The sequence below is a fragment of the Triplophysa dalaica genome, chromosome 13, assembly GCF_015846415.1.
Source record: "Triplophysa dalaica isolate WHDGS20190420 chromosome 13, ASM1584641v1, whole genome shotgun sequence".
In the NCBI taxonomy this organism is placed as follows: domain Eukaryota; kingdom Metazoa; phylum Chordata; class Actinopteri; order Cypriniformes; family Nemacheilidae; genus Triplophysa; species Triplophysa dalaica.
This window is the reverse complement of record NC_079554.1, coordinates 10,343,249-10,445,778: the sequence shown is the minus strand read 5'-3', so window position 1 is coordinate 10,445,778 and position 102,530 is coordinate 10,343,249. Positions and strand designations below refer to the sequence as shown.

The following is a 102,530-nucleotide window of genomic DNA, read 5'->3' as shown; positions in this document are numbered from 1 at the left end:
CATATGCCCCTCTCATGAAAAACAGCTGAAGGAACTAATGCTCTTCCTTGAAAAATATCTTTACTTATAGCCTAATTCTTCAATGGCTGGATCTTTGTGATAGTAAAAGTTGATTTAGGTCCTATTGATGTTCAATGCAATAATGTAATACCGCAGAGATGACTCATCAGAATAATGTCTTCTGACTGTATGAAAGAGAGCCGAAAATAGGCAAAAATGTCCCAGTTTTGTAATTCTGTGAGTCAAATGTGATGTCAAAAATCTAATGAAATCTTGTGATGCTGTGAAGTAACTTTTACATCACAGACAGTGCAAAACTGTCACCTCCATGTAGGGTGACAATGTATCTGCTCGTCTGTGATCACGCATCTTATTGCAGAAAGTAAACCATCTAGTTGGAGAGGGAAAGAATATTCATATTGATGGCCTGACATGATTTCAGAGACTACAGAAATAAAGCGATTTGCTAATTACTCTGGGACCTTTGTGACTGTCAGGTCAAGGTTACAGATGTAGAGAGCCTGAAAATTACTAGCAGTCTGTAGAATGATAAGAAATTATATATTTTATTTTTTGCTTTTATTGGGTTTGTGCAATCTTTATATTAAAAACCTTTGTTCATCCAAAATATACTGGGAAAAAATATACAACTATTAGAAGCATCAGGTCAAATTATGTGATACAACAAGACATAAATAAATAAAAATATAAGTTAAAAGTTTAAAAAAGTGTATTAAGTAAAAAAAACTATTTTTAACTGAAAATCAAAAACAAATGAAGACGTTTTAAATCAGAATAAGAATTCCAGTCATGGTATTATATTTACCTAAGATAATATTAATATTAATAATTATTTATAATAATTTCATAATAATTGAAAATATTTTAATGTTTTAATAAACTGTCGGAGCCCTTTTTCAGCATATACATGAAAACGCATGTTGGAACTAAAATGGCGGTAACTCATGAATTCTTTGGAATGCAGACTTATGGTAGGTCTCGCTGGAAAAAATAAAAGTAGCTGATTATTGGAACAACAAAAAAATCACACACACACAAAAAATGAAGGAACGTTCTTAGGTTTATTGAAAAATATTAATAAAAAAGTTTATGTTTTTCTTTGGGGGGGGGGCACGGTGGCTTAGTGGTTAGCACGTTCGCCTCACACCTCCAGGGTTGGGGGTTCGATTCCCGCTTCCGACTTGTGTGTGTGGAGTTTGCATGTTCTCCCCGTGCCTCGGGGGTTTCCTCCGGGTACTCCGGTTTCCTCCCCTGGTCCAAAGACATGCATGGTAGGTTGATTGGCATCTCTGAAAAAATTGTCCGTAGGGTGTGAGTGCGTGAGTGAATGAGTGAGTGTGTGTGCCCTGCGATGGGTTGGCACTCCATCCAGGGTGTATCCTACCTTGATGCCCGATGACTCCTGAGATAGGCGCAGGCTCCCCGTGACCCGAGGTAGTTCGGATAAGCGGTAGAAGATGGATGGATGATTTTCTTTGATTAAAAAGTACATTAAAAAAATATGGATCGCATAAGGATAACAAAAATCTAAGCACACTTTTTATAAACCCTACATAAATTATGATTCGATTAGAAATTACATGTACAATATTGATGCAAACCAAGGTGTCCCGTATACGGAACGGGTGACAGTATACAGGCTACGGGAAGCTTTTTTAAGAAACACAAATACACTAATTTAATGTCTGGTTGAACCTCTTTTGTACAAAAAATACTATATTTATTGTATTGAGCAGCCAAAATGTATTTAGTTCATACATTCTGGGCCTATTTTTTGTCTCACAGTAGCAATCAAACAAATAAACAGCAACAATAACTTCAGTCTTGGTTTAAAATATGTATTCTATGTAGTCCTGGTTTCTTTGTATAACTCCAGTGATTAATATGATGGAAATTGAATGCACAATATTCTCCACACCCTGTTCTCTCAATCACAGCGAACTCAAATTTCTCATACTTCTAATCATAGTTCTCAGAACTCTCCCACACAAACAGTTTCCGCCCCTTGGTTCCCGCCCTTCCAATCTTCTGTGAGTTTGTCTGGAAAGTACAAGTTCTCATTTGATCTGAATATTTTTTTTGATGAAGGCTTTGTGGATGTGGGTTGATAAGGTACCAAGGAAATGTAGTATGTTCCTTATGGATGCTGGGGTGTGCACCTTTTCCAGCATCTAATACTGAGCACAATAATCCAATCATCAGTGCTATCATAAAAGCACCATATTCATGCCAAAGCCAGAAGGTGTTGAAAGGGGTGGAGAACGTGTAACTCCCAGAATGGCCAATTTGGATGCTAAATTTGTGGAGAGAGAGTAATGCAATATACCAAAACCTCAACATGGCACTCCGTCTCAGACATTCTGTTGGTCCCAATCTCTTCGAGCCAGTTTCCTCCTAAGAGGGCCATGGAATCCCACCCTCCATACACTGGCAGGATATAACACTTTTGCTGGCTGATTTAAATCTAAATAAACATTGCCAGACAAAACAATGTGCGACTGGAATAGAAACAGCCCTTTTTCTTCACCCGGCCAATTGATATGGGTACATCGAACAAGGCTGCATTTTATGATAAGCGTATGGGCGGGGGAACATGAGACCTGAGGGTGGATAAATCTAGACATGCAGTGGTACTGGTGGCTTTTAGAATTGAAGAAAGTGGTTCAAATATAGTTCAAATTTAGCCTACATAATATCAATATTTAGTTATATAAGTTTAAATTAAATTAAACAGCTAACTAGTTATACAAAAGACATTATAACTCATTTGCAAGCACATACATGGGAATATCCTTTATTCATGTATTTCTTTACAAGCTGTTTATTCACCCAAAATACAAATTCTGTAATTGATTTACACTCATGTTGCTTAAAAACTGTATGACTCTTCTGTGAAACACAAACACAAAAGATGTTATTTTGGTTTTGTGTCCATACAGTGGAAGTCCAATGGGGTCCAATATTGATGGTTACCAAAATTCTTCCAAATATCTTTGTTTGTGTTCTGTTGAAGTCATACAGGTGTGTAATGACCTGAGGATGAGTAAATAATGCAAGAATTTTCATTTTTAGGTGAGCTACCCCTTTAAATGCTTCGCACCAATAGATGAAAAAGCCCTTTATTTAAACTGTGTACAGTATGTCTCCAAGTAAGTAGCTGAAGAAGTGTGTTGGCAAAACTCTGAGAACACAAGATAACTCAACAAGAGCCATGGCTCATTACCCAAGTCTATCTCTTAAAGTAGAATGGAAAATAGATACTGGATCACCCATTATTCCTTTCAGTCAACGCGAGCCCACTGTTACCCCCTGTATCTTATCAGACGATCTTTTTGGCTCGGGAGTCCCGAAAGAGTGCTAATCCTGCACCCATATGTGCACCTCAGGTCACTGTTGCCTGGACCATCCTTCACTCCGAATTACATTCTCTGCTACTACAACATAAGCCAGGCCACTGATGGCTCGACAGCACGGCATGGTCATGGAGCCTCACACTCCCCTTTTCTTACAACTGTCTTTCTCCATGTCTCCTCTACTGTCTGGTTACAGTTAGTTTATCAGGAAGGGTCAAGCATGGATTTGTCGTTACCGGCACTGGAAAAAGTTCAGGCTTATGGGAATGCACTTAGCTGAGGTGCCTGCTACCCTTCTGTTAGCATTCACATGGTGTTGAGTCATATGTTGCATCCACAACAAAATTGTGGTCTTGAAGGTCAGTTACTGCATAAGGCATTTTTATATTATTTATTTTTATTTTAAAAAGTATGCCTCCACTGTGAATGTTTTGCTTGCTGCCAATCTGATATGATAAATATGATTAAAAAAAGGTTTCACAAATCATTTGAGGTGACTCTTTTAAAGTAATTAGCATTTTTATATTTTATTTCATAAAAATAATTCCTTCACTGTTATCTTTTTATTTTATATTTACTTTCACTTACTATTTAAAAATTGTCCAGTGGTGAGTTGCTGTAACTTCTTAAAGTATGTTGAAATTGCTTGATTTATTTTGTTGAGTGAAGTAACATAAAAACATAAAAAAATTATAATTCAAATGACATTTAAAGCCCATTTGATTGTACCTAAAACTACTCAAAATACTGTTTAATTAAATTGTATGGCGACAAATCATTCTTGGAATGTGAAAATGCACTTTCAGAACATGTACTGTCACCATAAATTTAAAAGATTAAAAAAAAAGGGGTTGAGGTGCACGGCTTTGGGCGGGATAAGAAAGACCATTCCCTTTTACATCAAACGAGACCTCGTCCCTCCACCCTTTCCAGGTAGGGCCTAAATTAAGGCAACCTGATCCATGTGGAACTCGCCTCTCGTGAATGGTCCTTCAAAGTAGCAGGCCTCTCTTCCATCCAAGGCCTTTGTAATGGAATCCACCGCTGTTACTTCGCCCCTTGTATTTTCAGGCAGAGCTATAATTGTTTTTGTGGCCCCGAATGTGTTACCCAGACGGAGACCGAAGTCCCGCGTTCTACTTTTCAGTTTCTGGAAGAATTGTTGCTTTATTCAGACCACGTTTTGATCACAATACTGACATCTGTTTATATTAAAGAGTCATAAACTTGACTATATGACTGCAGTATGTCTGGTTAGATGGTGGAAAAGCAACAAAGTGGTGTGAGGGGCTGAAAGGTATTTTTAGAAGCGGAGTAGAAGGGCAGCAGACAAAAAGGGCAGCCGTCGATGTGGATTACAGGGCAACAGGGCTGACAAGCCAACTGAACCTTGATCTCTCTCAATTTACTAAGGGACAGCTGACCACCCCCTCATCTGCCAAGATGGTCTATTTTAAATGCCTCGAAGCTTAAATCCTATTGTTTTTATACAAGGCTTTGCATACTGGAGGCGGTGGGGCAGTTCGGCCCGAGATGCGAGGCTCTGTGTGTGTTTGTGATATGGCTTGTGCCTCTCATCACCATGGGAATGCACGTTCCCCTGCTAATTACTTGCTTGAATTGGCCCACAGAGACACTGTTAATGACACGTAACCTGATCTGAAAAACCTGAGACGCTCCGCAGAAGGCACAGCCTGTATATACAGAGCGAGGGGTTATGGCGGGTGGTGATGGGGCACATAGTGGAAAAGGTGACCAGAGAGAAACATACAAAAGCAACGTGTGTGACATAGTAAACCAACTGTGCAAACGCACAGGCATGTCATCTCTGTCTCTAATTCCACTGGCCATGATGTGTCTACAGTGGCATAACTTTGTTTTGAAAAGTGGTGGGGACGAATTGACAAAAACAATACTTTAATAAATGATAACTTGTTGGGAATATTTATCATATACAGTGGGCGGTCAGTCCATTGGCTACTACACTTTTTCACTCCAGCTCTCACAGTATGTGGTTCCCAAACTGTCATTAGGGTAAGTGGCTGTTGTGGTGCATTACACTTAAAAATAGTTTATTCCTATGACTAGAAATGTAACTTGGTCATTGGTTTACCAGTTTTTGTGCTTGGACACTGGATGCTAAAGCAAGCGCCGCGAGTGAGGATATTGCACGCATTGTCATACTTTCTGGAGTCGCGGCTCTCTGTCTTCCACAAATAAAACTTATGAGTGTGAGCAATGGTAGTCGGTGAGAAAGCGGCGCATCCTGCGTTTTCCACAAGCTTTGGATGTGACTGGCCCTTACACACCTTTTGCAAGCATTTCTTAATTTCTTCCAAAATGTGGTGGGGACATGTCCCACCCGTCCCGCCTGCAAATGACTACGTATGTCCAGTTTATGTGGGGGAAGGTGCTGGTCATAGTTGTGGTGGATGACTTTATGCAAGCGTGACGGGAGGATTAGACCTGCAGTTGCAGCTGTGAATAATGGCAGGCTAAGAATAATAATGACTGCTTTTGTCACGGCAGTGGTGCGGTAATGACATGCTCTGCTATAATTTACCACACTAGTTGTAAAACTGTATGCATGCAAAGGGACTGGAGCAGCAGAGAAGCCATAAAGATCAACAATGCGTGATGTTGCATCTAATGTGCATGAGGAAGCAAGGTTAAAAAAACACAACACAGGGGTGATTGACGGCCCCTAAACAAAACTGGTTACTACCAGAAATAGTCTGCTGGCTTCCACAGCGGTGCGGACGCGCAAAGCAAAATGAATGCACCGTATGTGCGTCGCGACCGTGTCGCTCCCTATTTGCTCACCTGGCGTGTGTTTACATTTAAAATAATGAACTTGTGCGCGCAAAAGACGCGAAATGTGAATCGCCCTTAAGCTTGAGCTCTGCAGCGTCACATTTAAAATATGCGAGCCCCTTTTGGCCCTCAGCAAAGCATTTTTACAGTGAAATTCTTGATAATTTTCCTATATATATTTAATATTATAGCTGTGGTGTGAGGCCTTTATTCTTATGGTTCTTGGTTTAAATATGCTTTTGATCTTGCATTACAATAATATTGTCTATTAAAGTAATAAGCAACAAAGTGCTTTACATTTATTATAAATAATATTATAATAAATAGTTCCAACAACAAAGATCTTAACTGTAGGTTGTTAACAACTGGCAAGCAATATAGCTGAATGTAGCAACTCTATATTAGTTATAATATAGAAGTAATATACAATATTAGGGTGTGTCAATATATGAATACTGGCAATAACCGAGATTTTTTTATTCTTAGATTATCAGCATTGTGTAAATTCTTTAAATAAATTCTTTAAAATAATTCAGCGCTAAAGTTTTAACTTAAGAGCCACAATGGTTACAACCCTTCTCTCTAATCCTTAAACTCAGACTATAAATGTGATTTGTTGACCAATAAAGGAGAAACACAAAATAAACTAAATGAAAGATTAATTTGACTGATAGCATCAAAGAAACAAGATATCATGAAATGATCATTGTCACAAATCATTGACCATGATAACGGTGAAGTGAAAATAAATCTGATATCGTGACAGTTAGGTATGAAAACAAAATACTGTAAAACAGGTTGAATCACAGACCAGCGTGCTGAAGCACACACTGAAGGTAATAGAGAGCATCCCTCCTAGCTCTGTGCTTGCATGTCATCGCATGGATCGTATTCTGAGAGAAATAGAGACAACTTTACATCATCACATTCATTATCAAAACTGAATGTGAATCACATGTAGAGATCATCTGGGTTATTCAGAGCCTCTGTGAATCACTACGGGGCAGAATTCATTATCAGTGTGAAGAAACAGTTTCACACCCTCATTGAACTACCAGCATTCATTTTCACCTCAGGCCAAAGAGAGCAAGACACCTGCAGTGACAAAACAAATCTCCATATTCTAAAAAGTGACATGAGGAAAAGTGAAGAATACAACAAGTATTTCTAGTTTACTATTAAAAGAATGCTGGTAGTGTTTTACACAGATGCTTGAATGTTTGTTTGACATTTTTTTCCTGTATGTCAACTATTCTTGTAAATTGATTTGTCACAGATGGTTTTACTGTAAACTATTAATCAGATGCACCCACTCATACAGACATACTGAGACGCCCTGATTCTAACCCATGTCAGTACACAACAGAGAACACAGTTATTCACTATTAACATTTCAGTAAACATGCCTTTTTTATTGAATTGATGCCATGTTTGCTTGCTGTATGAGGGATAAGCGCCACCGATTGGTCAGAGAAATGAACTGCATATTTTAACTCCTGATTATCTTTAAATTCTGAATTTATTGAACTAAAATCAGGTCAGAAGCAATACGCATACTACTACTTACTTATCTGCAGATCTCAATGATTCTCTAAATCAATTGTTCAAACAAAACCCATTTCCTGTATTCATAAATCCATCAAACAATTCTATTGTAGTCACACTTGCAAGGCCTTGAGACCTATTATCCAAAGCCCGAGCAGGTTTTTTGATTCCGCGTCCCTCCCATGGGTGCCAGGAGTACGTCAGTGGTCGTACGGCTGTAAATAAAGCCAGAGAGTTTCTGGTAACTCCCTCGAGGCTCCCTCTTTTCCTGTGCCACCCGCTTCAGAAGGGCAATATTATTCTGTCCCCGGGTCTGAAGAATGATTCCATTGTGCTGGAGGTAGAATGCGGCCTTCCTCCGAGCCCACTTTACTGCCGCCGTTCTTTATTTAAACAGCACTGCTTTTATCTCCCCCCAACTGTATGTGCTCCTGCTGTCACCAACCGGGCTCAGCCGGTTCTCGTATATGGGCCCTGATAAGGGTGGCGCTCCAAGCAAACAAGCTCCAGCACGGGGACCAGCAGGAAGCGTCCACAAAGAACAAGCTCTCGACAAGTTTGATTGTTTCCCATCACGATAACCGTAATTGTAGGGTACTTTATAGAACACGGGTGCCGTCATCATCCTGTTCGAATTGTACGTGCCTTTCATTGTTGCATTGTTCGAAACATTGCTGGATTGAAAGGTCACCAGGGAACGGTGAGCTAGGGATAAAGAAGTTATTAAGGAATTGTGAATTATATATCCCGTGGGGCACTTTTCAACGTGAAAAGTGTGTAAACAGTGAAAGGTTTATTTTATTGCATGGTTTGTCAGCTACGGACTGCGCACCAAACAAAATACGTCTTCACTTTGTTTGCCGAACGCTGATGTATTTGAGTCTTGCGGTTGAATTCGGAGCTTTTGTTTGCCCACGGTTTGTTTCCTGTATCACCACACCTGTGTGTGCCCAGAAATCAGTGAGGGGTCAGAATGCTTGCCCGTACATGCCAGCATTCTTCTATCAAATGGGCCACAGCTTTGGTAATCCTGAAGAAAATGACTTTGAAAAGGAAGGATCTGCCTGAATCAAAACACTCCCGCCTTTTGTCTCCATGTGGACTTGGTTCACGTGTGCCTCTAGTTAAAAGCTCCGATCACATTAACTTGATATAATAACAGTGTTTTTTTCACATGAGAACACACCGTTCCATGGACAGGCTGCCTATTTCAAAGACAGGGTTTGTTCTCCAAAGGTCACTTGCCATAGCCTATTGACACCATTCTGCCTGCGTTTTTGAGATTTTGGTCACAGCTCTCTTTAAGAGGAACCTAACGCCAGTCCCGTATATACAGTACCAGCCGACACCAGCATTTGAAGTGGAGTCAGCTTCCTCCCATGGGAGCTTTGATTCCACCGATTCCCTCCGACTGACATTAAAGTTGCGTATATACCTCAGTTCATTTCACCCCTTTCTCTCCTTCGTTCTTTTCTTCTCTCTTTATGTTTAATTGCCTCCCCGATGACAACAATCTCTTATATCGCCGCATTGTACTTTGGAGAGATTGTGTTACAGAAGAGATCATATTTCTGCTCAGCCTTACTGCAGCTCATTTATAACGTCCTTCTACTCGCTCCAAGATCTGCTGGCTTCACAGGCAACGGTGTGTGTGGCTCCAACCTCAGCTCCATCAAGCATGACAGTCGTATGATAAGCTGGAAAAAAAAGACCTAAGCCGTCATATGACAGGACTTGTTTAGAGTTCGCCCGAGCAGTCAGGAGGAAGCCCAACTATCCAGAATCCAAGAATGGGAAGCCTCCCGGATAAATACTGATTTCCCCCCACTGATTATGGAGAGAATGGAGACATGTACAGTTGGTTATGAGGCTACAGAATACATGAATAGAGAAGAATTTGCATTCTGAGTGCCATTGTTTGGGGGTGCGCTGGAGGTGCAGCTGGTTTATCCATGACGAGAGGAGCGAGCGTGGGCGACTAATGGGATGTGTTCCCTCATGTCGGTCCTGCCGCGAGAGAGAGGGAAGGAGGGCACCAGGCGAACAGTTTGCTTTAGAGCGGAACTCTTTTCAGAACGGATTAGCTAAAGGGAGCAAACAGGCCTGCGGTATATAGGCCATTGTGGCGCAAACCATAAGTGTTGTAACCTGGCAAAGGTATGCAAATGGAAACACTGAATAATCATTAACAATCTCATATGTGGATCACAGCGATGCATAAAGGTGGAAAAAATAAAAGATGCAAAATAAAAATTCTCACACGTGGGTTAATACATTAATTGAATACATGCGAGTTTAGTAGAGAAATCCTGAAATACTTGACGCATTCACAGGCTGAAGAGAAAAATGATGCTCAAAACAAATATGAAACAGTAGCAGCCCTAAAAAGATTCCCAGGCTTTGACTTGACACGAGTATTAAGAAATGTACATTGTAACTTTGCAGATGCCTAAATGTTTTATCACAATTTGATAAATTGTATCATATCAGATTTACGTCATGCACACTCATATGTGAATCAGCTAAATGAAAGAGTCAGTTCAGTGCAAACAAGGTTATTTTAAGTTCATCTGAGCTGTATATGGGCATAAAACTACAGTGAAATTACAGTAAAATAAAGTTAACTTTTAAATTGATTGAAATTATATATAGGGGAGACATTGATTTTATTAACACTATTTACTTGTGTATTTTTTGAGCTAAGAAAGGTATGTTTTTGTCTGCCTCTATGAACCATTGCTATAGTATAATGGCTCAGTTTTGTTATGTAGATTATCACATATGATATACAATCTATGTCTTGCAACACCTGCACAGATAACAGAAGACTTAAACCAACCTTTTCTGTTGATATAAGATACATATCATACACCCTTACGACAAGTAACAATTGTGCTATAGATAAAACCAAAAAAAGAATGGTTGATTTTCGTAAGGGCTGCTACAGAATTTGGCTATTTTTCAATTGTTTCATAAAACACCACATCAGGTTCATCCTTTTACAGAAATGTTTTGAGAGCCCAGAACATATAGGCTATACACATATAGACTAACATATAGGCTATACACAAGTGAAAACTGTTCCTGCTGAAGAAGCGAGCAGAAAGCATTTCTATTGGTTTGGCAATAGCGCCATCTGCCTGTGGTGTTTAAAAATCTGCTACAAATAACACTTCCGCTTTTTCTCATTTTTGAGCAAATATGGCTGTAGCTTTAATTAGATTCTACTTTATATGATAATTTAATAAATGACACTTGGCGATGGAACAAAACATTAGCTTTTTTCTACTGTATGTCATGGCGATTTTGTGACCAATGAAATTAATCAAACAAATATGCTAATCATGCAGTCTATCTGTCCTTCCGGTTTTCTTCCTACATCTGCCACGTTTTTCGATTTCAACATGGCGTCAGTCTACATTTTTAACAGACAAGTTATACAGCACATTAGACATTCATACAGTATACAACACATTCAAACATATTAAACAACGCCTGAATGTATATGACGTCATTGTTATAGTTCACACATCCTGGACCAGTGGAGCCCTAATATTAAACGTCACGAATATAGGCTATGCTGTCAATTTATGTGTTACCGGAAACATGTAAGACCCGTACATGTGCATTAAACATAGAGATTCTCCACCCAGTGTAAGCATCATCTAGTCTCCAAGTTTCCTGACTGAAACAAGAAGCCTTCCTGTCTGAGCAAACCGGATATCTTTTACTAAAAACATTATTGGAGAATAATGTCCTGAAATTTCATCCTGCCCATCAGATAATCCTATCATGCATGCACACATCAATGTTACGTCATTTTTTGCACTATAAAATCATCCTCTCTGTTCATACTGCTACAGGAGATGTTGTTAAACATTTAAACAGTATTTGTTTAATACTGGTAGTACAATCTGTGAGGGTATTGCGCTGTAAATGAATCCTATGTTTCTTTTATGCTGGTAGAACTATTTGACAGTATTTTGTTTTAGTAAACAGACACAATAGCAATGTTTTTTCTTCACTTTCTTACACATAGTAGGCTACTGTTTGCTCGACTGCTGCACAGAATGTTTTATCCTTGTAAAGGTTGGCATTGCTGCGCCTCAAGTGTATATTAGTTGAACATCATTTTATTTCCAAAAAGCCATATTAAAGAGACTTTAAGATATGGACCGCACTTTTTTTAGGAATCTGAGGCTGTATACCAGCTCGTGAACGCATGACGCCTGAGGCACATGAATGTACTCATCAGAATGAATAGAATCGTGGGATTTCAGTCACACCCATCTTCCTCTACTATCTCTTCCAGCATCCCCTGAGACTGGTACTACAGAGAAGTGTGCAGGTGTTTTATGTACACCAACATAAGCTTCATGCACAGTATTTTAAGGACATGTTTAAACTCAGTGTGCGGTGATTTTAGGCACCCAGAAATGTATGCCGCTTCCCATGCAAGCTGAAAATTGGAGCAGCGTTACATGTTTTTGTGTCGTTTTGGTGCTCAGGTGCAAGTGACAGGTGCACTCACGTTTTCCACATGGAATTAAAGCTTGTTGTGCTGCAGTAAAACAATACAGAAAAACGTAAAAACATCTTTGTTTGCTTATATTGTGTTCTCCTTTCTCATTATGCTATTCACTCAAGTGGGTTTATTAATGTGTTTATTTAAATAAATATTGCAACATACTCCTACATTTGGAAACAGGGGCACCAGATGGAAAAAGTCAATTTAATCTGGTTTTATAAGGAGGGTAAAATGGACAGTAAAAATTGGCAAACAGTAAAGATACTTTTCCTACAACATTTTATAATCTTGGTATATACCAATTTTAAAATTTACTAATATGTATTTACAATCAAACATGTGCTAGAAATAGTTAGATTGAATGGCTGTATTTGTATTAACCAACAATAACAAAGATATTTAAAATATTGCAAAATATTGCAAAAATATTTGTGATACGGAAGCAAGGCTTCAGTTGAAAAACTAAAGGGAATCTAAGGAGCAGCAGGCTCATTGTAAAACTTCTTATCCACACAGAAGTCATTGACATAAGAGCAAGTAACACCCACACTTTGTTGTAGGCTACTGTAATTTTACCCAGCCACCATGTGCATTCATGTGAAGTGTCAGAAGCGAAATTTTACACCACATTCAAGTTCTTTTTGATCCACTGAATCTTTTCTCTCTCTCTCTCTTTGTAGATGCTTAGAAAATTGTAAAAGAGAAAAAGACATTCTTAGTAATGCAGTTGACTTCTTTGTGAAATAGGAGTGTTGCTTTGATTGTTGAGATGAAAGACAAAGGTGTAGTTGGATATGGCACACAAAAATGCTTTCAGATGAGCAATAGTATTGTTTTCTGAATCTGACAAAAGAGAAGGATACCAAGTCTTGTAAGTAAGCCCTGATAATTCTGTCTTCATTTATTCACTCAGATTCCATTCAAAACCTGTGTATGACTTTCTCTTGTGGAACCAAAAGGAAGACATTTTAAAAAATGTCTTAGCGGTTTTGTCAATAGAAGTCAATGGCAGATGATGTTGTTTCTATCAACATTCTAAAATGTTTTGTCATGTGTGTTCCACAGAAGAAAGAATGTCATACAGGTCTGGAATGTGTGACGGTTTTGTGGGAAACCTGAGGGTGAATAAATTATATTTACTACCCCTTTGAACACATTATTCATATAAATAAATAGATCAAATAAACCGTGTTTCTCAACAAAACTAGGCTTTCACGCTTGAAATCGTTATTCCTGAGTTATTCTGCAGAATCCTGGGTTATCTTTTTTATGTTTCACACTGCTTACAATTGACCTGGGGTTAAGAGATCACCCAGGGTATTCATAACCTGCTGTTTCACAATGTACATCACAAAACTCTGGGTTAACATTCTTTTTTGCATATTTGCGGTGTCAACAGTCATGATTGGATAAATACTGCAGCGTCAAACTGACTGAATAAAAATAGCGTGTGGTCCCTAAAAGCGAATTCCTTGTTGTTCCGCATCCAGGGAAAATTGACGCCTCGCAAGTCCTAGGACGTTACTTACTCAAATAAATAAGAAACTCAAAATGAGTTTGACTGTTTTTACACTGCGCACAGAATTTCTTTGACTGTGAGTGCACAGCTTGTGAAATGAGGTAAGCGCTGTTCAGATTTTGATTGGGTGTTCCTTGCTAAGCGTCTGGTCGTATCATTCTACCCCAGCTTCGTTTCACACTGTAAATGTTGGTACGGCAATGCAGGGTTAACTCTTTAAAAGCAGGGTTAACCCTGCTTCGGAGCAGGTTTTCATAACCCCGGGGTAAATTGCGGGGATAACCCAGCTTCAAAATTACAAGTGTGAAACTTTCGTTTACTCAGGGTTAAAAGCAGGTTTACAGTGATGGTGACCCGGTTTTAGGTGCAGTGTGAAAAGCCCTTTTGTGTAACATTATCATTAGACAGCTAGTCAGCTCAGGGCTCACACGAGTGTCCAATAGCTAGTGTGAAATACGATTGAGACAGTTGACAGATTTGTGACTTGCTCGATCAGCCCGCTCCTCAGACCAATCTCTTCCTTTCTTTCCGTGTCTTCTTGTGCTTCAGGGGACAAATAGGCTACATACAGAAGTATGTCAATATACCCAACTTGAAAACACTCAGGTCATTTTTATAAGTAACAGTGAAGAATATGCATTCTGTCATGTGAAAATATTATTTTGCAATTTACTTATGCCATTTGATGATATCTGTATCTGAACACCATTTAGCCTTAAAACCTAAATGTTTCATTTGTTCTGTTTTTTTACATTATGTGCTATTGTAACAACTCCACCGCTGGCAGCCACGCCCGCTGCATCAGCACCCGCTCACGACCATCCCCGTTCCCTACACCTGATTTTTTAACTCACGGACTACACTTCCCATAATCCCTTGTACCTGATTATCTCCATGATTGCACTCATACCTGAACCTTATCCCCTGAACACTTAACATGCTATGTTGTATTATGATCTGTGCACTAGTTGGACAAATCTTTGTTACCCTTGGGTATTACCTGTTATTTGGATTTTACTTGGATGTTTACTCACCTGTGGATTACACTGATTGTTACAACTGTCTTCTGTTCACCGATAACCCTGCATAAACCCAAGTTTATATCAGCTCTCTGTGTGGCATCGTCCTTCAGCTGTGTATTGTTACGGCTATAGCTTGTCATTTTTTTCATTTGTTCTATTTACTGACTGCATGCAGCATAAAAACGGCTGTGGCGACCTCTGATAACGGGAGCAACCCGAAAGAAAGATAGTTCTTATTTACTGACTGTTTAGGCTACATGTCTTGTTAGAATGTTTGAACTTTATATATGTTAGGTCAATAATTTTTGCTGTGGTACCTAATTTTGGCTTTGGCATAATTAAGAAATTCTTGCAGAAGTTGTTTATTGTTTAGGGGCCATTAACATCTAAAACTTGTGGAAAACACAGGATGCAGGGCTTTCTCGCAATCTCCCGTTGCTCACACTCGTAAGTCATATTTGCAGAAGACAGACAGCGACGACTTCCAAAAAGCGGCCAGTATAAAAATGTGTGCATCATCCACACTTGCAGCGCTTGCTTGTGCATCCAGTGCTCAGCACAAAAAACGGTAAACAAATGAACAAGTGACATTTTTTGTCATCGGATTAAACTTGTAACAGCCGTGACCTTCCCCAAATGATTGTTTGGGAACCACAAACTGTGAGACCTGGAGAATCCAACGGCCTGCTCACTATATATGATAAATATTCCCAGAATACAAGATAACATGATGGGTCAAAAACAACGATAACAATAACTTTTATATTTTTTTGTGGCAAGGCCAGTGAAAATGTTGGCAGAGCAAGTAAAAATTTGAATCACTGCCAGGGCCAGATGAAAATCCTTAGGGTTGAGCCCTGCAGCTACAACACAAGTTTAATCAATAGTTTACCTTATTTGTTTCACAAAACATGCGGGGAAATGAACCCAGTGGCAGGCAGCTTGTACGGGTGACAAAAAAATGGGTATTTATTAACAAAACAAATACAAACAAAAGCCCACGATGGGGTAAAATAAATACAAACAGGATATAACGAGACGTAGACTGACTATAAAAAGACTGACATAAACAACACTTAAAATAAACTAGACTGAACACTGGACAACATTATGGACGACATGAACACGAGCATGAATAAGGTAAACCACAGGTAAGGATACAGTTAAGCACATCATACAGACACAGCGAGTGGAAACTTGAATACAAATGACTGAGACAGGACGATGAACCATGAGGTTCTATTTAAAGAGACAAAATCAACAAGAAAAAGCTGCAGGGGATAAACTAATTAATTAACACTAACTAGGAAACAAGAGACCGGGGACACTGACAAGACTAGAGAGAGAATATCGAAGACCGAAAGGGTCAAATGTCTCTCTCTACATAAAAAAGGGAATCCTGCCATGATTCTACCACAGGACCAATAAAGACATGACAAGATGAGGCAGAATCATGACAATTTGTTTAGCAGCTAGATAAATATATGATTCACATAAAAGTCAACTAGTAAAATAGTTCAGGGACGGATAATAGTGTCTGAAACCATATTAAATTGGTTTAATTGATTTAATCTTGCCTGCGGTACATGAACGATTCCCTTGCGATCATGAAGAGTAGCTTCTGCCACTTGCATTGTGATCAGTAAACCTTCGCTTCCAAATTAATCTTATTATTCCATATTTATTGTAAAATCTTTTCTATATACCTCCATGATATAATTAAGTCCCACTAGAGTGCTCCCGAACAAAATTGTGCGAAATGTGTGAAAAAACTCTGTGTTTGTCCGAGTAAGCGACAGTATTTAAGGGGGCAGGGCTAGGCGATATGTCAATTAATCTGAACAAAAGAGGGGACAAAAAAATCTGTGCAAAGAAAATAGCTTTATGACAACAAGATGAAAGAAACCACGTTTATAACAAAACAGATAAAAATGGTTCAAATTCAAAAAACAATCGTCAGTGATTTATACATGCTTAAAATGATCTACTGTAAAAACCCTCAAGCAGATCTATAAATATACGATATTTGACTTAAAATAGAGGACATTTGCTGGATGAGGTTAGCTCAACAAGGCACATATTAACAGATGTAAGAAATCTGTGAATTCTGCAGCATCCATTGACCTTTATACTTACTGCCTTTGCATTGGCGCCCTTTAGATTGCAGTAAATTTAAATGCTTTAACCCTCCATCATGCTGACTTCATGCACATCGAGCACATCCCCCAAACGCACATGCACACTACAAGGGGCATAATTGATTACTCATTAACATGCTGCTCTAATTAAATTAACATGATGGTTTCCCACCAATAATTCCTTTTATGTCAAATAAGCAACCTTGAAGGCCTTTATTTCATTATTTTGCCCAATTTGTGATTCCTGCAGATTCCAATTTCCCTAAAGGACTCAAAGGACTTTCCCTGAGGAACATAATTTGTTTTCAGAATTTCTCTCCTAGATTTATTATTTAGTTTCTTTAGATTTAATACTTCATTAAATTGTTCATCCAAAATACGAATTTCTCAAAATGTGCTCACACTCATGCTATCCCAGATGTATACGGTCCTCCTTTTTTCAGTGAAACTGGCAGGAGAAGACCACCTCGTGTTGTGCAGGTGGAAAGGATTGCGCTGATCTGTACGTCGCCATCACCCCGTTTAAAGACATGGATGGAGATTCACTGGCCATACAGCCTGCGGCTGGCTGCTTATCTAAGGTGACATAGCACATGCTGTAAGGTGACATCACGGGTTGACATCATGACTGACACATAACATCCTTTAATCTCACCGCAGGTCACGGTGTGGGAGTGACGGCCATTCCATCGTTCTCGTGTACTGGATAAAAACCAAGAAGACAGTGATGATGCTCGTTGATACGTTACCATTTTTCTGCTGAAACAGCATTGATTATTTAACCACCGTTGTAACCGTCGCTTTAATGCAGGATAACGTAGGACGGATGAAAATCTTTGTTTCGTGGTATAACACACAGGAAAATATTTGCCTTAAACAGATTTGAATGACCTGATCACTGGATATAAAATGCAATTATTCACAAATCCACTTTTTAGACGTGACCTTACAAAAGTGAAACAATTGTACACGTTTTCTAATCCTGCTTACATTAACCCAAATCCGTCTAAAAAGTGGATAACGCCAGTGGGACAAGATGGACAAGAACGAAGACATACACCACACAGACAAAACAGAACAAACTAGGGGCAGGGCTGACAATACAATGAAGGGATTGGGGTTGGACAATAAGAAAAACATCAACGGGAAGGGAGGGGGGGAATGGGTAGGAAACTGGGAGCGCTAAACTGGGGTAGGACGTGAGGAGGGGGCTTAGGAGGAGACGTGGGTTGCTTAGGGCGAAGCTGGGGCTTAGGACGGGCCGGACAGGAAGGGACAGACATGGCCCGGGATGACCGGGAAAAACAAGACTGGACAGGGCTCGGCCGCTGGACCGGACTGGGCGCCGGCCGCGGAACCGGACTGGGCGCCGGGTGGACAGGACTGGACGCCGGCTGAATCGCCGGCTGTATCTCGGGCAGAAGCACCGGCTGAAGCACCGGCTCGACTGCCGGCTGAAGCACCGGCTCGACTGCCGGCTGAAGCACCGGCTGAAACACTGGCTCGACTGCCGGCTGAAGCACCGGCTGGATTGCCGGCTGTAGCACAAGCTGAAGCACCAGCTGGACTGCCGGCTGAAGCACCGGCTGGACTTCCGGCTTGGACACTGGACTGGATGGAGGATTAGGAACGGCCGGAACTGGAACGCCCGGACCAGGAACTTCTTCGACCGACCCACCGAACATGGGATCGGCTGCGGAGAAGAAATGGGAGGGGTGAGTGGTTCAGACCCAGAGGAGTCGGACGGGGAGTCCCACGACTCCCTCCTTCCTCGTCTGCCGAGCAGGTTTGCCGTTGGTGGAGAGGGTATGGTGGACGGGACGGAAGGTGTGGATAGGCCCAGAGTCCAAAGCCGTAGGAGCCCATCCTCAGGGATAGTGGCCAGTCCCGCAGGGACATCCGCTGGGGAGGATAACCTGGACCACTCACGATCCAACAATACCTCGAGTTGGTCCACGAAGCCAAGATGTTTCACCTGCCGCATCTCGTTCGGTACAAGGGGTTCATCGAGACAGCTGTTAAAAACAACTTTCAGCTCGTTCTGGTTGAACCCCGAGGAGCGCGCTGTTGCAAGGAAGTCCATAGCGAACTCTTTAAGCGGAGTCCCCTTCTGTTTCAGACCGAACAAGACGTGGGCATGGTGGCTACGAAACGCCACGCTTGACTCGGTCGCCGCTGACTGCTGGGTTCTTTTTGGTCGGTTCATTCTGTCACGTCCGGGCGGACAGAACCCAAACGCATACAGTAGGGATGGGGTTAAACAATATTTATTAAGACACAAAACAATAAACCCACGATTGTGCAAAACAGAAACTAAATAATAAGTCCAAACACGAAGGGAAACAGGAACAAGGTAATCCAGGTGGTGGAGACACGAAGAAGCCAGTAACATCGACAATAGACAATATACATTAGACAATGAACCGATAAACAGTTAAGGAATGAGGGACATTAAATAAGGGGAAACTAATGAGGAGAGATGACAAAGAGATCGGGACGGGCAGGTGACAAGACTTAACAATGAGTGCAACTAGCGGGAAGAGGCACAGACAGGTGAGGGAGATAAAACACTAATGTGACGCCAGACAGAGAGACAAGAGGGCGGAGCTACAGGGTAGACACGCGGCGAAATGTCATAACAAACCGCCACATGTCCACACAAGACGCAACACACACACAAGACATGATATTGTCACGGCTCTGTCCCCAATGCCCGAATACTGATGACAGGAAAGACAGGACCGTGACAGGCGGAGGCTGGCAACTTTTGTTTTAAAAGTCTGGCGGGGAAATAGTTAAGGACAATCGCATTTTATTTTTTAGCTTTTGTCGGTTAAAAAAGACGCTGAAAATCTAAACCTGCAATCATGACTAAAAACAGCGTCTCGGCTAGCAGTAGCATATCGAGCCGATATTGTGTAGTATGATGTGATAATGTATGTTACATACTACAATAAATATCCCAAGTGAAGCAATTTAATAAATAAAATAAACAGGTACAATTTAATATTAAATTGTGACAAGAAACGTAAAGTGTTGTTGCACTATAGTTACACACACACTGAAGTTACTGACATTATCGTTACATTAAACGCTTAATTGCTTCACGAGCCCGATGAGATAAATCAATAAAGATTATGTATTTAAGATGTCCTAAACATTTCAGTAATGGTTTCCTTATTGTCAAATGTAAGACAACATTCAGGTTTGTGATGCTAAAATCAAAAAAATCTCTTACCGCTGCATCTTTAAACGATTCCTCCTCATCCAATTCAGTCGATACTTGATCTGACAAGCAGAAAGAGAAAAGACACCGGAGCAAGTCGATAAAATCGCTGAACAGAGACATCTTTAAACGCTAAATGTCGCTGAATAGTAATTCTATAAAAAAATAAATGCGCCATTCAGGCTTCACTAATCATAGGCTACTGAAGATGAAAAAACATATTATATGTCATTATTTATATCGATTGGCACTCATTCTATTATTCATATTTCTTATTTTTAGTTCTGTATGTATAATGACATAACTGTGTACTATGTATCACGTTGCTTTAAGATATAAACGAAAACACACATGATTATGTAATTGTCTTTAGCGCATGCGCGCTGTGTAGATGGAAACTGATGTTTTTACCCTCTGGCTTCTTCTCAACGGATATTTAAACAATATTAACAAAAACTGAGGTGAAATGTGTGAGGAAACTTTATTGACTGGTATTCACAATTTAGGAATTACGAGGTCAGGAAGCCACCGGAACTCCTGACATATCACCTCGTCATCATCTTTTGTGTGGTGTGACACCTGTCTTTCTAGGCGGAGCATTAGAACATCGCGTTGATTCAAGCGTGAGAAATAAAGACGTGAAGATTAATAAAAACAAAACATGAGCAAGAGAGTGAGAATTGTGCTCAATAAGGACAACCGAGATACTGCAAACATCAGCAAATCATGCTATAAACCTTCATTAACTACACACGACGAGCCTAAACCAGCTTCTAATAAACAGGTAACCAATATTAGCACATAAAGAGTGCATATAACGTGCCCTGCTGAACAATACAATTCAAACAGTTTTTCTGTTTACCATAAAACTGTCTTTATGGAGTGTGTTTTGGGTCATGTCCCAGTATGTGCTATTGCTTCCCATCCACCTGATGACATCCCAACAGTAGATAACAATATAATCCAATTATAAACATTAAATACATTAGAATTTCTTTTCAACTTCTTTTAAATTAAAATCTTCATCTTAGTGAGATCTTCTAAAATTGTTCTCTGTTTGTCTTTAACAGTGAAAAACAAAAGATGTGACCGAGGACATCAGCCCAGGCATCTGTCTTTGAACCTGAACTATTGAAGACTGCACAGAAACGCTCCCGACAACACTGGGCTTAACAAAACACACGAGAGTGTGACACGGATGCAGAGAAGACACGCTGGAGCCAACTTCAGCGAGCCTCCTTGGCCCAGTGTCTTTCCCAATCCGCCCAGCCATTGGGTGGGAGATATGCGCGTCCGAATGCAGCTGCGCAGACCGCCTGCGGTAAAGAGCAGATGTCTGTGTGCCTGAAATCTCTGTTGATGCTCCATGAGAGACCATGAGATAGACAAAATGACTATGGTAATTGAAGAGAAAACATATTTGCGACTGTTGACATCATGCAACAGATGCTGAACTTGGCAATCTGTTCGAGGAATTTAAGACATTCAGACGTGGGTACTGTATGTTTTTAAGCTGAAGAGTGATGATTCTGAGTCTCCTTACACCTGCATCACAATGGTTTTAACGTCACATTCACGCAGGAGGAGTTGACATCTACATTCCTGCACAAGACAAGAAAGTCTATAAAAATGTTTAACTTGTGTTGGCCTCAAGATGACCTGTTTGTCTTGCACAACCCTCATGAAAAATGTATGTTATGTTAAGTTTACCAGATATTGAAGCACTGTGGGACGTAAACAACTTCTCTTTGCTAGTACTCACTTCAGCTTTCATTTTCTGAAATATGTACAATTGTCCACATGTGCTGTCACATTGAAAACTGTAAATCCTTCCACTGCCAAATGATTTGTTTGTAACATTAGGATTGGTTAAAAACAGATTTTTTTAAATCTAGTTATAATGAAATAAAGATTTTGTTCCTGTAATTTTTATGTGTTCTGACAAGTGAGATCAATATTCAGGTCACATGCTCTCGGTCAGTGCATTTAACTGATTCTCTCGATATGTGAAATCACAAATCCTCACTTCTGTCCTGTGTTTAAGCAGTCGAAAATTGAAATTTACAGGACAATTGATAAGGATTTGATTATTTGTCAAACTGTAAGCATGTGCAGGATGGGTCAATTTCACACTTAAACGTCGCTGTTCATTTTGTTGAATGTTTTCAAACCCCAAAACCAGTGAGTGAGTGATTTCAGTCACAGCATCTCTTCAACTCATTATTCAGTACAGTATATCCATCATCATTTAGAGCTTTCACAACTATCACACAAACTTGATCTTGTTGATAAAATATGAATGAAGATCCTCACAAATTATTTTATGGATTAAAGCAGAAGAAAATCAGAGTTTTAATATCTGTTGGATTTCACAGGTGTTTTTTAGACATTCCTCATAAACAATCTTCATTTCACAATGCGTTATCATTATATTACATTCTTGACTCATTCCAGAGGTCTGTGCTCTTGGATACACATCTTTTACTTCCATATTAAATGAAGGATCTGATCTATATCCATCTCAACACATCAAGTGCTGAACAGTTTAGCTACAAACTGACAAGACGTCATCACGTTAATACATTTAAACAGTCCAAAAAATAAACTTGATCAAACATCTGAGGTTTCTGCAGGTCAACTGGCACTTGCAACACCGAGGTCATAGGTTGGATTCAAAGAGAATGGACATGAAATGTAAAACCCGGATGGATAAAACCATCTGTAAGATGTCTAAATGTCAATTAAATGATAAAAGTTCAAATGATGAATGTAATATAATAAATGAATTAGCTCTATAACTATAGATGGTTTCATCAGATACACAAAGTTAACTTTGGGTCTGTTTCAGATTATAATATACAATCTAATTAAGATTCATCTTATTTATTTGTATTAAATTCAATCAAAACTACAAAAAAAGTTATTGAATCTTTGTGGAGGTCTACCGGAAGTTTATGTAGTTGCTGCTAAAACATACACAGTAATAATTACATTTTTCAAACTGTTCACTTTTCATTTGATTAATTGTATGTAACCTTTAAAACATTAAAGAAAGAGAAGATGTGATCAAAATTAGAGGAAAATAATGGATTGTAACTATAGATTTTAATCATTTTATATATATGAAATATATTTATAGAAATAAGCTTTGGTAAAATGTTTTACATTTTTTTATCCATAATTTGACAATAATGAATATATGAAAGTTGAACACATATCTATACACATTTGATATAATAATAATAATACATCTCTTTGCAGTGTCCATTAACATATTTAGTCCCCTTGAACTTTAGATTAAATCACAGACTCTTGTGTTATACAGATGTTTCATCAGAATCTCAGAAAGAATAAGATTCAGGTATTGCTTTGATGAATAGGAACAAGTTTTATAAAACAAATTAAACAAACACAGCTGAGGCACTTCCTTTCCAAAGAATTTAGATGTTAAGAGACACAATACAGAACAAAAAAAATCTTCTTTACATAAGGATCATTACACATTTAAGTATGTCATTAAATGAAACAAACATACAGCAAAACAATGACTGTTTACCAATGACATGATCCTACTTGAACAAAATGTGTATTTCACAAGAAAAAAGAATGCATGCTTTTCTTTGTTAACTGTAAAATGATACACACACGTAGCAAGAATATTTTTTATTGACAAGTTGAGAAAATTAGTTTTTTGATCATCAAAGTACAAAATGTATTGTGATTCTGCTTTGTAAATGTCTGTAGAGTAAAAAGAAAGGAGCAGCAGTCACCGAGAGTATATGGACCAGTATATAATGTTGAAGAGTGTGTACGCTCCAGGGAAGATGAGCCATGAGTATTTGTCAATAGCATGTGTGTCTATAAATAAACTGCTGCGTGAAGGTCCTTGTTCATTATCCAAAACTAAATGCATCAGGAACTGATCCTTTGTGTCTCCTTTCAGCTCGGACATGCCGTAGTTCCCGGTGCTCATTACATCCATGTCACTGTAGCTGCTGTTGTACATCATCTGCCCCGGATGAACCATTCCACACGTACACGGCAACTGTAGCATCATCACATTACATCACATCACACACGACGTCATGGTGATAACTGATAACTGAAGAGTATGATCTTACCTTACTGCTTTGTGTCCTCTCTTTACGCTCCTGTAATGTGGACAGCTGCGTGCTCGATCACAGACATAATGACTAAGCTGACCCAAAGGTTAATTTCCACAGTTGATGTAAGACACTCGGGGCATGGAGAGCACTGGTGTAAAGCCTGCAAAGAAACTCAAGACGTCATAACAAATCTACAGCCCTTGAATCACTTACGGTGAAAAAAATCATTGTCAGTGTAAGAGAGGTTCAATTATATCACAAATGCATCCGGTTTGAATACTTTTTTCCTATTAAAGAATAGTATTTCACTAAAACTCATGAGCGAGGTGAATAGCGCCTCATGCAGTTTTCACGTCAAGCATTTGACATTAGGAACTGAAAGCAGATGGGCTGTGAGCAGTCTGTCAAAACACACAACATCTGCATCACAATTAATACAAAAGAAACGTCAAAGTCATTCTTAAAGGTAAGGTTCATCTAAAAATAACAAATCACTCGTCATTTATTCCTCCTTGTGTGGTTGTAAAACACAAAATAAGGTATTTTGAAGAGGCTAAGCAGTGTGTCACATCCATTATCCCATTTATCATGCACCTCCAGGCTGCCACAGTATTGTATACAGCTGTTGCCTGAAGAGGTTGCAGAAGTCTACAACAGGACAACACAGGAGGGAAAATATATTTCGGGCAGGACAGACGAGAGCATTTGAAATGGAACTGTATCAATTCGCAATGAGCTGAGGTTCAGATGGAGCCCTAAAGGTGTCTGACCGGTCTCATTCTGCTTCCTGATTTTACCCAAAGTTAAAGGGGCCCTTACACACATGGTTTCTGCCAATCTCATATTAATCTTGAGTACCTATAATGTAGTATTGCATACGTCGTATCTTCGAAGAGTATTTAGTTTGATCACATTTATAAAATATAGATACAGCTCTACGATTACTTCCAAAATCACACAGCGTGTGCGGGGCGGAGGGGTAGGCTGAACTAAAGCACATTGTCAACAAAACACAGACATCAGTTTCACTTACCGCATGCGGTTCATGAACTGCATCTTTTAGCGATGGGACCGCTCCATATATCAATTTCAAACGATCTCCAAATCCAGCGTTATATCCACCGTTTCATCACCCAAATGTAGTGAACAAACAAACATGCTCTCTCTCTCTCCTGCACACAAGTGAAAGTGATGTCTGCGCAAGGCCCTTCTCCTGGTCTCCATGCTCCTGCGTGATTTTCCGGGAGAATTGTCCTATAAGGGACTAAGAAAAAAATGGTTACAAATCGTTACAATATGTTAAAAAAAACGTTCCGAATCCTGTACGATCGCTGGTGGAGTGTATATAGCACAGAAATACTACGTAATACACCCAACTCGTTTTTTGACAAGTTGACCATGTTAAGCATGAGAAGACAGCACGTTTAACATTGTAAAGAATTCAGAATGCATGACACATCGTCGCAGCACCCCTTTAACCCTTACGAGCACAATAAATCAAAAATAAATGCAACGAAACTTCGTATTTGTTATTTTATACAGTTGTTCTTACTTAGTTTATATTCAAGTGTATATAGGCTATGAAATGTTTGCTTTTCACAGCTGTTAGGACATCGCAAAAGATAGAAATTAACAAGGAAAACACTTCACTTGATAGGATTTTTCCTTTATGTCAGCTGCATGTGCGGAACACTTGACAGGGAAGAAAAGGCAACATATTCTTGAGCAAATTCCTACCCAGCCTCTATTAAGGTAAATATATTCTCTTAATGCCCCTGTGAAACATGGATTGTGTGTTCCGACCTTGCGACCAAGTGTAAGGGAGAGAGACAGTTCAGAAACCGACGTGTTCGACTTCATTAAGCTCTGATCAGAATGATCTGAATATGACATCAATGTTCTGTGAGAGTGTTTTAAAAGCATATGTTCCGAGGGTTTCCATGATAAATAAACAAAGGGGAGACTCACGGAAACTTATTAAAACAGCCTCCATTATTCGCAAACAGTGTATAAAACCTGGAAAATTATATATGAGCCCACAAAAATTACAGAGATGGCGATTCGCACGGGCTTAAGATAACTGTCAACTTCTGCAATTAATACAACTGACAAGCGGTCCCCAGGTAATACTAATCTCGTGCTAAAAGTGCTTATGGCATGTCAAGCCATCTCATACAAAACAATAGTTACACAGAGAACAAAAATGTTTTGCTCACATAATATTGCTGCGCCATTCCTATCTGATCCAATATTGAAGGCAGCACTGCTTTTTAATTTTATACTCTCCACAAATTCAGTGTCAACCTGTGTCTTGTTCACTAAGGAATCCTTGGAGAAATGAAACAGACAAACGCTCCATGTTTTCCCACATGAGCTGGAACGTCTGGAACTTTAACCACCACATTCCTAATATCGAAATTCGAAAGAAGGTTATGCAGCGATTTATGCAACTCTATTCCTCCACAACCAGGGATGGCACAATATTTAGCTTTCTTTAACGGCATGTTTGTTTATTGCTTGCTCGCTCTATCTTTTCTGTCATGTGCGAACCAGTGGGCGGTGCTAGAGAAGTAGTCGTTGATACTTTTCTTCAGAGGTGGTGTTCAACCTATCAATGTCGTCATAGATAGGTGCATTCCAGAACCTGGCGTTCGCTGGGCCTATAACAGATGACATTGTGTGCCGTTCCCAATGTGGAGCTCTGCAATTTCACGAGCTCAGAGCATTCCCCCCTGTCCAGGGTGAGGGCTCCGAATCCCGCATTTGCCTGAACCCGGAACACTCCCCCCCCCTTTTTTGTCCTGCTGGAGACGAGGGGCTCCAGGTGAGGAGCCGGGGTGGTGGTGGGATGTTAGAGACTGAAGAGAGAGTGAAGGTAAGATGCCTTGACTATTTATAGGGACGCTCTCTCTCTCTCTTTGAAGTGATAGGTTGATTGTTGTGATTGCTGACAGCCGACCAGCCGAGTTCATTATCTGCTCCTGCTCCTCCCGAACTTAGTTTAGTAAAACACCATATTGAGAGACCGCTCTCGATAGGCAACGTCTCCAGTTACTGCCGTAACCTTGGTTCCCTGAGTAGCACGAACAAGAGATTTGCGTAGTCCGACGTGTTAACAACTGTGCAGGCGTTCTCTCGTAGATTCTGAGGTATGGCGTTAGAAATGGGAAAAAACGATGTGAGCTTGTAAACACAGCGGATAAAAAGATTACAGCTGCGCGAGCACACTGAAAACACTTGCGCGTAAAATTTGAGATTATGCACGTAAATCAACACTTGCCAGTGGAAATAACAAACACCTGAATCACAGGAGATCGCTCATGCACAGTATTGACTACACGCGCAAGTCATTTTGACTTTTGGCACTAAGGTGGCGGGACACTGCGATTTTGTGACAACAAATGCAATTGGCCCTGCTCTTTCTGGACTTCCCATTGTGATTGGCTGTTGCTGCCGTGTCAAGTCGATTACTGAAGAGGAGAGATGGCAGAGAATTGGGAAAAATAGGATCTAAGGAATTCCCATAAGGTTATATTTTATAGGTTGTCCCAAATGCAGTAAAACAAATGAGTGCAGTAAGGAGAATTACTAGAAACACTGGGTGAGTAAATAAATATATATTTCAATTTATATGGAAGCACTTCTGCTCTGCATTAAGCCATAGCAAATGTGCAGTGCCAGTGGTCACCATTTTGTAGATTAGTCAGGAATATAGACTTGTTAAATATGTTATAATATAAAGTTACATGTAATATTAGAATTTAACATTTTTCGCGTGCACATTTTACTATTCGCTAATCTACAAAGAGGTGACCACTGGTACTGCACCAGTTATTACTTAATGTGAATTCCTAGATCCTATTTTTCCCCAATTAAAAAATCCTTCTCTGCCATCTCTCCTTCTCTGTCTGACTTGAGGGCGGGAGTAACTGCCAATCACAACGGTTGTTCCAGAAAGGAGCAGGGCCAAATGCATTTGTTGTCACAAAATCGCAGTGTCCCGCCCCCCTTAGTACAAAGTCAAAATGAGTCGCGCGCGTGAAGAATCCCCCGATCTGCTTTAATTCGACGGTTTGTTATTTCTCATCGCATGTGTTGATTGAAGTGCACAATCTTGATTTTCGTGTTCGAATTAGAGATTTGCAATATCTATAGGTTTACATTTATGCCACAAGCGTTTTCAGTGTGCTCGTGCAGCTGTAATCTGCTTGCCTGCTGTGTTTACTAATTAGAAACTAGTTTTCTAACGCCATACTGAGGTATTGTCGCAATGCACCGTTTTTATACGGCCAAGGGCTCGTCTGTATTTGCAAACTGTTGCATGTCTTTCGACAATTTGCCAGTTTTTTTCACTGGCGTTATCCAATTAGACTTCAGTAAAGTGGTAAGGGAAAGAGTGTCTTCCGCTTCTCAGGGAACCGAAGATAAGACAGTAAACAGAGTTTTTCATGCACAAGGGTTTATTTTTATGCACAAAGGGTTTTCCATGCACAAGAGGGTATTTTTATGCACAAAGGTTTTTTTTTATAATGAACAAAGGGTTTTCCATGTACAAGAGGGTATTTTTATACACAAAGGGTGTTTTTTTCATGCACAAAGGGTTTTTCATGCACAAGGGGTTTTGATGTCGTGGTCAGATGATGGCAGTAGACAGGAGACAGTCAAACAGTCTCTAAACCTCATCATGGACGGATCTATTGAAGCGGTTGTGCTTGTTGACCCACAGATGTTTCAGTTTTGGATCGTGTAGGTATCGCTCATGCAGCTGCTGTCTTTCCAGTAACATCTTCTCTTTTCTTCTTTTCTTCTCGTCTCTTTTCCTGATCTTTTGCTCAACCCATTCGCAGAGAGAAGAAGAAGTCTTCAGTTGCTGAGTCTCTGTCTTGGGGCGACAGGAAGGATTGACATGGAACAATCTTGTCTTTCGATCCCTTGGTTTCTGAGGGGCAACGTCTGTTTCCATCTTTGAAGAAGAGGAATATGACTCCGAGTCGTTCTCATGTGTATCAGTGATGTCTTGAACCTTCTCCATCTGGATGGGAGGTACTGGCTTCTGGTCTTCACTGTCATTCTCCATCCAACACTTCCCTATAGCTTTCAGCGGTGGATGCTTTATCTCAGCCACCAGCGCTTTATTTTGGGAAGTCTTCATCTCACCGGGACCGATCGTCCTCCCAGTGTACTTCACATACTCATTTTCAATTTCAATATCTTCTAGGTCAAACAGTAAGGTGGATGAAGAACGTGGAAGGATTTGGATGCCATGATCTACTTGAATCATCAGATCCAGTTCCTCTGACGGCTGAAAGGGTGCAGAATTTGTTAGATACATTTACATTTAGGCATTTGGCAGACGCTTTTATCCAAAGCGATATACATTGCTTTATCCTATACATTTTACATAGGTTTTGCAAGCCCCTGTGATCGAACCCACAACCTGCCCTTACCACTGAGCTACAGGAAAGCAGATACATCACTTCATCTGATACCGCGGTTGGGTTTTCACAAACCAGCAGCGGTGCTTTCACAGATGGTAGTGTTTGTATCCGGCCAGCTGGTGCCACTGACTCTGGAAAGATCCTGTCACCCAGAGACGACTCCTCAATCGTAGGCAAGGGTTGGAAGTGTCGTGAGGTTCGGTAAAAACGTACTGGCTCCCCTGCTGATAGCTGAGGTCTGAACATAGGTCTGATCTTATCAGCGGGTAGAGTGGAGTTTGGAAGGACCCGGTTAAAAATCACTGGTCCGGCCGATGGCAGGGCATTAATTTCAGTGAATGGTGGAGTTGGAGGGTCAGATGCCTCTTTAACCAATATTGGCTCTGGCAATGATGGCATCTTTAGGAGACTGCTCATCTCTTTCTTCTCTTCATTCTCAGAACTTTTCTCATTTTCACTTGTGTCCTCTATCTCGTTACACTTGTCTGCACCACTCTGTAGAACATGATGAGATCAATAAGACAGTGATAGCAAATCTTTAAAAAAAAACGATTCCCCTCATAAGACGAGATTTTACGGTAATCGGTGTTTATACAGCAGGTGGCGCTGTTACACACCTTTGGGGAAAAGTACAGAATCGCAGAACCTAAAACGTATATTTCTTATCGGTTTTTAATTATTGTTCTGACTGTAAACTGGGCGGAATCTTTGACAAATAACGTTAATTATCTCAGCTGTTTAATCAAAGTGATGCATTTTTGAAGAAACCTACCCACATCTAAGTAGTAACAAAAAAATGAAGATAGAAGAATATGGGTTCCTTTGTTTAAAAGCAGAGACTCTGTTCTTTCATTTGACATATTATTTGTCCATATATTCTTTATGTACTGTGACCCATTAAAGTTAAGTGAAAATGTTAAAAAATGCTGGCGGAGGCTGGCAACTTTTGTTTTAAAAGTCTGGCGGGGAAATAGTTAAGGACAATCGCATTTTATTTTTTAGCTTTTGTCGGTTAAAAAAGACGCTGAAAATCTAAACCTGCAATCATGACTAAAAACAGCGTCTCGGCTAGCAGTAGCATATCGAGCCGATATTGTGTAGTATGATGTGATAATGTATGTTACATACTACAATAAATATCCCAAGTGAAGCAATTTAATAAATAAAATAAACAGGTACAATTTAATATTAAATTGTGACAAGAAACGTAAAGTGTTGTTGCACTTTAGTTACACACACTGAAGTTACTGACATTATCGTTACATTAAACGCTTAATTGCTTCACGAGCCCGATGAGATAAATCAATAAAGATTATGTATTTAAGATGTCCTAAACATTTCAGTAATGGTTTCCTTATTGTCAAATGTAAGACAACATTCAGGTTTGTGATGCTAAAATCAAATAAATCTCTTACCGCTGCATCTTTAAACGATTCCTCCTCATCCAATTCAGTCGATACTTGATCTGACAAGCAGAAAGAGAAAAGACACCGGAGCAAGTCGATAAAATCGCTGAACAGAGACATCTTTAAACGCTAAATGTCGAGAAGTAAACTTGAAGTCCGTTTATAACTCGCTAAAAACGTCTTCGTTCGAGTGCTGACGTTGGTCTATCATGTTGCTAGGTTACCTTTGGGACGATGTTTTTTTCGAACAATAACATTTGGCCCAAACCTAACTTATTTGACTCCGGAAGGAATCCGTTGAGTAGTTTTAATTTAATTTTATACATTTACAATAAAATATAATAAGAAAACAACTTATGACAAAAATAAATCAATACTGCTGTAAAAAAAAATAGTTGTAAACACGGCCAGGAAATTTGCTTCGAGCCAGAGTTATGTAAACTAGCCATGTGAAAAAATGATTTATAACATATATCCATAATAATAATAATGTTAATTATTCTATATAGTTTTATAGCATTTTTAAATAGTAATTCTATAAAAAAATAAATGCGCCATTCAGGCTTCACTAATCATACTGAAGATGAAAAAACATATTATATGTCATTATTTATATCCATTGGCACTCATTCTATTATTCATATTTTTATTTTTAGTTCTGTATGTATAATGACATAACTGTATACGAAAGTGTATTTTTCAAGTTGCTTTAATAAAAAAAAACATGATTATGTAATTGTCTTTAGCGCATGCGCGCTGTGAAGTTGGAAACTGATATTTTTACCCTCTGGCTTCTTCTCAACGGATATTTAAACCAAAAAATAAACTTGTAAGTTTCTGCAGGTCAACAGGCACTTGCAACAGCAAGGTCATAGGTTGGATTCAAAGAGAATGGACATGAAATGTAAAATAAAAAAGCATCTGTCAGATGTGTAAATGTCAATTAAATGATGTATGAATGTAATACAATAAATAAATTAGCTATATAACTATAGATCGTTTCATTAGATACACAAAGTTAACTTTGGGTCTGTGTCGGATTATAATATACAATTTAATTTAGATTCATATTGTTTATTTGTTTTAAATTCAATTAAAACTACTAATAAAACCAGTTATTTAATCTTTGTGGAGGTCTACAGGAAGTTTATGTAGTTGCCGCTAAAACATACAGAGTAATAATTACATTTCAAACTGTTCACTTTTCATTTGACAAATTGTAACCTTTAAAACATTGAAAACGTTAAAGAAAGAGAAGATGTGATAAAAATAAAAGGACAATAATGGATTGTAACTATGTATTTAATCATTGTGCATATATGGAATATATTTCTAAAAATAAGCTTTGATGAAATGTTTGACATTTTTTACTCATAATTTGACAATAATGATTATATGAAAGTTGAACACATATCTATACACATTTGATATAATAATAATAATACATCTCTTTGCAGTGTCCATTAACATATTTAGTCCCCTTGAACTTTAGATTAAATCACAGACTCTTGTGTTATACAGATGTTTCATCAGAATCTCAGAAAGAATAAGATTCAGGTATTGCTTTGATGAATAGGAACAAGTCTTATAAAACAAATTAAACAAACACAGCTGAGACACTTCCTTTCCAAAGAATTTGATGTTAACAGACACAATACAGAGCAAAGAAACACTTTCCATAAAGATCATTACACATTTAAGTCATTAAATGAAACAAACATACAGCAAAACAAACGTATCTATCCAGGACCAGATCACAATGATTGTTTACCAATGACATGATCCTACTTAACCAAAATGTGTTTTTCACACAAAAAAAGAATGCATGCTTTTCTTTGTTAACTGTAAAATGATACACACACGTAGCAAGAATAATTGTTATTGACAAGTTGAGAAAATTAGTTTTTTGATCATCACAGTGCAAAATGTATTGTGATTCTGCTTCGCAAATGTCTGTAGAGTAAAAAGAAAGGAGCAGCAGTCACCGAGAGTATATGGACCAGTATATAATGTTGAAGAGTGTGTACGCTCCAGGGAAGATGAGCCATGAGTATTTGTCAATAGCATGTGTGTACATAAATAAACTGCTGCGTGAAGGTCCTTGTTCATTATCCAAAACTAAATGCATCAGGAACTGATCCTTTGTGTCTCCTTTCAGCTCGGACATGCCGTAGTTCCCGGTGCTCATCACATCCATGTCACTGTAGCTGCTGTTGTACATCATCTGCCCCGGATGAACCATTCCACACGTACACGGCAACTGTAGCATCATCACATTACATCACATCACACACGACGTCATGGTGATAACTGATAACTGAAGAGTCTGATCTTACCTTACTGCTTTGTGTCCTCTCTTTACGCTCCTGTAATGTGGACAGCTGCGTGCTCGATCACAGACATAATGACTAAGCTGACCCAAAGGTTAATTTCCACAGTTGATGTAAGACACTCGGGGCATGGAGAGCACTGGTGTAAAGCCTGCAAAGAAACTCAAGACGTCATAACAAATCTACAGCCCTTGAATCACTTACGGTGAAAAAAATCATTGTCAGTGTAAGAGAGGTTCAATTATATCACAAATGCATCCGGTTTGAATACTTTTTTCCTATTAAAGAATAGTATTTCACTAAAACTCATGAGCGAGGTGAATAGCGCCTCATGCAGTTTTCACGTCAAGCATTTGACATTAGGAACTGAAAGCAGATGGGCTGTGAGAAGTCTGTCAAAACACACAACATCTGCATCACAATTAATACAAAAGAAACGTCAAAGTCATTCTTAAAGGTAAGGTTCATCTAAAAATAACAAATCACTCGTCATTTATTCCTCCTTGTGTGGTTGTAAAACACAAAATAAGGTATTTTGAAGAGGCTAAGCAGTGTGTCACATCCATTATCCCATTTATCATGCACCTCCAGGCTGCCACAGTATTGTATACAGCTGTTGCCTGAAGAGGTTGCAGAAGTCTACAACAGGACAACACAGGAGGGAAAATATATTTCGGGCAGGACAGACGAGAGCATTTGAAATGGAACTGTATCAATTCGCAATGAGCTGAGGTTCAGATGGAGCCCTAAAGGTGTCTGACCGGTCTCATTCTGCTTCCTGATTTTACCCAAAGTTAAAGGGGCCCTTACACACATGGTTTCTGCCAATCTCATATTAATCTTGAGTACCTATAATGTAGTATTGCATACGTCGTATCTTCGAAGAGTATTTAGTTTGATCACATTTATAAAATATAGATACAGCTCTACGATTACTTCCAAAATCACACAGCGTGTGCGGGGCGGAGGGGTAGGCTGAACTAAAGCACATTGTCAACAAAACACAGACATCAGTTTCACTTACCGCATGCGGTTCATGAACTGCATCTTTTAGCGATGGGACCGCTCCATATATCAATTTCAAACGATCTCCAAATCCAGCGTTATATCCACCGTTTCATCACCCAAATGTAGTGAACAAACAAACATGCTCTCTCTCTCTCCTGCACACAAGTGAAAGTGATGTCTGCGCAAGGCCCTTCTCCTGGTCTCCATGCTCCTGCGTGATTTTCCGGGAGAATTGTCCTATAAGGGACTAAGAAAAAAATGGTTACAAATCGTTACAATATGTTAAAAAAAACGTTCCGAATCCTGTACGATCGCTGGTGGAGTGTATATAGCACAGAAATACTACGTAATACACCCAACTCGTTTTTTGACAAGTTGACCATGTTAAGCATGAGAAGACAGCACGTTTAACATTGTAAAGAATTCAGAATGCATGACACATCGTCGCAGCACCCCTTTAACCCTTACGAGCACAATAAATCAAAAATAAATGCAACGAAACTTCGTATTTGTTATTTTATACAGTTGTTCTTACTTAGTTTATATTCAAGTGTATATAGGCTATGAAATGTTTGCTTTTCACAGCTGTTAGGACATCGCAAAAGATAGAAATTAACAAGGAAAACACTTCACTTGATAGGATTTTTCCTTTATGTCAGCTGCATGTGCGGAACACTTGACAGGGAAGAAAAGGCAACATATTCTTGAGCAAATTCCTACCCAGCCTCTATTAAGGTAAATATATTCTCTTAATGCCCCTGTGAAACATGGATTGTGTGTTCCGACCTTGCGACCAAGTGTAAGGGAGAGAGACAGTTCAGAAACCGACGTGTTCGACTTCATTAAGCTCTGATCAGAATGATCTGAATATGACATCAATGTTCTGTGAGAGTGTTTTAAAAGCATATGTTCCGAGGGTTTCCATGATAAATAAACAAAGGGGAGACTCACGGAAACTTATTAAAACAGCCTCCATTATTCGCAAACAGTGTATAAAACCTGGAAAATTATATATGAGCCCACAAAAATTACAGAGATGGCGATTCGCACGGGCTTAAGATAACTGTCAACTTCTGCAATTAATACAACTGACAAGCGGTCCCCAGGTAATACTAATCTCGTGCTAAAAGTGCTTATGGCATGTCAAGCCATCTCATACAAAACAATAGTTACACAGAGAACAAAAATGTTTTGCTCACATAATATTGCTGCGCCATTCCTATCTGATCCAATATTGAAGGCAGCACTGCTTTTTAATTTTATACTCTCCACAAATTCAGTGTCAACCTGTGTCTTGTTCACTAAGGAATCCTTGGAGAAATGAAACAGACAAACGCTCCATGTTTTCCCACATGAGCTGGAACGTCTGGAACTTTAACCACCACATTCCTAATATCGAAATTCGAAAGAAGGTTATGCAGCGATTTATGCAACTCTATTCCTCCACAACCAGGGATGGCACAATATTTAGCTTTCTTTAACGGCATGTTTGTTTATTGCTTGCTCGCTCTATCTTTTCTGTCATGTGCGAACCAGTGGGCGGTGCTAGAGAAGTAGTCGTTGATACTTTTCTTCAGAGGTGGTGTTCAACCTATCAATGTCGTCATAGATAGGTGCATTCCAGAACCTGGCGTTCGCTGGGCCTATAACAGATGACATTGTGTGCCGTTCCCAATGTGGAGCTCTGCAATTTCACGAGCTCAGAGCATTCCCCCCTGTCCAGGGTGAGGGCTCCGAATCCCGCATTTGCCTGAACCCGGAACACTCCCCCCCCCTTTTTTGTCCTGCTGGAGACGAGGGGCTCCAGGTGAGGAGCCGGGGTGGTGGTGGGATGTTAGAGACTGAAGAGAGAGTGAAGGTAAGATGCCTTGACTATTTATAGGGACGCTCTCTCTCTCTCTTTGAAGTGATAGGTTGATTGTTGTGATTGCTGACAGCCGACCAGCCGAGTTCATTATCTGCTCCTGCTCCTCCCGAACTTAGTTTAGTAAAACACCATATTGAGAGACCGCTCTCGATAGGCAACGTCTCCAGTTACTGCCGTAACCTTGGTTCCCTGAGTAGCACGAACAAGAGATTTGCGTAGTCCGACGTGTTAACAACTGTGCAGGCGTTCTCTCGTAGATTCTGAGGTATGGCGTTAGAAATGGGAAAAAACGATGTGAGCTTGTAAACACAGCGGATAAAAAGATTACAGCTGCGCGAGCACACTGAAAACACTTGCGCGTAAAATTTGAGATTATGCACGTAAATCAACACTTGCCAGTGGAAATAACAAACACCTGAATCACAGGAGATCGCTCATGCACAGTATTGACTACACGCGCAAGTCATTTTGACTTTTGGCACTAAGGTGGCGGGACACTGCGATTTTGTGACAACAAATGCAATTGGCCCTGCTCTTTCTGGACTTCCCATTGTGATTGGCTGTTGCTGCCGTGTCAAGTCGATTACTGAAGAGGAGAGATGGCAGAGAATTGGGAAAAATAGGATCTAAGGAATTCCCATAAGGTTATATTTTATAGGTTGTCCCAAATGCAGTAAAACAAATGAGTGCAGTAAGGAGAATTACTAGAAACACTGGGTGAGTAAATAAATATATATTTCAATTTATATGGAAGCACTTCTGCTCTGCATTAAGCCATAGCAAATGTGCAGTGCCAGTGGTCACCATTTTGTAGATTAGTCAGGAATATAGACTTGTTAAATATGTTATAATATAAAGTTACATGTAATATTAGAATTTAACATTTTTCGCGTGCACATTTTACTATTCGCTAATCTACAAAGAGGTGACCACTGGTACTGCACCAGTTATTACTTAATGTGAATTCCTAGATCCTATTTTTCCCCAATTAAAAAATCCTTCTCTGCCATCTCTCCTTCTCTGTCTGACTTGAGGGCGGGAGTAACTGCCAATCACAACGGTTGTTCCAGAAAGGAGCAGGGCCAAATGCATTTGTTGTCACAAAATCGCAGTGTCCCGCCCCCCTTAGTACAAAGTCAAAATGAGTCGCGCGCGTGAAGAATCCCCCGATCTGCTTTAATTCGACGGTTTGTTATTTCTCATCGCATGTGTTGATTGAAGTGCACAATCTTGATTTTCGTGTTCGAATTAGAGATTTGCAATATCTATAGGTTTACATTTATGCCACAAGCGTTTTCAGTGTGCTCGTGCAGCTGTAATCTGCTTGCCTGCTGTGTTTACTAATTAGAAACTAGTTTTCTAACGCCATACTGAGGTATTGTCGCAATGCACCGTTTTTATACGGCCAAGGGCTCGTCTGTATTTGCAAACTGTTGCATGTCTTTCGACAATTTGCCAGTTTTTTTCACTGGCGTTATCCAATTAGACTTAAGTAAAGTGGTAAGGGAAAGAGTGTCTTCCGCTTCTCAGGGAACCGAAGATAAGACAGTAAACAGAGTTTTTCATGCACAAGGGTTTATTTTTATGCACAAAGGGTTTTCCATGCACAAGAGGGTATTTTTATGCACAAAGGTTTTTTTTTATAATGAACAAAGGGTTTTCCATGTACAAGAGGGTATTTTTATACACAAAGGGTGTTTTTTTCATGCACAAAGGGTTTTTCATGCACAAGGGGTTTTGATGTCGTGATCAGATGATGGCAGTAGACAGGAGACAGTCAAACAGTCTCTAAACCTCATCATGGACGGATCTATTGAAGCGGTTGTGCTTGTTGACCCACAGATGTTTCAGTTTTGGATCGTGTAGGTATCGCTCATGCAGCTGCTGTCTTTCCAGTAACATCTTCTCTTTTCTTCTTTTCTTCTCGTCTCTTTTCCTGATCTTTTGCTCAACCCATTCGCAGAGAGAAGAAGAAGTCTTCAGTTGCTGAGTCTCTGTCTTGGGGCGACAGGAAGGATTGACATGGAACAATCTTGTCTTTCGATCCCTTGGTTTCTGAGGGGCAACGTCTGTTTCCATCTTTGAAGAAGAGGAATATGACTCCGAGTCGTTCTCATGTGTATCAGTGATGTCTTGAACCTTCTCCATCTGGATGGGAGGCACTGGCTTCTGGTCTTCACTGTCATTCTCCATCCAACACTTCCCTATAGCTTTCAGCGGTGGATGCTTTATCTCAGCCACCAGCGCTTTATTTTGGGAAGTCTTCATCTCACCGGGACCGATCGTCCTCCCAGTGTACTTCACATACTCATTTTCAATTTCAATATCTTCTAGGTCAAACAGTAAGGTGGATGAAGAACGTGGAAGGATTTGGATGCCATGATCTACTTGAATCATCAGATCCAGTTCCTCTGACGGCTGAAAGGGTGCAGAATTTGTTAGATACATTTACATTTAGGCATTTGGCAGACGCTTTTATCCAAAGCGATATACATTGCTTTATCCTATACATTTAACATAGGTTTTGCAAGCCCCTTTGATCGAACCCACAACCTGCCCTTACCACTGAGCTACAGGAAAGCAGATACATCACTTCATCTGATACCGCGGTTGGGTTTTCACAAACCAGCAGCGGTGCTTTCACAGATGGTAGTGTTTGTATCCGGCCAGCTGGTGCCACTGACTCTGGAAAGATCCTGTCACCCAGAGACGACTCCTCAATCGTAGGCAAGGGTTGGAAGTGTCGTGAGGTTCGGTAAAAACGTACTGGCTCCCCTGCTGATAGCTGAGGTCTGAACATAGGTCTGATCTTATCAGCGGGTAGAGTGGAGTTTGGAAGGACCCGGTTAAAAATCACTGGTCCGGCCGATGGCAGGGCATTAATTTCAGTGAATGGTGGAGTTGGAGGGTCAGATGCCTCTTTAACCAATATTGGCTCTGGCAATGATGGCATCTTTAGGAGACTGCTCATCTCTTTCTTCTCTTCATTCTCAGAACTTTTCTCATTTTCACTTGTGTCCTCTATCTCGTTACACTTGTCTGCACCACTCTGTAGAACATGATGAGATCAATAAGACAGTGATAGCAAATCTTTAAAAAAAAACGATTCCCCTCATAAGACGAGTTTTTACGGTAATCGGTGTTTATACAGCAGGTGGAGCTGTTACACACATTTGGGGAAAAGTACAGAATCGCAGAACCTAAAACGTATATTTCTTATCGGTTTTTAATTATTGTTCTGACTGTAAACTGGGCGGAATCTTTGACAAATAACGTTAATTATCTCAGCTGTTTAATCAAAGTGATGCATTTTTGAAGAAACCTACCCACATCTAAGTAGTAACAAAAAAATGAAGATAGAAGAATATGGGTTCCTTTGTTTAAAAGCAGAGACTCTGTTCTTTCATTTGACATATTGTTTGTCCATATATTCTTTATGTACTGTGACCCATTAAAGTTAAGTGAAAATGTTAAAAAATGCTGGCGGAGGCTGGCAACTTTTGTTTTAAAAGTCTGGCGGGGAAATAGTTAAGGACAATCGCATTTTATTTTTTAGCTTTTGTCGGTTAAAAAAGACGCTGAAAATCTAAACCTGCAATCATGACTAAAAACAGCGTCTCGGCTAGCAGTAGCATATCGAGCCGATATTGTGTAGTATGATGTGATAATGTATGTTACATACTACAATAAATATCCCAAGTGAAGCAATTTAATAAATAAAATAAACAGGTACAATTTAATATTAAATTGTGACAAGAAACGTAAAGTGTTGTTGCACTTTAGTTACACACACTGAAGTTACTGACATTATCGTTACATTAAACGCTTAATTGCTTCACGAGCCCGATGAGATAAATCAATAAAGAGTATGTATTTAAGATGTCCTAAACATTTCAGTAATGGTTTCCTTATTGTCAAATGTAAGACAACATTCAGGTTTGTGATGCTAAAATCAAATAAATCTCTTACCGCTGCATCTTTAAACGATTCCTCCTCATCCAATTCAGTCGATACTTGATCTGACAAGCAGAAAGAGAAAAGACACCGGAGCAAGTCGATAAAATCGCTGAACAGAGACATCTTTAAACGCTAAATGTCGAGAAGTAAACTTGAAGTCCGTTTATAACTCGCTAAAAACGTCTTCGTTCGAGTGCTGACGTTGGTCTATCATGTTGCTAGGTTACCTTTGGGACGATGTTTTTTTCGAACAATAACATTTGGCCCAAACCTAACTTATTTGACTCCGGAAGGAATCCGTTGAGTAGTTTTAATTTAATTTTATACATTTACAATAAAATATAATAAGAAAACAACTTATGACAAAAATAAATCAATACTGCTGTAAAAAAAAATAGTTGTAAACACGGCCAGGAAATTTGCTTCGAGCCAGAGTTATGTAAACTAGCCATGTGAAAAAATGATTTATAACATATATCCATAATAATAATAATGTTAATTATTCTATATAGTTTTATAGCATTTTTAAATAGTAATTCTATAAAAAAATAAATGCGCCATTCAGGCTTCACTAATCATACTGAAGATGAAAAAACATATTATATGTCATTATTTATATCCATTGGCACTCATTCTATTATTCATATTTTTATTTTTAGTTCTGTATGTATAATGACATAACTGTATACGAAAGTGTATTTTTCAAGTTGCTTTAATAAAAAAAAACATGATTATGTAATTGTCTTTAGCGCATGCGCGCTGTGAAGTTGGAAACTGATATTTTTACCCTCTGGCTTCTTCTCAACGGATATTTAAACCAAAAAATAAACTTGTAAGTTTCTGCAGGTCAACCGGCACTTGCAACAGCAAGGTCATAGGTTGGATTCAAAGAGAATGGACATGAAATGTAAAATAAAAAAGCATCTGTCAGATGCGTAAATGTCAATTAAATGATGTATGAATGTAATACAATAAATAAATTAGCTATATAACTATAGATCGTTTCATTAGATACACAAAGTTAACTTTGGGTCTGTGTCGGATTATAATATACAATTTAATTTAGATTCATATTGTTTATTTGTTTTAAATTCAATTAAAACTACTAATAAAACCAGTTATTTAATCTTTGTGGAGGTCTACAGGAAGTTTATGTAGTTGCCGCTAAAACATACAGAGTAATAATTACATTTCAAACTGTTCACTTTTCATTTGACAAATTGTAACCTTTAAAACATTGAAAACGTTAAAGAAAGAGAAGATGTGATAAAAATAAAAGGACAATAATGGATTGTAACTATGTATTTAATCATTGTGCATATTTGGAATATATTTCTAAAAATAAGCTTTGATGAAATGTTTGACATTTTTTACTCATAATTTGACAATAATGAATATATGAAAGTTGAACACATATCTATACACATTTGATATAATAATAATAATACATCTCTTTGCAGTGTCCATTAACATATTTAGTCCCCTTGAACTTTAGATTAAATCACAGACTCTTGTGTTATACAGATGTTTCATCAGAATCTCAGAAAGAACAAGATTCAGGTATTGCTTTGATGAATAGGAACAAGTCTTATAAAACAAATTAAACAAACACAGCTGAGACACTTCCTTTCCAAAGAATTTGATGTTAACAGACACAATACAGAGCAAAGAAACACTTTCCATAAAGATCATTACACATTTAAGTCATTAAATGAAACAAACATACAGCAAAACAAACGTATCTATCCAGGACCAGATCACAATGATTGTTTACCAATGACATGATCCTACTTAACCAAAATGTGTTTTTCACAAAAAAAAGAATGCATGCTTTTCTTTGTTAACTGTAAAATGATACACACACGTATCAAGAATATTTGTTATTGACAAGTTGAGAAAATTAGTTTTTTGATCATCACAGTACAAAATGTATTGTGATTCTGCTTCGCAAATGTCTGTAGAGTAAAAAGAAAGGAGCAGCAGTCACCGAGAGTATATGGACCAGTATATAATGTTGAAGAGTGTGTACGCTCCAGGGAAGATGAGCCATGAGTATTTGTCAATAGCATGTGTGTCTATAAATAAACTGCTGCGTGAAGGTCCTTGTTCATTATCCAAAACTAAATGCATCAGGAACTGATCCTTTGTGTCTCCTTTCAGCTCTGACATGCCGTAGTTCCCGGTGCTCATCACATCCATGTCACTGTAGCTGCTGTTGTACATCATCTGCCCCGGATGAACCATTCCACACGTACACGGCAACTGCAGCATCATCACATCACATCACACACGACGTCATGGTGATAACTGATAACTGAAGAGTCTGATCTTACCTTACTGCTTTGTGTCCTCTCTTTACGCTCCTGTAATGTGGACAGCTGCGTGCTCGATCACAGACATAATGACTAATCTGACCCAAAGGTTAATTTCCACATTTGATGTAAGACACTCGGGGCATGGAGGCGGTTTCCCCTGTGATGATGGTGGACACGGTGAGCACCGTGGTAATGCCTGCAAAGAAACTCAAGACGTCATAACAAATCTACAGCACTTGAATCACTTACGGTGAAAAAAATCATTGTCAGTGTAAGAGAGGTTCAATTATATCACTAAAACTCATGAGCGAGGTGAAGAACGGTGCTCGCCGTTTTCACGTCAAGCATTTAACATTAATCTGTTATCACAAACAATTGTTGTCAAACTGAAAGCAGATGGGCTGTGAACAGTCTGTCAAAACACACAACATCTGCATCACAATTATTACAAAAGAAACGTCAAAGTCATTCTTAAAGGTAAGGTTCATCTAAAAATAACAAATCACTCGTCATTTATTCCTCCTTGTGTGGTTGTAAAAAACAAAAGAATGTATTTTAAAAAATGTCTCATTGGTTTTGTGTGTTCTGTTCAATGGAAATCAATGGGGTTCGATGTTGTTTGAATATCAACGTTATTCAAAATATCCTCTGCAGAATTTTCATTTTGGGTGAACTTTATTCAATTCTGCTCGAATGCATTTGATTAAATTTGATGACCAGCTGTCCTTCATTGATCACATTGCAAAAACAATGCGGTCATGGCGATGTGCCTTATTCAACAATGGAAAGGTTAGACCCTATCTCACTGAGCAGGCCCTGAGCAACTACTTGTTCAGGCCCGCGTAATCTCAAGGTTGGACTTCTGCAATGCTCTCCTCTCTGGTCTTCCTATCAAACCACTCCAGCTGGTTGACTAAATGTAAATGATCAAACTAATACAAAGGAGGGTGACCCCTTTCTAAATCAAAGACTGTGCATTCTCTCCTGCAGTTTATTTATTTCATATTAATAGTAAGCGTTCCACACCAAACCATTTCCATTGATTCACACACATGAATCAAATAAAGTTTCACTGGCGTAACAAAAATTGATGTAAAACACATATTTGTTTATTTGCACCAAAAACAAAACAGATAATTGCACGTATCATAAGAATATTTAAAGGAAATTTTTACGATACACTTTACAACTTTCCCTATAAGTGTGTGGGTTTGATAAATCCACACACAGAAAACAATTGCAGATTTTTTCATAAATACCTCACAATGCATGTATATAAATCGATTTTACATTGTTAATAAATTTAATAAAATCAAATATAATGTCCCTTTTCCATTTCGAGCACAGACCAGACATGGAGTTCTTAAGGTTGTAAACACTTGGGGATCTTGTCAAAAAGAGGAATAAAGACACCGACAAATAAAGTGTTTGTGTATTGTGTATTATTTTTGTTGATCTACCACCACGTATAAACAGACGTTAAAAGCCACACAGTTTACCGTGAATGATTTAATTCATCATTTTCTTAGACAAGTGAATTGTCACCATTCACAATATGCACACATTTGTGCCTAAACTTATCCTTAATAATACAAGCCCAAAAACGGCTCCGTTACTCTCTCGTCTGCACACTGCTGACGTTATTGCGAACAGAATCGCAAGTGTAATGACGGGTCTTACTTACAACCCCTCATAGTCTCGAAACCGCCATCGGTCCTCTGAGGGAGAGACGAGCTCGCACCTCTGCCTGCACACACAGCTCTCCCTCTAACAGCTGGCCTCCGTTACACGTGAAGTGACAGATTTTTCATCTACAGCGGTGTTTTGTGGTTTGCATCGGTGGATCCTTTCGCTCAAAAGTGTCCGCCGTTCGAATTGTAATGTTGTTTAGCCATTTCTACGTCCTGCCTTCTTCTTCTTCTTCTTCTTCGCAGATAGGTTGCAGCTAGAAGGGATGCAGCTACGGCCGGAAGTGGTGAAACATCTCGCTATATAATTCCAATAAATTCCAATAACTACCCCATACGCCTACCCCAACCCTAAACATAACCATCCAAAAATACAAAATATAACTCAACTGTTTTTAGAGTGACGCAAATTATACGGTATTGGAGCGCGCGTGCCCAGTGGAGGTGTCTGTATCCCGTCTATTATGTAGAGAAACAAATATGTACAGCACTGAAATATGTAACGTGTTGATAACGTTCGTCTATGAACATTTGACACTACGACCTGTACAAATAAAACCAAATGATTGCTTCCATCGTGTTACGTATGATCTTTGACCTTACGTCCGTCCAGTACGTTAGGTGACGTGACCTGACGTGCTTCGGCTCGATCACACCTGCACTCTAGGCTTGAGGCGACGACTACATTGCTGTCGTATCAGAGTTGGCTTTAAAAGCTTTACCTGTGAATCCATTTGTGTGTGAGGGCTTCCAACGACGTCACCTGGTCATAAGACAAACACAACTCGGTGTATTTACCACGATCAATCTATACTTTGTTAAAGCACTGCTTGGTCTTCAGTTGGAGCGTTGCCATTGGCTGTTGGTTTGAATATTTAATGAGGGAGGTCTGTCACAGTTGTTCTTTAAAGATTTTCGTGTATAAATATCACTGTGCTTCGAGTTGCGTTTTGAACAATAGGGTGTATGATAAGGGCTCTGTGGGGCTCGTGTTCTCAACGTTAGACGTTCATTGAAGTTCGCCCCCTACCGTCGTCGAAAGTAGCAGCGCCGATGGGAGGTATAAATAGCAGGCGCGCGAGCTGTTGTATCGGCTGGGCCAGAGAGCGTCGCCTCGGCCAAGCCAACATGCTACTAGAGTCGCTAGCTGAGTGGCGCGCTATTGCACCTCTGACCCAGCCCCTGGTGCCGTCGGTACGCCGATGGGCATCAGGTTTTGCTTCCTGCTAGTGTACAAAAGACACAGATTACTGTTTAACCTATACTTTATTTAACCTATTCAACGACAAGCAGTGAAGCCGTCCCACACACCGGAAGTACATCGAATCCCCTGCTGTAGTCATTTATATAAGGAAACTCATTAATATAAAGAAAACTCGGTAAAAATCTGAGAAAAACGCCATACATCTCCCTCTCCGAACCACCAACCGAGACGCTCTAGAGGCTGCGGTCTTTCGCATCCTCGCTAGAGTTCCCGCCCGTCTCCCGTCCGGACCGACGTCGGTTCGAGGCCCGCGCAGAGCGGTACGAGAAGGAGCGGTTACTTATGCAGCTTGTGTTTTTGGAACAAAACGTAGGCAACATATGAAGAGATTGGTTACAAAATGACTTATCACATCAAGTTTTTCTTATCGTGCGTTCAACTGCAGTTGCTTTGTTTTGATTTAAGCCATATGACTTCAAGAAATAAGAGAATCGGGTTTACTGAATGAGCATTGAGCCCTACTCATAAAATGTCCTTCTCATGCATTCATTTTTTCTCTATTTCCTAAGAATATTTGTCATTCTTATTGCTCCTTTATTGCCTTTCTTCCCGTGCCTTGCTTAATGCCCATTTATTTACATCAATCTTAATGCAGTATACAAAGAGTTTAGTTCCAAAATGAAAACTCGGTTCTTTAAAACATTTCTAAAATCGTGTTTGTCATGATGTTTTTGGTGCGTTTTATTGTACTACATTTAAAGTTTCTAAATATATTACATTTTGTTCTTATATAAAAGCATACATTTTAGATAGTTATAGAAGTTCATGTACCTCTCTGATTTGAACAAAGGCTATGGGCCTCACAAGGTCGGCACCAAGCAGATATGGACCTCACATCTGCTTAGCATCTCACACACACACACACACACACACGCTTTTGAAGATACTAGTTGGTACCATTCACAGACGAACACAGTATACACTGTTGTATTGATTTACATACATGTTTGCTAAGCCAGGTGTAGTAAATGACAACGTGCTACAACATGCATTTCTTTTTAAGATGGATGTATGTGCATTTCTTTTTTAAGCTTTTAAAAGGTTTTGCCACAGTTAAATACTGATATATGGAGCTTGACATTTTACTGTGGAAGGTCAAAAAAGGATGGACAACCAAAAATAGGTGATGCCATGTGAAACCTGATTTAATTCTGGTCTAAACGGTGAGAACAATGTATAAAAGATGGAGTCAGATATGCACTGGTCAGACATCTTCAGATGAACTCTGTATGTCTCACTTTGACTTTTTCGAACAAATTAAAGATTGAAACCTTTGAAACTTGGCTTCTTGGGCTTAGTGATTTCCCTCAACATTTGATGATCGATTTCACCACAACAACTGCGCCTCCCTTCACCAGCTGGCCTCCGTTACATACTGTATACATCAGTTCAAGAAAGTTACTGCAAGAGTTAAGTGAAAAAGTGTGTGTGAAAAATAAGCTTTCTTCAAGCCAATAACCAAGATATTCATTTTAGCACATTAACGCATGTGAAAGCCAGAATGCAAAATAAACCTGTTTTTTAAGGCACTCACCAAGCAAAAGTGGTCTGAGATCAGCCTGTGTGCTTGAACCTAAAGATAAGCTTCACTCAACAGCTAAAAACACAAGTGTGAAACAGCGCCACCTAGTGGTGAAGGACGGTAATGGGAAAATTAAAATGAAGCGACATCGTATCAGATTATCGGTCAGTTTACGGGAAAGTAAAAGGCAGTGTAAAAAGAGATTTAAACTAATTATTGCGTTGTTTAATAACACTTTGTTAAAAGTGCTGCGCAAACAAATGTCATTGAATGTTGTAAGGTGTCGCATAAAGCGACTGTAAAACTGTCACCATTACATAATTATTAGAATGATTGACACGATGACGACCTCCAGCGGTAGAGGTCACACCTAGTGGTAAAAGACACCCGTTTGTTCCAATAAGAAGTCAAAATGAATTTATCTTGAGGCAATTAAAGAAAGTGAGGATTCAGTAAACCTTTTCACATGAACACCAACACGTGTTGCATCTGTGAAAGAGTAAAACAGGCATACTGTAGCTTCTAAACGTGATTTGTAATCTATGATCTAGCTTCGCTAGATATCGCAGGCCATGTTCACAATGAACAGAGAGTTAGTTTGCTTTTTCAGTACGTGTACATCCGGGTGCTGTTGATTTTATTGGTTAGGTGGTGAAAAGAATACCAAACACACCCGTATACAAGAAAATATCTTTATTTGGAGGCGTGCGCTTTTGTTATTAAAGCGCTATAGCCTGTGAAAACATTGGATTCAAAGTCATTAAATACAGCAGATTACCAAAAATGTCAATCCAGTGTTTTCTTCACTTTCTCGGGGAATGTTGAAGATTCACAAAAACATGAAGTCCACCTTTTCCCTCAAACCCGGTGTCACAAGGGCATCTTTAAAATCATAGATAGGTTTTCTAATCAACGCATCCCCATTATAATGCGCATTCCTGGTATTATCGTGCACGGTTCGCGTTATTTCAAACAAGCTTTTGTTTAAAATAGGAGAACCTTCTTTTTTGGATTTCACAAAGCCATCTGTCATGTCATTTATGAACCCTTTACGTCTCAACCCTTGGACTTGACATCCACTTTTTCTTTTCCAAAAGTGCTAATGGAAAGTCTCACCCTGCATTTAGAAGATCTTGTTGTACTCAAAAATAGGTTTTGATCTCATTTTGATTTTAACAAGACATCAACAATGGAAATCTGTAGTAAGCAACCGTTGTCATTGCATTAATAAACCATATAACAGTGACTGATGGGCTCACTTCGACAGCTCTGTTTGCTAGCAGCACATTGAGATCATCAATAATAAACATCACAAATGTGGAATCAGGATCGCTATCAAATCCATCCCTGGAAATCATTTGGGTTAATGTAAGCAGGATTAGAAAATGTGTACAATTGTTCTACTTTTGTGAGGTCACGTCTAAAAAGTGGATTTGTGAATAATTGCATTTCATATCCACTGATCAGGTCATTCAAATCAGTTTAAGGCAAATATTTTCCTGTGTGTAATACCACGAAACAAAGATTTTCATCCGTCCTACATTATCCTGCATTAAAGCGACGGTTGCACGGTTACAACGTAGTTAAATAATCAATGTTGTTTCAGCAGAAACAATGGTAACGGATCAGCAAGCATCATGGCTGTCTTCTTGGTTTTTATCCAGTACACGAGAACGATGGAATGGCCGTCACTCCCACAACCGTGACCTGCGGTGAGAATAAAGGATGTTATGTGTCAGTCATGATGTCAACCCGTGATGTCACCTTACAGCATGTGCTATGTCACCTTAAATAAGCAGCCAGCCGCAGGCTGTATGGCCAGTGAATCTCCATCCATGTCTTTAAACGGGGTGATGGCGACGTACAGATCAGCGTGATCCTTTCCACCTGCACAACACGAGGTGGTCTTCTCCTGCCAGTTTCACTGTCTGCAGTCAGGAGCCTGAAAGAAGTCCGTTGACTTTAAGTATTGGCCAAAAGTCATTGACGGCCGCTTTAAAGCCGTTACTCCAATAAATGGTCTCAAAATGCAAGTTTAGTGGGGTTCATTTTCCTCCGGCAACACAAATGGCAAAGGGATTGAGAAAGTCACACACCTGTTTGTGGGTCAATGCGCAAATCTCTTCCTCCATGGTAGCAGGCGACCCACTGACACCCTCTGGGTCCATACACATACCGTCTGGTATGTCTTCATCGGGCTCTGCCCAGGAAACCCCTCTACGGTCAGCTTAATTAAACACACACACGCGCACACACACACACACACACACACACACAGCCTGAAAAATAAATACAGTACAGACATCCAGTCTGGCTGTGGATGTGGTAAAAGAAGCAGTGATCCAGTGACCCGTCCAAAGTGTTGGAGATGTCCACCTGGTCAGAGTGATGAAGAACGCTCAGAATAAAGCGTATGCAGAGACACCTGTTTCCTCTCCATCACGGTCGGCGGCGGTTCCATTCCCATGGTACATGGACACGCTGGGGGAAACGTGGATATAATAAAATGAACTGCAATACATTACACTTTTATATCACTATACATTTAGCATAAAGCAAACGCTAATGCGCTGTTCTATTATAGAGTCTCCCACATAAATGGTACTTTTTACGAGTATATACCTGGAAAGAACCTCTCGGCTTATCTACTTCTCCATCACTGAAGCGAGCGTTGGGTTTCTCCTTGTCCAGCTGGGAAGCTGTTGTAATGGAGTGCATGACCCAGTGAACAAACGCAAAGCGCATTCCCCCCGCGATGACGTAACCGCCTGCTTTTCGCACCACAGAGTCAACAGGTTTCTCCCGGACAGTGAAAACACACAATGCCCTTCTCACAGGTGCTTGGATCTCATAAAATACTGACAAACTTTCTGATGCCTCACCTGTAGTGATACTCTCCTCACGACCAGACGGGACTCTCGCCGAATTCATTCTTTCCTTGGGGGCGTGCTCAGGGAAGCAGGAATGTCTTAAAAAAACAAGTGTGCTTTAGAAGTGTGTTTGTCAAACCGTTACACAACAGATTTATATTAGGTTAATTAGTATATCTAATATCGAAATTCGAAGGAAGGTTATGCAGCGGTTTATGCAACTCTATTCCTCCACAACTAGGGATGGCACAATATTTAGCTTTCTTTAAAGGCATGTTTGTTTATGGCTTGCTCGCTCTATCTATTCTGTCATGTGCGAACCAGTGGGCGGTGCTAGAGAAGTAGTCGTTGATACTTTTCTGCGGAGGTGGTGTTCAACCTATCAATGTCGTCATAGATAGGAGCATTCCAGAACCTGCTGTTCGCTGGGCCTGGTGTCAATAACAGATGACATTGTGTCCCGTTCCCAATGTGGAGCTCTGCAATATTGAGAGACCGCTCTCGATAGGCAACGTCTCCAGTTACTGCCGTAACCTTGGTTCCCTGAGTAGCGCCAACGAGAGATTTGCGTAGTCCGACCTGTTAACAACTGTGCAGGCGTTCTCTCGTAGATTCTGAGGTATGGCGTTAGAAATGGGAAAAAATTATGTGAGTTTGTAATCACAGCGGATAAGAAGATTACAGCTGCGCGAGCACACTGAAAACGCTTGCGCGTTAAATTTGAGATTATGCATGTAAATCAACACTTGCCAGTGGAAATAACAAACACCTGAATCACAGGAGATCGCTCATGCACAGTATTGACTACACGCACAAGTTATACTCTACGCATGTGCGAACTGGGATTCTTCGCACGCGCAAGTCATTTTGACTGGACTTCCCAATGTGATTGGCTGTTGCTGACTTCTCAAGTTGATTACTGAAGAGGAGAGATGGCAGAGAATTGGGAAAAATAGGATCTAAGGAATTCCCATAAGGTTATATTTTATAGGTTGTCCCAAATGCAGTAAAACAAATGAGTGCAGTAAGGAGAATTACTAGAAACACTGGGTGAGTAAATAAATATATATTTCAATTTATATGGAAGCACTTCTGCTCTGCATTAAGCCATAACAAATGTGCAGTGCCAGTGGTCACCATTTTGTAGATTAGCCAGTAATATAGACTTGTTAAATCTGTTATAATATAAAGTTACATATAATATTAGAATTTAACATTTTTCGCGTGCACATTTTACTATTCGCTAATCTACAAAGAGGTGACCACTGGTACTGCACCAGTTATTACTTAATGTGAATTCCTAGATCCTATTTTTCCCCAATTAAAAAATCCTTCTCTGCCATCTCTCCTTTTCTGTCATCGACTTAAGGGCCGGAGTAACTGCCAATCACAACGGTTGTTCCAGAAAGGAGCAGGGCCAAATGCATTTGTTGTCACAAAATCGCAGTGTCCCGCCCCCCTTAGTACAAAGTCAAAATGAGTCGCGCGCGTGAAGAATCCCCCGATCTACTTTAATTCGACGGTTTGTTATTTTCCCTCGCATGTGTTGATTGAAGTGCACAATCTTGATTATCGTGTTCGAATTAGATATTTGCAATATCTATATTTTCACATTTAACGCGCAAGCGTTTTCAGTGTGCTCGTGCAGCTGTAATCTGCTTGCCCGCTGTGTTTACACGCTCATGTAGTTTTGTCCAATTTCTAACGCCATACTGAGGTATTGTCGCAATGCATCGTATTTATACGGCCAAGTCTGTATTTGCAAACTGTTGCATGTCTTTCGAAAATTGGCCAATTTTTTTTCACTGGCGCTATCCAATTAGACTTCAGTAAAATGGTAAGGGAAAGAGTGTCTTCCGCTTCTCAGGGAATCGAAGATAAGACAGTAAACAGAGTCTTTTTCATGCACAAGGGTTTATTTTTATGCACAAAGGGTTTTCCATGTACAAGAGGGTATTTTTATGCACAAAGGTTTTTTTTTATCATGCACAAGGGTGTTTTTTTATGCACATAGGGTTTTTCATGCACAAAGGGTTTTGATGTCGTGGTCAGATGATGGCAGTAGACAGACGACAGTCAAACAGTCTCTAAACCTCATCATGGACGGATCTATTGAAGCGGTTGTGCTTGTTGACCCACAGATGTTTCAGATGCTTCTTTTCTTCTCTTCTCTTTTCTTGATCTTTTGCTCAACCCATTCGCGGAGAGCAACCAGTCCATTCCTCCTCTTACAAGTCTTCAGTTGCTGAGTCTATGTCTTGGGTCGACAGGAAGGATTGACATTGAACAATCTTGTCTTTCGATCCCTTGGTTTCTGAGGGGCAACGTCTGTTTCTATCTTTGAGGAAGAGGAATATGACTCTATATAGACACTATGAGTCGTTCTCATGTGTATCAGTGATGTCTTGAACCTTGTCCATCTGGATGGGAGGTACTGGCTTCTGGTCTTCACTGTCAGTCATTCTCCATCCAACACTTCCCTATAGCTTTCAGTGGTGGATGCTTTATCCCAGCCACCAGCGCTTTATGAAGTGAAGTCTTCATCTCACCGGGACCGATCGTCCTGCCAGTGTACTCCACAAACTGATTTTCAATTTCAATATCCTCTAGGTCAAACAGTAAGGTGGATGAATAACGTGGAAGGATTTGGATGCGATGATCTACTTGAATCATCAGTTCCTGTTCCTCTGACGGCTGAAAGGGTGCAGAACTTGTTAGATAAATTTACATTTAGGCATTTGGCAGACGCTTTTATCCAAAGCGATTTACATTGCTTTATCCTATACATTTTACATAGGTTTTGCAAGCCCCTTGGATCGAACCCACAACTTTGCATTGTTAACGCAATGCTCTTACCACTGAGCTACAGGAAGGCAGATACATCACTTCATCTGATACCGCGGTTGGGTTTTCACGAACCAGCAGCGGTGCTTTCACAGATGGTAGTGTTTGCATCCCGCCAGCTGGTGCCACTGACTCTGGAAAGATCCTGTCACCCAGAGACAACTCTTCAATCGTAGGCAGGGGTTCGAAGTGTCGTGAGGTTCGGTAAAAACGCACTGGCTCCCCTGCTGATAGCTGAGGTCTGAACATAGGTCTGATCTTATCAGCGGGTAGAGTGGAGGTTGGAAGGACCCGGTTAAACATCACTGGTCCGGCCGATGGCAGGGCTTTAATTTCAGTGAATGGTGGAGTTGGAGGGTCAGATGCCTCTTTAACCAATATTGGCTCTGGCAATGATGGCATCTTTTGGAGACTGCTCATCTCTTTCTTCTCTTCATTCTCAGAACTTTCCTCATTTTCACTTGTGTCCTCTATCTCGTTACACTTGTCTGCACCACTCTGTAGAACATGATGAGATCAATAAGACAGTGATAGCAAATCTTTAAAAAAAAACGATTCTCCGCATAAGACGAGTTTTTACGGTAATCGGTGTTTATACAGCAGGTGGCGCTGTTACACACATTTGGCGAAAAGTACAGAATCGCAGAACCTAAAACGTATATTTCTTATTGGTTTTTAATTATTGTTCTGAGTGTAAACTGGGCGGAATCTTTGACAAATAACGATAATTATCTCAGCTGTTTAATCAAAGTGATGCATTTTTGAAGAAACCTACCCACATCTAAGTAGTAACAAAAAAATGAAGATAGAAGAATATGTGTTCTTTTGTTTAAAAGCAGAGACTCTGTTCTTTCATTTGACATATTATTTGTCCATATATTCTTTATGTACTGTGAGCCATTAAAGTTAGGTGAAAATGTTAAAAAATGCTGGCGGAGGCTGGCAACTTTTGTTTTAAAAGTCTGGCGGGGAAATAGTTAAGGACAATCGCATTTTATTTTTTAGCTTTTGTCGGTTAAAAAAGACGCTGAAAATCTAAACCTGCAATCATGACTAAAAACAGCGTCTCGGCTAGCAGTAGCATATCGAGCCGATATTGTGTAGTATGATGTGATAATGTATGTTACATACTACAATAAATATCCCTAGTGAAGCAATTTAATAAATAAAATAAACAGGTACAATTTAATATTAAATTGTGACAAGAAACTTAAAGTGTTGTTGCACTATAGTTACACACACTGAAGTTACTGACATTATCGTTACATTAAACGCTTAATTGCTTCACGAGCCCGATGAGATAAATCAATAAAGATTATGTATTTAAGATGTCCTAAATGTAACACAGGTTAGAATCCTGCTATATGAGAAACAGAAAGAAAATAATATAATTTTCAAATAATTATAATTCTAACATATTGTAAAAAGGATTAAATAGAATGTTGCTTAAAGTCATTGCAGTTTAATATAATAAATAATAAAATGACTAAATGCTGAAATGATATATTCAGTTTAAACTGCGACTGCGCGTGACGTCATAGAAACGAGACGCGGGAGCAGTAAGACGCGAACGCATTTTGCTGATCGCGAGCGAGAGAAAAAATCCAAGATCAATCCAAGGCATATATCTAAATAATCCTTTCTAATATCTGTATAATATATATATATTATGCTGTAGACCTATTATTTGATTATATTGGGTTGTTTTTATAACGAGATTGCGATATTAACATTGACGATTTCTGATTCGAACCCCTGTAAATCCATGCGGTTATCAAACATATAATACACCCGGATTTGGTGAGTTTTTGAGTAATATTGTTCAATTTACTGAAAACTGGATGTTATATTTGTTTGTTGAAGGTTTTGAAATGTTTCTGAAGTGTTTAAAGTGTGAAATAGTTCAGAAGAAGTGTGAAAGGTGATAAAATATTCCATTTAAGCACTTAAATGTTATATTGTACAAATTGACATATTCTGGTATGTTATATATGTGATGACTAGTGGAAAAAGAGTATTTAAATACTATTTTCATATATATATATATATATATATATATATATATATATGGTTGATTGATGAATGTAAAGAGTATACATTGCGTTGTTCTAAAAGAAATGGTGTGCAAATGTGTATGATGCTTAAGATGCTGTTTGTGTGAACAGGTCAGGTTTTTTTGTGCGATTGGATGAACCCTTTGACATCGAGATGGCGAGCCTACCCACCCGAACCACAGTGATTTGAGAGAAACGCAAACGGAAGATTCCGGTAGTGCTTTCAACTAAACAGGTGGAATCCGTTTTTTTTTCATTGTACATTCTGATCGGAAGGATCAGATTCTTTTCCCGACGTGGATCCTTTTGCACTATTGACTTCAGTAAAGTGGTAAGGGAAAGAGTGTCTTCCGCTTCTCAGGGAACCGAAGATAAGACAGTAAACAGAGTCGTTTTTCATGCACAGGGGTTTATTTTTATGCACAGAGGGTTTTCCATGTACAAGAGGGTATTTTTATTCACAAAGGTTTTTTTTTATAATGAACAAAGGGTTTTCCATGTACAAGAGGGTATTTTTATACACAAAGGGTTTTTTTTCATGCACAAAGGGTTTTCCATGCACAAGGGGTTTTGATGTCGTGGTCAGATGATGGCAGTAGACAGGAGACAGTCAAACAGTCTCTAAACCTCATCATGGACGGATCTATTGAAGCGGTTGTGCTTGTTGACCCACAGATGTTTCAGTTTTGGATCGTGTAGGTATCGCTCATGCAGCTGCTGTCTTTCCAGTAACATCTTCTCTTTTCTTCTTTTCTTCTCGTCTCTTTTCCTGATCTTTTGCTCAACCCATTCGCGGAGAGAAGAGGAAGTCTTCAGTTGCTGAGTCTATGTCTTGGGTCGACAGGAAGGATTGACATGGAACAACCTTGTCTTTCGATCCCTTGGTTTCTGAGGGGCAACGTCTGTTTCCATCTTTGAGGAAGAGGGATATGACTCTGTGTCGTTCTCATGTGTATCAGTGATGTCTTGAACCTTGTCCATCTGGATGGGAGGCACTGGCTTCTGGTCTTCACTGTCATTCTCCATCCAACACTTCCCTATAGCTTTCAGATGCATTATCCCAACCACCAGCGCTTTATGATGTGAAGTCTTCATCTCACCGGGACCGATCGTCCTCCCAGTGTACTTCACATACTCATTTTCAATTTCAATATCCTCTAGGTCAAACAGTAAGGTGGATGAAGAACGTGGAAGGATTTGGATGCGATGATCTACTTGAATCATCAGTTCCTGTTCCTCTGACGGCTGAAAGGGTGCAGAACTTGTTAGATACATTTACATTTAGGCATTTGGCAAACGCTTATATCCAAAGCGATTTACATTGCTTTATCCTATACATTTTACATAGGTTTTGCAAGCCCTGTGATCGAACCCACAACCTTGCGTTGTTAACGCAATGCTCTTACCACTGAGCTACAGGAAGGCAGATACATCACTTCATCTGATACCGCGGTTGGGTTTTCACGAACCAGCAGCGGTGCTTTCACAGATGGTAGTGTTTGCATCCCGCCAGCTGGTGCCACTGACTCTGGAAAGATCCTGTCACCCAGAGACGACTCTTCAATCGTAGGCAGGGGTTGGAAGTGTCGTGAGGTTCGGTAAAAACGTACTGGCTCCCCTGCTGATAGCTGAGGTCTGAACATAGGTCTGATCTTATCAGCGGGTAGAGTGGAGGTTGGAAGGACCTGGTAAAACATCACTGGTCCGGCCGATGGCAGGGCTTTAATTTCAGTGAATGGTGGAGTTGGAGGGTCAGATGCCTCTTTAACCAATATTGGCTCTGGCAATGATGGCATCTTTAGGAGACTGCTCATCTCTTTCTTCTCTTCATTCTCAGAACTTTCCTCATTTTCACTTGTGTCCTCTATCTCGTTACACTTGTCTGCGCCACTCTGTAGAACATGATGAGATCAATAAGACAGTGATAGCAAATCTTTAAAAAAAACGATTCCCCTCATAAGACGAGTTTTTACGGTAATCGGTGTTTATACAGCAGGTGGAGCTGTTACACACCTTTGGGGAAAAGTACAGAATCGCAGAACCTAAAACGTATATTTCTTATCGGTTTTTAATGATTGTTCTGAGTGTAAACTGGGCGGAATCTTTGACAAATAACGTTAATTATCTCAGCTGTTTAATCAAAGTGATGCATTTTTGAAGAAACCTACCCACATCTAAGTAGTAACAAAAAAATGAAGATAGAAGAATATGGGTTCCTTTGTTTAAAAGCAGAGACTCTGTTCTTTCATTTGACATATTGTTTGTCCATATATTCTTTATGTACTGTGAGCCATTAAAGTTAAGTGAAAATGTTAAAAAGTGCTGGCGGAGGCTGGCAACTTTTGTTTTAAAAGTCTGGCGAGGAAATAGTTAAGGACAATCGCATTTTATTTTTTAGCTTTTGTCGGTTAAAAAAGACGCTGAAAATCTAAACCTGCAATCATGACTAAAAACAGCGTCTCGGCCAGCAGTAGCATATCGAGCCGATATTGTGTAGTATGATGTGATAATGTATGTTACATACTACAATAAATATCCCAAGTGAAGCAATTTAATAAATAAAATAAACAGGTACAATTTAATATTAAATTGTGACAAGAAACGTAAAGTGTTGTTGCACTTTAGTTACACACACTGAAGTTACTGACATTATCGTTACATTAAACGCTTAATTGCTTCACGAGCCCGATGAGATAAATCAATAAAGATTATGTATTTAAGATGTCCTAAACATTTCAGTAATGGTTTCCTTATTGTCAAATGTAAGACAACATTCAGGTTTGTGATGCTAAAATCAAATAAATCTCTTACCGCTGCATCTTTAAACGATTCCTCCTCATCCAATTCAGTCGATACTTGATCTGACAAGCAGAAAGAGAAAAGACACCGGAGCAAGTCGATAAAATCGCTGAACAGAGACATCTTTAAACGCTAAATGTCGAGAAGTAAACTTGAAGTCCGTTTATAACTCGCTAAAAACGTCTTCGTTCGAGTGCTGACGTTGGTCTATCATGTTGCTAGGTTACCTTTGGGACGATGTTTTTTTCGAACAATAACATTTGGCCCAAACCTAACTTATTTGACTCCGGAAGGAATCCGTTGAGTAGTTTTAATTGAATTGTATACATTTACAATAAAATATAATAAGAAAACAACTTATGACAAAAATAAATCAATACTGCTGTAAAAAAAAATAGTTGTAAACACGGCCAGGAAATTTGCTTCGAGCCAGAGTTATGTAAACTAGCCATGTGAAAAAATGATTTATAATATATATCCATAATAATAATAATGTTAATTATTCTATAGTTTTATAGCATTTTTAAATAGTAATTCTATAAAAAAATAAATGCGCCATTCAGGCTTCACTAATCATACTGAAGATGAAAAAACATATTATATGTCATTATTTATATCCATTGGCACTCATTCTATTATTCATATTTTTTATTTTTAGTTCTGTATGTATAATGACATAACTGTATACGAAAGTGTATTTTTCAAGTTGCTTTAATAAAAAAAACATGATTATGTAATTGTCTTTAGCGCATGCGCGCTGTGAAGTTGGAAACTGATATTTTTACCCTCTGGCTTCTTCTCAACGGATATTTAAACCAAAAGATAAACTTGTAAGTTTCTGCAGGTCAACAGGCACTTGCAACAGCAAGGTCATAGGTTGGATTCAAAGAGAATGGACATGAAATGTAAAATAAAAAAGCATCTGTCAGATGTGTAAATGTCAATTAAATGATGTATGAATGTAATACAATAAATAAATTAGCTATATAACTATAGATCGTTTCATTAGATACACAAAGTTAACTTTGGGTCTGTGTCGGATTATAATATACAATTTAATTTAGATTCATATTGTTTATTTGTATTAAATTCAATTAAAACTACTAATAAAACCAGTTATTTAATCTTTGTGGAGGTCTACCGGAAGTTTATGTAGTTGCCGCTAAAACATACACAGTAATAATTACATTTCAAACTGTTCACTTTTCATTTGACAAATTGTAACCTTTAAAACATTGAAAACGTTAAAGAAAGAGAAGATGTGATAAAAATAAAAGGACAATAATGGATTGTAACTATGTATTTAATCATTGTGCATATATGGAATATATTTTTAAAAATAAGCTTTGATGAAATGTTTGACATTTTTTACTCATAATTTGACAATAATGATTATATGAAAGTTGAACACATATCTATACACATTTGATATAATAATAATAATACATCTCTTTGCAGTGTCCATTAACATATTTAGTCCCCTTGAACTTTAGATTAAATCACAGACTCTTGTGTTATACAGATGTTTCATCAGAATCTCAGAAAGAATAAGATTCAGGTATTGCTTTGATGAATAGGAACAAGTTTTATAAAACAAATTAAACAAACACAGCTGAGGCACTTCCTTTCCAAAGAATTTGATGTTAACAGACACAATACAGAGCAAAAAGAAACACTTTCCATAAAGATCATTACACATTTAAGTCATTAAATGAAACAAACATACAGCAAAACAAACGTATCTATCCAGGGGCCCGTTCTTCGTACGTCGCTTATTACATCCGAGATCAAATGACACATCCGAGATGATATCATCCTGCTAATCATGATCCGGCTAATTGGGTTCTTCGAAAACACCTGCCGGATATGATTAGTATCACTGGATTGAGTTACCTGAGATAATTGCGCGTTCATGCGCTTGTTTAAAAGGGGATATGTATCGATAGTAGAAACGATAGCAGAACAAGAGCTTTTAATAGAAGGTTATGCCGAATTTGAAAATTTAATTAAAACACCAGGGAACACCTCAAAGTCTGCAAAAGCCAGGAGAGAGGGCTGGCAAAAAGTAGCAGACAAATTAAATGCGTAAGTGTTCCATGTTAGATGTTTCTATCACTTTCTACTGTATGTATTTTTTTTTATTTCATAAACTTTGATCTTTTATGTCAGAGCCACCACGGGAGTCACTAGATCATGGGAACAAGTAAAAGTGAAGTACAAAAATATTCTACAAAATGGTATCCTTTACTTCTTATACAGTCCTTATTTTAAAAAGCCACTTTTTTCCTCTTAAAAGCCACTGTTAAATGATATGTTTGTCTATAACAGCCACCAAGAAAAAGGCTGAAAGAAAAAAAACAGGTGGTGGTCCTGCACCCCCACAATATACCCCAGCAGAAGAGCTGGCCCTTGGGTTGAATTCAAACCGACCCATTGTGGAGGGCATCCCTGGGGGCAGCTCTTCCTTAGACCCAAAGCCAGGGACCAGTAGCAGCCACACCTTCATTACTGGTAGGCTAAGTGAGCTTTCATTTCTCTTAGTACACTGTAAAATGGTTTGTTGCTGCATTAAAAGTATAATCCAAATGGCTGGTACAGTCATTTGAAATGTTTGTGAAAGTGAAAACTTCTAAACTTTTAGTTCATATAAAATATGTTGCCATGAGTTATTAATCACAATTTCGTTTAGTGTAGTAAATTGTAATGACATTATCCCCCCCCTCTTTTGTGCAGTTTTAGATAATACACCAACACTTTTACCTGTTCCCAAGCAAGTGGTGGCTGAAGCATATGCAGTAAGTTGTGTTTTTTTAACTTTTACATCACAAGGAAAGAGTGCAACACTTTGTAATACCCATTTATTTCCATTGCACAGGACAGTGAAGAAACCCTCTCAGATTGTCCTTTGGAAGAACCTGTAAGTGCATAAATAACTTTACCCTCATTTGTATATACTTGTGTACCTATTCTTTCTATCTGCAACATGAGTTGCAGGAGTCCGAACCTAGAGAAAAGCCTACAGAAAAGCATCCAGAACAGTCTGCACAAAGAACTGCTGACACAGAGGTGGGGCAGTGTTGTACTTTTACTTTTGTTGCATGAGGCATGTTCTGACCCTTTTTTTCACGAAATTACACAGGGTGACATCCGTAGCCTATATAAACGGCATCTTAAACACAAAATTGAGTATTTTGAGTTGAAAAAAGAGAAATTAAGAGGAGAAATAGAACTCGACAACTTGAAGAAGAGAAAAATTGCACTGGAGATAGAGTTGCTTCAAAAGGACCTTCAGAGTAAGTGCTAATACACTATTTCAAACATAGTAGTATTTCTGACTTAACATAACTTTCTCTTATTGCAGGCAAAAGATGACTCGCTGGCTTTTCTTTATAAAGAATATTTTAAATAAAACTCAAGGAACGAAGCATATTTGTCTTGTCTTTTATTATATTGAAAAATGGTGTTCTACAATTCTGTCACGTGCAGCTCTGCCACTAGGTTGGTCCAAGTGCACTGGCTGGACGTCATCATCAGGCTGCACCCCCACCACAGGGGTCTTTTCCTTTCTGATGGTGGCAATGTTATGCAATATGGCACATGCAACAATTATGTCACAGGCCCTGTCAGGTGCAACCCTCAGACTTTTCAGACACTGAAATCTTCCCTTTAGTTGCCCAAAGGTCATTTCAATGCGTGCCCTTGTCCTGGCTAGAGCTGCATTGTAACGGGTTTGAGGTCCAGGGTTTGGCTCAGGGAAGGGCGTCATAAAATACTGCCTGCAGGCATAGCCCCTGTCTCCAAGCAGGATCCCGTCAAAATCCCCTGTATAATGGAAAAATGCAGTTCTGTTAGGCTCAGCATAATGCTGTGTATAATACTGTGAGCTTGAAATGTATGTTCCCTTACCACGTTCAAATAATGTGCATAAATGTGACTCTCTGAAAATTCTTGAGTCATGCACTGATCCTGGCCATTTTGCTTCAACATTGGTGATATGGAACATAGAGTCACACACCATCTAAGAGATTTTAGTCAGTCAACTGCATACTTTTTGATTTCATTACTTTTGTTTCAAGTAATATATTACTAATCAGGAATATTATAAATTGTAATCGTAATTTACCTGCACATTTACACTGTGAAATCCCTTTCGGTTCACAAAATCCCCCTCATTGGGGCCTGGTGGGGCCTTGATGGGGACGTGTGTGCAGTCTATGGCACCAATCACGTTAGGGAAGCCTGAAGGACACATACTGTTAGTCATACTTATTGGTATGGTCATGATTGCATGTCATTAACAATTATAAATGTACCTGCAATAGCAAAAAAATTCTGTTTTACAACCTGTGGTCTTAAATGGCTTGGAAATACCACAAAAAACCCTAAAAACTGCTTGAGCGCCAGGTAAACTTTGCGAATGGCACGACAGACAGCACTTTTCCCCAAGTTCTCTGCATCTCCAATAGTGTAAAGGAACGTGCCACTCGCAAAGAATCTCAGGCCAATGCACACAGTCTGTGCTGTTGTTAAAGCCCGGCTCCTCCGTGTTGAACACGTAATGTGTGGTTCCAACAAATGAATGATGTAAATAACACCCTCACGAGAAAATCGGTATCTCTCAACAATGACGCTATCGCGCTGCGCTAAAGGATCCTGTCTATCCCGCAATACGCGATTAATTCGAAAAGCTCTTCGAATTATTCTTGCACCTTCCGCAACAGGTTGCTGTCGTACAAATGGACAAGACATGTCTGCGAAAGACTTCCCATATCACCTCCGCTTATAAAGCCGCGATCTAATCCTGTTTACATGAAGTAAGCCTGCTCGCGAGCAGGTTCAAGCTTACGGACCTGTTGCTATGACAGCAAGTCCAGGATGAGCTTCGAAGAACCAAACAATCCAAGATCATGCCAAATCGTCAACAATCAAATCCAGCTAACCGAGTTAGCGACGTACGAAGAACGGGCCCCAGGACCAGATCACAATGATTGTTTACCAATGACATGATCCTACTTAACCAAAATGTGTTTTTCACAAAAAAAAGAATGCATGCTTTTCTTTGTTAACTGTAAAATGATACACACACGTATCAAGAATATTTGTTATTGACAAGTTGAGAAAATTAGTTTTTTGATCATCACAGTACAAAATGTATTGTGATTCTGCTTCGCAAATGTCTGTAGAGTAAAAAGAAAGGAGCAGCAGTCACCGAGAGTATATGGACCAGTATATAATGTTGAAGAGTGTGTACGCTCCAGGGAAGATGAGCCATGAGTATTTGTCAATAGCATGTGTGTCTATAAATAAACTGCTGCGTGAAGGTCCTTGTTCATTATCCAAAACTAAATGCATCAGGAACTGATCCTTTGTGTCTCCTTTCAGCTCTGACATGCCGTAGTTCCCGGTGCTCATCACATCCATGTCACTGTAGCTGCTGTTGTACATCATCTGCCCCGGATGAACCATTCCACACGTACACGGCAACTGCAGCATCATCACATCACATCACACACGACGTCATGGTGATAACTGATAACTGAAGAGTCTGATCTTACCTTACTGCTTTGTGTCCTCTCTTTACGCTCCTGTAATGTGGACAGCTGCGTGCTCGATCACAGACATAATGACTAATCTGACCCAAAGGTTAATTTCCACATTTGATGTAAGACACTCGGGGCATGGAGGCGGTTTCCCCTGTGATGATGGTGGACACGGTGAGCACCGTGGTAATGCCTGCAAAGAAACTCAAGACGTCATAACAAATCTACAGCACTTGAATCACTTACGGTGAAAAAAATCATTGTCAGTGTAAGAGAGGTTCAATTATATCACTAAAACTCATGAGCGAGGTGAAGAACGGTGCTCGCCGTTTTCACGTCAAGCATTTAACATTAATCTGTTATCACAAACAATTGTTGTCAAACTGAAAGCAGATGGGCTGTGAACAGTCTGTCAAAACACACAACATCTGCATCACAATTATTACAAAAGAAACGTCAAAGTCATTCTTAAAGGTAAGGTTCATCTAAAAATAACAAATCACTCGTCATTTATTCCTCCTTGTGTGGTTGTAAAAAACAAAAGAATGTATTTTAAAAAATGTCTCATTGGTTTTGTGTGTTCTGTTCAATGGAAATCAATGGGGTTCGATGTTGTTTGAATATCAACGTTATTCAAAATATCCTCTGCAGAATTTTCATTTTGGGTGAACTTTATTCAATTCTGCTCGAATGCATTTGATTAAATTTGATGACCAGCTGTCCTTCATTGATCACATTGCAAAAACAATGCGGTCATGGCGATGTGCCTTATTCAACAATGGAAAGGTTAGACCCTATCTCACTGAGCAGGCCCTGAGCAACTACTTGTTCAGGCCCGCGTAATCTCAAGGTTGGACTTCTGCAATGCTCTCCTCTCTGGTCTTCCTATCAAACCACTCCAGCTGGTTGACTAAATGTAAATGATCAAACTAATACAAAGGAGGGTGACCCCTTTCTAAATCAAAGACTGTGCATTCTCTCCTGCAGTTTATTTATTTCATATTAATAGTAAGCGTTCCACACCAAACCATTTCCATTGATTCACACACATGAATCAAATAAAGTTTCACTGGCGTAACAAAAATTGATGTAAAACACATATTTGTTTATTTGCACCAAAAACAAAACAGATAATTGCACGTATCATAAGAATATTTAAAGGAAATTTTTACGATACACTTTACAACTTTCCCTATAAGTGTGTGGGTTTGATAAATCCACACACAGAAAACAATTGCAGATTTTTTCATAAATACCTCACAATGCATGTATATAAATCGATTTTACATTGTTAATAAATTTAATAAAATCAAATATAATGTCCCTTTTCCATTTCGAGCACAGACCAGACATGGAGTTCTTAAGGTTGTAAACACTTGGGGATCTTGTCAAAAAGAGGAATAAAGACACCGACAAATAAAGTGTTTGTGTATTGTGTATTATTTTTGTTGATCTACCACCACGTATAAACAGACGTTAAAAGCCACACAGTTTACCGTGAATGATTTAATTCATCATTTTCTTAGACAAGTGAATTGTCACCATTCACAATATGCACACATTTGTGCCTAAACTTATCCTTAATAATACAAGCCCAAAAACGGCTCCGTTACTCTCTCGTCTGCACACTGCTGACGTTATTGCGAACAGAATCACAAGTGTAATGACGGGTCTTACTTACAACCCCTCATAGTCTCGAAACCGCCATCGGTCCTCTGAGGGAGAGACGAGCTCGCACCTCTGCCTGCACACACAGCTCTCCCTCTAACAGCTGGCCTCCGTTACACGTGAAGTGACAGATTTTTCATCTACAGCGGTGTTTTGTGGTTTGCATCGGTGGATCCTTTCGCTCAAAAGTGTCCGCCGTTCGAATTGTAATGTTGTTTAGCCATTTCTACGTCCTGCCTTCTTCTTCTTCTTCTTCTTCGCAGATAGGTTGCAGCTAGAAGGGATGCAGCTACGGCCGGAAGTGGTGAAACATCTCGCTATATAATTCCAATAAATTCCAATAACTACCCCATACGCCTACCCCAACCCTAAACATAACCATCCAAAAATACAAAATATAACTCAACTGTTTTTAGAGTGACGCAAATTATACGGTATTGGAGCGCGCGTGCCCAGTGGAGGTGTCTGTATCCCGTCTATTATGTAGAGAAACAAATATGTACAGCACTGAAATATGTAACGTGTTGATAACGTTCGTCTATGAACATTTGACACTACGACCTGTACAAATAAAACCAAATGATTGCTTCCATCGTGTTACGTATGATCTTTGACCTTACGTCCGTCCAGTACGTTAGGTGACGTGACCTGACGTGCTTCGGCTCGATCACACCTGCACTCTAGGCTTGAGGCGACGACTACATTGCTGTCGTATCAGAGTTGGCTTTAAAAGCTTTACCTGTGAATCCATTTGTGTGTGAGGGCTTCCAACGACGTCACCTGGTCATAAGACAAACACAACTCGGTGTATTTACCACGATCAATCTATACTTTGTTAAAGCACTGCTTGGTCTTCAGTTGGAGCGTTGCCATTGGCTGTTGGTTTGAATATTTAATGAGGGAGGTCTGTCACAGTTGTTCTTTAAAGATTTTCGTGTATAAATATCACTGTGCTTCGAGTTGCGTTTTGAACAATAGGGTGTATGATAAGGGCTCTGTGGGGCTCGTGTTCTCAACGTTAGACGTTCATTGAAGTTCGCCCCCTACCGTCGTCGAAAGTAGCAGCGCCGATGGGAGGTATAAATAGCAGGCGCGCGAGCTGTTGTATCGGCTGGGCCAGAGAGCGTCGCCTCGGCCAAGCCAACATGCTACTAGAGTCGCTAGCTGAGTGGCGCGCTATTGCACCTCTGACCCAGCCCCTGGTGCCGTCGGTACGCCGATGGGCATCAGGTTTTGCTTCCTGCTAGTGTACAAAAGACACAGATTACTGTTTAACCTATACTTTATTTAACCTATTCAACGACAAGCAGTGAAGCCGTCCCACACACCGGAAGTACATCGAATCCCCTGCTGTAGTCATTTATATAAGGAAACTCATTAATATAAAGAAAACTCGGTAAAAATCTGAGAAAAACGCCATACATCTCCCTCTCCGAACCACCAACCGAGACGCTCTAGAGGCTGCGGTCTTTCGCATCCTCGCTAGAGTTCCCGCCCGTCTCCCGTCCGGACCGACGTCGGTTCGAGGCCCGCGCAGAGCGGTACGAGAAGGAGCGGTTACTTATGCAGCTTGTGTTTTTGGAACAAAACGTAGGCAACATATGAAGAGATTGGTTACAAAATGACTTATCACATCAAGTTTTTCTTATCGTGCGTTCAACTGCAGTTGCTTTGTTTTGATTTAAGCCATATGACTTCAAGAAATAAGAGAATCGGGTTTACTGAATGAGCATTGAGCCCTACTCATAAAATGTCCTTCTCATGCATTCATTTTTTCTCTATTTCCTAAGAATATTTGTCATTCTTATTGCTCCTTTATTGCCTTTCTTCCCGTGCCTTGCTTAATGCCCATTTATTTACATCAATCTTAATGCAGTATACAAAGAGTTTAGTTCCAAAATGAAAACTCGGTTCTTTAAAACATTTCTAAAATCGTGTTTGTCATGATGTTTTTGGTGCGTTTTATTGTACTACATTTAAAGTTTCTAAATATATTACATTTTGTTCTTATATAAAAGCATACATTTTAGATAGTTATAGAAGTTCATGTACCTCTCTGATTTGAACAAAGGCTATGGGCCTCACAAGGTCGGCACCAAGCAGATATGGACCTCACATCTGCTTAGCATCTCACACACACACACACACACACACGCTTTTGAAGATACTAGTTGGTACCATTCACAGACGAACACAGTATACACTGTTGTATTGATTTACATACATGTTTGCTAAGCCAGGTGTAGTAAATGACAACGTGCTACAACATGCATTTCTTTTTAAGATGGATGTATGTGCATTTCTTTTTTAAGCTTTTAAAAGGTTTTGCCACAGTTAAATACTGATATATGGAGCTTGACATTTTACTGTGGAAGGTCAAAAAAGGATGGACAACCAAAAATAGGTGATGCCATGTGAAACCTGATTTAATTCTGGTCTAAACGGTGAGAACAATGTATAAAAGATGGAGTCAGATATGCACTGGTCAGACATCTTCAGATGAACTCTGTATGTCTCACTTTGACTTTTTCGAACAAATTAAAGATTGAAACCTTTGAAACTTGGCTTCTTGGGCTTAGTGATTTCCCTCAACATTTGATGATCGATTTCACCACAACAACTGCGCCTCCCTTCACCAGCTGGCCTCCGTTACATACTGTATACATCAGTTCAAGAAAGTTACTGCAAGAGTTAAGTGAAAAAGTGTGTGTGAAAAATAAGCTTTCTTCAAGCCAATAACCAAGATATTCATTTTAGCACATTAACGCATGTGAAAGCCAGAATGCAAAATAAACCTGTTTTTTAAGGCACTCACCAAGCAAAAGTGGTCTGAGATCAGCCTGTGTGCTTGAACCTAAAGATAAGCTTCACTCAACAGCTAAAAACACAAGTGTGAAACAGCGCCACCTAGTGGTGAAGGACGGTAATGGGAAAATTAAAATGAAGCGACATCGTATCAGATTATCGGTCAGTTTACGGGAAAGTAAAAGGCAGTGTAAAAAGAGATTTAAACTAATTATTGCGTTGTTTAATAACACTTTGTTAAAAGTGCTGCGCAAACAAATGTCATTGAATGTTGTAAGGTGTCGCATAAAGCGACTGTAAAACTGTCACCATTACATAATTATTAGAATGATTGACACGATGACGACCTCCAGCGGTAGAGGTCACACCTAGTGGTAAAAGACACCCGTTTGTTCCAATAAGAAGTCAAAATGAATTTATCTTGAGGCAATTAAAGAAAGTGAGGATTCAGTAAACCTTTTCACATGAACACCAACACGTGTTGCATCTGTGAAAGAGTAAAACAGGCATACTGTAGCTTCTAAACGTGATTTGTAATCTATGATCTAGCTTCGCTAGATATCGCAGGCCATGTTCACAATGAACAGAGAGTTAGTTTGCTTTTTCAGTACGTGTACATCCGGGTGCTGTTGATTTTATTGGTTAGGTGGTGAAAAGAATACCAAACACACCCGTATACAAGAAAATATCTTTATTTGGAGGCGTGCGCTTTTGTTATTAAAGCGCTATAGCCTGTGAAAACATTGGATTCAAAGTCATTAAATACAGCAGATTACCAAAAATGTCAATCCAGTGTTTTCTTCACTTTCTCGGGGAATGTTGAAGATTCACAAAAACATGAAGTCCACCTTTTCCCTCAAACCCGGTGTCACAAGGGCATCTTTAAAATCATAGATAGGTTTTCTAATCAACGCATCCCCATTATAATGCGCATTCCTGGTATTATCGTGCACGGTTCGCGTTATTTCAAACAAGCTTTTGTTTAAAATAGGAGAACCTTCTTTTTTGGATTTCACAAAGCCATCTGTCATGTCATTTATGAACCCTTTACGTCTCAACCCTTGGACTTGACATCCACTTTTTCTTTTCCAAAAGTGCTAATGGAAAGTCTCACCCTGCATTTAGAAGATCTTGTTGTACTCAAAAATAGGTTTTGATCTCATTTTGATTTTAACAAGACATCAACAATGGAAATCTGTAGTAAGCAACCGTTGTCATTGCATTAATAAACCATATAACAGTGACTGATGGGCTCACTTCGACAGCTCTGTTTGCTAGCAGCACATTGAGATCATCAATAATAAACATCACAAATGTGGAATCAGGATCGCTATCAAATCCATCCCTGGAAATCATTTGGGTTAATGTAAGCAGGATTAGAAAATGTGTACAATTGTTCTACTTTTGTGAGGTCACGTCTAAAAAGTGGATTTGTGAATAATTGCATTTCATATCCACTGATCAGGTCATTCAAATCAGTTTAAGGCAAATATTTTCCTGTGTGTAATACCACGAAACAAAGATTTTCATCCGTCCTACATTATCCTGCATTAAAGCGACGGTTGCACGGTTACAACGTAGTTAAATAATCAATGTTGTTTCAGCAGAAACAATGGTAACGGATCAGCAAGCATCATGGCTGTCTTCTTGGTTTTTATCCAGTACACGAGAACGATGGAATGGCCGTCACTCCCACAACCGTGACCTGCGGTGAGAATAAAGGATGTTATGTGTCAGTCATGATGTCAACCCGTGATGTCACCTTACAGCATGTGCTATGTCACCTTAAATAAGCAGCCAGCCGCAGGCTGTATGGCCAGTGAATCTCCATCCATGTCTTTAAACGGGGTGATGGCGACGTACAGATCAGCGTGATCCTTTCCACCTGCACAACACGAGGTGGTCTTCTCCTGCCAGTTTCACTGTCTGCAGTCAGGAGCCTGAAAGAAGTCCGTTGACTTTAAGTATTGGCCAAAAGTCATTGACGGCCGCTTTAAAGCCGTTACTCCAATAAATGGTCTCAAAATGCAAGTTTAGTGGGGTTCATTTTCCTCCGGCAACACAAATGGCAAAGGGATTGAGAAAGTCACACACCTGTTTGTGGGTCAATGCGCAAATCTCTTCCTCCATGGTAGCAGGCGACCCACTGACACCCTCTGGGTCCATACACATACCGTCTGGTATGTCTTCATCGGGCTCTGCCCAGGAAACCCCTCTACGGTCAGCTTAATTAAACACACACACGCGCACACACACACACACACACACACACACAGCCTGAAAAATAAATACAGTACAGACATCCAGTCTGGCTGTGGATGTGGTAAAAGAAGCAGTGATCCAGTGACCCGTCCAAAGTGTTGGAGATGTCCACCTGGTCAGAGTGATGAAGAACGCTCAGAATAAAGCGTATGCAGAGACACCTGTTTCCTCTCCATCACGGTCGGCGGCGGTTCCATTCCCATGGTACATGGACACGCTGGGGGAAACGTGGATATAATAAAATGAACTGCAATACATTACACTTTTATATCACTATACATTTAGCATAAAGCAAACGCTAATGCGCTGTTCTATTATAGAGTCTCCCACATAAATGGTACTTTTTACGAGTATATACCTGGAAAGAACCTCTCGGCTTATCTACTTCTCCATCACTGAAGCGAGCGTTGGGTTTCTCCTTGTCCAGCTGGGAAGCTGTTGTAATGGAGTGCATGACCCAGTGAACAAACGCAAAGCGCATTCCCCCCGCGATGACGTAACCGCCTGCTTTTCGCACCACAGAGTCAACAGGTTTCTCCCGGACAGTGAAAACACACAATGCCCTTCTCACAGGTGCTTGGATCTCATAAAATACTGACAAACTTTCTGATGCCTCACCTGTAGTGATACTCTCCTCACGACCAGACGGGACTCTCGCCGAATTCATTCTTTCCTTGGGGGCGTGCTCAGGGAAGCAGGAATGTCTTAAAAAAACAAGTGTGCTTTAGAAGTGTGTTTGTCAAACCGTTACACAACAGATTTATATTAGGTTAATTAGTATATCTAATATCGAAATTCGAAGGAAGGTTATGCAGCGGTTTATGCAACTCTATTCCTCCACAACCAGGGATGGCACAATATTTAGCTTTCTTTAAAGGCATGTTTGTTTATGGCTTGCTCGCTCTATCTATTCTGTCATGTGCGAACCAGTGGGCGGTGCTAGAGAAGTAGTCGTTGATACTTTTCTGCGGAGGTGGTGTTCAACCTATCAATGTCGTCATAGATAGGAGCATTCCAGAACCTGCTGTTCGCTGGGCCTGGTGTCAATAACAGATGACATTGTGTCCCGTTCCCAATGTGGAGCTCTGCAATATTGAGAGACCGCTCTCGATAGGCAACGTCTCCAGTTACTGCCGTAACCTTGGTTCCCTGAGTAGCGCCAACGAGAGATTTGCGTAGTCCGACCTGTTAACAACTGTGCAGGCGTTCTCTCGTAGATTCTGAGGTATGGCGTTAGAAATGGGAAAAAATTATGTGAGCTTGTAATCACAGCGGATAAGAAGATTACAGCTGCGCGAGCACACTGAAAACGCTTGCGCGTAAAATTTGAGATTATGCATGTAAATCAACACTTGCCAGTGGAAATAACAAACACCTGAATCACAGGAGATCGCTCACGCACAGTATTGACTACACGCACAAGTTATACTCTACGCATGTGCGAACTGGGATTCTTCGCACGCGCAAGTCATTTTGACTGGACTTCCCAATGTGATTGGCTGTTGCTGACTTCTCAAGTTGATTACTGAAGAGGAGAGATGGCAGAGAATTGGGAAAAATAGGATCTAAGGAATTCCCATAAGGTTATATTTTATAGGTTGTCCCAAATGCAGTAAAACAAATGAGTGCAGTAAGGAGAATTACTAGAAACACTGGGTGAGTAAATAAATATATATTTCAATTTATATGGAAGCACTTCCGCTCTGCATTAAGCCATAGCAAATGTGCAGTGCCAGTGGTCACCATTTTGTAGATTAGCCAGTAATATAGACTTGTTAAATCTGTTATAATATAAAGTTACATATAATATTAGAATTTAACATTTTTCGCGTGCACATTTTACTATTCGCTAATCTACAAAGAGGTGACCACTGGTACTGCACCAGTTATTACTTAATGTGAATTCCTAGATCCTATTTTTCCCCAATTAAAAAATCCTTCTCTGCCATCTCTCCTTTTCTGTCATCGACTTAAGGGCCGGAGTAACTGCCAATCACAACGGTTGTTCCAGAAAGGAGCAGGGCCAAATGCATTTGTTGTCACAAAATCGCAGTGTCCCGCCCCCCTTAGTACAAAGTCAAAATGAGTCGCGCGCGTGAAGAATCCCCCGATCTACTTTAATTCGACGGTTTGTTATTTTCCCTCGCATGTGTTGATTGAAGTGCACAATCTTGATTATCGTGTTCGAATTAGATATTTGCAATATCTATATTTTCACATTTAACGCGCAAGCGTTTTCAGTGTGCTCGTGCAGCTGTAATCTGCTTGCCCGCTGTGTTTACACGCTCATGTAGTTTTGTCCAATTTCTAACGCCATACTGAGGTATTGTCGCAATGCATCGTATTTATACGGCCAAGTCTGTATTTGCAAACTGTTGCATGTCTTTCGAAAATTGGCCAATTTATTTTCACTGGCGTTATCCAATTAGACTTCAGTAAAATGGTAAGGGAAAGAGTGTCTTCCGCTTCTCAGGGAATCGAAGATAAGACAGTAAACAGAGTCTTTTTCATGCACAAGGGTTTATTTTTATGCACAAAGGGTTTTCCATGTACAAGAGGGTATTTTTATGCACAAAGGTTTTTTTTTATCATGCACAAGGGTTTTTTTTTTATGCACAAAGGGTTTTTCATGCACAAAGGGTTTTGATGTCGTGGTCAGATGATGGCAGTAGACAGACGACAGTCAAACAGTCTCTAAACCTCATCATGGACGGATCTATTGAAGCGGTTGTGCTTGTTGACCCACAGATGTTTCAGTTTTGGATCGTGTAGGTATCGCTCATGCAGCTGCTGTCTTTCCAGTAACATCTTCTCTTTTCTTCTTTTCTTCTCTTCTCTTTTCTTGATCTTTTGCTCAACCCATTCGCGGAGAGCAACCAGTCCATTCCTCCTCTTACAAGTCTTCAGTTGCTGAGTCTATGTCTTGGGTCGACAGGAAGGATTGACATTGAACAATCTTGTCTTTCGATCCCTTGGTTTCTGAGGGGCAACGTCTGTTTCTATCTTTGAGGAAGAGGAATATGACTCTATATAGACACTATGAGTCGCTCTCATGTGTATCAGTGATGTCTTGAACCTTGTCCATCTGGATGGGAGGTACTGGCTTCTGGTCTTCACTGTCATTCATTCTCCATCCAACACTTCCCTATAGCTTTCAGTGGTGGATGCTTTATCCCAGCCACCAGCGCTTTATGAAGTGAAGTCTTCATCTCACCGGGACCGATCGTCCTGCCAGTGTACTCCACAAACTGATTTTCAATTTCAATATCCTCTAGGTCAAACAGTAAGGTGGATGAATAACGTGGAAGGATTTGGATGCGATGATCTACTTGAATCATCAGTTCCTGTTCCTCTGACGGCTGAAAGGGTGCAGAACTTGTTAGATAAATTTACATTTAGGCATTTGGCAGACGCTTTTATCCAAAGCGATTTACATTGCTTTATCCTATACATTTTACATAGGTTTTGCAAGCCCCTTGGATCGAACCCACAACCTTGCATTGTTAACGCAATGCTCTTACCACTGAGCTACAGGAAGGCAGATACATCACTTCATCTGATACCGCGGTTGGGTTTTCACGAACCAGCAGCGGTGCTTTCACAGATGGTAGTGTTTGCATCCCGCCAGGTGGTGCCACTGACTCTGGAAAGATCCTGTCACCCAGAGACAACTCTTCAATCGTAGGCAGGGGTTCGAAGTGTCGTGAGGTTCGGTAAAAACGTACTGGCTCCCCTGCTGATAGCTGAGGTCTGAACATAGGTCTGATCTTATCAGCGGGTAGAGTGGAGGTTGGAAGGACCCGGTTAAACATCACTGGTCCGGCCGATGGCAGGGCTTTAATTTCAGTGAATGGTGGAGTTGGAGGGTCAGATGCCTCTTTAACCAATATTGGCTCTGGCAATGATGGCATCTTTTGGAGACTGCTCATCTCTTTCTTCTCTTCATTCTCAGAACTTTCCTCATTTTCACTTGTGTCCTCTATCTCGTTACACTTGTCTGCACCACTCTGTAGAACATGATGAGATCAATAAGACAGTGATAGCAAATCTTTAAAAAAAACGATTCTCCGCATAAGACGAGTTTTTACGGTAATCGGTGTTTATACAGCAGGTGGCGCTGTTACACACATTTGGGGAAAAGTACAGAATCGCAGAACCTAAAACGTATATTTCTTATTGGTTTTTAATTATTGTTCTGAGTGTAAACTGGGCGGAATCTTTGACAAATAACGATAATTATCTCAGCTGTTTAATCAAAGTGATGCATTTTTGAAGAAACCTACCCACATCTAAGTAGTAACAAAAAAATGAAGATAGAAGAATATGTGTTCTTTTGTTTAAAAGCAGAGACTCTGTTCTTTCATTTGACATATTATTTGTCCATATATTCTTTATGTACTGTGAGCCATTAAAGTTAGGTGAAAATGTTAAAAAATGCTGGCGGAGGCTGGCAACTTTTGTTTTAAAAGTCTGGCGGGGAAATAGTTAAGGACAATCGCATTTTATTTTTTAGCTTTTGTCGGTTAAAAAAGACGCTGAAAATCTAAACCTGCAATCATGACTAAAAACAGCGTCTCGGCTAGCAGTAGCATATCGAGCCGATATTGTGTAGTATGATGTGATAATGTATGTTACATACTACAATAAATATCCCTAGTGAAGCAATTTAATAAATAAAATAAACAGGTACAATTTAATATTAAATTGTGACAAGAAACGTAAAGTGTTGTTGCACTTTAGTTACACACACTGAAGTTACTGACATTATCGTTACATTAAACGCTTAATTGCTTCACGAGCCCGATGAGATAAATCAATAAAGATTATGTATTTAAGATGTCCTAAATGTAACACAGGTTAGAATCCTGCTATATGAGAAACAGAAAGAAAATAATATAATTTTCAAATAATTATAATTCTAACATATTGTAAAAAGGATTAAATAGAATGTTGCTTAAAGTCATTGCAGTTTAATATAATAAATAATAAAATGACTAAATGCTGAAATGATATATTCAGTTTAAACTGCGACTGCGCGTGACGTCATAGAAACGAGACGCGGGAGCAGTAAGACGCGAACGCATTTTGCTGATCGCGAGCGAGAGAAAAAATCCAAGATCAATCCAAGGCATATATCTAAATAATCCTTTCTAATATCTGTATAATATATATATATTATGCTGTAGACCTATTATTTGATTATATTGGGTTGTTTTTATAACGAGATTGCGATATTAACATTGACGATTTCTGATTCGAACCCCTGTAAATCCATGCGGTTATCAAACATATAATACACCCGGATTTGGTGAGTTTTTGAGTAATATTGTTCAATTTACTGAAAACTGGATGTTATATTTGTTTGTTGAAGGTTTTGAAATGTTTCTGAAGTGTTTAAAGTGTGAAATAGTTCAGAAGAAGTGTGAAAGGTGATAAAATATTCCATTTAAGCACTTAAATGTTATATTGTACAAATTGACATATTCTGGTATGTTATATATGTGATGACTAGTGGAAAAAGAGTATTTAAATACTATTTTCATATATATATATATATATATATATATATATATATGGTTGATTGATGAATGTAAAGAGTATACATTGCGTTGTTCTAAAAGAAATGGTGTGCAAATGTGTATGATGCTTAAGATGCTGTTTGTGTGAACAGGTCAGGTTTTTTTGTGCGATTGGATGAACCCTTTGACATCGAGATGGCGAGCCTACCCACCCGAACCACAGTGATTTGAGAGAAACGCAAACGGAAGATTCCGGTAGTGCTTTCAACTAAACAGGTGGAATCCGTTTTTTTTTCATTGTACATTCTGATCGGAAGGATCAGATTCTTTTCCCGACGTGGATCCTTTTGCACTATTGACTTCAGTAAAGTGGTAAGGGAAAGAGTGTCTTCCGCTTCTCAGGGAACCGAAGATAAGACAGTAAACAGAGTCGTTTTTCATGCACAGGGGTTTATTTTTATGCACAGAGGGTTTTCCATGTACAAGAGGGTATTTTTATTCACAAAGGTTTTTTTTTATAATGAACAAAGGGTTTTCCATGTACAAGAGGGTATTTTTATACACAAAGGTTTTTTTTTCATGCACAAAGGGTTTTCCATGCACAAGGGGTTTTGATGTCGTGATCAGATGATGGCAGTAGACAGGAGACAGTCAAACAGTCTCTAAACCTCATCATGGACGGATCTATTGAAGCGGTTGTGCTTGTTGACCCACAGATGTTTCAGTTTTGGATCGTGTAGGTATCGCTCATGCAGCTGCTGTCTTTCCAGTAACATCTTCTCTTTTCTTCTCGTCTCTTTTCCTGATCTTTTGCTCAACCCATTCGCGGAGAGAAGAGGAAGTCTTCAGTTGCTGAGTCTATGTCTTGGGTCGACAGGAAGGATTGACATGGAACAACCTTGTCTTTCGATCCCTTGGTTTCTGAGGGGCAACGTCTGTTTCCATCTTTGAGGAAGAGGGATATGACTCTGTGTCGTTCTCATGTGTATCAGTGATGTCTTGAACCTTGTCCATCTGGATGGGAGGTACTGGCTTCTGGTCTTCACTGTCATTCTCCATCCAACACTTCCCTATAGCTTTCAGATGCATTATCCCAACCACCAGCGCTTTATGATGTGAAGTCTTCATCTCACCGGGACCGATCGTCCTCCCAGTGTACTTCACATACTCATTTTCAATTTCAATATCCTCTAGGTCAAACAGTAAGGTGGATGAAGAACGTGGAAGGATTTGGATGCGATGATCTACTTGAATCATCAGTTCCTGTTCCTCTGACGGCTGAAAGGGTGCAGAACTTGTTAGATACATTTACATTTAGGCATTTGGCAAACGCTTATATCCAAAGCGATTTACATTGCTTTATCCTATACATTTTACATAGGTTTTGCAAGCCCTGTGATCGAACCCACAACCTTGCGTTGTTAACGCAATGCTCTTACCACTGAGCTACAGGAAGGCAGATACATCACTTCATCTGATACCGCGGTTGGGTTTTCACGAACCAGCAGCGGTGCTTTCACAGATGGTAGTGTTTGCATCCCGCCAGCTGGTGCCACTGACTCTGGAAAGATCCTGTCACCCAGAGACGACTCTTCAATCGTAGGCAAGGGTTGGAAGTGTCGTGAGGTTCGGTAAAAACGTACTGGCTCCCCTGCTGATAGCTGAGGTCTGAACATAGGTCTGATCTTATCAGCGGGTAGAGTGGAGGTTGGAAGGACCTGGTAAAACATCACTGGTCCGGCCGATGGCAGGGCTTTAATTTCAGTGAATGGTGGAGTTGGAGGGTCAGATGCCTCTTTAACCAATATTGGCTCTGGCAATGATGGCATCTTTAGGAGACTGCTCATCTCTTTCTTCTCTTCATTCTCAGAACTTTTCTCGTTTTCACTTGTGTCCTCCATCTCGTTACACTTGTCTGCGCCACTCTGTAGAACATGATGAGATCAATAAGACAGTGATAGCAAATCTTTAAAAAAAACGATTCCCCTCATAAGACGAGTTTTTACGGTAATCGGTGTTTATACAGCAGGTGGCGCTGTTACACACCTTTGGGGAAAAGTACAGAATCGCAGAACCTAAAACGTATATTTCTTATCGGTTTTTAATGATTGTTCTGAGTGTAAACTGGGCGGAATCTTTGACAAATAACGTTAATTATCTCAGCTGTTTATTCAAAGTGATGCATTTTTGAAGAAACCTACCCACATCTAAGTAGAAACAAAAAAATGAAGATAGAAGAATATGTGTTCTTTTGTTTAAAAGCAGAGACTCTGTTCTTTCATTTGACATATTGTTTGTCCATATATTCTTTATGTACTGCGAGCCATTAAAGTTAGGTGAAAATGTTAAAAAATGCTGGCGGAGGCTGGCAACTTTTGTTTTAAAAGTCTGGCGGGGAAAGAGTTAAGGACAATCGTATTTGATTTTTTTATTTTTTGTCGGTTAAAAAAGACGCTGAAAATCTAAACCTGCAATCATGACTAAAAACAGCGTCTCTGCTAGCAGTAGCATATCGAGCCGATATTGTGTAGTATGATGTGATAATGTATGTTACATACTACAATAAATATCCCAAGTGAAGCAATTTAATAAATAAAATAAACAGGTACAATTTAATATTAAATTGTGACAAGAAACGTAAAGTGTTGTTGCACTATAGTTACACACACTGAAGTTACTGACATTATCGTTACATTAAACGCTTAATTGCTTCACGAGCCCGATGAGATAAATCAATAAAGATTATGTATTTAAGATGTCCTAAACATTTCAGTAATGGTTTCCTTATTGTCAAATGTAAGACAACATTCAGGTTTGTGATGCTAAAATCAAATAAATCTCTTACCGCTGCATCTTTAAACGATTCCTCCTCATCCAATTCAGTCGATACTTGATCTGACAAGCAGAAAGAGAAAAGACACCGGAGCAAGTCGATAAAGTCGCTGAACAGAGACATCTTTAAACGCTGAATGTCGAAAAGTAAACTTGAAGTCCGTTTATAACTCGCTAAAAACGTCTTCGTTCGAGTGCTGACGTTGGTCTGTCATGTTGCTAGGTTACCTTTGGGACGATGTTTTTTTCGAACAATAACATTTGGCCCAAACCTAACTTATTTGACTCCGGAAGGAATCCGTTGAGTAGTTTTAATTTAATTGTATACATTTACAATAAAATATAATAAGAAAACAACTTATGACAAAAATAAATCAATACTGCTGTAAAATAAATAAATATTTGTAATCAAACACGGCCAGGAAATTAGCTTCGAGGCAAAGTTATGTAAACTAGCCATGTGAAAAAAGGATTTATAATTTATATCCATAATAATAATAATGTTAATTATTTTATATAGTTTTATAGCATTTTTAAATAGTAATTCTATAAAAAAATATATGCGCCATTCAGGCTTCACTAATCATAGGCTACTGAAGATGAAAAAACATATTATATGTCATTATTTATATCCATTGGCACTCATTCTATTATTCATATTTTTTATTTTTAGTTCTGTATGTATAATGACATAACTGTATACGAAAGTGTATTTTTCAAGTTGCTTTAATAAATAAAAAAACATGATTATGTAATTGTCTTTAGCGCATGCGCGCTGTGACGTTGAAAACTGATATTTTTACCCTCTGGCTTCTTCTCAACGGATATTTAAACCAAAAAATAAACTTGTAAGTTTCTGCAGGTCAACAGGCACTTGCAACAGCAAGGTCATAGGTTGGATTCAAAGAGAATGGACATGAAATGTAAAATATAAACGCATCTGTCAGATGCGTAAATGTCAATTAAATGATGTATGAATGTAATACAATAAATAAATTAGCTATATAACTATAGATCGTTTCATTAGATACACAAAGTTAACTTTGGGTCTGTGTCGGATTATAATATACAATTTAATTTAGATTCATATTGTTTATTTGTATTAAATTCAATTAAAACTACTAATAAAACCAGTTATTTAATCTTTGTGGAGGTCTACCGGAAGTTTATGTAGTTCCTGCTAAAACATACACAGTAATAATTACATTTCAAACTGTTCACTTTTCATTTGACAAATTGTAACCTTTAAAACATTGAAAACGTTAAAGAAAGAGAAGATGTGATAAAAATAAAAGGACAATAATGGATTGTAACTATGTATTTAATCATTGTGCATATATGGAATATATTTTTAAAAATAAGCTTTGATAAAATGTTTGACATTTTTTACTCATAATTTGACAATAATGATTATATGAAAGTTGAACACATATCTATACACATTTGATATAATAATAATAATACATCTCTTTGCAGTGTCCATTAACATATTTAGTCCCCTTGAACTTTAGATTAAATCACAGACTCTTGTGTTATACAGATGTTTCATCAGAATCTCAGAAAGAATAAGATTCAGGTATTGCTTTGATGAATAGGAACAAGTTTTATAAAACAAATTAAACAAACACAGCTGAGGCACTTCCTTTCCAAAGAATTTAGATGTTAAGAGACACAATACAGAGCAAAAAAACTCCTCTTTACATAAGGATCATTACACATTAAAGTATGTCATTAAATGAAACAAACATACAGCAAAACAATGACTGTTTACCAATGACATGATCCTACTTAACCAAAATGTGTTTTTCACAAAAAAAAGAATGCATGCTTTTCTTTGTTAACTGTAAAATGATACACACACGTATCAAGAATATTTGTTATTGACAAGTTGAGAAAATTAGTTTTTTGATCATCACAGTACAAAATGTATTGTGATTCTGCTTCGCAAATGTCTGTAGAGTAAAAAGAAAGGAGCAGCAGTCACCGAGAGTATATGGACCAGTATATAATGTTGAAGAGTGTGTACGCTCCAGGGAAGATGAGCCATGAGTATTTGTCAATAGCATGTGTGTCTATAAATAAACTGCTGCGTGAAGGTCCTTGTTCATTATCCAAAACTAAATGCATCAGGAACTGATCCTTTGTGTCTCCTTTCAGCTCTGACATGCCGTAGTTCCCGGTGCTCATCACATCCATGTCACTGTAGCTGCTGTTGTACATCATCTGCCCCGGATGAACCATTCCACACGTACACGGCAACTGCAGCATCATCAGATTACATCACATCACAAACGACGTCATGGTGATAACTGATAACTGAAGCGTCTGATCTTACCTTACTGCTTTGTGTCCTCTCTTTACGCTCCTGTAATGTGGACAGCTGCGTGCTCGATCACAGACATAATGACTAATCTGACCCAAAGGTTAATTTCCACATTTGATGTAAGACACTCGGGGCATGGAGGCGGTTTCCCCTGTGATGATGGTGGACACGGTGAGCACCGTGGTAATGCCTGCAAAGAAACTCAAGACGTCATAACAAATCTACAGCACTTGAATCACTTACGGTGAAAAAAATCATTGTCAGTGTAAGAGAGGTTCAATTATATCACTAAAACTCATGAGCGAGGTGAAGAACGGTTCTCACCATTTTCACGTCAAGCATTTAACATTAATCTGTTATCACAAACAATTGATGTCAAACTGAAAGCAGATGGGCTGTGAACAGTCTGTCAAAACACACAACATCTGCATCACAATTATTACAAAAGAAACGTCAAAGTCATTCTTAAAGGTAAGGTTCATCTAAAAATAACAAATCACTCGTCATTTATTCCTCCTTGTGTGGTTGTAAAAAACAAAAGAATGTATTTTAAAAAATGTCTCATTGGTTTTGTGTGTTCTGTTCAATGGAAATCAATGGGGTTCGATGTTGTTTGAATATCAACGTTAGTCAAAATATCCTCTGCAGAATTTTTATTTTTGGGTGAACTTTTTTCAATTCTGTGTGAATTCATTTGATTACATTTGATGACCAGCTGTCCTTCATTGATCACATTGCGAAAACAATGCGGTCATGGCGATGTGCCTTATTCAACAATGGAAAGGTTAGACCCTATCTCACTGAGCAGGCCCTGAGCAACTACTTGTTCAGGCCCTTGTAATCTTAAGGTTGGACTTCTGCAATGCTGCAATGTAAGCGTTCCACACCAAACCATTTCCATTGCAACCCTATGATTCACACACATGAATCAAATAAAGTTTCACTGGCGTAACAAAAATTGATGTAAAACACATATTTGTTTATTTGCACCAAAAACAAAACAGATAATTGCACATATCATAAGAATATTTAAAGGAAATTTTTACGATACACTTTACAACTTTCCCTATAAGTGTGTGGGTTTGATAAATCCACACACAGAAAACAATTGCAGATTTTTTCATAAATACCTCACAATGCATGTATATAAATCGATTTTACATTGTTAATAAATTTAATAAAATAAAATATAATGTCCCTTTTCCATTTCGAGCACAGACCAGACATGGAGTTCTTAAGGTTGTAAACACTTGGGGATCTTGTCAAAAAGAGGAATAAAGACACCGACAAATAAAGTGTTTGTGTATTGTGTATTGTGTATTATTTTTGTTGATCTACCACCACGTATAAACAGACATTAAAAGCCACACAGTTTACCGTGAATGATTTAATTCATCATTTTCTTAGACAAGTGAATTGTCACCATTCACAATATGCACACATTTGTGCCTAAACTTATCCTTAATAATACAAGCCCAAAAACGGCTCCGTTACTCTCTCGTCTGCACACTGCTGACGTTATTGCGAACAGAATCACAAGTGTAATGACGGGTCTTACTTACAACCCCTCATAGTCTCGAAACCGCCATCGGTCCTCTGAGGGAGAGACGAGCTCGCACCTCTGCCTGCACACACAGCTCTCCCTCTAACAGCTGGCCTCCGTTACACGTGAAGTGACAGATTTTTCATCTACAGCGGTGTTTTGTGGTTTGCATCGGTGGATCCTTTCGCTCAAAAGTGTCCGCCGTTCGAATTGTAATGTTGTTTAGCCATTTCTACGTCCTGCCTTCTTCTTCTTCTTCTTCGCAGATAGGTTGCAGCTAGAAGGGATGCAGCTACGGCCGGAAGTGGTGAAACATCTCGCTATATAATTCCAATAAATTCCAATAACTACCCCATACGCCTACCCCAACCCTAAACATAACCATCCAAAAATACAAAATATAACTCAACTGTTTTTAGAGTGACGCAAATTATACGGTATTGGAGCGCGCGTGCCCAGTGGAGGTGTCTGTATCCCGTCTATTATGTAGAGAAACAAATATGTACAGCACTGAAATATGTAACGTGTTGATAACGTTCGTCTATGAACATTTGACACTACGACCTGTACAAATAAAACCAAATGATTGCTTCCATCGTGTTACGTATGATCTTTGACCTTACGTCCGTCCAGTAGGTGACGTGACGTGACGTGCTTCGGCTCGATCACACCTGCACTCTAGGCTTGAGGCGACGACTACATTGCTGTCGTATCAGAGTTGGCTTTAAAAGCTTTACCTGTGAATCCATTTGTGTGTGAGGGCTTCCAACGACGTCACCTGGTCATAAGACAAACACAACTCGGTGTATTTACCACGATCAATCTATACTTTGTTAAAGCACTGCTTGGTCTTCAGTTGGAGCGTTGCCATTGGCTGTTGGTTTGAATATTTAATGAGGGAGGTCTGTCACAGTTGTTCTTAATAGATTTTCGTCTATAAATATCACTGTGTTTCGAGTTGCGTTTTGAACAATAGGGTGTATGATAAGGGCTCTGTGGGGCTCGTGTTCTCAACGTTAGACGTTCATTGAAGTTCGCCCCCTACCGTCGTCGAAAGTAGCAGCGCCGATGGGAGGTATAAATAGCAGGCGCGCGAGCTGTTGTATCGGCTGGGCCAGAGAGCGTCGCCTCGGCCAAGCCAACATGCTACTAGAGTCGCTAGCTGAGTGGCGCGCTATTGCACCTCTGACCCAGCCCCTGGTGCCGTCGGTACGCCGATGGGCATCAGGTTTTGCTTCCTGCTAGTGTACAAAAGACACAGATTACTGTTTAACCTATACTTTATTTAACCTATTCAACGGCAAGCAGTGAAGCCGTCCACACACCGGAAGTACATCGAATCCCCTGCTGTAGTCATTTATATAAGGAAACTCATTAATATAAAGAAAACTCGGTAAAAATCTGAGAAAAACGCCACACATCTCCCTCTCCGACCCACCAACCGAGACGCTCTAGAGGCTGCGGTCTTTCGCATCCTCGCTAGAGTTCCCGCCCGTCTCCCGTCCGGACCGACGTCGGTTCGAGGCCCGCGCAGAGCGGTGCGACAAGGAGCGGTTACGTGTGCAGCTTGTGTTAAGAGATTGGTTACAAAATGACTTATCACATCAAGTTTTCTTATCGTGCGTTCAACTGCAGTTGCTTTGTTTTGATTTAAGCCATATGACTTCAAGAAATAAGAGAATCGGGTTTACTGAATGAGCATTGAGCCCTACTCATAAAGAGCCCTACTCAAAAAATGTCCTTCTCATGCATTTCTTTTTTCTCTATTTCCTAAGAATATTTGTCATTTTTATTTCTCCTTTATTGCCTTTCTTCCCGTGCCTTGCTTAATGCCCATTTATTTACATCAATCAGTGCCTTAATGCAGTATACGAAGAGTTTAGTTCCAAAATGAAAACTCGGTTCTTTAAAACATTTCTAAAATCGTGTTTGTCATGATGTTTTTGGTGCGTTTTATTGTACTACATTTAAAGTTTCTAAATATATTACATTTTGTTCTTATATAAAAGCATACATTTAAGAAGTTCATGTACCTCTCTGGTTTGAACAAAGGCTATGGGCCTCACAAGGTCGGGCACCAAGCAGATATGGACCTCACATCTGCTTAGCATCACACACACACACACACACGCTTTTGAAGACACTAGTTGGTACCAGTCACAGACGAACACAGTATACACTATTGTATTGATTTAAGCACATGTTTACCCTTTAAATACACTAAACACTAAGCCAGGTGCAGTAAATGACAACGTGCAACAAAGTGCCTTTCTTTTTTAGAAAAAAATGGTGAAGTTTTAAAATACTTTAACATATTGACATATGTCAAGAAAAACTTAAAATCTCTATGGTTCTGGTGTCTCTTGTGACAAAATATCAGCAAGTTACGAGAACCAATGAGATTGGAAGTGTTGACATGCCGCCATAATTTAACATTCACTGACTGCTTTACCTAAAAAATTATTCTTTGTGTCCTGATTGCTTTTTTATATGTGTATGTGTAGACCTTCAACATAGTGGACAGCATAAAATAATATAAAATGAAAGCAACTTTATTGATCTGCAATTTCTAATTTCACTTTTTGGTAAACTAATGCTTTAAACCAGGCCTACATCTGTTCTTAAAGACACAGTCAACAACTATTTTTGCATTAAATATATTTATATTGAACATCAACTTAATTTAATCTAAATATACTCTAATATAGGTTTTATCATATTATAAGTTTATTTGTAGAAGGATACAATTTAGGGGGTTATATCTCTTCTATGTTTAATAATATTTCAGTTGTTTTAGCTATTTTAGTGTACATTAAAATCCCCAAAACAATCTATCCTATTAATTCTTTTTATTTTTGTTTAGAAGTTAGGCTAAAAACAAGTGGGGTAATTTGCACAAAAGGTTGTTGTTATCAATGTAGATTTTGGATAGCGTCTGTTTTGTAACTGCAGAGATCCTCAGGAGAATTACTGTAAGATCATAAGCGAAATATTCAGAACTGCCTTAAAAAATTAAAGTAAAATCCCTTCCAAAATATTTAAGGGATTCTTAAAAGCAGGACAAAGAAGGTACAATACCAGCTACAAAATGAGATGGACAGATGTGTCTATCTGTCTGTCTGTCTAACATGGATGTTGTCTAACATGGATGTTGTAAAGGAGATTTTCTTATTCATGGAGAGGATAATGCCATCATCCACAACTTATCTTAGATCTTATATGGACATCCAGGATATTTGTTGCTGAGCTAACTGTTTTTTTCTCAGAATGTACCGAATTATTGATTTGTCCACTCTTAATGTTTCAACTATCTAGCTAAAGGATTTGTTTTGTAAAAGCTCAGTTCCACGTGCATGGAGATCTCCCTGAACAGTTTAATATTGGTTCACTGCAACAGCTTTCAAATGCAAACATCACACTTAAAATACATATCAGAATTCATTAGTAAAAAGCCCAGACCTGTCCATAAAACAGCTTTTGATCACACTGTCCAATTAATTGTGGGCCCTTGTGGGGGGGGGGGGGTTATGTTCCTGAACACTTCAGCCAATTTTAGTAGAAATACACAATAAATAAATCTCGCTTAATGTTCACAACAAAAATGTAACTTAAATAAATTTGGTAAACAGCTTGAATAACAAAACATCTGCCTCTTTCCAAATATTTATGGACCTAACTGTATGTTAATGTAGACCTAAACTATCTGCATTTTTTCACTTTACTAGCCACTAAAATGCATGCCTTCAAAACCTTTTTCTTTTTGTATAAGGAGGAAATTAACAGTGTCCACAGGGTGGTGCTGTTCCCTAAAGTGAAGCTTGCATACTCCTCTGTGTAATGCATGAACGTCCTCAGAAAAAATGGTCTGGGTCAGTGGCTAGGAAACCCCCTACTCTGCAAACATCCATTTTCTCTGCTATTGTAAAGAAACAGATTTATTTTAGTTTTCTTAACTCAGCAGACAAGACAGGACAAACAAAATGAATCGGCTAACTGTGTCTGCTATGATGCAACAGTGAATTTGGAAGAGGACTGTGACCATAGCAGCATTTATAGGTACATGAATAAAATTATAATTTTTACTTCATTTAGTGAACTAGTGCTGACATTTCTCCCAAATAGTTTTTTGCATTTATTTGCAGAAAATCCTAATAAATATACTAACAGTATGTCTAAAGTCCCACTGCATCCGCTAATTTTCATTTAAAACTTATCTTTAAGCATTAAATTAGCAGATGTAAAGTTTTTTTCCATAATAATAAAATAATTAATAGTAATAATTTTCTGTCTATCTTTCACATTGTTGTTGGGTGACTTTGTCATTCTTAAGGTTTGCTTCTGTTACAATTAAATAGACACTGGAATTGTCAAAATACATGCAGAAAAGCTGATTTTCTCTCATCCTATTTTTTGTGACTATTTTATTTATTCACTTATTTGCAAGTCAGTAGATCTTTGATCTTAAGGAGGTTGGGAACTTATTGTGCATATAAAAATAAAATTTGATTTAACCCGAAATCCCATGCAGTACTTTTGGGGTATTTGAACATGCAACCTTTTGCTAATATCTTATATCCTTACCCTATATCACCCTCATAATGTAACAGAATTTGCAGCACTCATCCATTTATGGAGTTACAAAACGGCTTGTTATGGCTAAGCAAAAAGCACTGCTTATTAAAGAGATCCTTCACCCTAAAATGTAAATTCTGTAATCATTTAATCACCTTCAAATTGTTCCAAATGTGTATAAATGTCTTTGTTCTGATGAACACAGAGAAAGATATTTGGAAGAATGCTTATAACCAGACAGATCTTGCACCCCATTGACTCCCATAGATGGATAAATAACTTTATAATTTTTTGTTCTGTTGAACATAAAGGAAGACATTTTGAAAAATGTAGGACAGCAAACAGTTATTGGGCACTTTGACTACCTTTTGTTTTTTTCCTACAAAGGTAGTCAACAGGGGGACATCTTTCTTGCATTAAGCATTCTTCCAAATATCTTTCTCTGTGTTCTAGGGATGGGCAAAAACAATTTATGAATCGTTTTTAAAATGCAGTCGATCCACTATCGATTCTCAAAAGAATAGGAAAAGTAAATTGATTTCTTTTCATTTTATCGCAAGCACTGAACATTCATTAACGCACATGTTATTGCTACTACTATAGACTAGATATCACATTTTCCTTTTTCAACGGGTGGATGTTACCTAAGGGACTCAGGGATCATTTCGTTCATTAATTGCTTAATTAACTTGGTGGATGCGGGTGTGTCTTCGAATTTAACATAACCTTCACATAAAAGGCAGCGGTATATGATTGCAGCCTTGTAAATAATCTGATATTTACTGATCTTTTTTTATAAAAGTCTATAGAGTGGCGTAAATTTGTTTTTAAAAGTGGTGGGGACAAAGACGACAAAAACAACATTTCAATAAATTGATTCTGTAATAACTTGTTGGGAATATTTATCATATAGCGGGTGGTCCGTCCATTGGCTACTCGTTTCTTGACTCCAGCTCTCGCCGTATGTGTGGCTTCCAAACTGTCATTTAGGGTAGGTCACTTGGCTGACGCGGTGAATTACTCTTTTAACAATTTATTCCTATGACTAAAAATGTCACTTGTTCATTGTTTTACGTGTTTTTTTGCACGACACTGGTGAACTATCCCCTTAACAATATAATAACAATTCACCAGGTGATACACAGTGGCTCCTTGTTAAACAAAATAGTCCTCCTGGAGAAACAAAGCTAACAAAGCCATCAGTTGTCACCAAGAGTGTCTGTTTGTTCAAAAAACGTTATAAACATCACAAAATGAGTGTCTGGGTGGAGTGATACTTCAACATACAAACTTACTGTGCATCCTTTAAAACACGACAACATCCTCGATGGTGTGCTTTTAAAGTTATTAGATATTGGAAGCCCTTGAATATTTCACAGTGAGACCGTTCCATACCGTGCGGCTGCTAGAAGCCTCTCAGCCCTCCTTCAGCGATCATCAGTGGGAGATCTCTCCAGCTGAGATCCAGAGAAGGAGCTCTGCCTTAAACACAGTTACTGTGCTGTACATCCCCACCGCTATCTGTAAATCACAGTGGGATCTGCAATGTCCTATAAACAAATACAGGATTGTGTTTACGGCATCCTACTGTACACTGCATCCTACTGCACAAAACCGCACTATGACACCATCAGTTCTGTGTTTTTGGGGTCTGCACACATTTCTACACACATGGATTCAAAATCTTAAAATAGGTGAATTTAAACTCATCCCCAGCAGCATTTTTAATACAATTGCCACCCAGCACAAGCATTTTTGACCATTTTCAAATAGATTTGATGTCTCTTAAAATACTTCCTTCTTTAAATATATAAATATATTAACATACAATATATCGAATGAAAGAGTAGATCCTCTGCTTTTAACAAACCAAAACCACATATTATTAGGGCAAATTTTCTTCTTACTTCTTACCAATTTATTTCCGTTTAACTATTATTCTATCATCTCAGAAAATATCTTGACAAAATTCACTGAAATTATGGCTAAAGAAAAATCATAACCCCCTCAAAAAGGTCAGGGCTACATGTAACTGATGCTGGTGACATCTCTCACTTTGAAGTCTGTCTCCTGAAAAGTCCAAGTCTCTATCTTTAATAGAAAGCATTTTGGGGGCTGGGGTACAATTTTGGCAGCACCTTTCACAATCATACCTCCCCCCTCCAATCTCAAGGTCGCAAAGTCAGAGATATATGGCGTTTATTCAGACCCAAATTCACGCATATGATTTAAGCACGCAGAACAGTTCCACGAACGTAAACACACCCACGCTAATTTTTTGTTGTTGACAGACAGACAGACACACAGAGTTATTGGTTTATGAAATAAATGCGGAACATATAAGTTTGGAGCTTTTTTTAAACTTGTGAAGGATGCTGCAGTTCCGATGAAGGCTGGTAGTTCAAAAGGGGGAACGAAAAAGTAAGGGTTTTTGCAAGAGATTTGGAGACTCGCTGTGATGGAACAACAAGCTTATTTTCATACCGAAAACGACGGGAGGGGATTTAGACCTGGAGCAGTGAGTTAAGGTAGATGGGCGAATATGCTGTTATCGTTCTGAAGACCAGTGTCAGAGATTTAAACTTGATGCGGGCAGCAACTAGCAGCCAGTGAAGTAAAATCAGAAGGGGTGTTACATGGGTTGTTTTATATAGATTGAAAACTAGACGTGCAGCTGCATTCTGGATCATTTGCAAGGGCTTGACTGCATTGGTTGGAAGGTCGGCCAGTAGAGAATTGCAGTAGTCCACATACCTGCAAGGTGAACAGTAAGGTGGTGTTCAATTGATGGCTGGGCCGGTATAACCAGCAGTTCTGTCTTGGAGAGGTTGAGTTGTGGCGGGGCAAAGAGGAGATACAAACATGCACGGTACGTGGAAAATACAGCGTTTTTTATCCTTAAATCATGTATACACATTGGATTACATCTAAAACAAACCATAATATTCGTCACATCAGCAATTTAATTAATAGACAATGTGTTGAATGGGCTCTGTAACGTTGTGTCATTTATATTAAGTCACTTCGTCGATTTGTTTACTGGCAACGCAAAATAATACTGGCTAGACATACTTTTAACTAGCTAATATAATTAACTTTTTTTGTTTGTTATCAGAAATAATCTTCAGGGATTCTTTCCGGATGCGAAGAATATTGGTAACCGAACCGCAGTGGTACCCATTCAACTCTATTGCATGAACACAAAACCAATGCAAGTCAACTGTTACAACCACTGTTCGCTTACCAACATTCTTCAACATATCTTATATTGTGTTCTGCAGAGCGAAGAAAGTCATACGGGTTTGAAATGACATGAGGGTGAGAAAATGATGACAGAATTTTCATTTTTGGGTGATCCCAAAGTGCAGGGTTCAAGCTCCTATGTGCACATAGACTGGCATGTACCAAATAACACTGTACAGAGTTCCTCCTCCTCACAATCATCAGTCTTTATATATCGATGATTGCCTCTTTTACTTGAAGGCGTGACTTCTGTTTCTATAGTGGCCATATTAAGTGTTGGATTTGCTCCAATTCATAGTAATAGAACTGTGGCATCTTGTTAATATCTATAATCAACGAGGAACACCAAGATTTCAAATAACCTTATAAAGAACTACTACTTACTTGCTTGTGACAGCCCTACTAAAATTCAATGTACGGAAAGTAAGATTGTAATGTTCGATTAGCATTTGTTCCACTGAAGGGAAACATACAAAAGGCATTGATCAAAGCCTAATAATCTGAACAAATGGCAATAATTAAAGTCAGACAAATGCCACTATACATCACATGTCTTTGTCTATTCTTGGAAGGATGTGGGTACACATCTTACTTACACACCATTGAAAAGGGACATACGTTCTTACTCTGGCAGGTTGACAACATTATGACAATACAGTCAGCTCAGCCACAGTCAGGCATCAAAGAGAGCTGGACCTGTATGCTGTTTACAAAGTGCCATTAAAGTTTCTTACAGTTCAATACGTTGTAATCCTGATCTAATGAAATGAGGGAGCCGTTCATTTGCTTGCTCTAATGTGGGTGGGCATCCTTGACATGCACCTTTAATTAAAAGTACAACTTAAAGTCTGAAGATTAAATGGTGTGCTTGATTAAACAATGAAAATCATTACATTGCAATGGCAGAAGAGCTATTGGCATCAGTCAGTCGTACTGATTGCACTTGATGTGGGTTTGCTTAATAACCACTTGATGACAAGGGGTTTCAAAACCTGTGTGTGGGAAATACTGGTTGTGTGGTTGGTGGGTTTGGTCAGCGTCTGGTCTTGAAGAGTCTGCAATTAATTCTGGCCAAGACATACCCACATTCACAGCGTATGACAGGTTTTTTTGAATGTGCTATTCATTTTTGGTAATTTGACAGATGCTTTTAAATACATTTGTGCATGCAATCTTATTATTTTACCACACCAACAATTCTATAAACCTATAATACAATAGCGGTTAAACTGACCAGTTTAATAAAGGATGAGTCATCTGGTGACACGTGTTTAGACTCCACCCTAGTTGCCTAAGGGGCTGTGTCCAACCAGGTGTTTCTGCCGCCGTACGGTGTGTTTTTTCAATTGTTTATAATGGAAACACTTGCTTACATTCTTTTTCGCAGGCTCAGCGTATCATAGTAACTAACGCGCCCGCAACCAGCGTTTTCAGCCACGTAAAAGCACATTGGTGGATCTGGGGCCTAAGGTTCCTGCTAAGAGGACAATAGAAAATTAATCTCAACAAATTCATAATTCAAAAGCAAAATCTGACAGCCACAGCCAGCACGATGGATTCAGACATTTGACTTTACAGTAAAATGGTTCTGTGCCCTTTGAACTATGAATGTGATTATAAAATATTAATCTAAAATATTCCATTTGGGATTTTAGGCATTCTTATTGTGTTGTTGGAAAAATCTGAATGAAGTAGTCTACAAGTTGAGCTACAGCAATAATGCCAAAAATAATGCCACAGTAAAACAACGAGAGAGCATGAGATCTGCAAAAATACTGTATGTAAAATGTAATAAAATCTTTGAACCCCCTTTTAAGGACCTACATGTGAACGTGAGGATGGAACCTTTAAGTGCAATGAACAAATCGAGCAAAATTTTGTCAATAATGTAGACACTGTTTTGTACATATCAACAAATATACAATAACCTTATTTTGTTTTCATTTTCCTTTTACTTTAAACTATACAGTATATGTAGCAATACCCTGTTTTAGCAATACATTCTTGCAGCATCACAATGGTTGACCCTTTTACCTTTCTGAAGGTGTGATTCCAGAATGTATTAAAATATATCAATTCATAATTAATTCTACCTCATGTTGTTCAAAACCTGTATCAAACTGTACAAAATAAGATATTGTGAGAAATGTCTCTGTGGTTTTGTGTCCATACACAGGGGACTAGTCAATAGGGACCAGTGTTGTTTGGTTATCAATATTCTTTCTTTTGTGTTCTGCAGAAGAAAGAAAGTCATATAGGTTTGGCATGGCAAAAGGGTGAGTAAATGATGAATTAATAAGAAATTGTTAGATCAGATAGTCAACCTCGTCTCGGTTGCATCTGCATGTGGGTGTAATCATTAGGTAGTGATGGATGTGCTGTATGTACTCTATGTCTCCAGGAAGACTGTGAATGCCTTGCACTTCCATCTTTGGATAATTAGCATCGCTGACATTGTTCCCGCCTGCCGTGATAATCTGAGGGCCTTATTAGAATGAGTGTTTACAGAGTGTGCTTGCAGACCGGGGTTTTGCTAGTTTGCCTCTATCCCCCCGCCCCCCCCCATTGTCCAGTCTGACGCCTGGCCACAAAGCCAGTCCTCATGTCCTCATTGTTGAAGAACAACCGGCCGACACAGCCATCAGCAGGCAGCAGGCAGATGGCCCTATTCAGCAAGCTCACACAATACCAATATTTGACAACCTTAAACGAAACAAAAAGGTGAAATTATGTCTCAGCCATATACTTATAAATAAGGTTCAATAATATATTTATTAAGTATAAAAAATCGTAATAATAATAATTAATAATACAACTAATACAGAAGAGTAAATAAAACTAAATTAAACGTACAGTATATAGGAATATAAAAAAATTGACAAAAGCATCAAATAACAAAATAGCTCAAATGAACATAAACAGAAAATATAATTTCAAATATCTTTTCAAAAATTTAAATGATTATTTTCCAATATTAAAAATAGTTTAAAAAATAAAATAAATCGGAAAACAAAACTATAATAACAATAGGGCTTTGTTCATATACAGCATGCCGTATAAGTTATTAAAAGACATATTTATATTAAATTTTGGTGTAATATCAAACTGTGACTGTCAAAATGATTTGCAGCATCTGGGTTACCATGTGTCTTGTTTTCTGATGTTGTTCTCTGGGAATTTCAGCCCTTGGACTGGCAAATCAGAATCAAGTATTCCAGAGCCATGTGTAATAATCCTTGTTGGCTAGTCGGCTAGCTTCAGGATGATGCCCACACATCAGGGCTCTTACATATGGTCTAAATATGTTCTATTGTATAATTACAGGTCAATTCAGCTTTTTGTACCACTTTATCATGAATAAAGAAAATTTTGTCCAACATAGGAACAGAAGAATGGAGACATAAAGAAAGACGAAGGAGCTCCAACATCTGTTTTTCCAACTCCGTGTAACACTAGCGTCAGCATTCCTGACAAACTTTTGATGGAGAAATGCCTTCATTATTTCAACAAGGCACCTGCTCTAATTAAACACACTTGGTCGAGCAAAGGCTCCATCAAATTGAATTAGTTATGCTAAATTTGTTTTGTTTGGAGCCGACACAGTCAGTTGACCATCAAAGCATTTAATATGTCTATCAGTCTAGACTAATCTAATTGTATTTGAGCTCGCTCATGCACAATAAAATAAACAATAGGCCGAGTGGGATCTGAAAGAGTTTCTGGCTTTTATGCGTGTTATAGCACTTTGAAACTATATGAAAGCTGATCAATCACAACTGACATCACTTAGTCATGGGTAGAGATTGCTGGAAGTCAAGAGTGTGTTTAATTTGCTCTGTAATGCTTATCTATCTTGGCAAAGTATTATTTTGATAACTTACTGTGAACAGCCATTATTACATTAACAATTCTCAAACGTTGATTTTAAAACAAAACTCAAGGCCTTTAATCTTTCCAAGTTAATTCAATAGTGACCACTAGAATCTGGCAGCTAATGAAAGTTGGTGTGCAACTTGGTTGCTGCATGTCTGGTATTGTGGAATTCACATGCTGAATAAGTTGAAATGAACTACATCTTTAACACTGTTCATCACAAAAAAGTTTAAAATGTCAAACGTCAAGATTTTTTCCTTTACGTTTCAATCAGCACAAACATGACTTCACACACAATCTGAAAGCATTCATGTTCCCTGCTGCTCCCTCCACAGAAGTGATTTCAGTCAAGTACTCATGAATGGAGTAAAAGTCACGCAGATGGAGAGATAGCAGGTGCTTTTGCTCACCCCTGGCCTCTCTCCTGCGGTGCTCTCCTCTTTGAGGATTCCAGCACTTAAAAGAGCAGCTGTCGTATTTCACCCAAGCACTTCCTCACAATCTCCTGCTTCACTTTACAAACCTGCAGCATGATCTAAGTAGATAGTAGTGATAATCTCTGTCGATTCATTCTTTAACACCAATTCTCTTGATCCTCAATGTAAAAAATCCAATGTATCAAAATTGCAACACTTGTTATAGCAGTTAACCTTTGGTGTTGAACCTCCGAGTAAGTCACAGAACAGGGTCATTGGTGACCATAACCAATAATGTTTTGGTTTCATTTTGACTTGAAGTAGTTAACTTAAAATATTTTTTATTCACAAAATGAGATGTGAAAATGGTAACATTTCATAATGATGGTAATATTCTGAAAAAGTATCAGGCGGGGGTAAAATGATAATGACAGTTTAGTCGTCTATCATACTAGAAAGGCTAGGTTATTAGTTTACTAAAACTTTTTTTTAATTGTTCCTTCAATTCAAATATAATATCAGTCTAAATATTACTTGAAAATTTTCAACTAAATGATAAAACGAAAAAAATGTTGCCTTAGCAATAAACTAAAAGAAGTTGAGGTACTGAAATTATCAACTGAAATATGTCAATTTAATATATAGCAATATAAAAATAGGTAAAACATGATGAAAGTGCATCATATTCTGTAGAATTTAAAAAGGAACATGAAAAAGTATAAAAATAAAAGCATGTATTGTAAACACTGGTCCAGAAGCACTCCTCACATATAATTAAATCTTTAATATATTAATTTAATATTGTAAATGATCTGGTGGTTGTTTTTGGTTGGTATAAAATGAGTCAACATCTTCAGACATAATGCAGATTATTAAATGTACATTATATTATGTCTGTTCATCACTCAAACTTTTAATGCTTCATCTTATTCTAGTAGTCTTTTCCAGTTTTTAATACCAGCATACTGGTTAAAAAGGACAGAGACATAATCTTTTGAAGTGAGTTTACCCTTTAAACACCAAGAATGTTAGTAAATAAATTAAACTAAAAAATGGTTTTATTAAACTTTCTCCTGACTACAGCCAACCACCAAACTTCCCTTCCTCAAATGTGCTTGTGTGGTTTTGTTGTGTAATTTGTATGCATTCGCGAGGCCTAATTCCTCAGCAGCAGATGAGAGGGTTTTGAGGTCCAGCATTAGCTCTGTAATAAGACTCCACTCAAAGCAAATAACAGTCACTGAGACCTGCTCGGCCACTTCAAAGAGACCACATTTATTCAGCTCGCCAAAGCGAGAGAACACACTTGGACCAGAATGCGTAAACATTTGTCATGGGCTACTGTGGTCTGTGATTTTGCATGTCATAACTCGAGGTGTAATTTAAACCTGATGGATTTCCCTTCATTGCAATGACACTTATAATTGTCTTCGCTTCTGCTTGTTAATATTCATCACTGCTCTGATCAGGTTCACAAGTATTTGACAATGTAAGTAGGCTTGTCCCAACCCATCAACTATTTCGTTCCAAAAGCTGGATGCTCCCACCATGTCTATAACCAGACTGCATCTGAACCAGACTGGCTTGTCGCAATGACACCCATGAGAACAGAGATTGTGTTTGATTTAGTGAAGTGGATCAACAGAAAGGCCGGAAAATGGATAGGAATTGAAAAAATGCATGTTAGTGTCCAGATTATTTCACAGTTGACATATCTTGATTTTATTTCCAGTAATGTTCATGTCATTCACACACAGCAGAGGTTCACAACAGGGGTTCATTCAGTTACAACAAACCAGTAGTGCAGGGGAACATTTAATGAATACTGGACACATTCTATTCTATTTTGTTTTATTTTCCACTGGGTGTTCCTGTGAAAAGCGTGTGAAAACCCTTAAAAATTGCAGACTACCGACACCCACAAATGTAGATACATAATTATTGACACTAAGAGATGAATTCAACAAATTTGATGTCTGGTATAACGCTGATTATGTATGAATGTACATACCAAATGAATGTAGAGTTATTAAAATGATTTGCAATTAAAACTAGGAAAAGGACTTTGACAGATGATTAGTTTACTTGGCACTTGTGACAATTGTTAGTGGCATTCTCCAGCTTTAGAGAAACTGCATCTTTCGGCAAGACTGTGTTGTTTTATGAGTGTGAATATTTAGTGGCATGTGGAAAGCTATAAATATGAAAAAAAAAATCTGTAAATCAGATTCAGCTCATTGCAGAACCACCCCATAAATATATGCTTGGTATGTTTAAACAAATTACAAATTGACAGATTCTTAGTTCTCAACAGCATTTATTTTGCATATTATGATAGGTAATAGTAAAGGTTTCACAATAAAAGCTCCATTATAAGATGAATAGAAACTATTTTCTACGGATAAACATCGCAATATTGTGGCAGTTTGTGTGTGCAGCACAGATATGAGCAGGCGTTAAATTGGGATTTGATATGTGGCGGAGCTCTGTGGGGGATTTTGAGGGGTGCGTATACGAAGCTTATAATTATCTTATTAATTGACAAACTGTAGAATATAAATTGAGCGAGCCCTCTGCTATAATGATACAATTCAGAAATTAAAAATCATTCTAAATGCGAGCAATGTACAAAGCTACATGTGATAAGAACAAAATCTTTACGTATAGGCCTGTGCCCTATTTAAATTGACATTGTATTACCATTTATTAACGTACACGGAATTGAATGTACGACCTGTGTATTTCCAGCACTTTTCTGTCAAAACCTCATAAAACATTCACAATGATTGAGATTTACTTGTGCATCGTTGCTACCAAAAACCATGAACAAACTACTTAAAATGCTTGAAATGGATTGAAATGACGTAATTTGGAAGTCGATCGTTTCTTCACCAACAGCTCATTATGTGAATTGAAATGTGAAAAAAATCAACAGTGCGCACAGGACGAGAAGTGGCGACACGCAAACAGGCAGTGCGTTGCTGGGCACTGCAGCAAGGAAACACAAGCGCGTGCAGACATTTGGTTACAAATAGCTCTGCTTTCCCGTGATTATCTATATAAGTGACCATCAGACTATGTGCCCCGGCCCTATTTAACCCTTGGATATGAGTATGCTTTTTGAGCAGTTCCTTGACATTTCACTACACGAATAGGTGTCTAGTAGTTTATCTGTGACAAAAGCACGCTTATCGACTGTCTGCTGAATACACTACTAGTGTTGGACGTGGAAGTTCTCATGGTGGAAGATCCTACATTGTATTGCCTGTGCACTTTTCCACACCAGCAAATGTTAATGCAAATGCGACTGAAATGGTCGCAGTGTAGAGCCCTGTGCACTCAGATTTGTTATGTTGCAGTCGTCATTGACTTGTTTTGACATCTGGCAGTTTTGAAAAAAATCAATCAAAACAACAACAACGGCGTAGCTTGATGATGCTTTTAAGGAACATGGAATAATGGGATCAGTTCTCTTCAACTCCACCGCTGATGGCCATCAATATAATGGCCGGATATGACATCATTGACAGGCGACTACACAGCCCCGTGTCACTGCTTAGAATGGCAATTTTCTCACAATTTACAAGTAGTTGGAAACACTTGAGATTTTGTAAGTACTCAGCTAAACAAATCATATAACACTGGCCTAGTGGCTTTTGGATATTTTACTGAAAATTTTTACAAACAATAACTTTAAGGCATGCTTTTTTGGGGGGTTAAATAAAGCCGCAAACACCAGTAAAATGATGAGCACAAACCTTTGTAAATTGCATTTCGAGAATCATTTGAATAGTCTTCACCCATAAAGTTTGTGTCTGAAGAAGAAACTCCTAAAAATGCATATGCAAATTTTCACTGCATGTCTTTAGCAATGACCAACAGTAGTTTTTTTACGCCATAAGAGGCCTTTGTAAGCAGTATATCAGGCCCTTGATCTCATGTGAATATAAACATATAAAATACATTTTTAGATGTAAAATGTTTTATTTGAGCAAATGAAATGTGTGATGCCCCTTTAAAAAAATATATACAATAGTATCTATACAGCAGACAGACCTGTTATGCTCGGCTGTCCATAAACAGAGCAGTGAACCACGGAACTGCATTATCTAATGTCCTAAGTGAAATGTGACGATATCAAGCTTAAGACAAGGAGACAGACAAAATGGAAAGTGATAAGGGTTGGCTACAACTGACAATGTTTATTAAATCAAAGTAAAATAGACACCCAGAGATGCTTCTGAAAGTTAATCCAGACTGAAAAGAAACGGAGTCAGAAAGGCTTTAGGACAGGTTCTAGATTTATTGCATTAAGCAATTCAAAGCACACAATTTTTCCTGCTCTCAAAGTTGACGTATGAGTGGTTTCTCAAAGCGGCGCGTGCTCTTGATCAGTCCCGCTTCCCCTCAGCCTACCGTCATGTAACCTCAGTTGTTCTCTTCCCTCTCGCTTTCCTTGCTTTTGATACATCTCTGCCATCACAGTCATCTAAATGCTCTGAATCCCTTTTTCTTCAAAGACAGACTCTTCTTTCATGAGTCTCGCTAAACGGCAGATCTCGACTCACTCGAGTGTCTCTCTGAAAAAGAGAGATTGATGAGCTTCCCCAAACCCTCACACACATTTTAATATTTTGCTCCGAAAGCACGGGAATATTAATTTAAATAGAAATGTATCATGTTGTCCGAGTCATAATTAAGAAATATTAAGAAATAAAGGTATTAAAAAAGGCAGATGCTATCGTTAACAATGAAGTGCAGAAGACAGCTTCAACAATACAACTCATTCTTATGTCAGCAATTAAATGTCTATTTTAAGCCACAATGACTGCTCTCCCAGAAGGGAATAAAATGATTTCCTGTCATTCGAAACATTATATTTCCTGAATATTGCACATTGTGACTCACAGCATTCGAAGACTTCATATGGGTTGCACACAGATGCACAAAAACTGCAATTAGTCCTGACTGGGAAAATTATTCTCGTATAAGTGTCAAGGCCTCCTGCTCAAGTGTATTGACAGAACCAGCCAATCAACAGACCCAGGGAAGGACCTACAACAACACAGAAGACGCAACTACACATTACACAAGGAACCGGCTCTATAACACATAAAACTCTTTCTTAGCATACCCATTAACAGGACTGTATCTTGTGCGCTCTCTCTCTCTCTCTCTCTCTCTCTGCGTGTATGTGTGTGTTTCATCAAAGTTAATAGACCTTATTTAGCCTGATGCCATGATGATTTTAAAAATGAGGCTTAAAGGGATAGAAGTCAAGAGCAATGAATTACACTGGTTTGATTTGAATCAGAATCGCAATAAGTTTTATTCTTCAAGTGTGCACATACACACAAGGAATTTGTTGTGGTAATGGGAGCTAGTGTAGTAGACCTTCAATACATAAAGAAAAAAAATGATACGTAGACTTAAAAGGATCAAAAGGTAGTAATATATAAAAGGTGTAGCGGAAGTTGATACAGTTTTGAATAGCAAGAAGTGTATATTGCAATGTGTACATATGCCTTATTTGTACTGTGTTGCCATCAAATTTGTTTGCCATCAAAACACAAAAAAATACACAATTTAACTAATTTCCACAGGCAAGAAAACTAAGGAAAACTTAAAAGTATCACTTCCAGTAATGAGATAAAAAATAAGCAACATTATTTTGAAAAAGCACATAAACATCAATGGATGCTAAATGCAAAGTATAGTACAGTACAGTAGAATAAAAAAAAATATATATACTGTATTAAGCTCTTTTCAGATGACTGTAGTCATAATTTACTGCTCTAAAGAGATAAAAAAAGCTCTGAACTAAACTCAACAGTACATTATTATTGGCAGCTATAAGTATAATATCATTAGCCAAAGTACCTACTATAATAAATATACATGATTTAATTAAAAAGGGACTGAATTCTACAGCCGTTAAAGGGACAGTACACTCCAGAAAGAAAATTCTGTCATGAATTACTCAACCCCAAATCTGTATAAGTTACTTTGTTCTGATAGACACAGAGAAAGATATTTGGAAGAACGCTTGTTACCAAACAGTTCTTGGCCACCATTGACTACCATAGTAGGAAAAATTGCTTTATATATTCCTTTGTTCTGTTGAACACCGACGGGGATATTTTGAAGAATGTAAACATATTGAATGTAAATGTAATTGTTTCAACTATGGTAGTCAATGGGTGAACTGTCCCTTCAACAGGCTGTTTTACATCATTCCTTACAAACGGCTCTGCTGTGAAATCTATATACACAATGACATACCATACAAAACAGAAGAAGAGAAATATTGCCCTTCTAAAACTGACTGCAACCAAAAAAAGGCATTACTGAAATAATTTCATTGATCAGACCGACCCCCTCAAGAGAAAACGACATTGTGCACCTACAGTACATACACAAGCAGACAGTGACTCACTCATTCCACATGACACAATCATCGGTGGCCTCCCAGGGTTGCTGGGAAAAGGTGGATAAAGGGAGTAGGTGGGCACAGAAAAACAGTCCAATTGCCTCCCACTGTTACTAAACAGGAAGATGGAAGAAATGACGCAGTTTATATCGTGCTGTGGAAAACAGGTGTGTTTTGACGTACGCAGCAGCCTTGGAAATAATTAAAGAGTGTGCATCCCTCGGACGTCTGAACTTGACTTGAAGAGGTCAAAGGGCACAGGAGCTTTTCTCACGGACTGCTTTAGCCACAATATGTATGTGCATATATAATTGTGGCTTTTGGTTTATTTCAATGCAGCATTTGCGGGCGAGACCATTGATTGGCTGCTTTTATTTTTGACTTAACAAGTGACATGTTGGCAAGTACAAGAGAAGATTAACAAATAATAATAATGGATAAAATTGTAGTAAAAAATGTCTATGCATTTTTTGGTGTATTTGAATAAAACTTATACACGACAGTATACACTGATACGATTTGGTTTACGTTTATGAAAAAATAATTTTATCCAGATATATACCACTGGACGCCACTTTTTCCCACTGCTGTATACAGTTTAAATATATACGTATATCATACTACTGACTGATTACCATATTCATTTACCATGGTACGTTTCCATCAAAAATGTAATACAATGACCCTTTTTTGGCACCACTATTAGAGCGGGAGACATGTTTTGCGAGAATTTTCTGTCTTTCCATGTGTGGAACAAAGAACTGTGTTTGAGTATCTATTGAGATTTGGTGCAATACCACAGTGGGCTTCTGTGACCCCTGTAGCAGATCAAGTATCCCTGACCCCTGTAACAGCCCTCCACACACATAGAGACTCCCGGTGAACGTGCCTAGAAATAATAAAGAAGAGTGTGACTGTGAATATGTTTGCGAGGATCCAAAAAGGTCTTCAAGCTGCTTTTAAGACTTCACTGTAGAAGATCAATGGTCCAGTGCAGCTACCGCACATCAGAGACATTCGCTCTGTCTGGTGTATAAAAGCACTTGTCTCGGCTCTGTCTCTATTTTCATCGCTTGGACTCTTACATCAAAGAAACAACATAAACACACAGTGTGAGTTGGTAAGGGCGATGTATTGATTTTCACAATATATTGGAAATGGTTAAATATGCAATATAAAACTAAATATAATTTATTCCCCAATATGTTTGCTATCATGGTTTCTAAAGCATGTGTTTTATTTACTTTATTGTCTTACCCATTTTCATAAAACAGTTGTATGTTTTACAGTTAAAATGGGTGCTGCAAAAGATCTCTGCAACAGAAACGTTCTTCGGGTGTTATGGAACCATTCAGCCAATAATGGTTGTCTATGGCATCATAAACCACATTTTTCTCTGATTAAAGCATTGCTACATTTATCTGTACTGCAAAACGAAACTAATGAGAACTTGTATGCATTAAAGCTCTAACTGTGCATTCACACCGCCAGCGACGAATCAGAGCGATGTCATTCATTTAAATGGAGAGCCGGCGACTCACTGCAACACGAGCGGCAGTGATCGTTTGGCGACAGGGAGTGGGCGTGTCTAGCGAAGCGACAAAATTGAGATCTGCTCATCTTTATGCGACTACCAATAGGATTGAAGCAGCGCAAATCACATAATGCTTCTCTCGTCAGTTATGCAGAGTGTGTTTATGAATGTTACTAGAGCAACCAAAGCTAGGAACGCCTTCTAACAACCTCGTAGCAAGAGACTAGCAACACCTAGTGACGGAGTCGCTGACGGTGTGAACGCACAGTAATGAGGAGCAGCACTCCAGCACAATACATACCATACCTAGCTGTTTTCACTCACTCTCCATCTTTC

General features: G+C 38.9%; 4 protein-coding genes, 3 long non-coding RNA genes and 2 pseudogenes across 19 annotated transcripts; 2 read left to right on the top strand and 7 right to left on the bottom strand.

Moving 5' to 3' along the window:
* Positions 1 to 23,377: 23,377 nt before the first annotated feature.
* On the bottom strand, positions 23,378 to 31,408 carry LOC130433911 (uncharacterized). 2 transcript variants are annotated; one of them, XR_008908627.1, is made up of 4 exons: positions 31,126 to 31,255; positions 25,306 to 25,536; positions 24,288 to 24,432; positions 23,378 to 24,211 (listed from the first exon to the last, which is right to left on the bottom strand). XR_008908627.1 is itself a non-coding variant. In XM_056763707.1 (3 exons), exons 1-3 carry the CDS (start codon positions 31,234 to 31,236, stop codon positions 28,945 to 28,947), a joined length of 1,227 nt encoding a protein of 408 aa, XP_056619685.1. In that variant the 5' UTR covers positions 31,237 to 31,408; the 3' UTR covers positions 28,257 to 28,944. The 2 variants fall into 2 exon arrangements, 1 of the variants encoding a protein (XP_056619685.1); XM_056763707.1 differs by lacking the exons at positions 23,378 to 24,211; positions 24,288 to 24,432; positions 25,306 to 25,536 and adding exons at positions 28,257 to 29,574; positions 29,720 to 30,205 and having other exon boundaries at positions 31,126 to 31,408.
* Positions 31,409 to 32,471: 1,063 nt separating this feature from the next.
* On the bottom strand, positions 32,472 to 40,572 carry LOC130433921 (uncharacterized). 2 transcript variants are annotated; one of them, XR_008908631.1, is made up of 4 exons: positions 40,291 to 40,420; positions 34,471 to 34,701; positions 33,453 to 33,597; positions 32,472 to 33,376 (listed from the first exon to the last, which is right to left on the bottom strand). XR_008908631.1 is itself a non-coding variant. In XM_056763723.1 (3 exons), exons 1-3 carry the CDS (start codon positions 40,399 to 40,401, stop codon positions 38,110 to 38,112), a joined length of 1,227 nt encoding a protein of 408 aa, XP_056619701.1. In that variant the 5' UTR covers positions 40,402 to 40,572; the 3' UTR covers positions 37,937 to 38,109. The 2 variants fall into 2 exon arrangements, 1 of the variants encoding a protein (XP_056619701.1); XM_056763723.1 differs by lacking the exons at positions 32,472 to 33,376; positions 33,453 to 33,597; positions 34,471 to 34,701 and adding exons at positions 37,937 to 38,739; positions 38,885 to 39,370 and having other exon boundaries at positions 40,291 to 40,572.
* Positions 40,573 to 41,865: 1,293 nt separating this feature from the next.
* Positions 41,866 to 44,492, bottom strand: LOC130434773 (uncharacterized). The gene is made up of 3 exons (XR_008908717.1): positions 44,278 to 44,492; positions 42,612 to 42,789; positions 41,866 to 42,540 (listed from the first exon to the last, which is right to left on the bottom strand). It is a non-coding gene; the product is annotated as an uncharacterized LOC130434773 (long non-coding RNA).
* Positions 44,493 to 48,723: 4,231 nt separating this feature from the next.
* On the bottom strand, positions 48,724 to 49,998 carry LOC130433943 (regucalcin-like; annotated as a pseudogene).
* A 4,338-nt stretch (positions 49,999 to 54,336) lies between these two features.
* Positions 54,337 to 61,059, top strand: LOC130434616 (uncharacterized). Of its 7 annotated transcripts, none has more exons than XM_056764869.1 (9): positions 54,337 to 54,581; positions 54,947 to 55,070; positions 55,997 to 56,088; positions 56,184 to 60,145; positions 60,368 to 60,429; positions 60,510 to 60,551; positions 60,623 to 60,700; positions 60,774 to 60,927; positions 60,996 to 61,059. In XM_056764869.1, the coding sequence occupies exons 4-9, from the start codon at positions 59,941 to 59,943 to the stop codon at positions 61,004 to 61,006; spliced, it is 552 nt and encodes a 183-aa protein (XP_056620847.1). In that variant the 5' UTR covers positions 54,337 to 54,581; positions 54,947 to 55,070; positions 55,997 to 56,088; positions 56,184 to 59,940; the 3' UTR covers positions 61,007 to 61,059. The 7 variants fall into 7 exon arrangements, with proteins under 7 accessions (XP_056620847.1, XP_056620843.1, XP_056620845.1 ...); XM_056764865.1 differs by having other exon boundaries at positions 55,639 to 56,088; XM_056764867.1 differs by having other exon boundaries at positions 54,947 to 55,166.
* A 51-nt stretch (positions 61,060 to 61,110) lies between these two features.
* Positions 61,111 to 62,383, bottom strand: LOC130433942 (putative nuclease HARBI1). Its single transcript, XM_056763750.1, has 5 exons — positions 61,948 to 62,383; positions 61,758 to 61,873; positions 61,541 to 61,652; positions 61,176 to 61,456; positions 61,111 to 61,128 (listed from the first exon to the last, which is right to left on the bottom strand). Exons 1-5 carry the CDS (start codon positions 62,381 to 62,383, stop codon positions 61,111 to 61,113), a joined length of 963 nt encoding a protein of 320 aa, XP_056619728.1.
* A 274-nt stretch (positions 62,384 to 62,657) lies between these two features.
* LOC130434617 (uncharacterized) lies at positions 62,658 to 65,073 on the bottom strand. Its single transcript, XR_008908698.1, has 3 exons — positions 64,856 to 65,073; positions 63,190 to 63,367; positions 62,658 to 63,118 (listed from the first exon to the last, which is right to left on the bottom strand). It is a non-coding gene; the product is annotated as an uncharacterized LOC130434617 (long non-coding RNA).
* Positions 65,074 to 69,301: 4,228 nt separating this feature from the next.
* Positions 69,302 to 70,576, bottom strand: LOC130433941 (regucalcin-like; annotated as a pseudogene).
* Positions 70,577 to 74,972: 4,396 nt separating this feature from the next.
* LOC130434947 (uncharacterized) lies at positions 74,973 to 80,405 on the top strand. 5 transcript variants are annotated; one of them, XR_008908746.1, is made up of 5 exons: positions 74,973 to 75,217; positions 75,581 to 75,800; positions 76,265 to 76,453; positions 76,623 to 76,714; positions 76,810 to 80,405. It is a non-coding gene; the product is annotated as an uncharacterized LOC130434947 (long non-coding RNA). The 5 variants fall into 5 exon arrangements; XR_008908744.1 differs by having other exon boundaries at positions 76,623 to 80,405; XR_008908743.1 differs by having other exon boundaries at positions 76,265 to 76,714.
* Positions 80,406 to 102,530: the final 22,125 nt, after the last annotated feature.

Coding starts and splice junctions, on each gene's coding strand:
- LOC130433921 (XM_056763723.1), bottom strand. CDS start 40,401: ATGTCTCTGTTCAGCGATTTTATCGACTTGCTCCGGTGTCTTTTCTCT. Junction 39,371..40,290: donor AATCGTTTAAAGATGCAGCG/GTAAGAGATTTA, acceptor CATGTTCTACAG/AGTGGTGCAGACAAGTGTAA. Junction 38,740..38,884: donor TGCTTTCCTGTAGCTCAGTG/GTAAGGGCAGGT, acceptor GCACCCTTTCAG/CCGTCAGAGGAACTGGATCT.
- LOC130434616 (XM_056764869.1), top strand. CDS start 59,941: ATGATATGTTTGTCTATAACAGCCACCAAGAAAAAGGCTGAAAGAAAA. Junction 60,552..60,622: donor ATTGTCCTTTGGAAGAACCT/GTAAGTGCATAA, acceptor CTGCAACATGAG/TTGCAGGAGTCCGAACCTAG. Junction 60,701..60,773: donor AAAGAACTGCTGACACAGAG/GTGGGGCAGTGT, acceptor GAAATTACACAG/GGTGACATCCGTAGCCTATA.
- LOC130433942 (XM_056763750.1), bottom strand. CDS start 62,383: ATGTCTTGTCCATTTGTACGACAGCAACCTGTTGCGGAAGGTGCAAGA. Junction 61,874..61,947: donor GAATTTTTTTGCTATTGCAG/GTACATTTATAA, acceptor TGTGTCCTTCAG/GCTTCCCTAACGTGATTGGT. Junction 61,653..61,757: donor TTCACAGTGTAAATGTGCAG/GTAAATTACGAT, acceptor AAAATCTCTTAG/ATGGTGTGTGACTCTATGTT.
- LOC130433911 (XM_056763707.1), bottom strand. CDS start 31,236: ATGTCTCTGTTCAGCGATTTTATCGACTTGCTCCGGTGTCTTTTCTCT. Junction 30,206..31,125: donor AATCGTTTAAAGATGCAGCG/GTAAGAGATTTA, acceptor CATGTTCTACAG/AGTGGTGCAGACAAGTGTAA. Junction 29,575..29,719: donor TGCTTTCCTGTAGCTCAGTG/GTAAGGGCAGGT, acceptor GCACCCTTTCAG/CCGTCAGAGGAACTGGATCT.